Source organism: Pipistrellus hanaki (genome assembly GCF_964339955.1).
Source record: "Pipistrellus hanaki genome assembly, chromosome: 16".
In the NCBI taxonomy this organism is placed as follows: domain Eukaryota; kingdom Metazoa; phylum Chordata; class Mammalia; order Chiroptera; family Vespertilionidae; genus Pipistrellus; species Pipistrellus hanaki.
In genome coordinates this window covers 45826446-45931171 of record NC_140518.1, presented here as the reverse complement: position 1 = coordinate 45931171, position 104726 = coordinate 45826446, and the positions used below count along the sequence as shown (strand labels likewise).

Sequence of the window (104726 nt, the reverse complement as noted above, 5' to 3'; positions counted from 1 at the left end):
TGTCATTTTTATGAGATTTTAAAAATATATATGTTTTTATTGATTTCAGAGAGGAAGGGAGAGAGAGAGAAACATCAGTGATGACAGAGAATTATCAATTGGTGAACTCTTGCAAACCCCTACTAGGGATCTAGCCCACAACCCATGTGCCCTTGATTGGAATCGAACCTGGGACCCTTTAGTCCAGGGGTCCTCAAACTTTTTAAAGTGGGGGCCAGATCACGGTCCCTCAGAGAGCTGGAGGGCCGGACTATATGAACTACTAATTCCTACTGTAACACCTCGGCTGCGCTCACTGCCCAAAAAACCTGGCGGGCCGGATCAGACTCCTCTGCGGGCCGCATGTGGCCCGCGGGCCGTAGTTTGAAGACCCCTGCTTTCGTCCATAGGCCAATGTTCTATCCACTGAGCCAAACCAGCTAGGACTTTTTTGGAAATTTTGTCCTATTTTATCTAAAGTCACTACTAATAAGGACAGACTTTCTTTGCCCTTTTGCTACTTGCTTTCTTTATGTCTCACACTTGTTTTGTCTCTCATTTTCTCCATTACTGCACAAATCCGTGCACCAGGCCTCTAGTATGCATATAAAATCTTCAATTAATCTCTTCCCACCCTCTCCCCCTTTCCCTCTGAGATTCATCAGTCTGTTCCATGTTTCCATGCCTCCTGCATGCCCCCTACTGGGGATGTGCCTGCAACCAATGTACATGCCCTTGACTGGAATCAAACCTGGAACCTTTCAGTCTGCAGACCGATACTCTGTCCACTGAGCCAAACCGGTTTCAGCTATTTTACTCTTTAAAAAAATTTATTTAAAAAAAGAGAAAACAAAACACACACGCACATGCACACACACACAAATAAAATAAAAAGTTCTAGTGTCCTCTGGGCAGGGAGAGGTACACTTGTTTGACTGGCATTTCCCCAGGGCTCATGCTGTTGAGCATCTTTTCTTGTACTTCTGGACTTGGTGGCTTTGAATTTCCTTCTCTCTCCGTACATTGGTTTAGCTCCCTGTCTGGTTTTAAGGACATTGCTGCCATGCCATGCCTCCACTGCTTTCCTGCTTTGTGTCATTCTTTGAGCTTGTTCTGTGCCTTTGTCACTGACTGGATTCTGTCCTCTTCCAATGCCCTCCGGTCCAGCCGGGGCAGAAATGTAAGTTACATCTGATTGCGTTTTGTGGGTTTGGCCCTGTGGGCACAGCATTAAGGCCACAAATCACCGAACATTTAAATGTCACAGAAAGGCATAAAGAATATAGAGTACTTGTAAGTTACAATACTAGATGTAATCGATGTTAACATTTTATTTTCTTTCTGCTATTTTTAAAAAGAAATTAAACATTACAGTAAAATTTGTCTTTGGTTATGATTGCATTCTTCTGTACTAACGGGGAAAATAAAATAATTTGTTAGAGCCGACGGCTGCAGGAAACCGGCCGTGGCTGTGGGGGCAGTGCCGCCGCAGGGCGAGGGCCTCTGCAGGGCCGCCCCGCGGGGGGGGTCACAGGCGTAGCCGGACGGGGGGCTGGGCACCACCTGCGCCTCCCGGCCCCGCTCCACATCCGACAGGGGCTGCGGCACCTTTCCTCAGCACAGAGACGCTGTGCGGCGGGTGGGATCAACATAGAAGGGGCGCTACGCGGGCTAATTAAAGCCCTGGTCCCAGGCTTAGCTTATCGTGTGTCTCGACATACATGGGTCATGGACCAGGATGGCTCCACCGTTGCTACTGTATTCCATTTGAGCAGGAACAAGGAGGGAGGGCAGAACAAAACACTCACACACTCTCTTTAAAAGTATGTTCTGAGTGTAGCCCTGCTGTGTGGCTCAGTTAGTGTGGAGTGTCGTCCCTGTGCACCAAAAGGTCACCAGTTTGATTCTTAGAGCACGTCTGGGTTGCAGGCTCAGTCGCCGGTCATAGTGCATGCCAGAGGCAGCTGATTGATGTTTCTCTCTCACATTGATGTTTCACACTGTCTCTCTCTCGCCTCCTTCCTCTCTCTCTCTAAAAAAAAAAATCAACTAAAACTTATTTATTTATTTTAAAAAACTTATTTATTTCTTTAAAAGTATTTCCTGAAAGTTGCCCATACCAATTTTGATTTTATCCTGTTGGCCAATATTTAGTCACATGGTTATACCAAGTTGCAAGAAATGTACAAGTAACCTCTAACTCTGATGAGCTTATTTCTGTGAAAGATAAAAAAATGAATTTTGGTAGATAAATTGTGGTCTCTGCCAGGAAATGTTAACAGTTGTGGCTCTTGACGTTCTCATATATTCATCTTGCCAAATCTCAAGCATGCTCCTGCTTGAAAAACAAGTTCCTTGAAAAAGTATAATTTTATTAATGGAAATGTTAATGTAAGAAATGTCCAAACCTGCAGAGAATGTTTATAGGAGTTTATTTGAGCCAAACTGCTAACTCAGGATAGGGAGAAAGATCTCAAATTCTGCAGAGAATTACAGTTTGCAGCTTCCTTTATGCATTTGAAGTTAAGGATGATTACGTGGAGATGGGAGAAAGCAAGGTGGGAGTGGGATTTCAGGATAGTTAACACATTTATGTGCTTTCTTGAGGGTGTTATTTCAAAGGTGTATTAACCCAAATGCACACAAACAGGGACAAGTTATATATTTTTTTTCTTTCTTTTTTTTACTAAAGGTTATGTGCCTGGGGAGTGACTTACCCACCATAACATGCCCAGTTAGGAATTTATTATCAGACTAGAGACCCAGTATATGGGTGGGGTCTGGCCTGCCCAGCCCCAATTGGGGTGGATCAGGGCCGAGCCTGTTGGGAGGAGGAGATGGTGGGAAGTTGGCTGGCCAGCCCACCCCAATCAGGGCCCAATCAGGGCTGGACCGGCTAGGGGGAGGGGCCATGGATGATTGGCAGGCAGGCCCATCAGGATGCGGAGGCCAATTGAGGTCAGCAGCCAAAGGGAGGGGCCATGGGAGGTTTGATGGCCAGTCCCACCCCCAATGGTATGTGTGGGGTGGTAATCAGGGGCAGAGCCAGCTGGGGTAGGGGCTGTGGGCCGATTAGGGTGGTGGGGCTTATTGGGGTTGGGGCTAGCCATGGGGAGAGACTGTGTCGGCTGGCTGGCCACACCCCTGAATGGAGTGTAGGGGGCCGATGGGGGCCAGCAACCTGGGGGAGGGGCCATCGGTGGTTGGCTGGCAGGCACTGCCCCTGATCAGAGTGGGGGGGCTGATGGCGGGTAAGCTGGCTGGGGGGAGGGGCCAGGGGCTGATCAGGGTGGTGGGGGCTCATTGGGGGTGGGGCCAGCTGGGGGAAGGGTTTGCAGGAGGTAGGCCAACTGGCCCCATCCCCTATTGGGGTTGGGGGGGGCGGTGATCAGGAGTGGGGCTGGCCAGGGGCAGTGGGTACGGGTTGATTAGAGTAGGGCTGATTGGAGGGAGGGGCTATGGGCAGTTGGCCAGCCAGCCCCACCCCATGATCGGGCCAGTTTGCTGGCCGCAGTGGGTGTCATAGCCACCGGTTGTTCCAGTTCTCATAGTTTTCCAGTCGCTGGCTTTATATATATATATGTATAGACTAGAGGCCCAGTGCTCGAAATTCATGCACATCTTGTGTCTCTAGACCTGGCTGGAGACCATGGCCAGGCCAATCAGGGCCAGGCCAGAGCGGAGGCGATGGTCGCCAGGCCTGGCGCAGAAGGAATGGATTCTGGATGCCGCCGTGGCCATTGCTGGCACCCTGTCACCATGTGGTTCCTCACCACTGCACAGTCCCTGCCTCCCCCCTTCTCCTTCCTCACCCCAGCGGGTGGGCAGTGGGCCGATCGGGGCCTGCCAGCCAGGGGGAGGAACAGGGTAATGGAGGTTGGCCACCAGCCCTGAGGAGGGAGCCAGCCCTCAGACTCCCTAGGAAAGGGGCCATGTTTGCTGCCACCCACCCCTGGTTCCCAATCCCAACCCGGGGCCCAGACTCAATCAGGCAATCAGGGCCTGCCAGGCAATCAGGGGGAGGGACAACAGGAGGTTGGCTAGCCTGGGGAGGTTAGCTGTGAGAGTGCACTGACCACCAGGGGGCAGCTCCTGCACTGAGCATCGTCACCCTGGTTGTCAGTGCGCATCATAGTGACTGGTCATTCTGGTCATTCTGGTCGCTTAGTCTTTTATATATATAAGATTACCTTGTGAATTACTTTTTATAAAACCCCTTTTCATCCCTTTTGGTCATAAATCAATCCAAAGGATGCAATGATAGCAAATATTTTGGTTGGATACTATCTGTAGTCTCACAGCACTATGAAAGCTTGTTCCTAGGAAGTTTGAGTATTTTTTAAAATTTAAAAAATATATATATTTTATTGATTTTTTTTATAGAAAGGAAGGGAGAGGGATAGAGAGTTAGAAACATTGATGAGAGAGAAACATCGATCAGCTGCCTACTACATACCCACCACTGGGGATGTGCCCACAACCAAGGTACATGCCCTTGACCGGAATCAAACTTGGGACCCTTAAGTTCGTAGGCTGATGCTCTATCCACTGAGCCAACCAGTTAGGGCGGAATGTCATCTTGTTGATGATTGGAGATGGGGCAATACTGTAACCACGGGTTCTGAGTTGAGGCTGAATTTTTTTTTCAAAAAGGGAATGCAGGGAAATGAAGGGCCGAAAGGGGGATTCCAGTCAAGATGGCAGAGCAGGTAAATGCAACTCACTCCTCCACAACCACATGAAAAATACAACTAAACAACGGAACAGCCATCATTGAGAACTGCCTGAAGTCCAGCTGAACAGAAGAAGCCCTGTAACTAAGGACGTACAGAAGAAGCCACATCGAGACTGGTAGGAGGGGCAGAGACATGAAGCAGATCAGTCCTGCATCCCTGTGTGGCTGTTAAAAGCGGGGGGATATCTTGGCTGTGGAGGTTCCTCCTGAGGAGCAAGAAACCCCAGCCCCACAGCAGGTTCCCCAGCCCACGGTCCCAGGGCCAGGAACAGAAGCCCCATCACTGTTGGCTGTGAAAACCAGCAGATTGTGCTGAGTGAGACTGAGGGCTCCTGGACTCCCACACATCTCTCTTTAGGGGCCTGTGCACAGACTTACAGACAGAACTCACTGGCTTTGAGCTCCAGCCCTGAGGCAGCAGCTCACAAGGCACCAGAGACTAGAGGAGGGACCGAATTGTTTGGCGTCAGCGTGAGGGCTGCGGGGGCAGCTTTCTCTGGGACAGAAGTGCTGGCTGAGACCAGTGTTCCTTTACTGAGCTCTCCCACTGCAGGCAGGTGCCATATCAGAGTCTCCACCAACCTGCCTAACCGGGGTTGCCCCTCCCCGGTGATTCCCTGAGAGCCTGTCCCAACCAACTTGCAGGCCTACTCAAGTTGCTTCCAGTATCTGTTCATGCAAACCTTGTCTTGGCTATTGCGTGGACGTTCCTAAAATCTCTCCAAGGTTCACAGGCCTAAACAAGCACCATCTGGCTTTGGCATGCCCTGTATCTCTTGCTAAGAGACTCAAGCCCGGCACTAGTGGCATCCAGTCCCCAGCCCCCTCCAAGCCCAGCACAGTGGCAACAATCTGCAGATGACTTTGTAGCTCATACTGCGTGGTCCTGCAGGGCAAAGGCAGTAGCTGATCTTTGCCTGCACCTTCCCAGAGGCCCAAGAACCAACACACCTGGTAGACAGCTTCACACACCAGAATGCCACCCAACCACCTCCATGAGTGACATGCACAAGGGGCAGACTCAGCAGGCACCAGAGCCCACTGAAGTGAACCCTGCTTTTTAGGGTCAGCCCTCATACAACAGCTGTACTCACAGCCAATCCTTCCAACCAATCAACGTGAGGGTCAGTCCCCCCCACTGACATTCCAACAGCAATCAAGGCTCACCTGCAATAGGAGGGCACACACAATCCACACAAAACACATACCTGGATAATGTGGCTCAGGTGACCAAGGAGACTGCATCCCTAGGCCCCATAGGACACATACTACATGAGGCCACTCTGCCAAAACTGGGGATATAGTAGCTCTACATAATACATAGAAACAAACACAAGGAGGCAGCCAAAATAAGGAGACAAAGAAACATCCCAAATGGAAGAATAGTGCAACATTCCATAAAAAACTTAACCAAAATGGAGATAAGCAATCTACCAGATACACAGTTCAAACCTTGCTTATAAAGATGCTCAATGAACTTTGGCAAATAGTAGATGTGAGACATTTAACAATGAGATAGGAAACATAAAAGAGAATCAGTAAAAAATTGAAGAAGACAATAACTAAAATGAATAATACACTAGCTCCAAGCAGGTTGCCCAGGGCCAGTAACAGGCAGTGTCTGATGTTGACCTGAATCAGAGTCCCTCCAAGAGCTCCCAGAAACAATATACCCAGTGGCCAGCTTTACAGGACAATAGAGCATGATCCAGTTAGCTCCATGAGCAGCACAGGCAAAAGAAGGTCTTGGCAGACACCGAGCCTGCTGAGGCGAATTCCACTTTGTGTGGTCAGCACGCACACAGCAGCTCATACACTGTGGTCAGGGCTGATCCTCACATTCAGCCAGCCTGAGGGTCAACCCCATGAGTAGATGGGCCAACAACAATCAAGACTCAGTTACAGCAGGGGCCTCACATAATGCACACAAGGACATTTCTGGTGCACCCAGCTAAGGAATCGAGGAGACTGCACCACTTGGTCCCACAGGACAGCTACTGCATACTGGTAAGGCCACACTACCAAGATAGAGACATAATAATAAAAATATATTTAAAAAGATACTTTAAGGGACATTTGGGACCATATTTAGTGTAACAGCATCTGAATCACAGAGATTCCAGAAGGAGAACAGTAAGAGATTGAGAATCTATTTGAAGAAATAATGAATGAAAACTCCCATAACTTGGTGAAGAAAAAGATACACAAGCCCAGAAGCACAGAGAGTATCCAACAAGATGAAGCCAAAGAGGCTCACACCAAGACACATAAAAATTAAATGGCAAAGGGTAAAGACAACAAGAGAATTTCATAAGACTGTCAGTTGATTTCTCAACAGATATTTCAGGTAAAAAGAAATTGGCATAAAATATTTAAAGTGATTAAAAACACACATACACACACACACACACACACACAAAACACACACACACACAAAAAAAACAAAAAAACAAAAACAAACAAACAAACAAAAAAAAACAAGGGCCTACAACCAAGACTACTTTACTCAAACTATCACTTAAAATTAAAAGATAAATTAAGAGCTTCCCAGACAAGAACAAGCTAAAGGAGTTTATTACCACCAAATCAATATTTTAAGAAAATTTAGAGGAGAAACCAAGATTGTGGAATAGGTAAACACTTAGACTGCTGCCTCACACAACCGCTTAAAGACTACAACTAAAAGACAAAACAGACATCATCCAGAACCACAGGAAGGCTGGATGAGTGGGAATTCTACAACTAGAAGGGAAGAGAAAACACACTGAGACTCAGAGGAGCTGAAGAGGCAGAGGTACTGAGACATACTTGCATGGATAGAACTGGCAACTGAGTGTGCGGCTGGCTTTCACAAGTGGGAGGGAGACAAAAGCTCCCAACTGCTCTGAACTCAAGTTCTGGGCCATACTCTGGGAACCCAGAATCATTTGGGGAGAAATCCATCTAGCAGCAGGTGGAACTTGAGGGTAGCTTCTCTCAGAGGTGCTTACAGAGATTACCATGGAACACTGTGACACAGGAGCCTATTAGGGCAGGGATGATGGGAAATCAATGCTGTCTGCTCCTCCCTGAGACTCTACCTCATTCAAGCTGAGCACAGAGGCTTTTGCAAGTCTTGCCTCATAGGGTGTCTCCAGCACAGAAGTTCTCCCATCATAGACACAGCTAATCCTCACAGCCAATTGGCCTGGAGGTCAATTCCTCCCAGTGATAACAACAACAATCAAGGCTTAACCTCAGTAAGACTGTGCACACAGCTCACAAAGGGGTGCACCAAGAGTGCCCATCTCAGGTAACTGGGGAGGCTGAGCCACTGGGCCCTATAGAACACCTAGCACACAAAGCCACTCTATTAACTCAGGGAAGCAGCCAAAATGCAGAGACATAGAAACAGATCACAAATGAAAGAAATGGAGGAAAGCAAACTACTGGATATAGAGTTCAAAACCATGGTTATAAAGTTTTTCAAGAATTTTCTAGAAAAGGCCGATAAGTTTAGAGAGACCCTCTAGGATATGAAAAAGGAGCAACTAGAAATTAAGTATACATTGACTAAAATAAAAAATGTTATACAGAGATCTAACAGCAGACTAGAGGATCGCAAGAATCAAGTCAAAGATTTGAAATCAAAGAAGCAAAAAACACTCAACCAGAAAAGAAAAAAAGAATCCAAAAATATGAAGATAGTCTAAGGAGCCTCTGGGACAACTTCAATATACCAACATCCAAATTATGAGAGTGCCAGAAGAAGAGAGAGAGCAAGATACTGAAAACCTATATGAAGAAATAATGACAGAAAACTTCCCCCACCTGGTGAAAGAAATAGACTTACAAGTCCAGGAAGCCCACAGAACCCCAAACAAAAAGAACCCAAAGAGGACCACACAGAGACACATCATAATTCAAATGCCAAAAGCAAAAGACAAAGAGAGAATATTAAAAGCAGCAAGAGAAAAGCAGTTAGTTACCTACAAGGGAGCAGCCATATGACTGTCAGCTGATTTTTTAACAGAAACTATGCAGGCCAGATGGGAGTGGCAAGAAATATTCAAGGTGATGAATAGCAAGAAACTACAGCCAAAAATAATCTACCCAGCAAAGCTATCACTCAGAATTGAAGGTCAGATAATGAGCTTCACGCATAAGAAAAAGCTAAAGGAGTTCATCACCACCAAACCGGTATTATATGAAATGCTGAAAGGTACTCTTTAAAAAGAGGAAGAAGAGAGGGAGAATCCAAGATGGCGGCATAGGTAACACCTAACTGCAGCCTCACACAACAATTTCAATAAAATACAACTAAAATACAAAATGGACATTACCCAGAACTACAGGAAAGTCGATTGACTGGAAAGTCTACAATTAGAAAGAAAGAGAAAACCAGAAGGAAAATCAGAGAAGCTGTAAAAGCTTAAGGTACAGAGACACATTGCATGCATGGAGAGGACAGAGCTGGAGAGAAGGGGCAGCTGGGTGCCCGGCTGGCATTCCCTAGTGGGAAGGAGATAAAAGCTCCAGACTGTGCTGAACCCCAGATCCGACAGCACTGAACCCTAGTTCTAGGCCAGACCCTAGGGACCCAGGCTCATACAGAGGGAGTCTGGGCTGTAAGGCGGAAACCCAGGGGAGCGGCGAAAGGAAGTCCTGGAGGCGCGCACATTGCACCAGAGAACTGGCGGTTGACTGTGCCGCTGGGTTGCCCTAGCAGGAAGGAGACAAAAGCTCCAGACTGCACTGAACCCCCTTCCAACTGCACTGAACCCCACTTCCAACCCCACTTCAAATTGAACTGAACCCCAGTTCTGAGCTCATTGGGGGAGAGCCTAGACTGTTTGGTAGCGCATGAAACTCGAGGGTACCTTACTCTCAGAGGTGCTTGCAGTGAGTACTGAAGGACCCTGAGGAATACTGAGACTCAGGAGCCTCAGAGGGTGTGGCTGACAGAAGCCAAGGCTGGAGGCTCCACCCTGAAACTCCGCCCCATCCAAGCTGAACACAGAGACTTTTAAGGCTACCAACTCAGGGAAGCTGAGAAAATGCCGAGACAAGGAAACAGATCACAAACGAAAAAAATGGAGGACAAAAAGCGACTGGATATAGAGTTCAAAAACCACGCTTATAAGATTTTTCAAGAATTTCCTAGATAAAATAAATGAGACTTATGAGGATATGAAAAGGGATCAACTAGAAATAATAAAGGATCAACAAGAAATAAAGAATACATTGTCTGAAATAAAAAATATTATACAGAGTCCTAAAAACAGAATGGAAGATTGCAGGAATCAAGTCAAAGATTTGGAACATAAAGAGCCAGAAGATACTCCTCCGCAGAAGCAAGAAGACAAGAGAATCCAGAAAGTTGAAGATAATGTAAGAAACCTCTGGGACAACTTCAAGCGAACCAACATCAGAATTACAGGGGTCCCAGAAGAAGAGAGAGTGCAAGATACTGAAAATATACTGAAAGAAATAGTGACAGAAAACTTCCCCCACCTGGTGAAAGAATTAGACTTACAAGTCCAGGAAGCGCACAGAACTCCAAACAAAAGGAATCCAAAGAGGACCACACCAAGACACATCATAATTAAAATTCCAAGAGCAAAAGACAAAGAGAGAATATTAAAAGCAGCAAGAGAGAAGCAGGTAGTTACTTATAAAGGAGCACCCATATGATTGTCAGCTGATTTCTCAACAGAAGCTATGCAGGTCAGATGGGAATGGCAAGAAATATTCAAGGTGATGAATAGCAAAAAACTACAGCCAAAAATAATCTACCCAGCAAAGCTATCACTCAGAATTGAAGGCCAGATAAAGAGCTTCACTAATAATAATAATAAAAAAAAGCTAAAGGAGTTCATCACCGCCAAACCAGAATTATATGAATTGCTGAAGGTGGTTCTTTCAGAAGAGAAAGAAAATAAAGATAAAAAGTATGAACAACAAATACATAACTACCTACAAGTGAATCTAAAAATGAAGGGAATTAAAAAAACCCAATTAACATTATTAACTGGTGAATATAATAGAATCAGAGGTATGGCAGGGGAGTGGACTGATGATTCTCAGGGAAAAGAGGAGTGGGGGGTGCGGGAAGAGACTGGACATAAACTGTGCACCTATGGATCAGGACAATGGCGGGTGGGGAAAGGGCACAGGGTGGGGTAGGATCCTGGTGGAGGGGGGAAAAAAATGAGGAACTTTTGTAATAATATGAACAATAAAGTTTTATTTAAAAAAATAAAGAAGAGGAAGAAGAAAAAGGTAAAGATAAAAATTATAAACAACAAATACATATCTATCAACAAGTGAATCTAAAATTCAAGTGAATTAAAAATCTGATTAACAGAATAAACTGGTAAATATAATAGAATCAAAGGCAAAGAAAGGGAGTGGACTGAAAATCCTTGAGGGAAAAGGATGTGGGGGGTGCAGGAAGAGATTGGACTAAAATCGTACACCTATGGATGAGGACAGTGGTGGGGAGGGGGCGGGGGTAAAGGCAGAGGATGTGGTGGGAACAGGGTGGAGGGGAGCTATGGGGGGAAAAAGAGGAACAATTGCAATAATCTGAACAATAAAGATTTATTAAATTTTTAAAAAGAATCAAGTAAATTAAAAACACTTAAAGCACATGGCAAAGCCCCTAGCACATAGCAATGCTCAGCACACATTAGCTAGTGTCACTGCTTTTATTAATGTGCCTTCTCTTGGCAGCATTTCCACTGTATTAAAGGCCTTTCTCACCCTAGCTGATTTGGCTCAGTGAATAGAGCATTGGCCTGTGAACTGGAGGGTCCCAGGTTTGACTCCAGTTGGGAGTACATACCTGGGTTGCAGGCTTGATCCCCAATGGGGGGTGTGCAGGAGGCAGCTTATCAGTGATTCTCTCTCATCATTGACGTTTCTATCTTTCCCTCTCCCTTTCTCTCTGATATCAATAAAAATATTTTTAAAAAATAAATTTTAAAGAATCGTTTTTAAGAAGAAGAAAGAAAAAAAAAAAAACCACCAGAGGAACATAGTTTTAATCACTTTAAATAAAAATGACATAAGTGTTCTAATAAAAAGACATAGGTTAGCTGAATGGATAAGAAAGCATGATCCATCTATATGCTGTCCACCAGAAACCCCCCTCAAAACAAAAGACACATACAGACTAAAAGTAAGGGATAGGACAAGGTATTTTATGCAAATGGAAATTTTTAAAAAGGCTGGGGTGACAATACTTATGTCAGACAAAATAGACTTTAAAACAAAAACTATATTAAGAAACAAAAAGAAAAAGGATATATTGATGGACATAAAGGGAGAGACCAACAGCAATACAATCACAGTAGAAAAATTTAACACTCCATTGATATCAATGGATAGATCTTTCAGAAAAAAAAATCGACCACAACACAGCAGCTTTAAATTACACACTAGATCATATGGATTTAATTGATATCTTCAGTTGATACCCTTAAGCAGCAGAAAATACATTTTTTTCAAGTGCACATGAAATATTTTCTAGGCTAGACCATGTTAGGACACAAAACATGTATCAATAATTTTAAGAAGATTGAAATCATACCAAACATCTTTTCTGACCACATGGAATGAAACCAGAAATCAATCACAAGAAGAAAACTGAAAAACACAAAAACACATGGAGGCTAAATAACATGTTACTAAATAATGAATGGGTTAATGATGAGATCAAAGAAGAAATCAAAAGATACCTTGAAACAAATGAAAATGAAAACAACACAACCTAAAATCTATGGGACACAGCAAAAGCAGTCCTAAGAGGAAAATTTATAGCATTACAGGCCTACCACAAGAAATAAGGAAAATCTCAAATAAACAATCTACACTTAAAGGAACTAGAAAAAGAACAATTTACAAAGCCCAAGCAAATGGAAGGAAGGAAATAATAAAGATCAAAGTGGAAATGAATGACACAGAGAATTTTAAAAAGTACAAAAGATCAATGAAACCAAGAACTGGTTCTTTGGAAAGATAGACAAGATTAGCAAACCTTTAAGCAGACTCCTGAAGAAAAGAAGAGAAGGTTCCAGTGTTTAGTAGTCTCGGTTGGCGGCCAATAACTGAGCCAACATGCTGTGGAATCTGCTGGCTCTTCCTCAGATTTCGCAGAGGACCAAAGGTACTGCTTCACACAGGCAGTTTGAGATAAACAAAAGCTATTTCTGGAGCACAGTGGAATTTCAGTGCAACTAAAGGGTGGGGTAGCTGATGCCCTCCTGTATAGAGCTACCATGATTCTCACAGTTGGTGGAACAATTTATGCCATATATCAGCTGGCTATGGCTTCATTTCCCAAGAAGCTGGGTTGACTTCAGTTATCCTCCCAGCAATCAGCTGGTTCAATTTCATTCATCAGCTCGATGGGCCAGAAAGCAGACAATAACTGAGTTCTTCTTTGGGATCAATATTTATTGACTTGTATCAATTGCCACCAATAAAGCAGTCTTTACCATGAAAAAAAGAGAGAAGACCCATATAAATAAAATCATCAGTGAAAGAGGAGAAGTGACAATCCAACCAAAGAAATACAAAGGATTATAACAAAATCACTATTTGCCAACAAGTTGGACAATACAGAAGAAATGGCTAAGTTTGTAGAAACATACAATCTCCAAAAACAAATCAAGAAGAAACAGAAAATCTGAAGAGTTGATTACAACTAATGAAATTGAAGTAGTAATGAAAAAAAATAAAAAACCTTTCAACAAACGAATGTCCTGGATCTGATGGCTTCACGGGTGAATTTTATCAAACATGCAAAGAACTAACACCTTGTTCTCAAACTATTTTTTTTTTCAAGCAAGGAACGGGAAGACTCCCAAGCTCACTTGATGAGGTCAGCATTATCCTAATTTCAAAATCAGATAAAGACACTACAAAAAAAGAAAGCAAATTATAGGCCAATATTTCTGATGCACATAAACACAAAAACACTCAACAAAATATTAGCAAACTGAATCCAGCAATACATTAAAAAGGCATACTCATAGTCAAGTGGGATTCAAGGTTGGTACAATATCCAAAAATCAATTAATGTGATGCACCACATAAATAAGCAAGGATAAAAATCATATGATCGTATATATAAATGCAGGGAAAGCATTTGACAAAAACCAACACCCATTTATGCTGAAAACTCTAAGCAAAGTGGTAATAGAGAGAAATATTTCAACATAATTAAGGCCATCTGTAAGAAATCCATGGCTAAAATCATACTTAATAGGGAAAAAAATAAATCATTTCCCATAAGATCAGGAATAATAAAGGGATGTTTATTTTCACCACTCTTATTCAACATAATACTGGAAATCCTAGCCACAGCAGTAAGCCAAGAAGAAGAAACAAAAGGCATCCAATTGAAAAGGAAGAAGTAAAACTCATTGTGTGCTGATGACATGATACTGTATAGAGAGACCCCTAAAGATCTCACCCAAAACTGATAAATTAATCCAATAAAGTAGCAGGATACAAAGTAAGTATTCAGAAATTAGTTGAATTTTTATACATCAAATATGGGACCCTAAGAAAACAATCCCATTTACAATCGCATCAAAAAAATAAAATCAGCTCTAGCCCATGTTGCTAACTGGTTAGAGGGTCTGCCTGCAGACTGAAGGATCATGGGTTTGATTCCTGATCAAGGGCATGTACCTAGGTTGCAGGTTTGATCCCCTGCCCTGTTTGGGGGGTGTGCAGAAGGCAACCAATTGATGTGTCTCTCTCACATCAATGTCTCTCTCCTTCTTCCTCTCTCTCCCTCTCCCCCTCCTATCCTCCATCCCACTCTGTCTAAAAATCAATGGGGAAAATATCCTTAGGTGATATATATATCTGAAGAAATAAATTGAAGAAAATACAAATAAATGGCAGTATATGCCATGCTCATAAATAGGAAAAATTAACATTGTTAAAAATGCTATGCTCTCCAAAGCAGTCTACACATTCAACTCAATTCCTATCAAAATATCAATGACATATTTCACAAAACTAGAAAAAATAATCCAAACATTTATATGGAACCATAAAAACTCCAAATAACCCCAGCAATCTTGAGAAAAAAATAAAGTTGGAGGAATCACACTATCTGATATCAAATATATTCTGGCATAGAAACACACCTATAGATCATAACAAAGAGCCCAGAAATAAACCCATGGTCAATTAATATTTAACAATGGGGGAAAACAGTCTATTCAATAAAAGGTACTGGGAAAACTGGACAGATACATGCAAACCAATGAAACCAGATCTTTTTGTTACACCATATGCATGCCATGGTCCTGCCCAGAGCTCGCACCTGCTGCGGACTCTGCTTCCACCTGCTGCTGGTGCTGGAGCCACCACTTGCACCCACTGACAGTGCTGGCCCCACTGCTCGCACCCACAGCTGGTGCTGGAGCCACCATTTGCAACCATTGCCAGTGCCTGGCGCTGGTCCCGATCACTGGGCACCATCATTGGGTGCAAGCTACTGCTGAGGGATTCTCCACCTCCCCCTGCTCCTAAGGGGCAATCAGGGCAGCAGCCACCACTTGTACCCACTGACAGTGCCAGCCCTGTTTGCACCCGCTGCTGGCACTGGCCCCAATCGCTCCACACTGTTAGCAGGTGAGAGTGGGGTGGTGCAGTCAGCATGTGGGAGCAGTGGTGGGGGTGGGGTTGCTAGCAGACTGGAGACCAGGGCTGCTGCGGGAGGGGCAGGCAGGGTCTCAGAGGATGGGCTGAGACCCACCCCTGTGCCTACAGCAGTCTCGCTGCCCACAACTCCTTTCAAGGTGCATGAATTCATGCGCTGGGCCCCTAGTATTGTAATAATTATGTATGGTGCCAGTTGGGTACTAGAAATATCATGGGAAATGCTTTGTAAATTATACTGTTGTCCAACCACTATGCTACACACCTGAAACTAGTACAACATAATATTTAATGTAAACTATAATTAGAAAATTTTTTTAAAAATAATAATAATAAAATGCCAAAAGTTGAAGACAGTGAGAATTGTAAAAGCACTAAGAAAAAAAAAAGTTAGGCCCTGACAGGTTTGGCTGAATGGATAGAGCATTGGCCTTCAACTGAAGGGTCCCAGGTTCAGTTCCAGTCAAGGGCATGTACCTTGGTTGTGGGCACATCCCCAGTAGGGGGTATGCAGCAGGCAGCTGATAGATGTTTCTTTCTTATTGATGTTTCTAATTATCACTCTTCCTTTCTGTAAAAAAAAAAAAAAAAAAAAAAAAAAAAAAAGAAGAAAAAGAAAGAAAGAAAGAAAGAAAAAAGAAAAGAAAAAAGAAAAGAAAAAGAAGTTAGTTGCCTACAAGGAAGCTCTGTCACCTGATTTCTCACCAGAAACTTTGCAAGACAAAAGGGATTGGCATGGAGTGTTTATAGTGATAAAAAGGCAAGGTCTTACTACCAAGATTATTCTACCCAGCAAGGCTATCATTTAGAATTGAAGGACAGATAAAAAGCTTCCCAAACCAAAAAAAGATCTAAAGGAGTTAATCACCACCAAACCATTATTATGTGAAATGTTAAAGGGTCTTTTTGATGATTAAGCAGAAGGAGAAGAAGAAAGAGAAGAAGAAGGAGGAGAAAAGGAGGAGGAGAAGGAGGGGAAAAGATAAAAATAAATAAATAAATAAGTAAGTAAGTAAGTAAGTAAATAAATAAATAAATAAATAACCAGCCTTATCTGGTTTGGCTTAGTGGATAGAGCATCAGTCTGTGGAATTCTGAGTTTGATTCTGGTCAAGGGCTCATACCTCAGTTGCAGGCTCCTGGTCCTGCCTTGCAAGAGGCAACCAGTGGATGTTTCTCTCTAACATCAATGTTTCTCTCTCCCTCCCTTCCACTATCTCTAAAAATCAATACGAAAATATCCTCAAGTGAGGATTTAAAAAAAATATATGAATAACCAAAAGATATGGCTGAATGGATAAAAAACAACAACAAGATGTCGAGAACCAATCCCAGCATGTAATAATTACAAGAGTTTTACCAAAGGTTGATGAAGCTTGGGGAGCTCAACAGGGTTGAGTAACATGTAGTTTACCTGTTGGAAATGGCTAAAAGGTACTCCCCAAACCTGAATGGTATTGTTAGCTGCCAGACAGCTCAGGGCATTTTATTGCATCCTGTTGGCCAAACACCTGAAAAGCTGTAGGCTATTCCCCAAACTGATATTTCTGTAAACCCTTTGATACCTTACCCTTTGATGTGTATATTTCTACCTTGCCTTGGGACAAATTGTGTTTAATAAAAGCAAGGGGTCCTGAGACTAGGACCCCTTGCTTTTATTAAACACAATTTTAACTCCTTCAGCTGGAAGCTCCTCTGACCCTCAATGCCTTTCAAAAATACTTTTTGTCCACGGACTCCTTCTTAATCATCTATGCGCAGCCCTTTCTCCAGAATGCTGAACCCTTTGTAAGGCTGGGGAAAAGAACCCGGGCAAGTTATGCCCCAACAAGGGGCTCCAAAAACAAGACACACACATAGGCCACCCAAAAGAGACTTACTCCTGTTAGACACACAGAGAGACTTAAAGCAAAGGGATGGAAAGATATATTTCATGAAGTTGGAAACAAAACAAAAAAAAAGCTGGGGAAGAAATACTTACACCAGACAAAATAGACTTTAAAACAAAGACTATAACAAGAGACAAAGAAGGATCCAGCAGTTCCACTAATGAATCTGTATCGAAAAAAATCCAAAACATATATGCATTCCATGTTCATTGCAGCAGCATTTAAAGTAGCCAAATTATGGAAGCCCATCAATAGATGAATGAATAAAGAAGATGTAATTTATGTAAATGGAATATTACTGCATAAGAAAAAGGAATGAAATCCTGCCTCTACAACAACATAGATGAGCCTAAGGGGCATAATTCAGTCAGAGAAAGACAAATGGCATATGATTTCATTTATATGTGGAATCTAAAAAGCAAAATAAATGAACAAAGAAAACAAAAACAAACTCATAGATATGGAAAACATTTTGATGGTGCCAGATGGGAGTGAGTGTTGGAAGTCATTCATTGCCTTCACTAGCAGAGAGGTGTGAACAAGGAAGCTGGAAGGCTGATCAACCTTGAAACCCACTGTTTAGTTGAGACAATGGTAGCTAAAGCAACTTTCACCTTTTAGTTCTATGTAAATCCTTGCTGATTGGCTATTATTAGAATTGCCTGCCTAAGGGCTGTGGGTGTATCCCACAATCTGAATAAAAGGGGTAGCAAGTCCATGAAGTCTTTCCCCTTGAGTTGGGCTCCTGTCTGGCCCCCAATATTTCCAAATTAATATTTTCTACTCTCTTTTATTTGTGTGTGACCTCCTCCAGAGCCCAAACCCTGAACCTGACCCTGAACCATGCGGGATGTGGGAGGGACACTTGCAACTAGCAGCCCAACGTGGGGCACTCATAAGTGGGGTTGAGGGAATGGGTGAAAAAGGGAAGGGATTAAGAAGTAAAAATTGGTAGTTACAAAATAGTGATGGGGATATAAAATGTAGCATACAAAATAGCCTATGTAATAAAGAGGGAATATGCTAATTGACCCTCACACCATCACAAAGATGGTGGCACCCACAGCCAATAAGGAGGGAATATACTAATTGACTGCCATGCCCTCAAATATGGTGGTGCCCACAGCCACAAGGGCGGCAGGTGCATGGCAAGGCCAGGCCCACCCCCAAGTGTGCCTGCCTCCAGAGTCCCCCAGTCCCCTCAACCCACCAGGTGCCCAGGCCAGCCTGAGGAGCAGGCAAGCCTCAGATATTGGCTGCCCAGCCACTGCACTGCCAGCAGTGGCAGCAGCAGAGGTGTGATGGGGTGCTGCCTTCCCCTGATTGCCAGGTCTCCTTTCACCCCTAAGGGCTCCCAGACTGTGAGAGGGGGCAAGCGGGACTTAGGGATTCCCCTCCAGTGCATGAATTTCCATGCACTGGGCCTCCAATAGTTAATAATATTGTAATACCTATGTATGGTATTAGATGTGTTCTAGATTTATTGGGATGATCACTTCATAAGTTCTATAAATGTCTAATTATTATGTTGTATACATAATATTATATAAGCTGTAATTGAAAAATATATACATTTTTAATAATTAAACTCAGTTTCTCTGACCTTTATTGTAAAAAAAATAACAGGCTCATTTTTATCTTGTGAGCTATCATGATTTATGTTCTGCCTTCTGTCTCATTTTTCTATATTTGGCATCTAGTATAATATTTACATAAGTTATGAAAAGATTATTTACAGTTAACTTATACATGTTTGGTGATTATAAATGTTGAACTATATACAGAAAACTAAAGAGCAAGTATAACTGTATGACTAATGTCATTAACAGACAGATAAAGACAATCGAACGGGATGGACTTTGAGTTCACTGTCAATCTGTAGGCATAAAGACCTCATAAATTTTTTTTTTTAAATGAAAATAAAGGAAATTTATTACCTGTATACAGTACGGTAGTACGGTAGTTGTCAACACAAACCAGACAAACTGTGAATCCTACAGTATCAAGAATTTACTCATTTATTCAATGACAATCATGTCCTCATCTTCTGGAACATCATCATAACAATCCAATTCCTGAATTTCCTGGTGAATTTCTTGTGACTCCATTTCTTTCAGAATCAGTGGACCGAATCTCTCATGTTTAGCCTAAGGGGGGGGAGGGCTTATTTTCGAGGGGATGCCTTATATTTCACTCAGAAGGAAACCTGTAAGTAGGTCTTATTTTCGGAGGATGTCTTATTTTCGGGGAAACACGGTAGTATGTAGGTGGCTTAAAGAAACGATGTGGCTTTTGCCCACAAAGGTCTGTGTCTGTTTGCTGCGGGTTGTTTTGTTTTTGCCAGTTTTCCTTTGGGGGAAGGCCCTGCCCTTGCCGATCCCTGTCAGGTAGGAAGGCGCTCTCCCGCTCTCCCTGGTGACAGCGGTGGCCACGTGTGACTGTGAGGCTGGAAAGAAGGCAGGGCTGCTGTGCGAGGGGGGCTCTGGTGCTCGGCTGTCCTGAGGGTCTCTGCCGGAGGAAGTTTGTTCTATGAGCTGTACCCAGAGGGAGATTATTCCTGCCATTGGGTGGAGAGGATTGGGAGGTAGGTCATGTAGGGAAAGGGGAATACTTGTTAAAAAGGCAAACCTAGCATCTGTATCAGCAAGTCAACTTAAAATTCATTCCCAGAGAGGTAGTTCTGTGCAGTTTCAAAGGTAACATTACAGTGAATCTTGATCTTTTGAGGTGAGGGCTAAAAACTCTCTTACTATTGAAACCAAGAAAGGGAACTGGGTTTTGTAATAGGCTAAAAGGTGTGTGTATTCTTCATTAATTGACGATTGTATGAAGACAGCTTGAGCTACATCTGTGCTGTGTTATCTTGGGCAAGTCATGGCACCTCCTTAAGCCTCGGTCTCCTCATCTGTAAAGTTGCAGCCTGCCTGTCAGTAATAAACAGTATAAGTATTAGTATTTGTTATTTAAGAAGTTCTATTCTATATGATCATGTATTTTTTTAAAAAATCAATCTTTATTGTTCATATTATTACAAAGGTTCCTCATTTCTTCCCCCCTCCACCAGGTTCCCACCCCACCCTCTGCCCCCTCCCCACCCCCCATTGTCCTCATCCATAGGTGCATAGTCCATGTTCAGTCTCTTCCTCCCTCCCTTTCCCCGATAGTAAATCCCTTTTCAGATAGTAAATCAGTTACTTAGCATTTTCTCATATCAATAATACCTCCACATGCCCAATGATACACTTCACACAAAAGACATTTCCAAATAGGTCAACCAGCCTCATCCAGGCCCCACCCAAGGCACTCACAGATCATCACCCCAGCGCTATACTAACTCAAAACATCCAGATCTAAGCCTTCATTACTTGATTCAGCAGACCCTCAAGTTCCCCTAAAAGTTTCCAGCCATGTCTGAGAGGCAGCCGTGGGGCAGGGGCAGGCGAGGAGCGAGCTGTTCCGGGCCTGGCTGCTCAGGGCCTGGCCTCTGTTGCTCTGGTTCATTCCACAACCAGCTGCTCCGGGTCTGGTCACTGCAGCTCCCGACCTAGTTGCTCTGGACTTGGCTGCTGCTGCTTCGGGCCTGGCCGCACCTGACCTGGCTGCTCCGGGCCTGGCCGCACCCAACCTGGCTGCTCCGGGCCTGGCCGCTCCCACCCTGGCAGCCGCTGCTCCGGGCCTGGCCGTTCCCAGCCTGGCAGCCGCTGCTCCGGGCCTGGCCGCACCCGACCTGGCTGCTCCGGGCCTGGCCGCTCCCACCCTGGCAGCCGCTGCTCCGGGCCTGGCCGCACCAGACCTGGCTGCTCCGGGCCTGGCCGCTCCCAGCCTGGCAGCCGCTGCTCTGGGCCTGGCTGCACCCAACCCGGCTGCTCTGGGCCAGGCTGCTCCAGGCCCGGCCGCTCCGAGCCTAGCCGCTCCCGGCCTGGAAGCTTCGGGCTTGGCTACTGCTGTTCTGGGCCTGGCTGCTCCCAACTCGGCTGCTCTGGGCCCGGCTTCTCCGGGCCCGGCCACTCCGGGTCTGGGTGTTCCTGGACTGGCTACCCTGGGCTTGGCCGCCTCCGCCTCAGGCCTGGCTGCCACTGCCCCAGGTCTGGCTGCTCCAGTGCTGGCTGATGATGCTCTGGTTCTGGCTGCTGCTGCTCTGGGGCCCGGCCATTGCTGCTCCGGGCTCGGCTGCCACTGCCTTGTGCCTGGCCACTCTAGGCCTGGCCACCGCTGTTCCATCATTCTGTCCTATTTTTTTTTTTTAGTAACCACTGTGGTTTACTTATATTTAAACTATGTTACTAGTCTGGTTTCACAATGCAAACATCTAGATATTAAAACACACACACAAAAAAAAACAGGTTAATAACTTTGAGGTTACACTGGAATGACTTAAAATAAAAATGAGAAGCCAATACATATTGCTTTTAAAATAGACAATAGGAAGTACTCTTATCAGATAGAGTTACCACAATTTCCAGTTATGTATCAATGTTCATTTTAATTTTGCTTCCCTTTTAACCTACAAGGTCTGAGGACAAGAATCAACTTATGTTAGTTTACTTGTGCTAGGTCTTTTCTGTTTGCTCCCTTTGAATATCCTCTTCACCTTACTGCATCATTGGGTTTCCTTGCTGTCTGCTTAGGTTCAAATAATTGGAATGCCAACAGATCAGTGGATAGACAAGATTGAGACACACATATACAAATACTCTTGCTATCTCTCGGCTTACAAAACCTTTTTAGTCTGCAGACAATTTCCTCATTAAAAAAACAACACTCCACAAGCTTAAATGAAAATACAGACTTAATCCCCTCATCTTCAAAATTAATTTTCTTCCCTTAGCATATAAACAAATGGTAGTAAGCTTTACAAGAAACTGTATATACTGAGAAGTATTTTTTTTCTAAGCTTAGCCAATTAAAACAATTTTTAAAAATCCTTAACTACTGGAAAGAATCCAGTGTTGTCATAAAATAAGTAGTTTTCCTTTTGTTCTTAAAGGACACCTTAAGTTCTTGATAAAGGGGCTACTGTCAGGTATATTCCACAATAACACGTTTCAACACTGCTTATAACCTAGTTAACTGAAGTTTCAAGTCAGGAGAATGTAAAATTATATTCTATCGAGAGACTATTGAAAAAATAAAAAAAACAAAAAGCATTATCACAACAAAACCAATGACTCCTAAATTAGAAGATGACTATCACCTTTTACCAAGTACCTAAGTTTCCATGGAGTAAAACTCAGGAAAGGAAAATCAATTTTATAGACCATTCCACAGAACTTCAGCTTCTGAAATAAACAAAATCCATTTCACCTATAGGTAGGTTTCATAGAACTGAGTTGAAGTAAAACAAAATGCATATTCAGCGCATGTGAAGTAAAAAGATGTATTATATTCTATATGTATTTATAAAAGAAATATTTTAGTTAAAAAAAATTAAAATCCTGACCTATGAATGGAATTCTGGAACTGCCATGTAATAATACTCGGCTCTCATTGTATTATGTCATGAATATATATGAACCATTAAAACTAAATGTGATAGTCAATCGACAGCTGGCCTACATTTATGTTTATTAAAAACTGACATAAACAAACAAAACCTGTACAAAAAATATCCCAAATCGCATATCACTTTGAAACAGTAATCTTGGGAGACATTATCGCCTAGGACCCCCTCTTCCTCTGCCCCGACCACGTCCTCTTCCTCTTCCTCGGCCTCGGCCTCTTCCTGCAACAGCTTCTCTTTTCTTAGATTTGACCTTTGGTTCAACATCCACAAGTAGTGTATCCAAAGGTAAGCTGTCTGGCAGAATAAAATATCGAATGTTATTTCCGCGAATACTCAGAGTTTCCAGCTGTACAGGTTCTCGGTTCGTCAGGGTCATTTTCACAGCTTTGAGATGAGTATTCATGCTGACATCTACACCTGTGATTGTTCCATGGACCTGTGTTCCATTCTTTAATTCGATGGTTACAGTTTCGTGACTCAATTTCATCAAAAATCTCATGAGCTTCATACTCACGAAAATTTCTGTCCGAGAGTGCACAACACCCGACAACCATGGGCCACTGGACCGGAGTATGAATGCTTTTTTTTTTTTTTTTTTTAAACACATGTATGTTGCAATGTTGGCTGGTGAGTTGAGTTCTGACTTAGTCTTTGATTTTTCAAGATCTTCTTTGTATTCTTTCTTAAGTAATTTTACTATCTTTTGCTCTCATTTGATTTCTTCACATTGAGAACTTCTTTGGTTTCTTCCTCCTTGTCCTGGGAACTCAGCAGGTTGGGCTGTGGCACCCCTTTGTTCTCCGTGGTCTCCTGCGCTGCTTCAGCCTGTTGCCGGGGTTGGCGCTGCCCAGGAAGCAGCCCCCGGCCTTGGCTCCGTGGCCCGCGCTCAGCGGTCGAAGGCTCAGGGGCACCCACCCCCTGGGAGCCCCGTCACCCGGCTCCTTGCTGGCGCCCGGCTGGCCGGTGTCTGGCAGGGGCTCCTGCTCCTCGTCGAGTTCCTCCAGTCTGGAGCTTTTTTTCTCCTTCCCGCTAGGGGAGTCTAGGATCAGAGTCAACAGACTGTCCTCTGCGCACAGTGTGCGCGACTCCGGGGGCTCCGCTTTTTGCAGCTCCCCCAGGACTCCACCTCACAGCCCCGTTTCCCTCTGCTTGAGCCTGGATCCCCAGGGATTTGCCTAGAACTAGAGTTCAGGGCAGTCGGGAGTGGGGCTCAGCACCGCCAGAGATTTTGTTTCTTCCCACCAGGGCAATACAGCATCAGAGTCAACATTCTGTCCTCTGCGCGCAATGTGTGTGACTCCGGGGGCTCCGTTTTTCGCCGCTCCCCTGGGATTCCGCCTCACGGCCCCATGGTCTGGCCTAGGACTGGGGTTCAGAGCAGTCGAAACTGGGGCCCAACACGGCCGGGGCTCCTGTTTCCTTCCCTCCAGGGCAATCCCACATCAGAGTCAACGTTCCTTCCCTTGCAAGCAATGTGTGCGACTCCGGGGGCTCGGCCTTTCACAGCTCTCCCAGGACTCCACTTCACAGCCCCGTCTCCCTCTGCTTGAGCTTGGGTCCCCAGGGATTGGCCTAGAACTGGGGTTCAGAGCAGTTCGGATTGAGGCTCAGCGCCGCCGGAGGCTTTGTTTCTTCCGGCTAGGGTAATCCAGCATCAGAGTCAACATTCAGTCCTCTGCGCACAATGTGCTCACGACTCCGGGGGCCCTGCTTTTCGCCGCTCCCCTGGGATTCCTCCTCACAGCCCCGTCTCCCCCTGCCGGAGTGGGGCTCTGCGCTGCCGGTTCGGGGGTTCAGCCCAGGCTGGGGGTTTTATTTCCTTCCTGCTAGGGAACGCCAGGCAGCACCCAGCCCTCTCCTCCTCTCCGGCTGCGACCTCTCCGCGCGCGTGCGTGCAGACGCGCAGCATGTCTCCGTACCTTAGGCTCTTTTTCAGCTCCTCTGATTTTCCTTCTGGTTTTCTCTTTCCTTCTTGTTGTAGAATTTTCAGTCAGTCGACTACCTGTAGCTCTGGGCAATGTCCACTCTACATTTTAGTTGTATTCCATTGAAATTGTTGTGTGCTGCTGCGGTTAGGTGTCTACCTGAGCAGACATCTTCTCCTTTTTTTAAAAAATTAATAAACTTTTACACTTCTAAGAATAAATTTTAAAATCTAATAATTTTAAACCTTGTTTTTTTTCTGCCCTGGGAATTGAGAAGCAAACTTGTTTACATGTAAATTTGCCCTTAGGCTATCAAAAGGTGTAGCCATTCAAATGTAAATGGACACATTGGTTAAAGGTAGTGCTGGTTGGAATTGGATTACCTGTTCTGGCTGGGAAGGGCTTGTCTTCCCCTTTCTCCATTAAAATTAAGGTGTTAGCTTTAAAACCTCTTTTTGGCAAGAGACCTTAAACTTTCAGAACTTTAAATTTTTCAGATAGTAAGTCAGTTACTTAGCATTTTCTCAAATCAATAATACCTCCACATGCCCAAAGATACAATTCACACAAAAGACATTTCCAAATAGATCAACCAACCTCATCCAGACCCCACACAAGGCACTCACAGATCATCACCCCAGCGCTATACTAACTCAACACATCCAGATCTAAGCCTTCATCACTTGATTCAGCAGACCCTCAAGTTCCCCTAAAAGTTTCCAGCCATGTCTGAGAGGCAGCCTTGGGGCGGGGGCAGGCGAGGAGCGAGCTGTTCCGGGCCTGGCTGCTCCGGGCCTGGCCTCTGTTGCTATGGTCCGCTCCACAACCAGCTGTTCCGGGTCTGGCCACTGCCGCTCCCGGCCTCGCTGCTGCTGCTCCGGGCCTGGCTGCTCTGGGCCCAGCTACTCCGGGCCCAGCCACTCCAGGCCTGGCCGCTCCCGACCTGGCTGCTCCGGGCTTGGTTGCTGCTGCTCTGGGCCCAGCTGTTTCGGGCCCGGCTGCTCCGAGGCCTCATAGATTTTTAAAAATATATATTTTATTGATTTTTTTATAGAGAGGAAGGGAGAGGGATAGAGAGTTAGAAACATCAATGAGAGAGAAAAACATCAATCAACTGCCTCCTGCACACCCGCTACTGGGGATGTGCCCACAACCAAGATACATGCCCTTGACCGGGATCGAACCTGGGACCCTTGAGTCCACAGGCCGTCACTCTATCCACTGAGCCAAACTGGCTAGGGCAAGGCCTCACAGATTTATTGGGAAAGCTGATATGTCTTCTGTCAGCAGCTTCTCACCCTGAGGGCTTAGATGACCGCTGTAGGTAAAGGCAGGAGTCAGAAACAGGGTACATGTTCATTCATAGTTGGGCATCCCGTAAGGTAAATTCTCTTCCAAGGAAATTGGAATATCTTTTATTTCTGTCCTTCCCAGTGCGCCCCCTACCCCCCGCAAAAAAAATCTCCAGTAGAAGTTAGTGATCTTTAAAGTTGTTGTCTCCTGGGACTTGCTATGAAAGGAAGCAGTTACCAGCTTGGCATTTTCTTGAAATGACTCTGTCATCCTAGGAAATACTGTAAGCTGCCCCCTTTCGATGACATCAGTCTGGGCAGGCTCCAGGCTTCCTGAGGTAAATCCCACTCTGTAAGCTCAGTCCCACCCCACACAGCAGATCATATACTGTGGTTGTTGTGGCTAACCCTCAAAACCAGTAAGCCTGAGGGTCACCCCCACCCACCGACATGCCAACAGCAATCAAGGGGCCACTGCGACAGGAGGCACACACACCTGCGGAAGGTGTTCTCCTGGAGCACCTGGCTCAGGTGGTAATGGGGACAATGCCAATGGGCCCCTCAGGTCACCTACTACATGAGGCCACCCTGCCAGGCAGGAGATTCAGGTCTACCTAAAGCATACATGCAAACAAAGGGAGGCAGACAAAAATGAGGAGACAAAGAAACTTGTCACAAATGAAAGAACAGGAAAAAACTCCAAAAAAGAAGTAAATGAAATAAAGATAAGCAACCTATCAGATACAGAGTCCAAAACATTGGGATAAAGATGCTCAAGGAACTTAGAAGAATAGATGAAAAGCAAGGACCTAGAACCAAATTGCACTACCCAGCCACGCTATCATTTACCACTGAGCAAGAGATAACAGCTCCCCTGACCAGGATAAGCTTAATGGACTTTAAGACACAGGCTGCTAAAAAGGACATTTCATGCTGAAACCAGTTTGGCTCAGTGGATAGAGCATCAGCCTGCAGACTGGAAGGTCCCAGGTTCGATTCCGGTCAAGGGCATGTACCTTGGTTGCGGGCACATCCCCAGTGAGAGGAGTGCAGGAGGCAGCTGATTTATGTTTCTTTCTCATTGATATTTCTTACCCTCTATCCCTCTCTCTTCCTCTCTGTAAAAAAATATTTTTTTGAATCACTTTTACATCTTCTTCTCTCCAGTTTCATTTTTTAAATTGATGTAACATGTACCTAGCATAAATTTGCCTTTTTAAAGTGTACAATTCAGTGGCATTACGTACATCCACCCTAGCTGAGCCCTGTGTGATTTTAATGCTCCTAGTATTTTGGCAGCTAGCATTAAATAATTCAATTATTAATTAGGCCTTGGTTCACATGTTAACCCCTCTTCCTGCTCAGCTCCTCTTGTCCTCACAGATGCAGTCAGAAGTGGTGTCCTGGTCAAGCAGAAGGAGGTACCTTCAGGGTCGCGAGGAGAGTTTATGGGTTTGTTTTGCAGAAGGAAAGAGACCTTCAAGGTAGCTGCAACCAGCTGCCAACACCAGGAGTCTGTGAGTAAAGAAACGAACTTCTCTCTCTGTTCCTGGAACTCCCTCCCTGCCTGCTCCCTCGCTGGATAAAAACTCCCTCCTTCTGCTTTTTGAGAGACTAATTTGAGAGACCTTGCTCCCCAGTCCTCTCACCTCAGCCAAATCAAATAAACCTCTCACTGTCTTCAATTCCACACCTCAATGTTTTGGCCTACCAGTGCATTGGGCACACGAACCTGAATTTTGAGGGGTAATTTGGTCCCATCAGCAGCATCCATCCATCTCTCGAACTTCCTCCACGCTCCACATTAAACAGAACTCCCATCACTCCACTTCCCTCCAGTCCCCGTGACCACCATGCTGTTTCTGTCTCTATGAATTTGACTGCCCTAGATACCTCAGAGAGGTGGGATCAGCACACTTGTCTCCATTTCATTTTATGTAATTTGTCAAATTTTTCTTATTCTATTTCATTTACCTTTTGTTGTTTCTGATGTGCTTTCATCTCTGTTGAATGTTTTATTTTCCATTTCTTTTCTGAGTTTCAATTACTTGTCATCTCCTATAGTTTTATCTCTGCTAGAGGCCTGGTGCATGAAATTCATGCACAGGTGTTGGGGGGGTCCCTCAGTCCAACCTGCACCCTCTCCAATCTGGGAGCCCTCAGGGGATGTCCTACTGACAGCTTAGGCCCAAGTGGGCCTTAGCCGAAATCTGGCCTCCATCTGCAGGAGATAACGGGATTGATTAGGGGAAGGTGCCACTCCTAATCACCCTGCTGCTGCTGCCACTGCCGGCTGCTGCAGCCACCAAGGCATTTTCATCAACATGGATTCCAGTCCCTTCAACACAAAAAAAATGATAACTTTCTTTAGGCATTTTCAAGATGTGTCTTTCATAGGATATGATCTTTCTTTCTTTTTTTCTTTTTCACCTGAGGATATTTTTAAAGAGCATGGAAAAGAGAGGGAAAGACAGACAGAAACATAAATGTGAGAGGGACACTTTGATTGGTTGCCTCTTGCATGAACCCTGACCTGGGCCTGGCCAGGGAGGAGCCTGCAACCTAGGTACATGCCCTTGACCAGAATTAAACCCGGACCCTGAGGTTAGAAGGCTGAGGCTCTATCCACTGAGCCAAACTGGCTAGGGCAGGATATGACATTTCTTAGCCCTCCAGCAGCAGATCTGCATTTTTTCCTCCAGGAGTGAGGTTGAAAAACCCTAGATCACCTTATTGGATTCTTATTTCCCAAGTTACCAAGAACACTGCGAGTGGCATACCGGGAGCTTAGCCAATGAACAGTCAGAAAGGTGTTTCCTCTGCAGCTCACGCACAGAGAGGCAGGATGGCCAGCAGGCACGCTGCAGCTGGCAGACCCTGCTGTCTGTCTGTGCGCCATGGCACCTGGTAGTCAGGCCCTGCTGTCTGGCTGTGGGCCTCAGCGCCTGACAGCCAGCCCTGCTCTCAGCACCTGCCTCACCCCGCCCGCCGGGCCGCCAGCCTTGCTGTGACAGGAGCCTGTGGGCTGCGGGGGCAGGACCCAGAGGTGCTCCGTGCACTTCCTAGCGACCAGTTGTCCATCTGATCATCCATTTGGTCGTGACGGCCCTAGGCTATTATTAGTAGAGATTCTTTCATCTCTTACATCATCTGGGGGGCTTTCTCCCTGGTCCTCAAAAGTTATGTTTCAGTCTCTCAAGAGATTGTGAGAATCACACATCTGGATTGTTCTTCTTTTGTGTAAGATTTTTACCTCCTCTTCCTGTGTGCATGTGTGAGTGATCTATGCAGGGGCCCTATGTTTGTTCCTTCTGGTGCTGAACTGTGGACACAACATCTGCGTCAGGCAGGCATCTGCTGGCGAAGGGTGTGGGAAGGGTTAGGACAGGTGGCCAAGGCCGTCTGAGGCTGCGATGCAGGTTTGCTGTCCTAACTCTGTTATTCCCTGCCATGGACATACATGTAAACAGCCATAAACATGTGAAAATGTGACCTTCTCATTAGCCACCAGGGAAATGCAAGTTAAAATCACAACGAGACAGCATTAGACACTTACACACCCACCAGAATGGTTAGGTTTTAAAGTGACATTATCAAGCCTTAGAGAAGCGGTGAAGCTACTAGACTGCCATATTACTGGTGAGGAACATGAATTGTTGGGGAATTATCTGATGACCGGTGAAGTTTTGCTCTCACCACAGATCCTGTGGCAGCGCGTGGGCGGAGCTGGAGGACGCCGGCGACGTTCGGGCAGCAGGTGCACCAGTGGCTGACGGGGGTCACCCACGCACACAGCTACAGCTGGGACTGCTTCGCATGTGTCTCACGTCCAGTAAAAATGCAACATTCAAAAGGTGTTCGTGAGGTTTAGACTTTGGATTTCCTCAGTTGTGATCAGGGAGAGCTTTCTTAAAAGCAAGGGTGAAGCAAACACTTATTCTCTCAGCCACAAGGGCTCTGGCTAGGACATAAGCCAGGATGTCTATCTCCTTCTGGCCCCAAGGTGCTCTCCTCGGAAGGGGAATGGTTTGCCATTACGTCTGTTCCTCTGCCAGGAACACACCCACTGCCTCAGACCTTCACCCCACAGGGGGCTACCTGAGGGCCTGGCCACAGAACCGCTCTGGTAAAAGTCTCTTTCGGTAACATGTGGCAAACATTCAAGTTTTGGTCCCTAACGCCTGGGAAAGCATTGGCTCGTGGGACTGTGGAGGTGCGCCTCACAGGCGTGCTCTTAGCGTCAAGCCTTACGGGCCACCTGGGCTTGTCAGGACTGCCTCTGGGCTGCTCCTTCCTCTGAATTAGCTTTATCAGCTCTTGCCTTCCGCAGCTCCATAATTATGTCACCCACCGAGGGAGAGAGCCCCGGGGAAAGCCAAGTCCCAGGAGGCTGAACGCAGGCTCCAGCTGCCTGCACATTCCTGAGCCGATTGCTGTGCTGGGAAGGCTTGATTCTCCGACTACACGTGGGTCATATGATAACCCTACGGTTGTGAAGGGGAGGGGTGATGGAGTGGATCACCCACCATACAGAAGCTCCTTAAGAACATAAAAAAAGGGGGGAGTAGGAAAAGGCCTGGGGCACACTAATATGACCACAGTCCGCATTTCCTGAAAGAAGCTGCTTGTGAGCATTTAGCCCCTCGTCCTGCACCCCGCCGAGGTGCTGTCCTTGGCCCACAGCTACTTAGATCAGTGAGTCCTTCAGATTCAAAAAGTCAGGAGAATGTGTCACCTTGGAAATTTGGTAAATAAAAATTCCAGGCCTCTCTTTGGTCACATAAATATATCACATTGTTCGATTAAAGCATTTGGATGTGTTTTTAAAATATGCCCAACAAAATGCCATCAATTGATTTCTACTGTAAAGAAAATGTTCAAGAGTTGGTGAGGAGTCAAACTCTTGGTGATTGTGTCATCAGAATAAAAATAGATCCTTTTAAAGAAATGCCCACATCTTTTCCTTAGCAGAGAAGTAGCTCTTTGCTACTCAGAGATTAACTTGCCTTAGATGATACTGAATTCTGTTCTATTTTCACATTGAAATTCTGTTCATTATTTGAATTTTTTTTTTTAATTGTGGCATGCGATGGCTCAGCAGTTGAGTGTCACCTATAAACCAGCAGGTCACAGTTGGATTCCCGGTCAGGGCACATGCCCGGGTTACAGGCTCGATCCCCGATCGTGCAGGAGGCAGCCGTCAATGATTCCCTCTCATCGTTGATGTTTCTGTCTCTCTCCCTCTCCCTTCCTCTCTGAAATCAATAAAGATTTTTTTTTAATTGTGGCATGATTCATATCTCAAGTTACCTAATCCCTTGCATAATGTTTATTAGCTGGGGTTAAGGTCCTGGGATCAGATTAGAGATAATTCGGACAACTCTGCGGTGAACTTTGAGCTGATTTGACGTGGTCTCTGCAGGTCCAGATGGCCAGCTGTGCCCAGGCCGCCCTGCAGTCCGAGTGGAGCTGGTTACGGCCTCAGTGTGTGCTGGAGGCCACAGCTCTTCCCGGCGATGTGAGAAGATTGCTCACCACAGTCTCCCATGTAACCATGGCATCCCCATCTGACTGTCCTTTTTTTTTTTTTTTTTTTTTTCCTTTTTCTTTTCCAAAAGAACAGAGTAAAAGTAGAGGTAAAGAGTTTGATGTCCATGCCACCTTCCTTCCTTCATCAAGAATCCCTTTAAGCCTCTAACTTCACAGGCTGCTGAGAAAACCACAACAGTGGAGAGTGCCAACACGCCGAGGCCAGAGTATTTGATCGTTTACTGTCCATTCTTTCAATAATTTATTGAGTACCTACTGCTGGCCAGGCTCTGTGATAAACACTGATATTACAGCGAACACGAAAAAGGCCCTGACTTGTAAGAATTTCAATGGGGATGACAGACAGAAACAAACAAACTAATACATGGAAAGGGACCGAGTAGCAGGTACAGGTGGAGTTTAAAGCCACCGCTTTAGCCATGGTGATCGTGAAGGCTTCTTTAAGCAGAGATTGAACTGAGAAAGGTAGCGGGCCCTCAGGCAAAAAAAAAAAAAAGCAGCCGAGTGCAAAAGCCCTGAGCTCAGGGGATGCAGCAAGGAGCCACTCCAGCCGAGAGAATAACACAAAACGCGCTGGAGGGGAGCTGGGCCATGACATCCAGGCTCACAGCATGCGGTGTGCTTTGGGGTTTCCTTCTCTCTAAGTGAGACAGGAAGCCATTGGAAAGCTGTGAGCAGGGAACATGGATAAGGTACCTTCCGGAGGATTACTGAGAGCAAGCTGGTCCAGCTAGGGCCCCGCCATGAAGATAATCACTTTGGTTCTCTGGGGCAGAGGGGGGTTAAGAGCAATGCATGGCCCCGGAAGACAGGGGTATGGGCCAGCAGCTGCCCGCTGCCCGCCCCGTGCCATTGGGAGATGCAGTCACCGCCACCTCCACTGCTTGGATGTGCCGGCACTGCCAGTCCTGAGCCACCCCGCCTCCCTCTCTAAGGAGGGCCACACTGACTCCAGGAGCACCAGGAGCTCCCCACTTCCCGCCCATTTCCCGCTCGTGCCCCCTTCGCTGGCAGCCGTGGGGCGCGAGAGCCCGGGCAGCGATTAACCCGCTCGGCTGGGCCCTGCGGGCGCACAGGAGGGCGGATGCGGAGCTGAGAGGCAGCAGGGCCCGGAGTGCAGAGTGGAAAGGGAAACGGGGTGCCAGTGCGGGTGCAGGGGCGGCCCGGCGCGGTGGATGCTGCGGACGTGGGCCCGGGCGGGGGCGGCTGGTTCCCTCCATGTGTTCGCGGACAGGCCCGGAGCGGAGGGCCACGGCTGGCTCGGGAGCCGGTGCCGGGGTAAAGGGGAAGGCGGGCCGGGGGGGGCTGGCCAGTGAGTTGAGGTGCCTGTTGTAGGTTTAGACAGACGGTGCGGGGCAGGTGGTGCCCCGGGTTCGGAGGAGGGTGCGGCTCCAGGGCCCGCAGCCTTCTCTACCGCATCGCAGTGGCGGCGGCGGCGGCGGCACGAGGCCGTGTCTCCCGAGGCCGCGGCCTGGGCCCGGGGCCGGCGAGGGCCGAGGCTGCCCCGGGGATTAGGGCGACCTCTCCCTCCGCCCGCCGCGGCCGTCCGCACGCAGCCCGGCACCGGCTGGGAGGGCGGGATCGGCCCGCGGGCGGTGCACCCACTCTCCGCGGACGGCAGCGCCAGCGCCCCCGCCCCGTTTACCCTCGGCCCTCCCCTCCCCCAGCACCGGGGCGGCTTGGGGATGCCCCGCCCCCGTGGGGCCGGGAGGCCGCACCCCGGCCCGCACCGCCCGCGGTCAGCTCCCGGCGTGGGCGGTGGGCGGTGGGCGGGGCCTCCGGCGGGGTCACGGGCCCCGCCCGACCAATAGGCGCGCGGCTCGGTGGGCCCGCCCCCGCGGCCGGCAGTGGGGCGGGGCGGGCGCGGAGGCCGGTCGGGCGGTGAGTGAGGTGCGGCCCGGGGTCCGCGGCGGAGGCAGCGAGCGGGGCGGCCCCTGGTCCGCGCAGCGCCCGACCTCCCTCTCCTCAGAGCAGGCGGCCATGGAGCGCCTGGTGCAGCGGGTGCGGGACGCTTTCCGCAGCGGCCGCTCGCGCCCCCTGAGCTTCCGGCGGCAGCAGCTCGAGGCGCTGCGCAGGCTGGTGCAGGAGCGCGAGCGCGACATCCTGGCGGCCATCGCCGCCGACCTGAGCAAGGTGCGCCGCCGGGAGGCTGCGGGGACGGGGAGGCTGCGGGGACGGGGACGGGGAGGCTGCGGGGACGGGGACGGGGATGGGGACGGAGCAGAGGTGCCCCCACCGGCCGCCCCGCGCCCGGAGCCAGCCCCGCGGAGTTGCTTGCAGACCAAAGTGCGTGGTTTTCTGGCTTCTGTCAGGGAACTAACTGCCTTTTATAGTTCCGCCTGTTTTTCTGTTGCATTTATGGTCCTTCTCCCGTAGGATTTTTTATTTTTTATCTTGGGTTTCGGTAATTTGTCGGCGTCATTTAGTGCAGATGTTTTCTCAGAGCCTGCTTCTTGTCTGTTAACTTTGTTTCCTGGTTCTTGTGAAGAAGGGTCTATGGGTCGCCCTGACTTCCTTTGGTCAGTGCTCCCTAAAGGGCGCCGGGACCCCTGGGACCCGTTAGGACGCGGCCTGAGGCCCAGAGGTCTGAGGGGTGAGAGGCTGAGTTTCTGATCAGTCCCCAGGTGATGCCATGGGCCTGTTTTGGAACCAAGCTTTGAGTAGCTAGTGGCCAGGGCATAAATACATTCCCCTGTGTTTTCTAATAATATTGTCATTTTGGTTTACTTTTTAAAAAAACATATTTTATTGATTTTTTACAGAGAGGAAGAGAGAGAAGAATAGAGAGTTAGGAACATCGATGAGAGAGAATCATTGATCAGCTGCCTCTTGCACACCCTCCACTGGGGATGTGCCCGAAACCAAGGTACATGCCCTTGACCGGAATCCAACCTGGGACTTTTCAGTCCACAGGCCGATGCTCTATCCACTGAGCCAAACCGGTTTTGCCTACTTTTTTTTTTTTTTTTTTTAAATCGTGGATACTATTACATATATCTCCACCCCCTCATCCCCTTTATGTTTTTACTTTTTATGTTTATGCCACAGGGAACAAGATTTTGCTCTGGCTTTGGGAATCTCCCTCTCCCTCGCTTCTCCCAAAAGACTATCTTGAAGGGTAGTACCCTGTTTCCCCGAAAATAAGACAGTGTCTTATATTAATTTTTTCTCCCAAAGTTGTGCTAGGTCTTATTTTCAGGGGATGTCTTATCTTTCCACGCTCTAGGTCTTATTTCGGAGGATGTCTTATTTTCGGGGAAACACGGTAGTATCTTAGTATTAGTAACAACAGGAACTATAGAATTCCCTTTAGTGTGCTTTAGGTGGAGAGGGGCTGTGGTTTCAAATAAACAAGATAGAATAATTAAGATTTTTAAAAGTCTGAATCATTTATCCTACAAGCATGAAATGTTTGTGTGAATCTATCTATTCTCCTATACAATAAAACCCTAATATGCAAATCGACTGAAGGGCAGAAAGACTGGCCTCTATGACATGCACTGACCACCAGGGGGCAGACGCTCAATGCAGGAGCTGCCCCTTGGTGGTCAGTGGCCTGGCTCACAGCGGGAGTAACAAGCTGAGCAGTAAGGAGCATTGAGCAGGCGGTGGTTAGGAGCGAGGGGTCCCAGGCCACGCTGAGGGACCCTCCCCACCATGGGCATCTAGTATGTATTTGTGTGTGTGTGTGTATGAAAGCCAAGCAACTGGAATGATAGAACAACCAATAGCTAATACACGCACCACACAGCCAACCGGCCTGATCAGGGCCCTGATTGCTCCTTCCCCTCCCCCAAACCTCCCGCAGTCCCTCTCCTGGCCCACCCAGCATCTGACTGACCCCCCTACCCCAATCGGGGGCAGGGCTGTATGGCTAACATCTTGCATCCCCTCTCCCTGGCCAGCCTGGCCCAGCCCTGATAGGGACAGGCTGGCTGGATCTCACCTGAGCATGAATTCGGGCATTGGGCCTCGTGTGTGTGTGTGTGTGTGTGTGTGTGTGTGTATGATTACTAAAGAAATACAGTAACTTCCTTGTCCTTGAGTGTTTTAAATTTGGTTGGGAGACAAAACATATACAGATAAAATGAGAATAGTTATAAAGGGCTGTATTGGGGTGAAACATTAAGATGCAGGTCAAAAGCATAGTTGCTATGGTTTATAAAGTGTGATCGAGGCGAGCCATTACTAATCAGAGAGGTGATGCTGACGGGAGTGTTTAAGCCTGGCTTTAAACGCCTTGAATGAGCCGAGGTTTTAGAGGGATTGAGTTTAATAGAGAGGGAGTTAGCAAGTCTGACAGCTCAGAGGAACAAAAGGAAGCTGAATGGCAAGCCTGCTGGTCTGATAAGGCGTTTTCACTGCGGTACCTGGCCTGGAGCTTTAGACACTCGGGTGGATGTGTGGTACTTATGCAAGGTTTCCTGTGACTCTCCTCCCAGAGTGAGCTGAATGCCTACAGCCATGAAGTCATTACCATTCTTGGGGAAGTTGACCTCGTGCTGGAGCAGCTTTCTGAGTGGGTTACTGCTAAGCCAGCCAAGAAGAACCTGCTCACCATGATGGACGAGGTCTACGTCCAGCCAGAGCCCCTGGGGGTCGTCCTGATTATAGGGGCGTGGAACTACCCCTTCGTTCTCATCATGCAGCCGCTGATCGGAGCCATTGCTGCAGGTCTGGTGTCCGCGTATGTCTCTGTACCTTCTCAGAGGGCCCTGTTCGCATTGGGGATAAGTTAAGGATGGTGGCTGAGTGCATTTGCTTTGATGGCGTGCCTGGTTTACACAGCAGTGCGTGGAGAGCGTAAGGATATGAAGGCGTGAGCAGACAGGCTCGGGAATTGGAGTCAGGCATCCATATTCTCAAGTGGCTTCAGGTGCCAGCTGTGGCCGTGGGTGAACCGACTGATTCTGTCCAACCATTTCTCCACCCAGATAAGGGCTGTGGGAGCAAGGCTGGCCTGGGTTTATGCCAAGAGATTAAGGTCTCATTTCTGCAGGGCCCAGAATGGCAGCTTTATGTTGACAAGGCCTGTTTGCCCAATGATTCCAGAGCAGAGAGGAAAGTCCAGGCGTGGGAGTGGGAGAAAGGTGATGGAAATAGAGAGGAGTGGGGGTGGTTAGTTATCTGACGGTGATGAGAACTAAGAAGTTAGCATCTGGAAAAGAGAAACTGAGGTAAGCTCTTAGAACAGAACTAAGAGCAACAGAAATAACTGGCATACTTAGCCTGTACTCCCTGCATGCACACCATTTTGGTAGCTATTAAACATCCAATCAGGTATTAGATGATACTGTTCTGCTTTTTGCTTTGTTTAGGAAATGCTGTGATTATCAAGCCTTCTGAACTAAGTGAAAATACAGCCAAGATCTTGGCTAAGCTGCTCCCCCAGTATTTGGACCAGGTAAGAATGCCTTCACCATCTGCAGAACACCTGTTGGTTGTGGGAAGCGCCCATTTGACCTCTCTTCCAGCGCCTGTCATTGGTGGCGGGGGTCAGTTTGCAGTGTCCTAAGCCTCCAGCAGCTGGCTGGACAGAAGAGGTTAGCTCCGAAAGAGCTTGTACGGCTCAACTGCTGTGCTCGCCATACATGGAGCCAGTGGCTGCATGGCCCCTGCTATCACAGCCCTCTTCTGCCCTTCGGCATTGGGTTAACTTTGTTTTTAGGTTAATCCTAACATGATTTTGGTGCATTCTTTTGGTGAATTACTTAATGAGAGACTAGCTCGGTGCTGGGTTCTGGTCATCTCTTGTCTTCATGGAATATGACTGTATAAGGACACTTCGCTTTAAATGGGCCTGTTTGTGGCATGAAGCTGCAGGGAGAAAATGGCCGCCCAAACCAGTTGTCCCTCAGGTTAAAGTGCTGGCCTGTAGGGGTGTCGGCGTTGAGTAAAGAAGACGCGCTCCAACCACAGGGCTCCGTCTCTTCCTCCTGCCGCCACCACGGAGCTGGGACGTTTTAGTCCAGCCTGGAATTGCTGCAGGAAGGAGTCCTCACTTCACTGTCATTGGAAGGCAGCTTTAAAATATCGCACTTGTAGTTGTACGCGTTAACTTACAGTAATCTAACCCCGGCCCCTGGAATAATACTGTCCTTTGTTGTCTAAACCACAGAACAGGTTGTTCTGATGGCTGTGGCTGTCTGGCTCAGAAGGATGATGAAAACAGAGAGGTGTCGTGGTTTGAGTAGGATTAGAAACCAGGCGTAAATTCTTCACTATCTGAGCGTCCCGATGGGCCTAGTGATGCACATCCTGCCTCCCCGAGCTGTGGGGGCATCAGTCACACACGCTCTGCAGATTGAGCTATACAAAGGTTAAAACTTGAAACAGTGGGGCTGTTAAACTCAGAAGTGAATGAGGACTAATTAGCCCTAATTAGTGGAAACAGAAGGCCCACAAACCAACTTTTACTTCATGCCAGCACCTCAGAATGTTCTAGCACGTCTCCCTGTTTTCCTCGTTGTCTGTCCTCTGTTGCTGCTCTTTGTGTTGTTTTTCAAAAGGTTCCTTCCGGTAATGCTCAGCCCAAAGCCGTAGGAGCTCCCAGTAACAGACCAGGTACCTGCCCAAGTCACTAGCTAGTAAGTCACAGAGCGAAGAGCTAGTCAGGTCTGACTTCAAATCCATGTTCCTGCCAGCAGGCAGGTACTCGGCTCCTGCCGTGGGCTAAGCCCTGCGCTGTGTTGAGAGAGAGAATGTCCAGGTTCAGACGTGAGGTGGGGGCCTGTCTGCGGTTACTCATAGCAGCCATTTCTTTCTCCCCTAAATTCTCAGCTTGCACAGTCCCCTGGTCCAGTGCACCCATGTGCTCTCTTCTCTTTTGTGTTTCATTGCTGAGCTCATGTAGAAAACCCTGCACTCTCTACTCTCCAGTCGTCCCTGTGGGATGATGGCTCTCAGATGCCACTGGCCTCTGTCCACCCTTGTCCTCCATTTGCTCCCTCTTCTATCCTCACAGGGCTGGTCTCCATCTTTTCTCGGTTTTACTCAATATTACATGTCCATGTTGAAGAAACTGCTCTTTAGACAATTGATTAATTTGGCAGTGCAAATGTTTATCTTTTTTTTTTTTTTTTTTTTTTTAAGATTTTAAAAAACTTGAATTTGGAGAGAGAGAGAAACGTCGATCGGCTGCTGCCTTCATGCCCCCCAGCCCTGTGGGGCGGGGGGAGGGGGGGTGGTTCGAGGCCTGACTGGGAATTGAACTGGCAACTTTGAGGTGGGTAGGACAATGCACAACCGGCTGAGCCACACCGGCCATGGCTGTCTTTCCTTCTTTGAGGACCTGTACACTGTGGTTAATGGCGGCGTTGAGGAAACCACCGAGCTCCTGAAGCAGCGGTTTGACCACATCCTCTACACCGGGAGCACTGCGGTGGGGAAGATTGTCATGGCGGCTGCGGCCAAGTATCTGACCCCGGTGACCCTGGAGCTGGGCGGGAAGAGTCCGTGCTACATCGACAGAGACTGTGACCTGGACGTCGCCTGCAGGTGAGGCGGGCCCTGGCCCTGGGGCTTTCCCAGCACAGTGGGGACTTCAGGTTGATGTATCCTTTTTGCACTGGAGCCCTACGCCTCTGGCCCCCGAGAGACAGGAAGCTTTGGCGGCTGAAGTCCTCACGGGGAACTGAATTCCTGCACAGACTGTCTCCTCTGCTCTGCCAGCAGCCATGAGCAGGAGGCCCTCACTCCCGGGTCATGGGAGAGGGTCTTCTGTGCTTGAGATTACAGATCGACAAGAAATTTTACTTTTCTGCTGGTAGGTGATCCAAAGTATTGTGTATGCCTAATAAGATCTTTACATTCCCAACAGAAAGGGTATTCCGTCCATTTCTTAACTGAGCGCCTTTGTTGATAAAACCAGTATTACTTATCTTTTAACTAAGATTAGCATCTTGCTCTGGGAACCAGAAGACGAAAGGTGTCAGGTTCTCTCTGCTAAATCAGGTTTCGCTAGCAGGAAGGACCCAAACCAGAGGGCTGTGTGCTGGGGGGGGGTTGGGGGGGGGTGGCTTCTCTCTACTTCAGAGACACGGAGCACGGAGGCGGTATAGAGCGGGAGCTGGGGTCCAGGTTGTCTTCGTAAGTAGAAGTCTGCCTGCCAGAATATGGGACTCTCAGCTGGTGAGAGTCCCAGACTTTGACCCATCCATGGGCACAGCTCTCCAGGGGGAGCGGCTGCTGTTCTGCTTGCCCGAGCATCCTGCCAGCAGGACTAAAGCTGCAGCCAGGAGGCGGAGCCTGTGTGGAACTCCTGCCATCCCTCATGTCCCTTTGGGGGAAGAGGAGGAGGCAGAGGGTGTTCCTGTAGCGGGCAGAGCTCTCTGCGGGCAAAGGGCTGTTTCCCGTGAGTTGGCATGAGAATTTGCCCGCTCCTTAGAGTCCTTCACATCAGCTGGAAAATGCACTCCAAGTTCCAGCCAGCTGATTTAGAGACGAGTTCTTAAAATATTTTTATAAAGATTGCTAAGTGCCATGGCTGATGGGCTCAGTGGCTAGAGCATCAGCCTACACATGGAAGGGTCACAGGTTTGATTCCCAGTCAAGGGCAGGTACTGGGTTGCAGGTTCGATCCCTGGCTCTGGTTGGGGTGCATGCATGGAGACAACCAATCGATGTGTCCCTCACATCGATGTTTCTCTTTCTTTTTCTCTCCCTCTCCTCTTCTCTCCTCTCTTCTCCTCTCTTCTCCCACTCTCCTTCTTTTCCTTATTCTCTAAAAATTAATGGGAAAATATCCTCTGGTGAGGATTAACAACAACAAAAGATTACCAAGTAAGTGTTTGAACACGTTAGCTGAAAACATTCAAACAACACAAAAGTGTGTGACAGAAGAAGAGTAGATTAATCCTGTGGCTCTCTGGTTCTTCCCCTGCAGACGCATAGCCTGGGGCAAGTACATGAACTGCGGCCAAACCTGCATTGCTCCCGACTACATTCTCTGCGAACCATCTCTCCAGAGTCAAATCGTGCAGAAGATTAAGGAAACTGTGAAGGTTAGTGGTGAACATGTCTGATGCCATTGGTTTCATGAAGATGAGTCAGATCAGCTGTTTGCAGGCAGCATCCTTACACCCTTGCTTCCCCTGGAAATCCCCATAGTCTGTGTGACTGCATTAACCCCCTGGCTAATTAATTATAAATGCTTCGCACCCTTTCCGTGGAGTTCTGCTGGGACTAAGGTCAGGCTGGTGGGAAGTACACTTGTCTAGTTGACTTGCTGATGGATAAACGGGTTAGTTGTGGTACATGCTTTAGAACAGCAATTTCAGCCTTTTTCATCTCATGGCGCACAAACTACTGAAATTCTGCAGCACACCAAAAAATTGTTTCCTAATTTGACCAAAAAAAAAAAAAAAAATAGGTACAGTTTTGATCCCTTCATACTGGACTGGACGGCTGTTGTGTTCTATGTTGTCATTTTTAATCGGAAAAGCTAAAGGGAAAGAGGCCAGTGCTCCTGACTAAATAGTCAGTATTGCACGTTTTAAAGAGGCTTGCTGCACACCGGGTAATGTCTGTGTGTGGTTTGAGAGAATGTTGCCCGTCCTTTGAGTGTAATCAGGTGGCATAGTGGTCCTGCCAATTAAGGTTGTCGGTGCTTGTGTGTAGAGTGTTTGGAGGAGTGAGTTAATCAACCACTCATTCTTGACGTGGGTATTGGTCTTCCCGGTGTGCAAAGTAAAGGTCTCTAGGGAGGAAATCAGGAAGGCTGTAAGGGAGTGTCCGCGTGCCCTGAAGAAACACGCGGTTTGGATTGAAGAAAGGAAGGGATGAACCGGTGTGACGAGTTCCCCGGTGGGAGGAATTGCTGGAACGATCATTGTTCACTTGACAGGCACTAACTGAGCACTGAACAGAAGGATCCAGAACACCGGAGAGCAAGCGCCATTTGTGACCAGAGCACAGAAACCACACCAGGAATTTAGGGAGGGGCACAGCTCCAGGTCTGACCAAGGGTCTTAGACAGAGTGATGGGAGGGAAGATGGAGCCAGACCAGGAGAAAATGAAAGGAGAATTGGCCAGACTAGGGGGGTGTGAGGTGGCAGAGAGGGGATTAAAAACCCCTGTGTGGCGAGGACTGAGAATCGGAGGAGTCGAGCTTTGTGGAGAACGGTGACGGACCTGGCTCCAAAGGAGTACGGCCCTGTGGCCTTTGAGGCATTTATTCTCTGAGCACAGAGGTTCTCAACCGAGGTCACCAGAGAGCCATGTAAGAACAGTTCCCGGGCCTCACCCTCCACTGTGGTTCCGCTGGCCCGGGGTCTCCAGGTGCCACCAGCATGGCAAATCGTAGTTGGTGGCACAGGGTGGGAGGGTGGGGGGGGCGCCAGGAACATGCATGTCCACAAGCTGCTGGGATGATGCTTGTTTGCTTGGGGGTGGGGCGGGGGGTTTGTCTGGTTTGAGAGGATGTTTCTTAAACCCGAGGCAGGGAAACAGGGCGTAGGAGAGACGACGTGGCAGGAGCACCCGGGCCGGGCTGCTCTGACTCTCTGGGGAGTCAGGGAAAAGGGGCCTTGGAGGTTCAGGGGTCAGCCCGGGACAGGCTGCCGCTGCCCTGGTTGCAAGTCTCCTGGGTCCCTTAGAGTTTAGGCGGGGCCCCCCTGAGAGGGAAGGCAGGCGTGGCTGCTCCTGCTTGGCGGTTCTTACCCAGACCTGAGCTGTGCGGAGGCGGCGGGCAGTGTGCATTTTGATTGGAGAGGAAGGTGAGAGCTTTCATAAGGCTTTGAAGTGATGCAACAACTCAGTAATTTCCTGTCTGTTTTACATAATAATATTGACTTTCGGCCTTTGAGGGTTTAATTGCCCAGGCTGTATTTGGATCTTCTGAGTGGCTGCCCTGTTGTCTGTGACGGGTGGAAATGCCCGTCTAGAGAAGATGGAAAAGCATGGAAAAGCGCAGAGCTCAGCGACCTGCGTGAAAAGGGCGAGGTGGCAAACACTCCAGGCTTTGCAGTCCCGGGGTCTCTGCTGCAGCCACCCAGCTCCGTGCAGGGAGCAGCCACAGCCACAGGGAAGCAGGGTCCTCAGATGGAACCAGGCCTTTTACCTGCTCTCGCTGCCCCTGCTTAAACTGCTGTCCTTGACAAGCCAAGCAGCCTGGCTGTACCACCATTGCAGGTCTCCGTGACCTCCAGGGGGTGACCTGCAAGCCGTTGTAAGTTGGAAATATAAGTGGAAATGGATCTGGCACCTAACCTGCTGGACATTCTCGCTCAGGGCCGCGGAGCTCACAGTGCTCGGCCACTCACATTGGCTGCCCACACCTCACCGGCCCGGAGAAGAGCAGAGTCCGAAATACACTTTCCACTCAAGTTGTACCACTTTGTACCGTCACAAAGTCAAAAAAACCTGAAGCTGACCCCTCAAAGTTGGGAACAGTCAGTGCTATGAAAGCACTTGGCGGGGTGGAATGTGATGCTTTTTGAGCATGAGTAGATTTTGTACTTGTGAAGAAATTGAAATATGGGTCTTTTGTGACAGTGAAACACTATTGTTTTAAATAGGAATTTTATGGAGAAAATATAAAGGAATCTCCTGATTACGAAAGGATCATCAATCTTCGTCACTTTAAGAGGCTCCTGAGTTTGCTTGAAGGACAGAAGATCGCCTTTGGTGGGGAGTCTGACGAGGCCACCCGCTACATCGGTAAGGGGAGCCCTTCCTTGTGGGAGAGGCACTGGCAGTGTTTACTGACACCAAACAAACAGCTCTTTAGTGCAAAATAAACCTAAATGCGCTTCGGGTAAACTGTAAAGATGATCGCGCGCGCACACACATGCGTTGAATTAAACCACTTGTGTGGCACTAGCTTTTCTGTGTTTACAAATAGTTTTCTTCCTACCCACCCTGAGACACACAACTCTGGAATTACTTCCAGGTTACGCCTAGGCTCAAAGAAATAGACCAGCCACTGTTCCACAACTCGCCACTGGCAACGATTTCGCAGAAATTATTGTTTGATCTGTCATGCTTGACATTATTTGTTTACTTTCGGTGGCTTTTAAAATTCTTAAAATGAGTTTTGAATTTTAAGCACTTTTCCCAAAGTAACATATAACAGGAGAATGACACATTTAGTTGGCAAAAGGCTGCCCCAACCAGCTTTACTTGCTTTATCAGATAGGATGATGAACATTACAAAACCCACTTAAAACTTACGGGGCTCAAACCATAGGAACACTGTGTTCTCAGGTGAGTGGCAGCCTGTGAGCCCAGGGGCCGGCCGTACCTCAGGAAGCCCAGCTGTTGGTCTTTCTGCCCCATCCTCAGCGGCCGGGAAGGGCATTCATGATGAGCTCATACTGTCAGGAGCTTTCCTCTGACCTGGAGTCAGGGTCACCTTATCTGAGCTCATGGCTGTGCCAGGAGGGTGGACACCAAAACCGAGTCCGTTCTCCCCCCCGGGGAGGCGTGGAAGGGGGTGTATGAGTGCCGGCAGGACTGTCCACGTGCTGCCAGGGCCGGTCGGAGGCAGGGAGTGAAGGAGGAACAGTCGCTGCTACCGGGCGCTTCCTTCAGTTGACCGCCCAGCGTGTGACAGGTCCTGGGGCGTGCTGCCCGGGATGGCAGGCGCGGGGTGAGGCTGGTTCCTTCCGCGTCCACAGTGCCTCCCTGCGCCCCTGCCCGCAGTGGACGGAGCCCTGACTGAGGGGGAGGGAGTCTTGGCCACTTAAGTATGTTTTCTTAGTGTGTGACGGAGTGGAATGCCGCTCAGAACTCTGGAATTACTTCCCGGTTACGCCTGGCAAAATGGCTCAAAGAAATAGCCTAGTCCTGCGGACTCTGCAGGCAAGCACTGGTTAAAGATGCTGATGTGACCCAGAGTGCTGTCTGTGCTCCCAGAGAGGTGCACACCTCCGGTCAGGCGTGTGCTGTGCCGGGTGACACATGTGTAAGCTGCATCCAGGCACAGCTCCTCCTCTTGGTTTGCATGATGACCCCGAGCCCCGTGCTCGCAGACACTCAGTTAGCACTGGCTTCTCCATACTCGGGCTTTTCCACGCGGTCCCTGGAGGAGGGAAGGGGGGATGGAGAGGTGGCCCAGTGAAAGGTCAGTGGGATTTGCATCTGTCTCCTGTAGCTTTTTCATCCGCTTGCTTTGTTTTCAGCCCCAACAGTACTTACTGACGTTGACCCTGAAACCAAGGTGATGCAAGAGGAAATTTTTGGACCAATTCTCCCAATAGTGCCTGTGAAGAATGCAGAGGAAGCCATAGAATTCATAAACGACCGCGAGAAGCCGTTGGCTCTCTACGTGTTCTCTCGAAACAACAAGGTAAACGTCACAGAGCAGCACACCCTCTCGGCCACCACTGGCAGCGTGTCCCTCTGGCAGCAGAGCCGGTGGCTTACTGTGTGACACCGGGACCCCCCGCCTCTTCTCGGGAGGCTGGGCTGTGAGCGGGCGTACCCCTGGGGGATAGGTCTCCAGGGGTGATGTCCGGCACCTCCCTGTAATTGGGAGCCTTGTGGACCAGCATTAGAAGCTTTTCTTTTCTGACATTAGTCCACTGGCATTTCGGTGAGAGCCCCCTCCCCTTACCACGCAGCGTGCCGCCCCCGGGCTGTGGGGCAAGGGGCGCTGCGGGGAGGGGGTGCGGTGCCTGCAGTTCTCTGTGCTGAGCTGGAGAGATCTTAGGACAGCCATTTCTTCAGAAACTGGATACTAAGTCTTACATATTTGTTGCATTCCATAAAAGCTAAATGGCACCTAGAAGTCATATTCTGTACCTGAAAGCAGAGGTAGAGTATTGACAGTTTTATACTGAGCTCTCCCTCCCTCCATGTGGGGAGTCCAGCTCTAAGAGGGTGATCGGGACTGCCTCCTGGGAGGGGCCTGGGAGTTCAGTAGGGATGGCGTTGGCTGTCTGCCCTGTGCGGGCACCTCTCCTCGGTCAGGCTCCTGGTTAGAAGAGCAGGGGCTCCCCACGTTCTGCTGGAGTGAAGCATGGCGCCCCCACGCCCGCGGGCTGCCTGAAGCGCTGACCAGCCTCGCTCTGTCCCTCAGCTCGTCCGGCGGATGATTGACAGCACGTCCAGCGGGGGCGTCACGGCCAACGATGTGATCATGCACTTCACGCTCAGCTCGCTGCCCTTCGGGGGCGTGGGTGAGTGTCCCCACCGCCACTCCCCGCTCCCCCTCTCCGCAGGGGGTCCTCTCGGTGCCTCCCGCTGCCCTGCACGCCCTGTGCTGGGGTTCATCTCTGTCCTGCCACCCCCACCTTTCACCCTGAGCAGCACCTGCCACAGGCTCTGATCACTTCGTTCCCTGCGATGATTGTTCTCCTCCCAGATTTAGGGGGTTTTGGGCGCCAGCACTCAGGTCCCCCATCGTGGTTGGGGGGTAGTGAGTGGCAGGGGAGACTGCCAGGAGTGCAGGATTCCTCCCTTCCCACTAGGTCTCCCCCACCGTCTAGGCTGCTCGCCCTGAGCTGTCCATCCCTTCGGGCTGGGACCCACATGCCTCTCTCACACCTGGGAGGACTGACTCAACTCTTTATTTTTCTTTTGGGATCCGGGTGGTGGCTTCCCTGTTACCTCTCAGAGATATACGAACTGACACGTGTGCAAACACTCTCCCAGCAAAAAGCACACAACAAAGCCCCACAGCGCCTGCTTCTCTGCCTCTGCCGTGGCAGCACCGGGCCCTCGTTGCCCGGTCACACCCCCCTGGTTAAGGTGAGCCTGTCCCAAGAAGCCTGCTGCCTCCCATGATGCCAGGCCCGCAGGACCTGACACACTGCCGTGAGGGGCGGGCAGGGCTGCAGGATCCAGGCTGGCTGGTGGTGGTTTGGGCGAGGACGGTGGGGGAGACCTAGTGGGAAGGGAGGAACCTGATTTGCTGATGGGCTGGATGTGATTGGGTGTGGAGAGAGTGATGAAGGAGGGAAGGATGGTTAGTCATGTGGTCTCGCTGCCCACATCCTTCAAGGATTCGAGTAGACTCCGCTGTGTCTGGTTGCTCAGTGCCCACGGGATCCCGGCTCCCACTGGCAGGGGCAGCCCAAGACGAGGCTCAGGGCCGTTGAATGCTGATCCAGGGATGGGCTCAGGCCTGTCTGAGTGGGTACACTTGGCACCACGACCCTCTTCTTTACAGAAAACAAACTTTCCCCCAAATTCGAGAGGCATTCAGACTTAGCAAGAAAACCTGGGGAGATGGAAGAGCCCCAAGAACACTCTGATTACCCATAGCCCACTGTTTAAAGACGACCTCTTCCAAGTTCTTTTCAAAATGCCGGTCTTTGGACCCATATTGCAGATTTCCCTGCAGCTCAGCTGCCATCCACGTGCCTGGCCATGAACTGCCTCCCGCCCCAGGTGCCGGACGTGTGTCTTCCCAGCACACACAGTAGATCCAGAAGTGAACGCTGGCCAGAGCGTGGCTTTTGAGAGGCAGGCTTCCCTTGCCTGTCCCCGACAGCGGTGTCGCCGGTCATCCTGCTCTCGGGTGCTTTCTGGGAGCTGGAGGAGCCAGTGGGTGCGGGGGCTGTGGCATGGAGCCGCCTGGCGGTCTGGGCTCCAGACCTTGTGTTTCCCCGTGGGCAGTCCTGCCCCTGCCGGCTCCCTTCCCCTGGGACGTGGGGGTGGTGAGGGAGTGAGGGGCGCAGTCCCTGGCCTCGGAGAGCCTGCGGGGAACATCCTGTTACAGGGAGACGCCAGGGGCGGCACCGGGAAGAGTGAGAAGAGCCGGGCCGGCCGAGGTGGAGCGGGTTCAAGGCAGCAGCCTGCAGCGCTGCCCTGGTGTCTGTTCCTGTGTTTCAGGTTCCAGTGGGATGGGAGCTTACCACGGAAAATACTCTTTCGACACTTTTTCTCATCAACGTCCCTGCTTATTGAAAAGTTTAAAGGGAGAAAGTGCTAACAAGCTCAGATATCCCCCCAACAGCCAGTCCAAGGTGGATTGGGCAAAATTCTTCCTTCTGAAAAAGTTCAGCAAAGGCAAACTCGGTCTCCTGCTCCTCGCCATCCTGGGCGTGGTGGCCGCCGTGCTGTTCAAGGTAAGTCCTCCGCTCGTGTGGCGTCGGGTCCTGCCTGGGGGCCGCGGTCGGGGCTCGGTCCTGCATTAACTCTGGCTCCGATGCAGGCGGTGGGCAGGCACGGCCGCTGGCCGGCCTCCTGTTTCGCAGAAAGGTGGGGGCACAGGCACGCCCTCGCGGCGTGGCCTCTCGCTGCCGTGGCCTCTCGCTGCCGCTGTGCTGAGATCCGTGGCCACAGAACCCGTGTCCGAGGCACAGTCGCTGACCTCTGGTCTCGGACTTCAGCCACGAGAACCGCCGGCCGGCTCTGAGCTTCCTAACCCTCTGCCTTCGCTCCTGGTGCCTCCGTTTTGGTTTCTTTCTTGAAGTGCCCTAGAGGGAGGAGGAGGCCTGGTGGCCATGGTGTGGTGAGCGGCGTGGGTGAGGGAGGGCTGAGTGCCTGCCCTCCGGGGCTGCCTCCATAGAACGGCTCTGGTGACGGGCGGCAGAGTGACGGGCTGACTAAGGCAGCGTGTCCTTGAGGTGCGGGCGGTGGAAGGGGAGGCAGTGGTTCCGGGGGTGTCCCTCGCCCCCCGAGGCTGCACTGAAGGGGCACCACCTGTGCAGAGCAGGCTGGGGAGAGGCGGGAGCATGCAGTGGGACAGCACGTGTGCCTCTGTGTCCTGCCCCACCTGACCTCGCTGGCTCCTCTCGCAGCTGCATGGCTTTGGTGGGGTCGCAGACCGGCTGCATTGAGTCCTTTGGGTTTTCTCAGAAACACCGGGCTGTGCTGAGGAGGGAGGCCCTGCTGGGCTTCCTGGCCGCCCCGGGAGCCGTGTGAGCGACGTGTCAGAACCAGCTGTCTGTGCAGTGAGGTAGGGACTCCTCCTTCTCTACGCAGCGGGCTGGGGCTGTGGAAGAGACAGTGGGCATTTGCCGTCGATTCTGACGTGGGCAAGGCCCTTCCTTAGGCCTCAGCACCTCCTCCTGCAGCCCGAGGGGAGCTCCAGGCTCCTGGTCCCTCCCAGCTCCACCCTCCGGTCTCAACACCGTGGTGGTGTGAGGGCGCTGGTCAGGCTGGTTGAATCAGGGTGAGACTCTAAAGATTTGGTTTTCTTTTCCTTTTAGCTGCTTCTCTGCTATTCTCTCTGAGCTTTTATCCATTTTTTTAAAAAATCACCTTTTATTGTAAATAAATGACGGAGCCCATATTGGTCGTTTACTTGAGGAATCTTTATTATAATTATGTGTGGATGTAATTGTATTCATTTTGCTAGAATTAGGATGGACTTAAAAGACTTTTAAAGAATCCTCTCCCAAGGATATGTTTTTACATGATTTTAAAGGGAGAGAGAGAGAGAGAAACATCAATGTGAGAGAGAAACATCATTTGGTTGCCTCACACTTGCACCAACGGCCATCGAACCCACAACATTTGGAGTCAGCATGATGCACCAGCCACCTGCGCCATGCGGCCGGGTGGTCAGAAACACTGGTCAGTGCGTGTGTGTGCTGCCTCCACACAGCCTTTCAGCCTCGGGGCGGCACACGCACACGGGACACAGCCCCGGGGAGGCGCGGTGCCGGCTGCAGGGAGCGTGCGAGGGCATGGAGAGGCCGGGGCTGCAGAAGGCTGACGTGATACGTGTCACCGGCCTTTGGAAATCCAACGTGACAGTGAACTCTAAGGTGTGGGCAGTGCTTCAGCCGCAGCAGTATGGGTTGGAGTTAGTAGGACTTGGAATTTCGTAGTGTTTTTAATTAAATTTTAAAGGGCAAGAGAAGCATCGACTTGTTTTTCCACCTCCTGTGTGTTCATTGGTTGCTTGCTTGTATGTGCCCTGGCCGGGGAGCACGCCCTCGGCCTCATCAGGCTGGCGCCCTGATGGCCAAGCTCCCGCCCCGGTGAAGTCAGCGGCGTTGTAGCTGCTGAGCGGTTTTCATATTTCACGCTCTCCGTGTGAGGACAGTGAACAAGCACTTCCACGCCCGTCTCTGCCAGTGGGGTCCCACCAGCGCAGGACAGGATGCCGCCACACTGCCGTGGTTACAGGTGTGGGGAGAGCAGGATCTCACCCCAGCTCACCCCGCACTGAGGCCCCTGAGGGGCACGCGTTCGGAGTTCGCATACGCAGCGCACGCTCCAGGCTGGTTGGTGACGGGTCTCTCTCCTCTCTCCAGGTGCTAGACTACTGAACAGTGGTCCCGCTCCACCTCCTCGCCGCCCAGGAACTACTCCTCTGTGCAGTAGTTAATGAAGCCATAGCTTTAGCATCCTGCCAAAAACGGAAGAGAACATGCACACTAATCAACCCTGATGTCATTGCCAAGCGCCATGAATGCAGCTTGCATTTCAGCCAAATCCCAGCATTCCCCACTGAGGACCCTCAGAGCCTCCCCGGACTGTGCCGCCCGGACTGGGGCCAGGGAAGGAGTGCCTGAGCTGCCCCTGCTCCCTGGGAGCCCAAAGGCGTCTCGGAACCACTCAGGGACTGCCTCCCCCGGGTCATGGGACACGGGACACCCCGCCCCGTCCCTGCTGTCGCCTCCACCAGGGAGATGAGGATAGATTTTCCCAGGCTTTAGAGAAAATCTGGGGAGAAGAGTCCCTGTCCCTCATTCGCCCTTGGGGCTTGCGGACCTGACCTCCACCAGGTGGCCCACTGGCAGACGTGCCGCCTGCCCAGGTGCTCCTCCGTTCTCGTCCACCGCCGTCCCGCTGTGTTTGCTTTGTGGCACCTCCGGTCCCTGCCCAAGGGGCTCATTGGGGCGGCAGCCCTGGGGCACCTTGTCAGTCCTGGAAGACTCCGGTGTCACCGTCACTCGCACAGTGTAGGCGTTGTGCCAGGATCTACATCTTACAAAACCTAACTGGCATTTTGAATGGAGTAGAAATGCTGTACTTAAAACAATTCTTATCCTCTGTCAGGGCCCTCAAATTGCGAGTTAGTGGTCTTCCAAAGACAGATCTTTAAGTTTTTTTTATTTCTGTAGCACAAATGCAAGTAAATTTCACTTTTTTACACTTCAGAGAGGCCCCATTTCCGTCCGTCTTGGGCAGGAGGCCGTGGCTGCTCAGGACCTCGGGGTGGGAAGGTCATTTGGGAAAATCTGCAGGAAGACTCCACGCCAGGCCGAGGGGATGGAGGACCGAGCAGCTCTCCTGAGGGGCAGGGCCTGCGGGGCTCAGCCGGGGACCCGCCAAACTGGAGCCCAGAGGAGGGCGGCTCCCCACAGGGCCTGCTGGGCACCAGCTGCCAGAGCCGCACCTTCCCCCTTGGAGACAGACTCCGCCCACTGGGTGAGAGAAGTGGTTTACTGGTGGAATGTGTAATCAGCTTTGCTGAATGAGTTTGCTCCTGAGGACCGTCTGAAGTATGTCTTTATCACAGAATGAGGCGTCAAGAATTGATCACTACCCTAGTTTAGGAAAAGGTTGCTTAACTGTAACAATAGAATAATCAATCATAACTTCAGTATGGCATTTTCATTTAGTAAATTGTAATTATAATTTCTAGTTAAACTAAATTATTGGCTTGTCTGCTTCAAAATAAACCATTATATTTGATGAAAGTGGTGATTTCCATAACATTCTTGGCGTGGGACCTCAGACACGATCTTTGGGAGAGAATTCTTTGATCCAACTATAAATACACTTTTTGTCTTTACCAAAGGTGTGTCTCAACTTCTTTAAGACATGCGTCCTCGTTTTAAATTCTAGCTAAGGAGATTTTCCCAGGCTCTGCTGTCTGCCCTTTGTGAGTTTGGTTTTTGTTCTTTAAAATACCTATGTAGTAAATAGTTTTTTCCACCTACATCCTCTGGGCTGTTGTAATTTGTAATAAGAAATAGTTATGGTCTTTGTCCCTGTTCCTGCCACAGAATTCCTAAGTGGTGAATGTGACTAAGGTGTCTTGTTAATGTTAATGATGAGGATTTTAGGACAGGACCTGAGGAGGAGGTCTGGGAGACGGTTGCCAAGGAAACCAGCTGTGTGATTAGAGGGTGGAACTTCCCCCCTAAACCTCAGAGGGGGAGGGTGCTGGAGGGAGCATTGAGTCGCGGTGCCAATGGTTCGATCAGAGCCTCTGATGAAGCCTTCATAAAGCCCCAAGGCAGGAGTGGGGAGCAGGCAGGGAGCACAGGGAGACAGTGCAGGGGAGCCCTTGGGCCTGAGGAGGGGCCACTAGAATCTCCCATCCGTGTGGTTGGTCAGCAGCTTAGGCGACACCTGGATTGTGTGCAGAGCCTGAAGTTGCCAGTGAGGGGGGGAGACGGGGACAGCATATATGGGACCCAGGCCCTAACCTGTGGGAGCTATTGCTGTGTCTGGTGGGTATGCAGAACTAAGTTGTGGGACATCAGCTGGTGCCAGAAATGCCCAGTGGCCTGGGCAAGGAAACAGAACTGGTGGCACTCTTACCCTCCCATCCCCATTTGCTGATCTAAAGAATGTTTTGTGAGCACATTCGTAGGACACTAATCCCAAGCTCTCACACATAAAAGGGGCACCACCGGCCTGCCCCAGGGGCTGCTGGGAGACCCCAGTGCATTCAGGTGCCCACGGCGGAAGGGCCTTCAGGTGCCCGGGTGTTCCCAGCGCTCGTTCGACCACGGACCCTTCCCTCCTCGCTGGGAGTCACGGACACGGTGGAGAACCAGTGGCACTGCCTCGCCACGCTGTCCCTGTGCGTGCCGTGGTGCTTGAGGCTCGGCACAAGAGGCACCTGTGGCAGACGAGGGTGTGGCCTGCCTGCCGGCTGGAGGCTGCTGTCCACTCGCTTCGAACAGGAGCTGAGTTCATAGCACGCTGGCCTTCAAGTCAGGGAGCTGGACTCCATCCTGTCTCTGTCGCCCTTGCCCGCTGCGTCCGGTTGGTTGTGGGCGGTGAGAGCCGCTGGTGCTGAGGCTGCCCTCTGCGACGGCGGTGGGTGCGGCTAAGAAGCCGGGCCCACAGGTGTCCGCCCGGCTCCGCACCGGCCACACTGCGCCTCCTGTCACCTGCGGCGGGGAGGCTGCTGCAGGCCTCTGACGGGAATGCCGGTGGAGGCGGGGTGCGGGCGGGCGATGGGCAGCCGCGCTGGCCGCCCGGGGGGTGGGGGGACCGCGGGCCGGCAGCGGGGGGTCAGGCCCACGGCCCCTTGTCCAGCGCTGGGCGGAGGCCGCGGACAGAGGGGCAGAAGCCGCTGGGAAAGGCTTCCTTTTAATGTGGTGGTTGTTCTGACTGGAACGTCCCGTTGGAAGCGTCTGCAGTCCCGGAGCCTCGCCTCCAGTCGGGCGAGGAGGGAGCCGTTGGCCACAGCGGAATCGCATTCGGACCCTGGGCCATGGCGCGCCTCTGGGGAGGGCCGTGTGGCCCCGCAGCTCCGGAGTGCCATGGGTCGGGCTGTGCGGGGCGGCTCCGGCTCCCCCTCAGCGGCGCCCCCTAGCGCCGGGAGACCAGGACGCTCACCGCCAGCCCCGCGGCCAGCGCGGCGGACGCGGCCCCCAGCGCGGCCCCGCGGCGCACGGCCAGCTGCCGCGCCGACAGCCCGCGGGCGGGAGCGGGGCGGGCCGGGGCCGCCGGCTGGAGGTCCGCCCGGAGGTCCGCCCGGAGGTCCGCTCCGAGGTCCGCCCCGAGCTCCGCCCGGAGGTCCGCGGGGCGCCCGGGGCCCGAGAACTTCGTCAGGGAGACGCCGGGGCAGGCGCCCGTGGCCACTGCGGAGGAAGGGGGCGCTCAGCCGTCCAGGCCGGGAAGGGGTATAGGGTCCCCGCTGCTGCGGCCCCCCCCGGCGCTGGCCGGCCGCCCCCGGAGCCGCCGCCCCCCCCCCCCCCCCCCCCCCCCCGCGCTGGCTGCGCTGCCCCCGGCGGCAGCGGGCGGGATGAGCGGGAAGCGCTGGGTGTGCGCACAGTCGGGGTCACGCGCTTCCCTGGGGTTTCAGTGCGGTGGCCCGGTGCCCGCGGGGCCTCGCTCACCGCACACCGGGTGACGGTGCCGCCCGGGGGGTGCGGTGCGGGAGGAGCAGGCAGACCCCCCTCAGGACAGGACAGCCCGGCCGGGAGCCTCCGGCCCGGGCGGCGGGGCACTATGGCCGCCCGGCCTCAGCTCCTGCCTTTGCGGAGGGGGACGGGAGAGGCTGAGCTCCGGGAGCTCCCAGCTGAGAGCCCGCTGCGGGCCTGCCTCCCTGGTGAGGGTGAGGGTGTGTGTGTGTGTGTGTATGTGTGAGGGTGTATGTGTGTGAGGGTGTGTGTGTATGTGTGAGCATGTGTGTATGTGTGTGTGTGTATGTGTGTATGAGTGTGTGTGAGTGTGTGTGTGTGTGTGAGGGTGTGTGTGTGTGTGTGTGTGAGGGGGTGTGTGTGTGTGTGTGTGTGTGTGTGAGGGTGTGTGTGTGTGTGTGTGTGTGTGAGAGAGGGTGTGTGTGAGAGGGTGTGAGGGTGTGTGTGTGTGTGTGAGGTTGTGTGTGTGTGTGTGTGTGTGAGGGTGTGTGTGTGTGAGGGTGTGTGTGTGTGAGGGTGTGTGTGTGTGTGTGTGTGAGGGTGTGTGTGTGAGGGTGTGTGTGTGTGAGAGGGTGTGAGGGTGTGTGTGTGTGTGCGTGCGTGTGTAAGGAGGTGTGTGTGAGAGAGGGTGTCTCGGGGCTCAGGCCTCAGGCCGCTGAGAGCACGGGCCGCGGGCCGCTCTGAGCAGACGCCCTCGGTGTTACCTGCAGACACGGCAGACACGGCCCCTTCCTCGGGCCCGGCTCCCGGGGGCCGGCTCTCGGGGTGCTGGGTGCCCTGCCGCCGCTGCAGCCCCGCGTACTTCTCAGCCTGAGGAGAGAGCCTGTCGTCAGCCCGCCAGCCGCCCCTCCCGCGGCTGGACCCCAAATCCGGAGCTCCCACACCCCCGCCTCCCCCAGCCCTCATCCTGGGACTGCGCTCCGCTTCCCCCTGCTCCCGCTGCCCCAGAGCGCAGCCCTCAGAGCAGCGGAGGGGGAGGCTGTGGGGGAGGGAGCGTGGGAGAGAGGAGGCCGTGGGGGGCGGGGGCCGTGGGGGGGAGACTGGGGGGGGGAGGCTGTGGGGGAGGAAGCGTGGGAGAGAGGAGGCCGTGGGGGGCGGGGGCCGTGGGGGGGAGACTGGGGGGGGGAGGCTGTGGGGGAGGGAGCGTGGGAGAGAGGAGGCCGTGGGGGGCGGGGGCCGTGGGGGGGAGACTGGGGGGGGAGGCTGTGGGGGGGTCTGTGCCCGGGCCTCCCCGGTGGGCAGTCGCTGGCCTGGCTGGGCAGGCGGGTGTCCCCGGCCGGGGCTGAGACTCACCTCGGCCGCCGCCCGTGCCCAGTCCAGCCGCGCAGTGTAGGCGGCCAGGGCCGCCGCCGCCAGCACGCCGCAGGTCAGCATGCCCAGCCAGAGGCCTGGGGGACAGTGGCCGTGGGCGCGTGTCCGGGCCCACCCAGCCCTCCCCCCTTCCCCGCCGCGTACCCATGGTTCGCAGTCTGACCACGAAGGCCAGGACGATGCCCAGCGGGAGGCCAACCACGTAGTAGGCGATGGCGTTCACCACGGCCCCGAAGGCCTGCCGGCCGGTGCCTCTCAGGACTCCGCCGTAGACACACTGGGGCGAGCAGAGGGCAGTTAGGGGGGCGGGCAGGCGCTCCCACCCCTTTGCTCTGTGTGGCGCTGGAGCCCAGGCGGTGCCCGGTGTGGCTACGTTTGGAGCACAGCTCAGGCCCCGTCGCCTCTGCATCCTCGCCACACAGAAAGGCGGTAAAGTCGGAGACACCGCCGCTGGCCTGGGAGACGCCGAACCTCACTCAGAGAGGGGAGGTGTTTTCTGAGCTGCTGTAGCCCACACAGACTTAGCTTTAAAACCACGCACTGTCATTCTATAGTCCTGGAGCCTGGGAGTCCCATGGTCTCACCACACGGACGCCAAGGCTGGTGCCTTCTGGGCCTTCCCCGGCTCCCGGAGCCGCCTGCGCCCTGGGCCCCGCAGCCCGCACAGCAGCGCGCCCCCCTAGCTCCTTCACACACCTCCTCCGGCTCGCCGCCTCCCGCCCCTGAGGCCCTGGGATCTGATAATCCGGGACTGTCCCCCATCCCAAGGCCCTTATGGCACTGGCACCATCCCCAGGTCCCGGGATTGGCAGGTGGTGCTCCTGCGGCCGCTGCTCTGCCCACCGCCTGCCGTCGGAGACGGGCAGCCTCTGCCCGGCCGGAAGCTCGCCTCCTGCTTTACTTCCCAGCCTCGTCCCCCGGGACCGGAGCGGACGAGCTGAAGAAGCGCAGGCACAGCTCCAGCCTCAGCACCCCGGCTGCTGGTGTTTGGTTGTTTGTATTTTGTTAGGATGAGGGCTACGTGTACTTTATGGCTCTGCACATGTGAGCAGAGAGGTCACTCCCTGGGGACAGGTGTTGCCTCTTGAACTTTGAAATCTGCACAAGAAACCAAGATGGCGGCTAGGTAAGCACCTAAACTGCCCCCTCGCACAACAATCTCAAAACAACAACTTGAAGACAGAACGGACATCATCCAAAACCACAGGAAAGCTGGCGGAGTGGGAAATCTACAACCAGAAAGGAGGAGAGGCTCACCGATCAGGGGAGCCGCAAAGCGCTGAGGGAGGGAGCCGCTCGCGCAGAGAGGAAGGATGGCCGAGTGCCTGGCTGGCGGGAGGGGAAAGGAAGCCCCCCACTGCACTGAACCCCAGTTCCAACTGTCCTGAACTCCAGCTCCAGCAGAAACCCCGCAGACCCAGGCTCCTATGGGTGGAGTCTGGACTGTAGAGAAAGGCACCAGGAGACTCAGAGACTGGGAACCAGGACGGCCAAAGGTCAGTGAGCTTCCGCGGGTGCAATTTTTCAGTTTGGCTTGCTGGAATCGCAGGAGGCAGGGAGCCGTTGTTTGGGGTAAAAATAGACCTCCTGCTAGTAAACACCTGGGGCGCTCACCGCCCAGGCAGCCTCTCCACACGCCGATGCTAGTCCTCAGCTACTCACACAGAGGGCCTCAAACAGCTGGAAGATGATGTAGACGGGCAGGACCTTGTCCACCAGGGCGATGACCTCCCTGCGGGGAAGCAGGAACGAGCCTGAGCCCTCGCTGGGAGCTGAAGCAGGACTGCCGCTAGAGACCTGGCCACTTTCCCTCCATTGTACCTCCTCCCACCTTGTCTCGCATGCAAACCCAGGTCCCTGGCCCTGCGTTGCCTGTCCATGGGACAGGCAGGTGGTGGGCCAGGCCTGGGGAACGAGCCCAGGTGCTGGCGTCTCTGTGGGGGCCCAGCCAGGGCGAGCCCGGCTCCCTGTGGACCAGGGCCAAGCCAGGCAGGTGCCCATCTCCGAGGACAGCGGCAGCCACTGGGCATTCCCCAGAAGCCGGTGAGGAAACCGATGGCCTACTCGTCACTGGTGAAGACGGAGCCCAGGTGGTTCTTCAGGAGGCTCAGCAGGGCGCCGATAACCAGCGAGGTGCCAACTGAGAGAGACAGGGGAGAGTAGTTGGCTAATCAGCCACGGAGTCCAGTGCGGCCGGCGCAGGCCAGCCCGCCCGCCACACCGGGGCCTGGCGTCCTGCATTGGAGCCAGCCGCGTGGACGGGAACAGGTTTGCCGCCCTGTGGGAAGGACAGCATAGAAACGCCTGTCCCGTGGCTCTCCAAGTGGGTCCGGGGCAGCAGCATCAGGATCACCCGGTCACGTGCTAGAAATTAGCCAGAAACTGAGAAACTGTGTGTGTGTGTGTGTGGGGGGGGGGGGGACGGACACACGCAGGGGCTGTGCCGTGGCTGCCTCTGTAGGGGTGTCGAACTCAATCAGAGAAGGGGCCAAAACCTAAAATCCAGCCTAAATCGCGGGCCGAATGGTTTACTGAACAGTCATAAACTGACAATGTCATAAACTGACAGCGGAGTGCAGTGATGACAGCGCGGTGCGGGCCACATTGCAAGGCCTGGCGGGCTGGATTTGGCCCGCGGGCCTTGTGTTTGACACATGTGCTAGGGGACCCAGTGCCGCCTGAAGCCTGAGCACCGCGCTCTCAGAGGAGCTGATCTGCACCTGTTGCCAGAATGCAGAGCCAGGCGAGGACACCAGCTGGTTCCTTCTGAGGGGGCCCTGAGGGCAAGCTCAGAGCTCCCCTGGCGGCCGGAGGGATGCGCCTGGGGAGCCACACTAAGGTGCGTGGTGGCAGGCTGCCCCCAGAGGCCCAAGAGCCCAGCAGAGGGCGGGAAGGAGCACAGCAGGCTGGAATGGGGGGTGGGGTACCATCCACGGATCAGCCAGGGCCGCTCTGGGCCCGACGCAGGTGTAGCCAGTGGAATAAGCCTGGCTGCTCCACGCCTAGCCCTGCCGCAGGCACCCAGGACCCCCCGGGCCCAGGCCCTTGATCCCCAGCGTGCCGAGTCCCCTCCCCGGGAGAGGGTGCCCACCTGTGCAGAGCACGCCTGAGGCGGCGGAGCGCTGGGCTTGCACGGTGTCGGCGGCTCCCAGGGACGTCCCCACTCGGACGCAGACAGAGATGCTGAGCCCCATGGGGATCTGGGATCAAGGAAAGAGGGTGCAGTCAGCGGAGCCAGTCTGGGCCCCTGGGATGGATGGCTGCTGAGCCAGAAAGAGGCCGGACTGGCTGTGAAGCAGCCCCCAGCCCCCTGCCCCCAGCTCCCCGGCCCCCAGCCAAGGCCAAAGAGGAGCAGAAAGGAAGGTGGATCCCAGGCAGGCGGTGTAGGAAGAGCCTGCTGCACCCTCTGCTTTGTGGTGAGGGGGTGGGGACACCCCGAGTGAGCCAGCAGTCGCCACCCCATCCCCCCATCAGACGTCAGAGGCAGACGGGCCTGCAGCCAGACTCACATGCTCCCCAGGCTCATGAGAAAGTGAATGTTTAAAAGGCCCTGAGTTGCCAGGAAAGCTCCCTGGAGGGAAATGTTTCAGTAAAAGCGTCTGTGAAGATAAGGGTCACCTCACAATGAGTTTGTAAGTTGGGTTCATGACCCTCTGCTGAGCCTGGGGCCGAGCCTGCATCCCGGAGGCTGGGGTTCGCACGTGAGGACACGGACCCCGTGTCTCCAGAGAAAGGTGGGAGAAGAGGAACCCCGGGGATCCTGTCCCCCAGTTCTCTCTGAGGGGTGCAGGAATACGGGCCCAAGGCCAATAGAAGGTCCCATTTTTTTCAAGAAAATGCAGAGATCCAGGTTCTGTGGTAAAACCTCCTGATTTTAAAATGGTGTTCATTAGAAAAGGATTCTTCTAACACCACTGAGTTCAGTACTGGCCCCGGGGTGACTGCGGTTGTCTGAGTGAGTCTGGCAGGGCCTGGACCTGAGGGGCATGGGGAGCCCTGAGGTGGGGGGCAGCTGGGGACAGAGTGACAGTGCACTCCCTCCTGTGACGCCAGGGGCAACAGGGGTGCTGGTCGGCGGGGGCACTCACCATGTAGGTGACTGTGGCCACCTCGTAGATGACGGCCTGGGCAGAGAGGTCCACCATGCTCAGCAGGCCTGCGGGGAAGGGAGGGGGTGAGCAGGCCTGCGGGGTGATGAGGGGTGAGCAGGCCTGTGGGGGGTGGGGAGGGGTGAGCAGGCCTGTGCGGGGTGGGGAGGGGTGAGCAGGCCTGTGGGGGGAAGAGGGGTGAGCAGGCCTGTGGGGGGTGGGGAGGGGTGAGCAGGCCTGTGGGGGGTGGGGAGGGGTGAGCAGGCCTGTGGGGGGTGGGGAGGGGTGAGCAGGCCTGTGGGGGGAAGAGGGGTGAGCAGGCCTGGGCCAGCCCCGAGGCCCTCAGCGGACGGGCACCTCTGCTCTGGGGTAAAGGGTTTTGAAGGGCAAATTCACAACCAAACTCGTCCTGCTGGGCCTCCAGCCTCCCGGGAGCCTGCCCAGCCTCGGCGTCTTCTGCAGGCCGTTCCCGGGAGGCTTGGCTGTCCAGCTGGACCGAAGCACGTGGCTGGTGTGGAAAGAGCACTGGGCCAGGCCGGGAAACCGGGGGCCGCGGTGCGGGATCAGCTCTGGACAGCCGTCTGTCCTGGGCCTGGCCTTCCCGTCTGTCCGGGGGGCAGGGCGGACTGGCAGTCTCCGGGGCCAGGGCAGCAGTCTGGTTCTCAGGCAGCGTGGACTCCGTGCTGGAGCCCACACCGGCCAGGCCCATGCACACTCGGCACCGTCCGCTCCACCTCCCACCGCTCGGGGACTTCCCCTGCTCTGGGTACCCACTTGGTGCCAGGGCAGTGCTGGCATTCACCACAGAAGGCCCAGGCCTGCCCCCAGGAGCTCAGACTGAGGGGAGACAGTGCCCCCGGCCTGGCCTGGCGACTGGCCAACTACAGGAAGGGGCTCCTGAGCTGGGTGAGCTGCCCACGGGGCCCCCCGCCCCCACCCCCACCCCCACCCCGCCCTTCCACATACCCATGAGGAAGCTGCCGATCTCGTAGGCCCACCACTCGATGCAGATCATGAGCATGCTGGGCAGGGCCAGGGAGAAAAAGGGGCCCCAGTCTTGCAGGCACTGCACGGACCAGCCTAGGAGCAGAGGCCTGAGCTGAGCAGCAGCCGCTGTGCCCCCTGCCAGGCCCAAGAGGCATTGTACCCAGGGCATGCCGCTGGCCCAGTGCTGGGGGGGCTTGGAAAAGGGCATGGGGACAGGGCATCCTCTGCCTGGCCGGGGCCACGGAGCAGCTGGGGGTCGGGCAGCGGGGAGCCCCGGATGCTGATGGGGGCCGCTCCATCCGGGACACCACAGGATCTAGGGCAAGCGCCTGCCCTTTTGGGCTCTGTCTGCTCATTGGAGAGCCGCGTCCTGTCTTTGCTCTGCTTCCCGGGAGGGTCACGGAGGCGGCACACTGAGGCCGGAGGACGAGCCCATGGCAGGCAGACATGGGGGCAGGGGCGCCTGGCCTGGAGGAGGCCGGCCTGCGTGGTGCCTGAAATGCCTGGAGGCAGAGCCACAGGCCGTCAGCCCTCAGGAGGCAGAAAGGCTCGAGTCTGAGCCTGGGAGTGGACAGGCCTGGGTTCGAGTCCAGCCCCCACATGGACCATCTTTGGCATTTGGGGAGTCGCTTAGCCGCTCAGTTTCCCCGAGGGAAGGGAGTGGGGATAGTGGGTGTGCGTTAGCTGGGCCAGGAGAGCCGGCCGCTGGTGACACCAGGGTTTGCCTGTTGTTACTGTCACTCCTGAGGTCCAGGGGCCAGCGGAGGGCTCCCGAGCCTGACTCCTGCGGGCTCCGCCCCGGGGCGCATGGGGTGAGGGGACCCCAGGACTTCGAGGGGGGAGTCCTGAGGGGGAGAGCAAGGCCCCGAGGGAACCAGAAGCAGGTCGGGGTGGGGGACCTCCTCACTGGGGCTCCCGCCGGCCTCTGCCTGCCCAGCGGGCGCCGGGCCGCGGGGCCGCCCACCTGCCCACGTGTCCCGGTGCAGCCTCCTCAGCGCGATGTGGAGCAGCAGGAAGACGGTCTGCGCGAACTGGGAGAGGGTGTTGGCGAAGGCAGAGCCCCTGCAGGGAGGCGGGGGCTGGGCTGAGGCCGCAGGCCGCGGCAGGCAGGGCTCCCTCAGGCCCCGGGACCCTCTCGCCCTGTCTCTTTGGAGGGGCGTCCCCACCAAATTCCACATGACCTCCCCCTTCTGGGCAGTGGGAGTGGCCTCCACAGCCTTTGTTGTGGGGGAAGCAAGGATGACACTGGCCTGCCCCAGGGGAGGGTGGGCACTGGGTGCGCATGTCCCCGACAGGCCCCCGAAGCCCCTCGGCCTCACCTGACCCCCAGGCTCAGCACCGACACCAGCACGTAGTTGGCCAGGGCGTTGATGCCGTTGCCCACGAGGCCGCTGAGGACTTGGGGCCAGACGATCCCCTGCAATAAGCGAAAACTGGCCTGGCCTTGCCATGGGCTGGGCAGGACCAGGGTGTGGGCACATTCGGGGGGTGCAGAGAGGCTGGAGGCACGGGCTCCCCTCGGGCCCTGTGCCCGAGGTCAGGGAGCCCAGGCTCAGACTCGGACACGGAGAGGGGGAAAGCCCTGCCCTGGGCCCGGGCAGTGCGCTAGCCACCCTCCAGGGACTGGTACCTGATTTTGCAAGTATTTTGCCAGCAGGTTGTAAAGAAAAATCACCTGCACAAAATAAAACACACCACAGGTAAACAACTACCAAAGCATGACCAGACGGACATGAACAGGGACTTCTCAGGGATCTGAGTTTGCGGCAATTACTCCACCGAAGTTCCGAGGGACCACAGGCAGGCTTCACCTGGCACGCGCTGCGGCCCGCCCGGGGAGAGGCGGGGGATGTGGTTCTGAGAGCGCAGGCGGCAGGCTGCTGCCAAGGCCGAGGGCTGCGGGTGCTGGCAGCCACCCCAGGCCTCCCAGCCGCTCAGGAAGGCTGCCCGCGCCTGGTTCGGACACACCAGATCCTGATCCACAGGTGTGAGCGCCTGGCGCAGGCTCTGGGCGCTGGAGACAGCCATGGGAGGGGGCGGGGGCAGCTGAGCAAGGCGGCCGCACAGCAGCCTCTCTGAGCCCGTTCAAGGCCCCCTGAGGAGGGTCTGGGGGTGTAGGTGTACGCAGATCCCCTGGAGGGAGCTTTCTTTCCCTGTGGAGCACACGGGTCTGTGGGGTGCTTGTGTGCGCGTGTGCGCTCGCGCGTATGTATGTGTGTGCCTGTGCATGTGCATGTGTGCGTGTGTGTGTGTGTGTGTGTGTGCTTGTGTGTGTGTGTTAGGGCACTCTGTGCTCTCTCTGTCCTCTGTCCCCTGGCCCCGGCCTGTGCCATGTGCCCATCCCTCCCTTAGCCTCTCCTGTTGAAGGCGGCGCAGTGTCAGGAGCACGGAGCCGGAGCGCACTGTCTGCAGTCAAAGACTGGCTCTGCCGCACACCTAGAGCCGTGTGGTTCTAGGCCTCACCCATCTCCGCCTGCCTCCCCATCTGCCCGGAATGTTATGTGCACCTATTACACACACACGTAAGCAAAGTGATTACACAACCGCACTGGCATCTGTAAGCATTCCAATGCCAGGTGAGCATTATGTAAGTCTTATTGTTGCTCATTAAAGTTTGCAGCTGCAGCTCGTGGGAGGGACTTGTTTGCTTTACACAGGAGTTCCCCCGGGGAGCTTTGTAGGGTGCTTCCCCCTGCGCGGGCACATGGCCCTGCTGGACAAATACCCACCCTCCCGGACTGAAGAGCAAAGCCTGGTTCTGGGGAAGACGTGGAGGAGAAACAGCCCTTCCACGTGTTCCCACGACACAAAGCCATCCGGAGCTGGCGGGCCGGCCAGGTCGTGCCCTGGCCTTTCAGCGTGGGTGGCCGGTCTGCCCTGCCAGGCCTCGGCGGCCCTTCCTTCCCAGCTTTCTCCTCAAGAACATCGCCCCCTGGTGCCAACCACGCATGTGTGAGTAGAAATAACCCTGGAAAGAGAACCTAGTTCTCTCTGGATGGTAGGGTTACAGGTGATTTGAAATTTTCCTTCCCCCCAGGCTTCTACAATAAATGTTTTTTGATCAGAAAAGGCACGTTCTGTTATTTTTACAAGTTCAATCTGCACGGACCAGAAAGGGAACTTCTCTGTGACGCAGGGGGAGTCGCTGCCGGGGGGGGGGGGGGGGGGGGGGGCTTCCAGCAGGTGGGGAGGAGAGGGGGAAAGCCCGCATTAGGGAGGGGAAGCCATGGGCCCGGCCTTACCGGGAGCGCGGGCATGAAGATCAGCACGTACTCGTGGGTCAGCCTGCAAGAGAACCAAGCGCCAGCCTGGCAGCGGGCCTCCCAGCGGGGCACCCTGGGGACCCCGGTTTCCAGAGCGGCTCTCCTGGGCCCTGCAGGAGCCGCCAAGACCAGTGCGGGTGCCGCCACATGCCCCAGGAGGCCCGAGGACCGGCCACAGGGCCTCCGGACAGGCATGGCCTTCAGAGTGCTCGGCTTTAGGGGGTAAAACACCCTCCTGCCAAGAGCTAGCCAATGAGCGCACATCATGTACAGTGAACAAGGCGGCCCTATGGGGGCGTTTCCAAAATTAATAATAACCGTGCAATCTATCAGAAATCAGTTCAGTCCTGTTTCTCCTTTTTGGGACAGTGGGTAGTGCACACTGCATTTCTTTCTTTCCATCTTTCTTTCTTTCTTTCTTTCTTTCTTTCTTTCTTTTTTTAATCCTCACCGAGGACATTTCTCCACTGATTTTTAGAGAGGGGAAAATCTGTGAGAGAGGAGCACATTGATTGGCTGCCTCCACACGGGCCCTGAGCAGAATAGAACCCAGGTCCACAGGCCAGCGCTCTATCCACTGAGCCAAACCGGCTAGGGCCACACCTGTTTCCTCAAAAAGCATCTGTCATGTTCCAACTGGTGCTGGGACACAAATGCAAATAACACGCAGATCCCTCATTGGCCTCTTTCCTCCTGAATTAAAACTGGCCGCTTGTCTGTCCCCTGCTGGCCGCAGGCAGAGCAGCATACTGTGCGGAAGAATCCCCAAACCTAGCCTGGACCCTCCCCCAAGGCGCCCTGTGGCTGTTTCTGATCCCCAAAGCCCGGCACCTGGGAGGAGGGGGGCGGGGGCTCCTTTGGGGTCCCCTGCCCGGGGGCCTCACTGGACACGGGGCCCTTCCCGGGGCGGGGGGGGGGGCCCTCACCTGGACACGGCGGGGTCCTGCCGGAGCAGCAGCAGGATGTGCTGGGTGTTGAGGAAGAGCGCCCAGCAGGGGAAGCAGCAGAGCAGCAGGATGAGCGCGCCCCGCTGCAGGATGACCCCCACGTGCTTCTTGTTGGGGCTGCCGAAGCTCTGAAACACAGCCGCCCTCAGCGCGCGGCCCGGACCCCCGGGAACCCCGCAGCCCTCCTGCTCGGCCAGCACAGGCAGCAGCGCCGTCCAGGGGCTCCCAGCGTCTTCAGAGCTGATCGCCCAGCACCGCCCGGTCCCCCGCTCCCCGTCCCGGCGCCCCAGTCCTTCCCCAGCCCGGAGAAAGGCCGAGGCTGGAGGCTGGACAGCATTCACCAAGTCACCTCCAATGGCAGCCAGGGCCCAACCCAGGTCCCCAGGCCCACCGGAAGCCCAGAACTCGGGCCCCCCCGTAAAGGGGTCATATCTGTGCGCCCTCAAAATGTGACACGCCGGCAGGGAACCTCTCCACCCCTTCCTCCTTTGGGGGCCCCACCCGCTTTGGGCAGATGGAGGGACCGCGCTGCCCGCCGGGCTGCAGGAGGCCTGCCTACCTGGGACATCAAGGTGTCACACGCAGAGGACACGCCGAGGCCCACGGACACGCCGCACACATTGACGAACTGATGCCGAGAGGAGGAAGCAGGGTCAGGCGCTGCCCACGGAGGGGCTGCATCCGGGGCAAGGCCACCAGCAGCAGCTGAGACCCCCTCTGGGCGGCCGCCCGCAGACTGTGTGCCATCTGTGAGGGGCCGGTCCCAGCCCTGTGCTGGGTCTTCTCCGGGAAGCCCTGGGGGTGGGGGGCGCCCCTCCAGCCCTGCTGCACTTACGGCCACAGAGAGGGTCACGGACGCCAGCTCCACTTTGCCCAGGTGCCCGCAGAACACCGAGCTCACCACATAGATCATGAAGGACAGCATCTGGAACAGGAGCTGGACAGGCGGCCTGGGTCAGGGCGCCGGCACAGCCCGCACTCACCGGGGACCAGGGGAGCTGTGCCTGAGCTGGCCCAGCGGCCAGGCCGGGAGAGGAGACAGCGTGCTCCCATGGCTGTGTGGACCCGGCTGCGGTCTTATTGCCTAAACGGGCAGGAATGAGACCCCGGGCAGGAGCCCGGGACTAACACAAGCCTTCACCGCTGCTACCCATGTCATGGAACCACTGGCCAGGCCACATATAAACAAAAGGAGGAGGAATGAAGCCCAGCAAAATCTTAGCAATGGCCCTGGCCAGTGTGCTCAGTGGTGAGAGAGTCTGCTTGCTCACCAAAGGGTTGGGGGTCCGATTCCAGTCAAGGGCATGTACCTGGTTTGTAAGTTCGAACCCCAGCCTAGTCATGGTGTGTGTGGGAGGTAAGCAATTAATGTGTCTCTGTCACATCCATCTTTCTCTCCCCTTACCCCCTCCTTCCCACTCTCTCTGAAAATCCATGGAAAAAATACCCTTGGGTGAGGATTAAAAAAAAAAAAAAAAAAATGTCCAGGTGGTGGGACTGGAGATGAATTTCTTTCTTCTTTATAACTTTTTGTTTTGTCTGAAACTTTTACAAGGAACACATACCAATTAGCTTTTGTAATCAGAAAAAAAAAAAATGTATCTGAAGGCATTTTCCCTTGTCAGTAAAAAGGGCAGTGCCTGGCTGGTGTGGCTCTGTGGCTGAGTGTTGAACCAAGAGGTCCCAGTTCAATTCCTGGTCAGGGCACAGCCTGGGCGGTGGGCTCCATCCCTGGTAGCGGGCGTGCAGGAGGCAGCCAATCAGTGATTCTCCTATTTCTCTCTCTCTCTCTCTCTCTCTCTCTCTCTACCTCTCCCTTTCTCTCTGAAATCAATAAAGTACACAAACACATACATGCATGCACACATACATGCACACATACATACATAAAAAGGGCAGCGGGCTCCCTCTTCCCCCCGCACACGAGGGGAGGCCTGTGGCTCCTGCCTCAGAGGCTCTCACTGTCCCTAGGAGACCGCCCCGCCCCACCAGCCTGTGGTTTCTGAAGGACAGGCCCCTCCTCTACCCCCGGCACCATCGGGGACAGCCGTCTGCTGTCCGCCACTCTGGGCCGCAGCCCGGGCACAGTCTGAGCGTGGCCAGCCTGGGGGGCTTCTGGGGAAGGGCTGCAGCTGCCCCTGGCACCCCCAGATCATGCCGGAGCAGCCGGCCCAGCCCCCCGGCCCGCACTGCCACCTCCTTACCAGGGGTCCGGACAGGACCAAGAGCCGCCACGCCTCCGCCCTGAAGCCGACAGGGAGCAGCTGGCAGGGGGCAGGGCAGCAGCCCCCGCGCTGCCGGGAACCTGCGTCCCGGAGGCTGTCCATCCCGGCCCTGGCTGCCGGCCGGGCTCCTCGCACGCCTGAGCACGCGCCTGAGCACCTCCGTCCGGCCTGGACCCGCGGCCAGGTCACCTGGCAGCTGGCTAATGAGTAAGGAGAGGGAGGAGGGCTGCCTTGAAGACCAGCTGGGGACAAGCCTCGCCTCCTCAGCTGCCCTCGGGCCCTGGCCCTGGCCCCACAAGGGACAGCCCAGCGCCCTGGCCACCTGGAGTCACCAGGGCTGGCGCTGTGGGTGCCTGTGTCTGCTCTCCCCCAGGTCAGCGGCGAGACCTCGGAGGGGGAGCTGGGGCAGGGCAGGGCGTGCTGGGCCTGGGGAGGGGGACTTGGGGGCCTTACAGGCTGGGGTGACTGTGCCCAGACGGCTCCCCTTTCATAGAAGAAGAAATGGAGACAGAGAGCCGGCTGCAGAGCCCAGGCCCCATCCAGGGGGGCTGCTCAAGAACCCTGCCCTGAGGAGGGGGGTCAGGCGGGAGCCTGGAGTGGGGGCTGGGGCTGGGACCCTGGGCAGAGACCCCTCGCCCTCCCTCTGCCCCCTCCCCTTGGGGCAGCAGCACTGGGAGCCCGGTGCCCAGCCTGGGCAGCCAGCCCCCTGCTCTCGCATCTGTTCTGCTCAGTGAAGCTGTCCCTGGGCCGCCTGCAAGGTTCCTTCCGCCCCTGGTCTCCATCTCTTCCCGTCCACCAGGGTGGGTGCACCCCCAGGACAAGCAGCAGCCCAAACCGGGGAGCGCCTAACCCCCCTCCCTGGGCTCAGGCCTGGATGGCTCTGCAGTGTGGGCTGCCCCAGGAGAGGAGGAGTGAGTGAGTGAGGGGCCCGGGACGTGCAGGCAGGACAGCTGACCTGGGGCGGAGGGGCGGGGGGCGAGGCTCCCGTCCCAGAGCGCCCAGCCGGGAGCTGCATGGAGGAGGAACCGGACAGGAGATGCTCGCCACGCCCTCCTGTGGCTCTGCGGGCGTGCCGCCCACACCACCGGGCCTCCTCCGCAAAACGTTCCCAGTTTGGGCACCGGGCACCTGGCGATGTGTTCTTCCTCCTCTGCCGAGCTCCTAGTGGAATATTACAGCCTGGGCACTAAGCGGTGCCCTTACCACCAACCGAGGGGGACGAGAGGACGGCACTGCCCCTGGCATGGCTGGCACACGGCACAGAAGGCGGGCAGAGAACAGTGAGGCACTGGGCCCCGCGCCCCTCCAGGGCCGGGCAGGCGCGCAGCTGTTTGGCTTCCTCTGCTGAAGGTGACTGAGCCTCGGGGTCCCTGTCAGCGGGAGGGCGGAGGCCGGCAGTGGTGCCTCCTGTCGCCGGCGCTCCAGGGACTGCGGCGTGGGGACGTGCGTCTCCCCAGGCCCCGCTGTGCAGCCCGGCCTCCGAGGCCTGGCGGGGGAGCAGCCACTGCAGGGCCTGTGGAAGCCGCAGCCTAAAAGCAGCCTCTCTGCCCGGACTGCGGGGCAGCCTCCACAGCTCCCTCCGGGGCCATCACAGGCGCTCTCCATCCTCCGTCTCCGCGCCGAGGCCCTGAGCTAGAACAGAGGGTCTCCCGCCGCCTGGCAGGGGCCGGGACTCACCATGAGGAGGGCCCCAAAGCTACCAAGTCCTGTTGAGGGACCGGGAGGACAAGGGGAGCAGGGTCATTGCGAGCCCCTGCACCCCTTCCAACCCCAAAGAGGAGCCTGCTGGGCAGCGGGTGCCCTTGCCTGCACCCCACATGCCACGGCCAGCCGCAGCCTGGGACGGCCGGCCGGGCAGCTGACGCCGGTGCTGCCTGGCACGGGGAGCCAGGCCTGTTTACTCGGTTACTTGTTAACTGTCAGCTCCTGTACTTGGTTACACTTCACCATCCGGAGCAGTGAGGTGTCCCTCGGCCTCCCCGAGGGGGCTCGCCCTCCCGCCTTCCGGAGCCTGCTGATTTCTGAGTTTTAACGCCAGAAAACGCCGTGAGGTTAGAAAACAGTGACTCGAGCCTTCGAACCCAAAGGGCACCCCCTGGTGCAGCCCGTCCTCCGGGGCGGCCTGTGCCCGGAGGCACCTCATTAACCCGCCGGTTACCACGCGCCACGGCCAGGGCCGGACGTGGCAGCGCCCAGCGGTCCTCCTGGTGACCCTGCGGCTCCACGCGGAGGCCTCGTCACCTTCTCTGTGCCGTTCCCAGAGCCGTCTCCCCAGCTGCCGTCCTCTGGCTGGAATTCTTATTGGCTGGCCACTGCCACCACCTTGCTACAAATACTCTCTGCTCTGTAGAAGACAATCCTTACTCCTTTTTTTAAAAAAACAAACAAACATTTCTTTATTGATTAGAGAGAAGCATCATGTGGTTCCACTTATTTGCGCACTCACTGCTGCTTCTTGTCTGTGACTTCCCGGGGCCAAACCCACAACCTTGGTGCATCCGACCCGCTCTCACCAACGAAGCTCCCGGCCAGGCTCTGCCCCAGGGAAAGCCAGGCCAGCTCTGCTCCCGCCCTCAGGCTGCCCCCATGCCCGGCTCTGCGCAGCCTCCTCCCCGCCCTCCTTCATCGGGCCTCCTCCCGGCCTCCGGCTCTGGCCTCCCTGCTCCCAGCCGGGCGCTGCATCGTGTCCGCGGGAAGAAGGCCGCCAGCACTGTGGGCAGCTGCCCCGGTAGCCGAGCAGCCCTGCAGGCTGCAGGTCACACTCAGCTCACACTCGCTTTATACACAGAGGTCGCCTGGGTTCACCTGGCCTTTCTGTTCTGTGTCCTTGACACTGCATCTTGGGGGCCTTGCTGGCACTGAAGGGACTGCCTGCCGGGAGCTGGCCACTCCTGGGGATACAATCAGCTCTGCACCTGTCACGCCAAACCAACCCCGCATGCGCAGCCCGGCACCCTATGCGTTCCCACCTTCTGCCCTAACCACCCGAGCCCGCTGCTGGACACCCGGGCCGGCGGGAGTCATTCCAATGTGACCATCGTAAACCCTTCCTTCCCAGGAAGGGACACTGAACGCTCTTGCCTACGCTCCCCTCCCGACTGACCCTGGGGCTCCCCACTGTGGTCCCAGTGACATGGAGTGCCCTCCCCTTGGGAACTTAGTGTAAGAAATGATCTTTTCAATGGCAGTTGTGTCCTGATCTCTTGCCCTGGTCATACCTGAATAATAACAAATCCTATCTAATAAGAGTAATATGCAAATTGACCATCACTCCAACACACAAGATGGCTGCCCCCATGTGGACACAAGATGACCACCACAAGATGGTCAGCAAGGGAGGGCAGTTGGGAGAGACTAGGCCTGCAAGGGAGAGCAGTTGTGGGTGATCAACTCTGTAGGGGAGGGCAGTTAGGGGTGACTAGGCTTGCAGAGGAGGGCATTTAGGGGCAATCAGGCTGGCAGGGGAGTGGTTGGTGGGTGATCAGGCTGGCAGGCAGAAGCAGTTAGGGGCAATCAGGAAGGCAGGCAGGTAGGCAAGCAGTTGGGAGCCAGCAGTCCTGGATTGTGAGAGGGATGTCCAACTGCCGATTTAGGCCCGATCCCACCATGATCTGGTCTAAACGGACAGTTGGACATCCCTCAAGGGGTCCCAGATTGGAGAGGGTGCAGGCTGAGCTGAGGGACAACCCACCAGCCCCCGTGCACAAATTTTGTGCACCGGGCCTCTAGTCTATCAACAAGTGAATCTAAAAATCAAGTGAATAAAAAATCTGATGGACAGAATAAACTGGCAAATATAATAGAATCGGGCATAGAAAGGGAGTGGAGTGGTCATCCTTGGGGGAAAGGGGTGGGGGTAGGGGTTGGGAAGAGACTGGACCAAAATCGTACATCTATGGATAAGGACAGTGCGGGGGGAGAGAGAGGTTAAAGGCAGAGGGCGGGGTGGGAACCTGGTGGAGGGGAGCTATAGGGGGGGAAAGAGGAACAACTGTAATAATCTGAACAATAAAGATTTATTTAAAAGTAAATCACGCAGCACCTGACCATTCAGTCAGGGCACTGACCACTCTTCCCTTAGATTATCAAATAAAAACATGACAGCGGCCAGCACAGCATAGCCGTCTGGTGTGATGAATCTAAATTGTACCTATTTTTATTTTATTTTACTTTTTGTCCAGGTTGGCAAAAAATATAATCTATTTTTTGTGTGCCACGGAATCTTAGTAATTAGCTTATGTGTGCCATGAAATGGAAAAGGTTGAAAATCGCTGACAGAGACTAGAGGAGCCCGATTGATGAATAGGCCAGATTTTCCCTTTACGTCAATGAACACTGAAAAAGTCCTTGGGTTCTTAAGTCAATCAGCTACATAGTGAATCTTGTTGCATAACAAATCTTATTGAAGAAGGAGAAAGAGAAGGAGGGATAGGAAAAGACTAAAACAAACAGCTTGGGCTTGGCTTGTGGCGTGTTGATTCCTGCAGATTTCCCAGAGAGTGTGTTTTGTTGAGTGTGGAAGTGTATGTGTTAATGTAATAGCATATGCAGGTAGAGATGTCTCTACATTATGTGCTAATTAGACCAACAGCATTAGCATTTTTTTAATTGGTCTTATACCAACCTTTTCAGGTAGATAGATATGCTAACCTTCATTTTTTAAAATTTTATCTTTATTGTTGAACATATAAATAAAGATAAATTTTTATACCTGCCTGCCTTCCTGATTACCACCTCCATCCCACACCCACCCCACGTCTTCCCTGCACTATTGTCTACCAATGGACTATGCATATATGCAGGTAAGTTTTTGGGTAATCTCTTCCCTCCCTCCTTCCCTCTGAAATTCATCAGTCTGTTCCATGCTTCCATGTCTCTGGATCTTTTTTGTTCCTAGTTTATTATTATTTATTTGAGTGAGATCATGTGATACTTGTCTTTCTCCATGCTGCCTCAAAGGGTAAGAGATCCTTCTTTTTTACTACTGCATGGTATTCCATGGTGTAAATGTCCCACAGCTTTTTATCCACTCATCTGCTGATGGGCATGTGGGCTGTTTACAGACCTTAGCTATTGTAAATTGTGCTGCTATGAACCTAGGGGTATACACATTCTTTCTGATGGATGTTTTGGGTTTATTAGGATATATTCCTAGAAGTGGTGTCACTGGATCGAATGGCAGTACCATATTTAATTGTTTGAGGAAACTCCATACTGTTTTCCACAGTGGCTGCACCAGTCTGCATTCCCACCAGCAGTGCACTAGGATTCTCTTTTCTCCACATCCTTGCCAGCACTTGTCATTTGTTGATTTGTTGATGGTGGCCATTCTGACAGGTGTGAGGTGGTACCTCATTGTCGTTTTAATTTGCATTTCTCTGATAATTAGTGACATTGAGCATTTTTTCATATGTCTCTCAGCAATCTGTATATCCTCTTTGGAGAAGTGTCTGTTCAGGTCTTCTACCCATTTTTTAATTGGATTGTTTGTCTTCGTTTTGTTGAGTTGTATGAGTACTTTATATATTTTGGAAATTAACTCTTTATCAGATGTATCATTGGCAAATGCGTTCTCCCATACAGGGGGCTCCCTTTTCACTTTGCTGATAGTTTCTTTTGCTGTGCAGAAGCTTTTATTTTGATGTAGTCCCATGTGTTTGTTTTCTCCTTAGTTTCCTTTGTCCTAGGAATTATATCCATAAACATCTTGCTATGAGAGGTGTCTGAGATTTTGCTGCCATTGGTTTCTCCTAGGATTTTTATGACTTCCCTACTTACATTAGGTCTTTTACCCATTTTGAGTTTATTCTTGTGTATGGTATAACTTGATGGTCTAGTTTCATTTTCTTGCATATACCTGTCCAATTTTCCCAACACCATTTATTGAAGAGACTGTCTTTAATCTATCATATGCTCTTGCCTCCTTTGTCAAATATTAATTGAGCATAATGGTTTGGGTTGATTTCTGGGTTCTCTGTTCTGTTCCATTGATCTATATTCTGTTCTTATGCCAATACCAGGCTGTTTTGAGTACAGTGACTTTGTAATATAGCTTAATATCTGGTATTGAGATCCCTCCAACTTTATTCTTCTTTCAAAAGCTTGCTGTGGCTATTGTGTCTTTTTTGATTCCATAAAATTCTTAGAGTATTTGTTCTAGAGCTGTGAAATATGGCATTGATATTTTAATGGGGATTGCATTGAATCTACTGATTGCTTTGGGTAGTATGGACATTTTAATGATGTTAATTCTACCCATCCATGAACATGGTTTATTCTTCCACTTGTTTATATCTTCTTCAATCTCTTTTTTAAAGGTGTTCCACGATCCCCAGCCCACAAACACCTCCCAGGCAGACAGGCTGTGGGGAGCAGAGAGCTGTTGTCTTTCTCAAGCACAACAGTTACTAACAAACTTCTCTTTCCCCAGAGGTCACATGAGGACATGTGAGCTCATGTCTGGCCCTGGCTCAAAGGCAAGAGGATCTGTGCAGGCAGTGCCGGGCCAGGCGAGGGCAGTGTTCCCCGGGCGGCCACGGAGTTACCTGGGCACCTTGTCACAGGAGGAACAGGATTTAAAGCACACAGGTGCAGACCCCTCCCCAGCCCAGCCTCCCTCCCCGCAGCCTCTGCCTCCCTCGCCTCCTGCTCTGCTCAGAGGCTAAGGCCCATCCGCAGTGTTGGCAGAGACCAGAGCGCCAGCAGCTCACTCAGGACCCCGCAGGGAAGGGCTGCCATGGCGCCGATGACCTTCCGGGCAGGAGCCCAGAGGCGGAGGCCAGCCCTGGAGCCTGGGGTGTGAGTGGGGCTGCAACCCCAGGAGCACATGCTCCCCAGGCGCTGGCTCTGGGTCCGAGGCCTGCCTGAGGCTGTCAGCGCCGCGGCCTGTGACCAGCATGGGCTGCCTTGCCCGCCCGGACAGCCTCTGTTGCCCTTAGAGAAGTTAAGCAGCACAGGCCACACCAGTTGGCATTTTCAAAACTTTGCATAAACGGAGAAAAGGATGCTGTTTCTATCACTAACCCCCTGGCGGGAGAGTCCACAGGCCCTCGCAGCCAGAGCTGTAGGTAGGAAGGAAGTTCTGTCTGTGAGACGTGCTTGATGACTGCGTGGCCAGTAAGCAAGCAGGGCCCGGGGCCCGCACCAGCCAGCAGTGGCCAGGCCGCTTCGTTGGGTCAGGAGGCGGTGGAGGGGCAGTGCCCCTGCCCGGCACAGAGTGAGCCTGGAGGAGGCAGAGGTAGAGGGAGCTTTCCTGGGGGCAGCTCCCAGAGGCCAGGCCCTCCCCTGACCAGGTAGAGCCTCGTTCTCTGTGTTAACTACTTCCTGTTGAAAATGCCTCCAGTGATTTCCATTTCCTGTTCTGGTCCGATAGACTCAGGCCCGGTGATGGGGGCCACAGCCGGGTGCACCCCCAAAGTCCCCTGCAGCCGCCGGGTGGGGAGCGCTCAGGGCAAGCAGGGCGTTGGGTGGGGAGCATCATCCTGACCCTGCGGCAGGGACCTGACAGTGGCTCAGGAAGAGCGAGAGTAAATGGAAAAGGAGGACAAGGATGGAGAGGAGGGAGGAGAGAGGTGAGCCTGCGGGGAGTCACTGCAGGGGAAGGGGGGCAGGCGAGAGGGAGAGATGGACCGCTGAGGGGGGCAGGCCAGGCCTGTCCTGAAAACAATGGGGGATCCCCATCCACTATTCGAATGTAAATAGCTGAGAACTCCCTTCACAGTGGTTACCGAAAAGTAGGGGAGGGACAGTTTAGTGTCACAAAGAGGGGACCAGAGTCCTGGAGTCCTGGAGAGGGTGGCTCCCCGCTCAGCACCTCCTCCGAGGGCGGCTGTCTCCAGCTTCTGCCGCCCTGGGGGCCTCTGGGCACAGGGGCCACCACCCCAACGGTCACACCCAGACGCCCCACAGGCTGAGCGAGGGGACAGCCCTCTGCTGCTGTTTCACTGAGAGAGCCTCCCCGAGGCCGGTGACCGCCCCAGACCCACAGCCACAGCGGGCACCCGTCCTCAGCGCAGCTCCAGCCAGACAAGCAGCTTCTGCGTCTCACTGCCCCTGCTGGCTCTCGGCCTCACGCTAACTCCACCTGCGGGCCTCCTTACAGATTAACCCGCCTCCTCTGAAGCCAGCGTCAGATGCTCGGAAGATGAGGATGATCTACCTATAAAGGCCCATCGTCGTAACAACAGCGCCGCTCGGCACGCTGCCCATGGGAGGCTGTGCGCGGGGGGCAGGCGGTGGACGGCAAATCTCTGTCCTTTCGACTCGGCTGTGCCATGTGCCTAAAACTGCCATCAGAAATAAAGTCTAGCCTGGTGGTGTGGCTCCGTGGTTGAGCATCGCCCTATGAACCAGGAGGTCACAGTTCAATTCCCGGTCCGAGCACAGGCCTGGGTTGCGGGCTCCATCCCCAGTGTGGGGCGTGCAGGAGGCAGCCGGTCATTGATTATCTCTCATCACTGATGTTTCTCTCTCTCCCTCTCCCTTCCTCTCTGAAGTCAATGAAAATTTTTTTTAAAAGAAATAAAGTCTGTTAAAAATGTTTAAGCTTAGGATCCTAGGCATTAGTATTGTTTTTAAGTTCCTAAAGTTGTTACAATATTCCTGATTTAGACTACTTGGGGGGATTTATCTCTGACCTGGGGACAAAGTGGCCTTTCCTTGAGGTGAATGTCTGAACAAAGTGGGGGTTCTGGTGCCTCTGCTGCTCACCAGGGCCCCTCGGCCCGCCAGCCGGGAAGCTGCTGCAGAGGCGGGAAAGCCGGAGAGGGCTGACTGTGGCCGGAGGAGGGCCCGAGAGCCTCAGACACAGGGGGGCCAGGCGTCACTCCGTGTCCTAGAGTGCGAGATGGTGGACTTCGCCGTTACCTTTAGAGAGACCGGCACCAGGGAGGTCTGGGGGGGCAGCGCCCCGGAGGAGGTGGGGGCGGAGAGACAGTCGCTGCAGGCCAGGGGTGGTCTCCGACCTGTGACAGGGATGTGTGATGAGCCTTTCTCGCGGTCAACTCCTCAACTGGTGTCTCTAAACACAGCAGATTCTCCCTCCTCAGCACAGCCTGCCCTCCTCCCAGGTGGTCTTTGTCCGTTTGTTCTTGTCTACGTGACACAGACATTTGCTGCTCAACGAATAACAGTATTCCTCCAGAATAAACTAGTGACTATAATATAATAGAATCAGGGGCAAAGAAAGGGAGTGGACTGATAATTATCAGGGGGAAGGGGGGTGGGGGTGCAGGAAGAGACTGGAATAAAATCATACACCTATGGATGAGGGCAATGGGGGTGAGGAAAGGGCAGAGGGTGGGGCGGGAACAGGGTGAAAGGGAGCTATGGGGGGGAGGGGAAGGAGAAACAATTGTAATCATCTGAGCAATAAAGATTTATTTAAAAAAAAATGTTCCTCCACGTGGCCTTGCACCTTTTCCACTGCGCGTGGGGCGTGAGGGGGTGCCCTGGCGTGGGGATGCTCAGAGCAGCTGACTCTGTGGGGCACAACCTTCTGTTGTGTTAACCACAGACTTTGGGGGTTCACTCGTTACTGCAGCATAGCCTCACCATCCTGACTAAGCCACCCAATCACATGTCAGTGTGTCAAACATACCAACCTGGTCTGTTTTTCCACCACCAGTGAGTGAAGAAAATCTTCCCTCCTGTTGAATAACAACAGCCAAAATGCAGCATTTAAAAGAGACTCTGACTACAACCGGTTGTGTTTGTTTGTCTTTATTATCTTTTCTCTTGTTTAGTTTTAGTGGAGGGGGGAGGGGGGGTTTGAACTGAAGAATGGCCCCTGAGGCGTGCTGCCAGGCTGCCTCCGTGCCCTTGACCTGGTAAGGGACCGAGAAATGCCGCTGCTCTCGCTGGTAACGCGAGAGCCGAGACGAATCTGGACACTGATGTTTGGGCCATGGCAATTGTTTAGAAAAGTTGACTCATAATTGCACACAGATTTCTTTCAGCCCATTCCTTTATTTAAAAACAACCACAGTAGAAAGGGGAAACAGGAAATGAATCACAGTTTTGTTGGGGCAGGATCGGGTTTATTCCAACTGTTTTCTTTTGAGTTCAGATCCAGGGTGAAAACGGAGGTCTCCAGAGTGGGCCAGGTGAGGACACTGCGGATAAACGGTTGCCTTGTAAACTGGAGGTTATACTGATGACAGTAAACAGAAACAGGAGGGCGGAGAGGGGTGTGTGTGTGTGTGTGTGTGCTTTCATCCCCCCGCGGTGAACAGCCAGGGGGAGCCTTTCAGAACCTGAGCCACTCCTCCCCACGCCCCGTTCTCCCCCACCACCACCCCACCCCCCACCCTCCTCTGAGCCACTCAGCGTGGGTGTCAGGAAGGGGCAGGCCTCCAGAGACGGGTGCGGTCACTGCGCGGTGAGCCAATGACATGCCTCCCGAACCCCAGCTCCCTGGCCCGTGAACAGGCCACAGCCTCTGCAGGGCTGGCGGAGTGGGCGATGGGAGAAGGAGCAGCCGCTGCTCTCCCCTTCCTCCTGCCTTCGTGGCTCCGCTCTGGCTTATCAGAGCCGTGGCTGGGGGCCCAGTGCTGGGAGGACGGGCACTGGTTGTCTCTAATCAGGACCCTGTCTTTGTCATTCACATGGCTTCCCTCACAACTGGCTCGTGTGAGCTTGTAGTCGTCTAAAACAGGGAAATTTCAGATGAGAAGATGCAGGAAAAAGGACTCAGAGCAACCAAACACCAAGGATGCCCTTAAATTCCTTTACTGAAATATGTATTGAGCACCCTTCCCTGCAGACTTGGTCCCCCCAACTGCCCTCCCCTGCAGACCTGGTCCCCCCCAACTGCCCTCCCCTGCAGGCCTGGTCCCTCCCAACTGCCCTCCCCTGAAGGCCTGGTCCCTCCCAACTGCCCTCCCCTGAAGGCCTGGTCCCCCACAACTGTTCTTCCCTGCAGGCCTGGTCCCCCTCCATCTGCCTCCCCTGCAGGCCTGGGTCCCTCCCAACTGCCCTCCCTGCTGGCCATCTTGTGGTGGCCATCTTGTGTCCACATGGGGGCAGCCATCTTTGACCATATAAGGGAGGCCATCTTGTGTGTTGGCATCATGGTCAATTTGCATATTACATCTTTATTATATGGGATTATTGACTAGGCATGCGGCCAGAACAGGATGCAGCCACAGGCAGCGCTGAGGCTGAGAGTGGAGACAGAAAGAAGCTGCCACCCGCAGCTAGAGGCTGCAGGCTGACTAGCCGCCAGCCCCATCGCCACGCAGCTCCCCGGGCCTGCCGTGGGGAGACCCCTGAGTCCGCTGGCCTTATCCGGGGAGAAGCAGACTCTCCTGCTGTGACAGCGGCTCTGCAGCTCAGAGCACGGCCCAGGGGCGCTGTCTCCCTGGACGGCCTTTCAGAGAGAGGGCTCCCAGGTGCTTGAGAGAAACAGCCGTGGCTTGTAAAGCTGGTCACAGGCCTGTTTGCCTTCTAACGTGAGCGCCTAAGTGAAGGGAGGGAGGCGGGAGGGGAGGAGGACCTTTCATTTTTGACGGGAGGTGGGGGGTGAGCCTCTGGCTTCTCATCGTTTGTCCTCAGGGTGGCAGTGGCAGGATCGGCTCTTCTGCTAGGAGAGCCCGGGTCTCAGGCAGACGGAGCTGTGAGGGAGGAGGAGGAGGAAGAGCACCGGGAAGCTGTGGGCGTGGGGAGCGGGAGCGGGAGGGGAGGCGCCCCGGTTTGCGGAGGCCCTGGCCCCGAAGGAAGGCAGGAGTGGTCAGTCCTAGGTTTGGGCGTGAGCAGTCCTCTGAGGATGAGGCACGTTGGCTTAGCGGGGAAATCAAGAGTTCTATTAAGAATCCAAGTTCAGCCAAACCGGTTTGGCTCATCGGTAGAGTGTCGGTCTATGGACTGAAAGGTCCCAGGTTCGATTCCGGCCAAGGGCATGTACATTGGTTGCGGGCACATCCCCGGTAGGGGGTGTGCAAGAGGCAGCTAGTCGATGTTTCTCTGTCATTGATGTTTCTAGCTCTCTATCTCTCTCCTTTCCTCTCTGTAAGAAAATCAATAAAATATATTTAAAAAAAAAAAAAAAAGAATCCAAGTTCATGCCAAGAGGGCAGTTAAACACAGGAGTCAAGGCTCAGGGGCCAGAGCTGGAGACTTCATTTTGGGGAGAAACTGGTGAAGTGTGGGGTCCCAGAGACCAGAGATGGAGCAGTGCCGGGAGGAGGGTGGCCAGGCGGGGGAGGGGGCAGCAGGGAATGACTGGGGCCTGTCCACAGGGGCTGGTGGCTCAGGGACTGGGGGTGATGGAGGCTCCCTGAGGGCGGGGTGAGATGGCAGGAAGGGAGGAGGAATGAGGCAGGAGCTAGAGGGCGGTGGGTTTTTAGAAAATTGTGGTTTTGTTAGACTCAGGCATTTGAATATTTGCACAAGGTGAATATTTAGTGATCCCCACCTGTTCCGTCTGCCCGCGCCCTCCCGGCCCCTCACTAGAGGGGTGACGCCTGGGCAGCTGCCTGAGGGCTTCTTGGCTTGTGTTGGGGTTTGGGAATGTGAGCTGAGCTACTGGCCTGGAAATACCCAGTGCAGACACCGGACAGGGGACAGGGGGACAGGGGGACAGGGGGCAGGCAATGGCGGAGAGAGGAGGGTGTGCAGAGAGGGATCAGCAGTCAAGGCTGGAGAGGCAGGACCTGGCCACGGGGAGGGTTGGCCTTTGCTGGGCAGAGACCCCCCCCCCCCCCATGCCATTGGGGAGAGACGAGCATGGGGTGAGGACCGAGGCGGGGCTGCACACCATCTGTCCCGCCCATGGGAGGGGGTAGTGTGGCCGGCTGTGCTGTGGTGAAGTTTGTGAGCACCAGCCGCTCCTCCCCAACCGGACTCTGCACAGCGCCCCGCTGCCCAGAGGGCACCGCTGAAGGACCAGCAGGCGGGCACCCCGCAGCCTGCCCCACCCGCCCCCACCCGCCCCCACCTGATTTTTGCTCCTTCCCTGCCCGAAGCCCCGCTCCAGACTGTGTCACTGGATCCCATCTGGGCCCTCAGACCCTGAGGCCAGCCCCCCATCCCGCCCCCGCACGGTGGATCCTGAGGCCCGCTGCCTTCTGCCCTGAAGTCTCCCAGGGGTCCGGCTGGCAGCTGGGGCCTGGCTGGGTCGGGGAGGAGTGTGGGGAGTGCTTTGGGTCTTGGTTCTGGAGGCACAGCCTCCTGGGCAGCCTCCGCAGACACCCCGGAGGTGAAGCCGGCACCCCGAGTTTGGATGAAAGGCGAACATCTCCGCACGCAGGGCCTCTTGCTGTGAGCCGAGTGGGTGCTCATGTGAGGCTCTGGGGAGCCCTCCCCTCTCCGCGGTCAGGGTGCCGTGGGTGGGGATGGGACCAGACTGTGGGTGGCTGGGTGCGGGGCTGCAGAGAAGCACGCACACGCAGGCGTCCGTTTGGAAAACTTTATTGGTCCTGCGTGTCCAGCAAGGGGGCAGGGGCTTGGGGGGGGGGCGAGGGGCAGGAGGGGCGGGAGGGGCTGCAGGAGCAGTGAGGCACCGTGGCGGCAGGAGCGGCAGGCTCAGTTGCGGGCCATCTGTGAGGAGCACAGGGCGGGGAGAGGAGTGAGGCCTGGTCCCGCGCAGGCCCAGGCCCGGAGGCTCCCGGCTCCCCGCAGCCCGGGCTCCCCGCAGCCTGGTCCCCCGCTCACCTTGGGCATGCTCGGCGGGAATCTGGCTTTGAAGGGGTCTTCCTTGTGCAGGGACCTCACCAGGCAGGAGCGGCGGTGGGAGAAGGTGATGAAGCTGAACTTGCCGTGGTAGCAGCCCATGCCGCTGTTCCCTGGGGACGGACAGACCGGCGGCTCAGCCCGCGCCAGGCCAGACCCTCCGGGAGCCAGCTCTTGGCGCCCCCTAGCGGCCACCCCGGAACCACACAGAGCCCGGGATGAGGGGACCTGCTGGGCAGAGGGCGGAGCTCCTGGGCGGGCGGCCCCAGGGCCCCCAGGGGCTGAGGGCGGCCGCGGGCACGCAGGCCGGCGGAGGGCACAGGGAAAGGGTGGAGCGGGGCCAGGACGGCTCCGGCCCTGAGTTCCCATCCGGGGCGGGAAGGGACCCGCGGAGGGCAGGCGGGCAGACTCACCCACACCCCCGAAGGGCAGGGTGTGCACGGACAGGTGGATGATGACGTCGTTGGCCGTCACGCCGCCGCTCGACGTCTCGGCAATCATCTTCTTAATCACCTGCCGGGGACCCAGCGCACCCCTCAGGCTCCTGGTGGGCACCCCTGAGCCCGGGAGCCAGCTGGGGCGCGGCCGGGCGGTCTCCCTCCCGCTGCCCAGGCCCAGGGGGGCGGGGGCGCGGCGGCGCCCGGGCTGCGGGCACGGGTCCCAGGCCGCGGGGCGCGGGGCGCGGGCTGTCCGGGCCTGGCGGGAGGTGGGGGGCGGGGTGGGGAGCGGGGGGCCGGCCCACCTTGTCGTTGTTGGAGAACACGTAGAGCGCCAGCGGCTTCTCGCGCTGGTTGATGAAGCGGATGGCCTCCTCCAGGCTGCGCACGGTCACGATGGGCATGATGGGCCCGAAGATCTCTTCCTGCATCACCGGGGACTCGGGGTCCACGTCCGTGAGGATGGTGGGGGCTGGCGGGAAGCCGCAGTCAGCCCCCCAGACCGCAGTGGGGGCCCGGCTTCCCCCCTGACGGCCTCCCAGGCCACCGGAGCCCCTGTGAAGCCTCCAGCCTCCTGGCGCCTGGAGGCTCGGCCGATCGTCCTCACCCAGCCCTGCCCGGCCCCTGTGGTGCTGCCACCCCCTGCTGCATTGGTGGGGGGGGGGAGCTGCCCTCTAGGCCTTGGGGGCGGGGCTTCTGGGCTGGGCCAGGCTGTCACTCTCCGCCCCAGGCCTGCACCACTCCCCTACCCGCCCCCCCCCAGGGCTTGTCTGCTCTCCAGGTATCTGTGCCCACTTGCTGCTGCCCACGTGCAGGGCCCTGGCCGCGCTGGCAGGGCACACACCTATGTAGCGGGCGGCTGCGTCCCCGGTGCCTCCGTAGGCCACCTTCTGGCCCTCCAGCAGGCCCATCACCCTCTGGAAGTGCCGGGGGCTGATGATCCTCCCGTAGTCCCGGGACTTCTTGGCGTCGTCCCCATAGAACTCCTGTGGGCGAGGGGACAGGCCTCAGAGAGGGACGGGGCCTGGCCGCCACCGAGGCCGGGGGGTGGCGGCTGGGAGGGCACAGGCACCGGCCGGGCACCACGGACACCAAGGCCGCCGGGCGCAGCGCGGGCACTGCCGCTCCCAGGCCCGGGCGGCGCTCACACGGCCCGGCGGGCGCTCGGGGGCGGCTGAGGCCACAGACAGGCCCGGGGAGGGGGCGGCAGCCGCTGTCGTGGGTGGCAGGATTCCGGGGGACGTTTCCCTTCTTTATGCTTTTTAATCTTTTTCCAAATTATCTACAGAGTGAGGGTGGCTTTTATGGTCAGAGAAGAACCCAGCTTTCGGAAGTCCGCGCCCGCCTGCACTGCAGCCGCCCTGGCCGCGCTCACCTTCACGGCCTTCTTCAGCTTCTCCACCACCTGGCCCTGGATGGAGGGGTCGCAGAGGATGTAGTCGGGGGCCACGCAGGTCTGGCCGCTGTTCATGAACTTGCCCCAGGCGATGCGCCTGTGGAAACCGGGCCAGACGTGTTCTCACCGGAGGCTGCGGGCCGGCGCCCTGTCCCGCCGCTCAGGTCAGGCCTCAGGGGGCGGCTGCAGATTCTGGCTGAGGCGCCCCCTGGCCCTGGACATGCTCCCTCCCCCCCCCCCCCATCTTTCCCTCACCAGCGAGAGCAGGGTTCGGGGGATGTCTGGGCGGACAGCCTTTGTGCTCTTGAGCCCAGCCCTGGGTCCCTGCCCCCGTGGGAGGGGAAGCTGAGCTCCCCTCTCCTCTCCCCTCCTGCCTTCCCGGGCTTGCGGGTCCCCCTCGCGGCCCCCGGGACGGCCCAGGCCCAGGCCCGCAGGGCAGGGACGGCCTGTGTGTGTGTCTCCCCCCCACAGCCGCGGTGCCGGGAGCCGGCAGTCAGCATGGCCCCAGCTCCCACGGGCGCTGAGCCTCACCGGCAGGCGACCTCCAGGTCGCAGTCCTTGTCCACGTAGCACGGGCTCTTCCCGCCCAGCTCCAGGGTCACTGGGGTCAGGTGCTTGGCCGCGGCCGCCATGACGATCTTGCCGACGCCGGTGCTCCCGGTGTACAGGATGTAGTCAAACCTCTCCTTGAGCACCTCCGTGGTCTCCGGGACACCCCCATTGATCACCGGGTACAGATCCTTCCCAAGGGGAGAGCGAGGCTCAGAGAGGACCCCCCTCCCCGCCGGCAGCCACAGCCACGCAGCCCCCCCCCGTACACACACCCCCCCCCCGCTCAGGGCCCGCCCCAGAGGCAGAGGCCAGCGGTCCCCACCCGGGCGGCTCTCGGGGCGCACCTTGTCCAGGTACTGCGGGATGAGGGTGGCCAGCAGGCTCGCCATGTGCTCGCTCAGCTCCGAGGGCTTGATGACCACCGCGTTCCCTGCAAAGCACAGAGTCAGCGCCCTGTGCCCCCTTCCCCGCCCCCCAGGGACCCAGCCTGCCGCCTCCCTCCTCCTGTGCCCTGGCAGGAGAGGCCACAGGCCTGTGTCCCCATGGATGAGACCGGGGAGGAGGGAGAGAGGGGAGGCGCCTGGAGGAAACCCTGGCACATCGCAGGGAGGCGGCCCGCGGCAGGGAGGGCGCCGCGGGGTGTGGGAGGCTGGCGGGGCCTGGAGGCCGGGAGGCCTGCTCCCGCGGCCCCAGTGGACACAGGCCCTCACACCCCCGGCCCAGCGCCTCTGCTCCAGCCCGGCCCGGCCTCCCGCAGAGAGGGACAGTGGCCTCCCTCCCTCCCTCCCCGTCCCCCGGCCCGCACCGGCAGCGATGGCGCCCACCATGGGCTGCACCGTGAGGTCGAAGGGGTAGTTCCAGGTGCCGATGATGAGCGCCACGCCCAGCGGCTCCGAGTGGATGTAGCACTGGTCCTGCTGTGTCTGGGCGGTCTTCTCCACGTGCTCGTCCTGCACCCACTCCGGGAGGTGTTTGATGGTGTAGTCGATCTCCTCCAGGCAGTACACCAGCTCATCGTGGTACGAGTTCCACTCGTTCTGCAGGGAGAGGCCCGTGAGCCCCCAGCCCACAGCGCTGAGTGGGCGACCGTGGGCGACCCTGACCGACCTGCTACCTTTCCTGGCCTCAGTCTCCCAATCTGCCAAATGGGACATGATCTGTGCCTCCTAGCCAGGCCTGTCCCGCTTGCGGGGGTGATGGGGGCCGCAGTCTCCCCGGGCGGCGGGGGAGGGCGCAGGGGAACCGGGCTGAGGGGAGCCATGGGGCGGTGGGTGGGTCTGCAGGTCTGGGCACAGGTGTCAGGTGCCTGAAGGGATGGGGGGCCTGAAGGGGAGTGGGGATAGGGAGGGCGCCCCTTGGGGAGGCTTGAGGGGTGGGGCGCCCTTTGGGGAGAAGTGGGGGGGGACGCCCCTTGGGGAGAAGAGGGGGCGCACCCTGTGCAGGTCGGCGGCCAGCGCGCCCGCCAGGTCCTTCTCGCGCTCCTTGATCATGCGCCGCAGCGCCTCCAGCTGCTGGATGCGGAACTGCAGGGGCCGCGTGCGGCCGGACTCGAAGGCGGCCCGGGCGCGCTGCACCACCGCGCTGATCTTGCTCATAGTGCCTGCGGGGACCGACACGGCGCTTGGAGCGGCGGGCTGCGCCCTCCTCCCCGCGCCCTCCACCCTGCGCCCTCCTCCCTGCGCCCTGCGCCCTCCTCCCTGCGCCCTGCGCCCTCCTCCGGCTCCTCGGTGTCGTAGGGGAAGGGGCCTCTCCCGGGAGCGCCCGGAAAGGATATTCTTTGCCTCCGCAGCCTCCTGACAGACGCCTGGCCTCTCTGGCCCTCCGATCGCCAGGAGAACACGCCCCCCTCGCTGCAGGGAGGCGGGAAGGGGTGACGGGACCGAGCCCAGTTCTGAAGGCCGGTCAGGCCCTCCCCGCCCCGGACCCTCCCTCCGGCCTCCGCTCCGGCCCCAGGCGGGCGCCCGGAGCTCCCGGCGCCCAGGTCCCGGCGGCGGGGACCGCGGGGCCCTGACTGCACACCCAGGCCGGTTAACGGACCCAGAGCCGCCCGGCCCGCCGCTCCGGGGTTAGAGCGCGGACTGAAGGGCCTCGGGTTCGATTCCCAGCCCAGGGCAACCCCGGCGAGGCTGCAGGTGGCCTCCAGCCCCATGGGGGGCAGCCATCTGTGCGCCTCCCACATGGATGTCTCCCACATGTATGCCTCTCACATGGATGTCTCTGTGCGTCCCCCTCTCCGCTCTCTAAAGGCCCATGGAGCGCATGTCCCGGGTGAGGACCAGCCAAAACAAAACGCAGAGCCGGGAGTCAACAGCCGGGTCCTTCGCAGAAGCCCTGCTTGCTTGGGAGGCAGACCCCGTGCGCGCCCGGACTCGGGACCGAGGTGGACAGGGCGCCCGCGCAGAGCCAGGCCCCACCGATTCTACCGTGGGAAGGCGGCCCTGGGGCGCTTACAGAAACCACAGCAATGTTCCCAGACGTTCACGGACAAGAAAGTTCATCTTTGTTTATAACAGAAGCGGGACACACCCTCAGTGTGCGTGTCGGGGCCTGTTTACCGGAAGGGGCGGGTGATTCCCGGCAGGGGCAGGCGGGCAGCAAGGATCCACGACCCCCCCCCCCTCCTCTCTCTGAAAATCAATTTTTAAAATAGTTTAAATAAAACTAAAAGGGCTCGTTGCCCCTGTGTGATGGCTGAGGCAGAGGAGGGGAGGCAGGGCGAGGTGTCAGCACCTGTGGCGGCGCCTGTGCCCCAGGAGGGAGGAGAGAGAAGCGGGCTCCCGCGGGTGTGCCCTGGAGAGGGGCCCAGGGCAGCCCAGGGTGAGCCCCGAGGGGAGGAATCAGTGGCGCTAAACTTACTGCCATGAATGTCATCTAGTTAAATGGTGGTTAGCACACTGAGACATGTCACTTCACACCGGCCAGAATGGCCACCATCAACAAATCAACACACAAGTGCTGGCGAGGATGAGAAGACAGGGAGCCCTGTGCACTGCTGGTGGGAATGCAGGCTGGCGCAGCCGCTGTGGAGGACAGCATGGAGTTTCCTCGAACAATTAAATATGCAGCTGCCATTCGACCCAATGACCCCACTTCTAGAAATATATCCCAAGAAACCAGAAACACCAATCAGAAAGGATGTATGCACCCCTGTGTTAATAGAAGCACAATTCACAGTAGCTACGATCTGAAAACAGCCCACGTGCCCATCAGCAGAGGAGTGGATAAAAAGCTGTGGTACATCTACACCGTGAGATACTATGCAGCGGTAAAAAGAAGGACCTCTTCGAGACAGCATGGAGGGCCTGGAGAGCATTGTGCTAAGTGAAATAACTCAAAGACAAATACCATGTGATCTCACTCATACGGGGAGCCTAATGAACAAAATAAACTGGTGAACTAAATAGAAACAGAGGCATGGATGCATGGAACAGCCTGACAGCTGCCGGAGGGGAGGGGAGGAGAGGACTGGATGAAAGAGGTGAGGGATTAGCGAAGAACATGCGTGCGTACCCACAGACACAGACCACAGTGGCCAGAGGGAGGGGGCACAGGTGGGCAAAGGGGTGGGGGACATCTGTTATAGTGTCAACAATAAAAATAAAGCATTTGTTAACTCTCTGAATACAGGTGGTCGGCAGTGCTCATGATAGAACATGCAAAAGAGACAAAAGGGGTCACAGCGACGTGAGCCCCCCCTCAGCAGCTCCTGCTGTCCCCCAGAGGCCCCCACTTCAGACGTCGCTTCACTCCTAACATCAGAAGAAAAGTAAAAGAAAGAAACGCTACAATACGGCTATTTCCATTCTGCAAAAAAAATTACACGGACCATGTATAGTATATGTATGTATACCACATATACAATTTATGTATGTAATACATGCATATATGATATATACAACGTGTCATACATATGATATCTATTATTATATATGGTATAGATAACTTTTGAAAAAATGGAAGTGTGTGTGTGTGTGTGTGTGTGTGTGTTCCTGCAAGTGGTTTCTGATCCCCCGCCCCCCCGGCGCTGCCCCCTCCAGGCTGCAGCACAGACAGGGCCCGGCTGGCATGCAGGATGCCCCAGCCTGGAGGTACCATGGGCCTCTCTCTAGGCCTTTTGGGGGGCCAGAGGGAGCCCTCTCCCTGGTGCCCCTGCTGGCCATGAGCCCAGCCACACAGCCCAGCAGGAAGGCCCTCCTGCCCTGCCAGCCTCGCATCACTCAGAGCAGCCCTCGACCTGGGAGCCATGGCTGGGCGGCCAGCATGAGACCCCGTGGGCAGGGCAGCGGGCACTCGGTCCCAGTCCTGCGCCTCCCTCTGCACCGCTGACCTCAGGGCCTGCCCACCTCACCGGGCCCACTGTGCCCAGGCACCGTGGATGCTCCTTCATCATCTCCTCTGGTCCCCAAAGAGCTCGAGCTGTTAGGGCCCCTTCACAGAGGACAGCGGGGCCCGAGGCGTCAGGTGTTCTCAGTCAGCAAGTGGCAAAGCAGGACTGCACCCGCTCCCCTCCAGCCTCCGTTCCCTTTACTGCTGAGCCTGCCACCCCTCAGGGAGGGAGGGGGCTTTTCACCCACCATCCCGGGGCGCCCTGCTTCTCCAGTCCTGGGTGCCCCTCCCAGCGCTGGGGCGGCAGAGCTGCCCGGGGTGGGCTCTGGGGCCTCAGGGGCAGCGCAGCGCTGTTCCCACCAGGCCCCCGCCGGGGAAAGGAAAGGGTTACCTCTGACTGACGGTCCGGTTCCTGACTGGGCGGCTGGGCGGCTGGCGCTCTGGGGTGCCCAGCGGCCTGCAGGGGATGCTTTTAAGGGCCTTCTCCCCACCCGCTCAGCCCTCCTCCCGCCCACTCCGCCTGACACCCTCTCCCCTCCCTGGTGTTGTGTAAGGAGACCAAAACAGTATTCAAATGCGGGTGCTCCCGCTCGGGATTAGCCCTTTGTTGGCCTCTAAATGCCAGAATGTGTCTTTGAGGCTTGGGTGGGGCCCCAGCCAATCTTCCCTGGAGCCCGCGCTGTGTTTGCCCTGGGTGGGGGCTCTGCTGATTGATTCAGCCTGACTGGACTGCCTCCAGGTTTCCAAAGTGCAGCTGCGCCTGTGCTCCCTGCCTCCCGGTTACGTAAGCTCGGCAGGGGTGCGGTGGGAGACGGGAGAGTCACGCAGCTCCCTGAGATGCCCCCTGTGTGGCACAGCGAGGCAGAGGCCCCAGCCCAGCCCTGCCAGCCTGGGCCTCCCCCTGAGCATCAGGGAAGAGGCAGGAGCCGGTGGGAACAGCCAGGGGGCGCCCTGTGGGGTCAGCGGGGAAAGGAAGGATCTGCCAGCCGTCCGCCGGCGTTTGCCAGCATCTGCTCTGTGCCACGCAGGGGATGGCGGCAGATCTGCACAATCAGCCACTCACTCCTCGCACATCCCTGCCCCTGCCGCATGGACTCTCGGCCTCCTCCCCCAAACCATAGCCATTGGGATGCACGTAGGTGTTCCAGGGACTCCGATAAGGATCATGGCCGGGAAACCGTGTCTGAACCAGAAGAGAGGTGTTTCGGCAAGGAGCAGAAGCAAAGGCAGAGGCACAGAGGCAGGGGCCAAGCCGCAGTCATGAGCTGTCAGATGTCCACCGCAGTCATTAGCGTGTGGTGTGTGCACGTTATCGGCAGGCGCGGGGCAGGAGGCTCTGGGGCCGCGGGCCCAGGGGTCTGTGAGCGTGCAGAGGCCTATGCCTGAGGTCTCTGCTGTTAGGGAATCCCTCCTAATGAGGTCCGGACAGATAGCGGCAGCCTCCAGGAGTGGGGACAGGAAAGGACAGGACCCCAGGGTGGATGGGCAGATGGGAACATTCCGGAACAGCAGAAGGCCACACTGGCAGGCTCGGGCGCCCGGGCGCCTGGGCTGGGCGGTGGGCAGAGACGGGGCACCCTCTGAGGCGGAGCGGAGCAGGTGTGTGGACCAGGCCTGTGTCAGCCTGGAACCCTCCCACCAACGGCTCCCACTCTCTGGGGTGGCACCCGGTTATCAGGAGGCGACCCTTGCCCTCCCTGTAGGCTCGGTGAGGTGGCCGGCCGGGTGCTCCCGCGAGGCGCCGGGCTCTGCGGGCACTTGCTGGGTGGAAGGCAGGACACGAGGCCGGAGCCAGAGGGGCTGAGTCACGGTGACTGCGCTCGGCCCGGCTTCAGCTCCCGCAGCTCAGGGGCCTGGTCCTTCCACCTCTGGCTCCCGGGGAGCGTGGTCCCGTGGAAGGGGGCTGAGATGAGCCCCTGAGCCCCTCCTCTCGCCCCTGCCCTCCCCCATGGACCCCCCACTGCCGTGCTCCCTGCTCCTAGCACTGTGTCCACCTCAGTTCCTCCCTCATCCTCATCCTCAGCCGGAGGCGACCCCGGCGAACGTGGGGCAGATGGAGAACACAGCGGCTGTGGGCAGAGGCGTGCGGCTCGCGGGCGCTCGTGTGAACATGGGTGGAGCCGCAGCTTCTCGCCCTGGTCACGCGGAGCCAGCATCTCACAGCACGCTTGTCTCGTGGAGAACAGAGTCTTTAAAATCAGCACTCTCATTGTTTTGGTTACGTTTCAGCGTGGCCGATACAAGTGCTAATATTCCGCCCCAGAGCCTCATCCTCCTGGCCCAGGCCTGGGCCTTTCCCCGGGGCCACCGCCAGCGCTGCCCGCTGCCCTCCCTGAGCACCCGCCTCCCCCTGGGCCACCCGCCTCCCCCTGGGCCACCCACCTCCCCCTGAGCCACCCGCCTCCCCCTGAGCACCCGCCTCCCCCTGAGCACCCGCCTCCCCCTGGGCCACCCGCCTCCCCCTGAGCACCCGCCTCCCCCTGAGCACCCGCCTCCCCCTGGGCCACCCGCCTCCCCCTGAGCCACCCGCCTCTCCCTGGGCCACCCGCCTCCCCCTGAGCCACCCGCCTCCCCCTGGGCCACCCGCCTCCCCCTGGGCCACCCGCCTCCCCCTGGGCCACCCGCCTCCCCCTGGGCCACCCGCCTCCCCCTGGGCCACCCGCCTCCCCCTGGGCCACCCGCCTCCCCCTGAGCCACCCGCCTCCCCCTGAGCCACCCGCCTCCCCCTGGGCCACCCGCCTCCCAGGGCAGCCTCTCCACAAGGCAGCCAGCGGGGCTCTGAGCGAGGAGGACCCCTCAGCGGCTCCCTCCCCCACGAACACCCCCAGCCGCTCCCCGTGCTCTGAGGGGGACCCCCCTGTCTTGGAGGTGGCGAAGGGTCTGACTTCCGGTGCATCTTCGGCCTCATTCTGCGCCACTTCCCAGCATTCTCACTCCCTCCGGCCACTGGCGCTCCTGCACGGCCCAGGCACGTTCCCACCAGGGCCTCTGCACCTGCGGTTCTCGCCCTGAAACACCTCCCATCCCATCTGCCTCAGCCACGCTTCCCCCTGCTCACCGCCCGCCCGCCCCCAAATAATTCCCTCCTCTCTCCCAGGAACCTGTCATATATTTGTTTGTGTGACTATCTGTTGATTATTTTTCTTTGCTCCACGTCCCCCCACAGACTGGGATTTCCGTGAAGGCAGGGTCTCAGCTTTAGTTCAACCCACATGTGCTCAGCGCTCAGCACAGCGCCCGCATGACCAGGGACACAGGCCAGGGCCCAGTCACCCGCGGACGGGCTGGGCGAGGCGGAGCCAAGGCTAAGAGTGATCAGGCGTTGAGCGAGGTGGTTCTCAGCCCAGCCCAGCCCGTGTGGCTCAGCGGTTGAGCATTGACCTATGAACTAGGAGGTCACAGTTCAATTCCCGGTCAGGGCACATGCCTGGGTTGCAAGTTTGATCCCTAGTTTCTGATCAATGATTCTCTCTCATAATTGATGTGTCTATCTCTCTTCTTCTCTGAAATCATTAAGATTTTTTTTTAAAAAAAGACAATTTTCAACAAATTCACCTAAAGCTAGAAATGTGTGTGTATGTGTCTGTGTATATGTGTGTGTGTGTGAGTGTGTGTGCGCGAGTGTGTGTGTGTGAGTGTGTGTGTGCGAGTGTGTGTGTGTGTGTGTGAGTGTGTGTGTGAGTGAGTGTGTGTGTGTGTGTGAGTGTGTGTATATGTGTGTGAGTGTGTGTGAGTGTGTGTGTTTGTGTGTGAGTGTGTGTGTGCGAGTGTGAGTGTGTGTGTGTGAGTGCGTGTGTGTGTGTGTGCGAGTGTGTGTGAGTGTGTGTGTATGTGTGTGAGTGTGTGTGTGTGTGTGTGAGTGTGTGAGTGTGTGTATGTGAGTGTGTGTGAGAGTGTGTGTGTGTGTGTGTGTGAGTGTGTGTGTGAGTGTGTGTGTATGTGTGTGAGTGTGTGTGAGAGTGTGTGTGTGTGTGTGTGTGTGTGTGAGTGTGTGAGTGTGTGAGTGTGTGTGTGTGTGTGTGTGTGTGAGTGTGTGTGTGTGGTATTGTGCGGGTTTATCGCGTGCACTGGGTGACAGGGAAACAGCGGCACAGGTTTCGGGCGCACAGTCCATGGCACATCCCTGTGCAGCTGCAGTGTGTCCACCGGCCCAGGTCAGTCCTCACTGTCCCCAGACCCTCCCCGCCCCAGGCCCGCCCTGCCTCCCGGCCAGCGATGAATGAATGAAAACTTAGTCTGAAAGTCATTTCGCTTCAATTCCAGGGAACACTTAGGTCCGAACTGGAGGTTTGGAGGGAAACCCACTTCCTCTTTAGGAGCAGAAAGGAGGACAGCCGCGCAGTGAGCGGGCTTCTCCCTCTTTCCCGAGGGGGTGGGGGAGGCTTGGGCGCCGGTCCCCTGCCGGGGAGCGAAGTCTCCGGAGGGGCGGGCGCTCCGGGCGCCCGAGGTGCGGGGTCCACATGGCTGGGGCTCCAGGGTCCTGGGAGGTGAGGGCGGAGCGCCGCCCCCCACAAGGTCCCGAGGGGCCTGCAGAAACCGGACCCGCACCTTGAACCCGGGAACTCATGCGCAGCACCCGTGTGACGGGCCAGGGGCTGGGTTGTGGGAACGTGATGGGACACGGAGCGCCCCAAACTCCAGCCTCAGGAGGTCTCCTGGAGTGCAGGAGCACCTGGAGGAGGAGGCTGTGCAGAGCGGCGCTGCCGGCCTGCCCCTCCCCCCGCCCCCCCCACACACACACACCCACAGCTCAGCACCCTGCCCCCAGCCCGCGCTCGAACGGGGAGCGGCCTGGGCGGCTGACCGCAGCTTCCTGCGCGGGAACGGCAGCCGGTCGGCTGCGCTGCGGGCTGACCGGGGCTCACAGGCAGACAGCGTCCTGTGGATGCGGCCCGGCCCCTGGCTGCACCCCATGAGCTCGGGCAGTGACTCCGCGGCCCCAGACGGGTCCAGCTCGCAGCCCACTGACGCAGGCACATTCCTGGGCAAGGCCGTGAGGACCGGACCCCAAACACAGCGGCGTGGTCAAGGCCGGGGCGGCGCTGCCGCGGAAGGAAGCACCGAGCGGCCGTCCTCGCACGGGGCCAGCTCGCAGCGGGTCCGAGCCCCTGTGCCCGCATCGGGGATGGGGTGGCCCCGGGATCGGTGCCGCAGCCAGGCCTCCAGCGACGACGGGGAGCCACTGAGTTACGCAGCTGCTGCCAGCAGTCACAGGGAGGAGTTCCATTGATCGGTGTGTTTGTTCCTTTAAGAAGCTGCTGACATAAATCACGTTCCTTACTCCCCAGAGACAGTGCAGGTTGTGCCAGGGAGGTGGGAGAGGCGCCCTGGGGGGCACGGAAACCCCTCGGCCCTCCAGCACCCGCCCAGCACCTCCTCCATGGGCTGCGCCTGAGTTGTTCCTTTTACAATAAACAGTGATCAGAGAGGAACACGCTCCCTGAGGTCTGTGAGCCATCCCAGCAATCAGTGGAACCGAGGAGAGGCTGGGGCCTTGGGTTTATAGCCAGTCAGTCAGGAGTGCAGGCAGCAGCCTGGACTGGCATTGGGCACTCTCAGTTTGGGGCGTCAGTGGACCCTCACTCTGCAGCCGGCGGGTCAGAAGCACAGGCCAGAGCATCCGAGGTGCGGGGACCCTTAGCCTGTGCGGTTTGAGGCCACCTCCGGGAAGTTCCTGGACACCCTGCTGGGGTCCGAGAATTGTTTGCTGATGTAGGGGTGCGCCCCACACACATTGAAGTGGGCCCAGAAACTTAATTCAATATATATTTACAAAGTTATATGTTATAATTAAAATCACACGGGATAGACTCATGGCCGTGATGTGAATGTGCGGTTTTATATTGGCCTGGGGGGCAGAATTCAGTTTACAGTCAGTGGCCAAGGAGCAAGGGGACAGCATAAACCTCATAATAAACTGTCCTGAGGCTCAAACAACGTGTTCTTAGTGGCAAACATGAAGGTACCAGAGAAGGACGAGCCTGCAGGGGGCGCTGCTGGTGACGGCCGCTTCGGTGAAGGATGGGCCTGCTGATGCTGATTCCACAGGGAAGGTGTTGTCACGCCCACTTTCCTGGAGGAAGTGGGCGCAGAAGGCTCAGAGCGCCTTCCGTCCAGGCCTCCCGGTAACGGGCGGCAGGACCGGCACTCACTCCGCGCTTGACGGGCACCAAAGTGCAGGGCGGTCACTCAGTCCCACCGGCTCCTAAGAGGTGGTGCCGCCCAGAGCAGCCCAGTCTGTTCCTCAGACGGAGCCCCTCCAGCCGCCCTCGAATGTCCTGAGCCTCGTTGCACAGACGGTGCTAACTACCTGGATCTGACTCCTCGGGTCCAGGCAGACTAAACACTGCAGACAGAGATAAAGTCACTTCAAAACCAAACAAAACAGCAATAAAGGCCAGAGCACAGGCTTCTCTGCAGTCACTCACCCGAGGCTTCCGTGGGGGGAGCGTGCGGACGGCAGTCTCCAGGGAGAGACCCGGGTGGGAGGCATCGGGGGGAGATGGGAGGACTGGGCGGGAGGCCTGTCACACACACACACACACACACACACACACACACACACACCCAGCAGCAGCAGCTGCTCAGCCCACCCGCACTGCACCCTCGCTGAGGGGGCTGCACCAAGCCTACGGGGCATCAGGGACAGGCTTTGGGGTGACCGTTCCCCACACTGTCCTGGGAACCTGGCTGGTGCTTCCCCTCCCAGGAGAGCTGAGGGACGCTCCTGGCTCCCAGCAGACCCCAGGGAAAGCCAGAGGGGCTCCGCGGCCCAGGCCGGGGAGATATCCCGGGACACGCGGCTCCGACAGCATCTTCCAGGAAATCTGAGTGCACCACCCAGAGGTCGCACCCTCCCGATTCCACCACAGCCCCCTCAGAAACAGCCTTTCCAGCGGCTGCGTGTGGCAGCTGGCCGCAGGCAGAGGGAGTGGAGGGAGACAGGTGCCCTGGTGGATGGCTGACCCGCCTCCGGGCCCCTCCTGCGCTCAGCCACCCTGGGAGGCAGCCAGACTGGGTCGCTTGACGTTGCTGTGGACCGGTTCTGACGGTAGCTAGCACCACGGTACCTCCCGGGAGGCCCAGACGGACCTGGAAAATAGTCATCCTCAGTCAACATAGGACAGGGTCCAAGGGCGCTCCCAGGAGCCACTAACTCTGCCATCACAAACTCCACTTTGCTTTTTGCATCGTACTTATTTATCCTTTCTTTCTATTGCACTATTATTTTGTTTCTCCTTTTTTCTTTCATATTTCTTTCTTTTCTTTCCTTTTCTTACTCTATTTTTTTCCTGTCTCCTTACTCTTTTTTCCTTTTCTTATTATATATATAATAAATGGGCCCCAGCCAAGTTAGCTCAGTGGTTAGAGGGTTGGCCCATGGACTGAAAGGGTCTGGGGTTTGCTTCCTGTCTGAGTCCATGCCTCAGTTTTAGACTCAATTCCTGAGGAGCATGAGGGAGACAACCAATTGATGTGCCTCTTTCACATCGATGTTTCTCTGTGCGTGTCTCTCCACTCCCTTCCGCTCTCTCTAAAAATACCAATGGAAAAAATATGCTCCTTTGAGTGAGTAAATAAAAAATGGAACTGCCATTTGACCCATTGATCCCACTTTTGGGAATCCAGTCTCCAAAACACCAATCAGAGTATTGAACCCCTCAGCAGCCGTATTTACAAGTAGAGGACTGGTGCATGAATTCGTGCATGGATGGGGTCCCTTGTCCTGGCCAGTGGTTGGGGCCGATGGGGGCTGGCCAGCAGGGAGGAACCATGGGAGGGCTCCAGGGTATGTCCAGCCCTCTCGCTCAGCCCAGATCAGCTGGACTCCAGCAGCAAGCTAACCTACCGGTCTGAGCATCTGCCCCCTGGTGGTCAGTGTGTGTCATAGCTACTGGTCAAGTGGTTAATGGAACAGTTGACTGATAGGTCAGACACTTAGCGTATTACACTTTTATTTTATAGGATAGGTAAAATTTGGAAACAGCCCATGTGCCCATCAGTAGAGCGTGGGTAAAGAGCTGTGGTACATTTACACCATGGAGTACTGTGTGGCTGTAAAAAAGAAGGGGCACCTATCCTTTGCCACAGCATGGAGGGACCTGGCGAGTATCATGCTAAGCGTAAATAAGCCAGTCGGAGAAAGGCAAGTAGCACAGAATATCACTTACATGTGGAATGTAATGAACAAAATTATATAACAAACTAAAAGGATGCATGCAACAGACTGACAGATCTCAGAGGAGGGAAGAGATTAACCAAAGAACTTAAATGTGTATGTGCATAATCCTGTGGTGAAGGGTTATGCATACACATATAATAGTATGGTGAAGGCCTGGGCGGGGTACAAGGAGAGCAGGAGGGTAAATGAGAGCTGTCAACTCCCATTCTCATAATGCATCACTATCAGCATGAAATGTTTTTAAAAAGGAATGAAGTTCCAGTACACACCACAACATGGATATGTCTTATAAACACCATGCAGAATGAAACAGATCCAGTCACACAGGACTTCACACGGTGCGATTCCACTCACAGGAAACACCAGGAGGGTCAGATTTGTAGACAGGAGCTGAAGAAGGGCCTTGGGGGAGTTGGGAGTGACTGCTGATGGGGAGGAGGTTTCTCTTAGGGAGGCCCAAAACGTCACAGCTTCACACAAAACGGAAAAGCTTTAAGCTCTACACGTACTAGTAAATGGGTGAATAATATGGTGTTGAGTTACATATCAATAAAGCTAGTAAATGCAGGGTGTCCCAAAAATATGTACATACTCCAATAGCTGACAGCTCAATTGGTGTTTCTTTCTTTTCAGATGTAACCCACTGGAATGAGTAATGAGTTTAAAGTGTGTTTACATTTGGGGGGACACCCTGCATTTATATTATACGAGAGGCCCGACGCACGAAGATCCGTGCCAGAATGGGCCTTCCTTCTCCGGCGGCCGGCACTGCCTCTCTCAGGCCAGAGCCACATTTCTGCCTTCCCATGCTGCCCAGAGGCCGGAGCGGCTGGGGCGGGGCGGAACAGCTGCATTGTCCCACCACCGGCCACTCGGAGCCTGTGTAGGCAAATTAACCTGCCATCTTTGTTGGGTTAATTTGTATACTCACTCCTCATTGGCTGGTGGGCTGTCATGAAGGTATGGTCAATTTGCATCTCTTCTTTTATTAGTGTAGATTCCATATCTTCACTCTAAGAAAACAGAAACATGAATTGAAAATCCTTTTGGAATCTCTCTTGCAGAGGAATTATCTGTAGATAACGCTCCCTGAGGCAGGCGGAGCACGACCCTCACCTGCTATGCGGGGTGAGCGGGTGGCCCTTCCCGAGGGCCAGGGCCAGGCTGGTGTAACCGATGGAGAAAGCTGGGGAGCAGCAGCTCACCGGGAGGTCAAGATCTCCACCCTCAGGGACACTCCCTGGATCTGACAGGATGGAAACGGAGCTTCACCTCTGTGGTCTTACTCCTCCAAACCCACACCCCAACTAACCACGAGGAAAACATCAGAGAAACCCAAACCAAGGGGTCTTCTCCAAGGTACCTGACAGGCACTCCTCACGGCCAAGGCCCTCAGAGGGGGAAGCCGGCCGGGCGGTCATGGAGACGTGGAGGGGGTGGGGTGTCTGCGGAGGGATCCGGGCAGAGGAGGGACGCTGGGTGGACCGTGAAGAAATACAAACGCAGCGTGTGCCTTCGTGACTGAGCACACGCCAACATTGGTTGGTTGGTTGGGCATTAAATGTGATTCACTTGTCCAGCTACCTTCGCAACTTCTCTGCAAATCTCACGCAGTTCTAACGCTACGGGTTTATTTTAAAAACTCACTGGGAGCCGAAACCGGTTTGGCTCAGTGGTAGAGCGTCGGTCTGCGGACTAAAAGGTCCCAGGTTCGATTCCGGTCAAGGGCATGTATCTTGGTTGGGGGCACATCCCCAGTAGGGGGTGTGCAAGAGGCGGCTGGTCGATGTTTCTCTCTCATCGACGTTTCTAGCTCTCTATCTCTCTCCCTTCCTCTCTGTAAAATTTCAATAAAATATATTAAAAAAAAAAAAAACTCACAGGGAGGCAGCACATAGGGAAGAGGAGTGACAGCGCCCAGCTGTGTGACCTGGGAGGACCCCATCAGCGGGTGTTGGACCCCGTCTCCACGGCCAGTTGTGGGATCTGATTTGGAAAGTGAAGTTCCCCCCAGACAACCCGGGAAGAGCTAAGCCAGCTTCCTGAATGGACCGTGTGCACGCCTCCTCTGTACACGCGTGTTCCCCTCCTTTAACGTGTGGGTGTGGGTCACTGTGTCCGCCACCTTGGGCGGGTGGGTGGCACCTCCTTCCTCGCCCTCCACACGGCGCCTGCGGGGCTCCCTCCCTGCCTCCCTGCCTGTGAGAACCCCCTCCCGGCACCCATACTGAGGCCGGCTGGCGGGTCTGTGCCTGTGAACGTCACGGTGGTGGCCAGGGCCGAGGATGGAGCGATGAGGAGGGCCAGGCAGGACTCGGTCCACACAGCTGAACAGCATGTCCGACCCGGGTTCCCCCTCCAGCTCCCCTTCCATCCTTGCAGCTGGCAGGACGGGTCCTGGCCAACAACTCTTTAAAAATGTATTTTTTAATTAATTGAGAGAGGGGGGTGTGGAAGAGGGGCTTTGCGGTCATCTATGCATTCATTGACTGGCACACGCAACCTCTGTGTGTTGTGACTCTGCTCTAACCCACGGAGCTACCCTGCCAGGGCCTGCCAACAACTCCTCAGTGCCCGCTGTGAGCCGCAGGAAGACGCTGGTGGTTTTGGGGTGGCCTGTCTGTTTTTTATCAGTCAGTCAACTACCGTCAGAGCCTGTCTTCGGAGGGGATGCGGGGCAGGAGGCCACCTGTGCCCCCCGCTAGGAGTGGAGGAAGGCCGGGTGTGCCTCCGCTGGGCACCCTGGGCCAAGCTGCAGAGCTCCCCGCTCTCACCCTGACCCCCACCCTGCTCCCAGGAGGCGCCCAGGAAGCCAGGCCTGAGTCAGGACAAAGGGCAGTGGGTGGCACGGAAGGCGAGGGCAGGGCAGGGTGGCAGCAAAATGCAAGTCACGGTGAGCTAGGCACAGCCCTGGCGGAGGCCCAGGCCTCCAGCCGCTCAGAGCAGCCGCCCGCCTCCGCGGGAGCCACACCCGGCGGGCAGAGCCGGCAGGGAGCGCCCCCATCGCACTGTCCCCCATCACCCTGTTCACACCAGAACGCCAGAGCCGCTAGGTTTCTGCAGAACCCCAGGCAGGTGTGGGGTGTCTCAGCCCAGCCTCTGCACGCGGCTCGCCCCCTCCCGCTTCCCCTGCTGCTGAAACACTATAGTTAAAAGGTGCAGGATCGGGGGTGTCGTGGTTTACAGAACTGGGGCAGGAGCTCAGGTGGTTCCAGCATCTCCGCCTTTGCCAAGGCTGTGCCTCCGCCCCTGCAGGCACACACAGGAATCAGCCAGTGAGGGCACCGTGCGCGGAGCACAAACCAATCTCCTCCCTCTCTCTCTCTCTCTCTCTCTCTCTCTTTCTCTCTCTCTCTCTCTCTCTCTCTCTCTCTCTCTCTCCAATAAGATGAAATAAAAATAGGAAACAGGGCGTTATCAAACACCTCTCTGCACCTTCTGTCCTCCCCAGTGGGGTGTGCACATTCCAAGGCAGAGTGCCACCCGCCCTCCTGGCTCTTTAACATGAACATGGATGATGCCTATGTGCACGCGGCCAAATTTCCCCATGTACGGCGGCCGTCTCCCCTCTCCCGCTTTAGACCGCTCCGAAGCTTCCTGGAACTTCCAGGTGACTTTATTTCTGTGGAGTAGAGTCCTGGGAGACTGGCAGTTTCTGGTTCATAGGTGTTGCCACATGGCTTTCCATAGACTCTGGGGGTCCCAGGTCTGCACCCCAGGCTCTGGGGGTCCCGGGTCTGCCCCCAGGCTCTGGGGGTCCCGGGTCTGCACCCCAGGCTCTGGGGGTCCCGGGTCTGCCCCCAGGCTCTGGGGGTCCCGGGTCTGCACCCCAGGCTCTGGGGGTCCCGGGTCTGCACCCCAGGCTCTGGGGGTCCCGGGTCTGCACCCCAGGCTCTGGGGGTCCCGGGTCTGCATCCAGGCTCTGGGGGTCCCGGGTCTGCATCCAGGCTCTGGGGGTCCCCGGGTCTGCATCCAGGCTCTGGGGGTCCTGGGTCTGCACCCAGGCCCTCGAGGCTGGAGAGCTTTTCTCAATGTGAGTGCATTTTGCATTCCTATCTGGGAAGGCGCAGCGCCTGGTCCTGCCTCCGTCCTGTTGGTGTGTCCATGTGGGAGTTTATGGGAGAGCTCTAGCTACAGCAAGTAGTCATTGGGGTTTTCCTCCCTCTTCCGCGTGTGCGTGGACTTCATCCGTGGCGTCTCTGGCCATACAGAGGGTTTATGAGGCTGAATAAAACTCCCCTATTCTAGTTTGATGAGGAGTCCTCTCTGATCCTGGGTTGTTCACTTAATTCCCTGGATGTTCTTGTAAGATTTTTATTGTCACTCTGAGTGCGTAAAGGAATTATTTTACATCACTTCATTTTGGATGGACAGCCTGTTGTGCCAACGCCATTTAATGAAAATACCAACAACAGCAAGGACAGCCCTTACCGAGTCTCTGCCGTGTGCACGCTGCGCGTGTTGACTCGAGAACCCTCACAGCCGCCGGAGGCAGGAGGCACAGAGAGGCTGGGCAAGTGGCCTAAAGTCAACCAGCTGCGGAGGGCCGCCAGGTTTCGCCCAGGCTTCAGCATTCCGCTTGTGGAATTAGCCTCCTGCCCCACCCGTTTATTTCCGGCTTCAAGCTTATTGTCCCAGCGCTGAATACAATTTCCGCAAGATGCTCTTAATCTCCTCTCTCATTCCTAGTCTTGTCTGTTCTGCTCGCTCATTTTCCTGCCCCAAGGAAAGTGCAAGTCACGCTGAGTCGTGCTTCCCTGTCACTGGTGTTGGCAGACACGCCCAGTGCTTGTTAGCAGAGTGCGGGCGACGCAGGTTTGTTCCCATCGTTCACTTCTGCTATCGATTCCTTCTCCCTGCTCCCTTCCGGTGCGTACGCCCAGTGTGGAGGCCTCTTTATTGTTGTCTCTCTATGTTAATGATGGGGGCATTTAATTCCCCACCAAATCCAGTTTTGCTGTATCCTGGAGGTCTGGGGATGAAGCACTCTTCACTGCTCTCCCCAAAGAATCTCATTTCCTCTCAATGTCCTCCTCAACGTGAGTGTGTTTCCTAATGTCTAAGCAGTTAATGTCATGTTGGTCACACCTTTATTATTTACTACCTATTTTATCAGATTATGATACAAATACGAACTTTTCTGTATTGGTTCAGGTTTTCCGTGGTCAGATATGTCATTAATTTTTGTAGCATTTATAACGAGGGGTGTATGTTTCATTGTCACCCCCAATAAAGTCAATAAAAACTTAAAAAAAAAAACAATTGAGGAAAAAAGATATGTTCACAGGTTTAAGAATCTCCACCTATCAAATCAAATTTATTGATGATTCCTCCATATCATTCCTTTTTATTTGCTCTAATTCTGAGAGTTGTGTCTTGAAATCTCTCCTTACAATCCTAGTACTTTTGCCTTGTGAATTTGACCATCATTTTGCTTTGTTCACACGTACAGGTTTATGACTGATCTTCTTTATAATTTTTGCTTTTCTTCTTCACATCACTCTTGAGAGAGAGAAACATTGATCCGCTGCCTCCCATATGCGCCCTGACAGGGGATCAAACCCGCAGCCCAGCCAAGTGGCTGGCAACCTTCTGTGGACAGAACCACCTCCCGTCCACTGAGCCGCCCGGTCAGGGCGCGGATCACATGTCTTAACGTGAAAGTCCGCCTCACCCGGTGTTAGCTCTGCATCCTGCCTGTTTTGTTCACATCTGTCGGTACCTACTGGTCTCTGGCCTCTCGGTACCTGGGGTGTTGAACTCATCACCTGAGAGTCTCTGTGAGGGATAATGGCCGAAACACTGGATCGCATCTGTTCCATCTTTTATGGCTGCCTGCCTCCTCTTCCTCTCCGGTGGGTCTGATTCTGCCCCTCTCCCCTGGGCGGTCTGGCCTTCACCCCGCACACACCGCCCCGGGCCGCTAGGTCTCCGCAGAGAGCTGTGGGTGCCTCCCCCGCTCAGGCCGTGGTGGTGACATCAGGCTGGTCTCCCTTTCGCCCTCCCAGCATCGTACCCAGTGGTTTCCTCTCCTGGAGAGGTCTGCACTCTAATTGCAGACCCGCACGAGGACGAGTCAGCATGAACACACACTGGCTTTGCATTTGTTGTCAGTCACTGCTCCCGCTGCGCCTCCTCTCTCTCCACGCCTCCCTCTGGGGCCCCAGCAGCGCCCCCGCTTCCGGTCCAGTTCCCGGACCAGCCACTCAGTCCGGCGAGTTTAACACTTTGAGTCCAGTGCGGGGTACAACCCGAGGGAGGAGACAGGGTCTCACTCCCCCTCCCCTGGCCGGACCCTCCCCTGGCCGGGCCCTCCCCTGGCCGGACCCTCCCCTGGCCGGGCCCTCCCCTGGCGAGACCCTCCCCTGGCCGGACCCTCCCCTGGCCGGGACCCTCCCCTGGCCGGACCCTCCCCTGGCCGGACCCTCCCCTGGCCGGGCCCTCCCCTGGCGAGACCCTCCCCTGGCCGGACCCTCCCCTGGCCGGGCCCTCCCCTGGCCGGACCCTCCCCTGGCCGGGCCCTCCCCTGGCCGGACCCTCCCCTGGCCGGACCCTCCCCTGGCCGGACCCTCCCCTGGCCGGGGCTGGCAGGAGAAAGCAGAGGAGGGCAGTCCTCTTCCCCGGCTGGTGCCTCCCCTGGGGCAGATGCCCGTTGCGCCCAGGCGGGGGCGGCTTGTCTGCTCCCTTCAGCCTGGGCCGCTCCCGCACCCCCCAGAGATGCCACCCCAATGGCCTCTGCAGGCAGTGGCTCCAGGGCCTCCCCGGTGCCCAGGGGCGGTGCGGGCCCAGCTGTGGGGCGGCCTCCTCTGCGGGGGGAGGGGCGGGAGGAAGGGACAGGCCCCAGGCTGACAGTCCCCCCCAGCCCCCGGCGCTGGTTTCTGTTCGCGGGCAGATGGGGGTCTCCTCCCTCACCCTCCGGGGGGCTCTCCACGGAGCAGGCCCAGAGCCGGGCAGCCAGGCGGCCGAGGTGAGGGCTCAGGGTGTCAGGGCCGGACTGAGGCCAGGCCACCTCCCGGGGACACAGGGAGCCCGGCGTTTCGGGCCTGACTAAGGAACTTTTATTTAAGCGACAAACGTCAGTCCGTGTGTCATATGTGAGCATTACACTCTGTCAATTAAAAAGTCCTTTTAACCAGTAGCTGCTTATAATTAATTCAACAGGTTATTTTTATTAACTCACTGTTACTATTATTTTATTTAATCCTCACCCGAGGATATTTTTCCCATTGATTTTTAGAAAGAGTGGAAGGGAGAGAGACCTAGGGGGGGTGGAGAGAGAGAGAGAGAGAGAGAGAGAGAGAGAGAGAGAGAGAGATCAATTGGTTGCCGCGCCCCCACCCCAATGGGGGAGTCAAGCCTGCAGCCCCTGGCGGACCAGGAATGAGACCTCTGCCCTGAGCCACCGGCGGCTCCCTGTGACCTTGGCCCGGTCCCCGCGGAGCCGGCGTGGCGGGGAGGGGGGGGGGGGGCGGGGGGGGCGGGAAAGGGGGGGCAGCAGCAGCGGGGCGCGGGGGGGGGGTGTGCGGTGAGCTCTCGGGGCGCATTTATAATAAAACAGTGACACCCGCACTCACTTCTGTGACGTCAGACTTTTCACACCTCCTTACACAGACAGTCCACACACGGAGCAGGAACCCATTCCCCTGTCTGACAGTCTGACATGCGCAGAGAGAAAGCCGCTTCATCAGATAACGGATCAGTTTATCAGCCGCCCCCCCCCCCACCGCGGTCTCCCCGCCCCCGGGGGGGTCTCCCAGGCCAGGGGGCACCTCCCTCTGGCCCTCTCACCCCGCCTGCCCCTGGGGATGGGTCCCCCGAGGGAGGGAGGGAGCCCTCAGGTGAGGCTGCAGGGCCTTGGGGGGCGGGGGGGGGGGGGAGAAGAGGGGGTCTCAGTTCGGAGGAGCCGGCTCTGTGGGTGGTGGGTGAGGGGAGGAGCCGGCTCTGTGGGTGGTGGGTGAGGGGAGCACAGCAGTCGTCCATCGGGCTCACACGTTCAGTGGTTGGTTGAAGACGGTGAGTTGTATGCTGTGTGTTTTACACAGATTTTCCTAACCACCCCCCTCCCAATGGAGCAGGAATGCAGCAAGTCCATCCTCGCCATTTACTAACAAGCTCCCTGAGGCCGTGCCGGAGCTTTCCTGGGTTGGGGGGGGGGGGGGGGGGCGGGGAGTCCCCACAGCAGGAGGCAGGCGGAGCCCGGACTGGGGAGCAGCAGCCGAGCAGGCAGCTTCCCTGGGTCTGTGGAACCCGGGGCTGGAGAGGCCGCAGGGTCAGAGGAGGCAGCCCTCAGAGCCCCCGCCCCCAGCCCCTAGGGCCCCCAGCGCCCCCTCAAGAGCCCCCAGCGCCCCCGCCCCCAGCCCCCAGCGCCCCCCAGAGCCCCCAGCGCCCCCCCAGAGCCCCCCCCAGAGCCCCCGCTCCCAGCCCCCAGCGCCCCCCAGCGCCCCCCCAGAGCCCCCAGCGCCCCCGCCCCCAGCCCCTAGCACCCACCAGAGCCCCCAGCGCCACCCAGAGCCCCTCAGAGCCCCCAGCGCCCCCCCGAGCCCCCAGCGGCCCCCCAGCCTCCCCCCCCAGCAGGCCCGGCCGTGCCGGGGAGGAAGGGGAGCACCGTGGCGGGTGCACAGGCCCCAGGGGTGCACTTGGGGGGAAGGAACTCGGGGTTCGTTAAACATTGTGCACATTTCTAGACCCCCGAAATGTTAGATTTTTAAATTATGGTGATTTAGGGCAGTTCCGGCCCATACAATGGAGGGGAGGCCTGGCCCCACGTGTGCACAGCCCCCCCCCCCCCCCAGTACCCCGCACGGAGCACTGATGTCATCACCTAACCCCGCCCACACTGCCCCCCCCCCCATGTGCGCTGTGTAGGGGGGGCAGACTGTGACCCCATGGCTATCCGCGGCCCGGCTCCCCCCGCGGCCCGAGCTCCCCCTGCGGCCCGGGCCTGGGGCTGGGGCCGGAGCTGGGGCCTGGGAGGCGGAGGGGACCGGGAAGACTATGAAAGCCACCGAGAAAGTCATCTGAGCGGAGGGACCGGATGGCCGGGAAGCGGCATTCTGGTCGCTCACCCCCGCCGCCAGCCCGGGGCCACGTCCACATCCGGGGCCCCCGCAGCCTCAGCAGGGCTCCGGGGAGGGTCCTCCTGGGAACCGGCGTGGATGGGGAGCCCTCAGGGGGCTCAGCACGTGGAGGTGCAGCCATTCGGAGCAGCCGCGGGTCCTCAGACAGGGCCGGTGTCCGTCAAACACGGGTGCATTAGGAAAGCAGCCTGTATGTAAAGGGTCTGTGCTCTATGATCCCATTTTGTAAAAGGCTTTGTATGCACAGGAAGAATAATCTGGGCAAGATGAACTCAAATGTTAATATGAGCTCTGGCTGGCTTGCTTAATAGTTAGAGCGTCAGCCCTCCGTCTGTCTGGTAGGGGCACATGCAGGAGGCAACCAATCAATGTGCCTCTCACACATCAATGTTTCTCTCTCTCCCCTGCATCCCTCCCTTCCATCTCTCTCCCCGCCTCCCCCCTCCCTTTCACTCTCTCTGGAAACCAGTGGAAAAGGTAGCCCGGGGATGTGGCTCAGCGTTTGAGTGTTGGTCCATGAACCAGGAGGTCACAGTTTGATACCCAGTCAGGACATAAGCCTGGGTTTGGGGTTCAATTCCCCGGTGGGGCGTGCAGGAAGCAGCCTATCCATGTTTCTCACTGATGTTTCCATCTCTCTATCCCCCTCCCTTTCTCTCTAAAATCAATAAAAATATTTTTTGAAAAGAAAAAGTATTCTTGGGTGAGGATTGAAAAGAGGTTAATATGATCACTGGGATTATGGGAGGCTTGCTCTCTTTTTGCTTATTTGTACCTT

At 55.2% G+C, this 104726-nt stretch overlaps 4 protein-coding genes, 1 long non-coding RNA gene and 1 pseudogene across 8 annotated transcripts; 2 read left to right on the top strand and 4 right to left on the bottom strand.

Moving 5' to 3' along the window:
* Nucleotides 1-11268: 11268 nt before the first annotated feature.
* LOC311610899 (putative cytochrome c oxidase subunit 7A3, mitochondrial) lies at nucleotides 11269-14543 on the top strand (annotated as a pseudogene). Its single transcript has one exon. The product of its transcript is annotated as a putative cytochrome c oxidase subunit 7A3, mitochondrial (transcript).
* A 7181-nt stretch (nucleotides 14544-21724) lies between these two features.
* LOC311611024 (small nuclear ribonucleoprotein Sm D1-like) lies at nucleotides 21725-23344 on the bottom strand. Its single transcript, XM_084862709.1, has one exon. The coding sequence runs from the start codon at nucleotides 23277-23279 to the stop codon at nucleotides 22920-22922; it is 360 nt and encodes a 119-aa protein (XP_084718835.1). The 5' UTR covers nucleotides 23280-23344; the 3' UTR covers nucleotides 21725-22919.
* A 10048-nt stretch (nucleotides 23345-33392) lies between these two features.
* On the top strand, nucleotides 33393-51083 carry ALDH3A2 (aldehyde dehydrogenase 3 family member A2). Of its 2 annotated transcripts, XM_084861438.1 has the most exons (11): nucleotides 33393-33671; nucleotides 35981-36212; nucleotides 36857-36942; nucleotides 38827-39035; nucleotides 40423-40540; nucleotides 43056-43197; nucleotides 44661-44827; nucleotides 45560-45659; nucleotides 47317-47552; nucleotides 48286-48385; nucleotides 49692-51083. In XM_084861438.1, exons 1-10 carry the CDS (start codon nucleotides 33519-33521, stop codon nucleotides 48349-48351), a joined length of 1509 nt encoding a protein of 502 aa, XP_084717564.1. In that variant the 5' UTR covers nucleotides 33393-33518; the 3' UTR covers nucleotides 48352-48385; nucleotides 49692-51083. The 2 variants fall into 2 exon arrangements, with proteins under 2 accessions (XP_084717564.1, XP_084717565.1); XM_084861439.1 differs by lacking the exon at nucleotides 48286-48385.
* A 1816-nt stretch (nucleotides 51084-52899) lies between these two features.
* On the bottom strand, nucleotides 52900-68641 carry SLC47A2 (solute carrier family 47 member 2). Of its 2 annotated transcripts, none has more exons than XM_084861433.1 (17): nucleotides 68469-68641; nucleotides 64921-65022; nucleotides 64645-64713; nucleotides 64065-64213; nucleotides 63118-63160; nucleotides 61506-61550; nucleotides 61195-61292; nucleotides 60840-60937; nucleotides 59855-59968; nucleotides 58889-58956; nucleotides 57892-58000; nucleotides 56865-56940; nucleotides 56463-56532; nucleotides 54945-55077; nucleotides 54783-54877; nucleotides 54207-54299; nucleotides 52900-53211 (listed from the first exon to the last, which is right to left on the bottom strand). In XM_084861433.1, exons 2-17 carry the CDS (start codon nucleotides 65008-65010, stop codon nucleotides 52936-52938), a joined length of 1626 nt encoding a protein of 541 aa, XP_084717559.1. In that variant the 5' UTR covers nucleotides 65011-65022; nucleotides 68469-68641; the 3' UTR covers nucleotides 52900-52935. The 2 variants fall into 2 exon arrangements, with proteins under 2 accessions (XP_084717559.1, XP_084717558.1); XM_084861432.1 differs by lacking the exon at nucleotides 68469-68641 and adding an exon at nucleotides 66290-66595.
* An 11060-nt stretch (nucleotides 68642-79701) lies between these two features.
* Nucleotides 79702-87218, bottom strand: ALDH3A1 (aldehyde dehydrogenase 3 family member A1). Its single transcript, XM_084861441.1, has 11 exons — nucleotides 87081-87218; nucleotides 83797-83963; nucleotides 83169-83400; nucleotides 82708-82793; nucleotides 82343-82551; nucleotides 81791-81908; nucleotides 81260-81401; nucleotides 80721-80887; nucleotides 80392-80491; nucleotides 79961-80091; nucleotides 79702-79846 (listed from the first exon to the last, which is right to left on the bottom strand). The coding sequence occupies exons 2-11, from the start codon at nucleotides 83956-83958 to the stop codon at nucleotides 79832-79834; spliced, it is 1362 nt and encodes a 453-aa protein (XP_084717567.1). The 5' UTR covers nucleotides 83959-83963; nucleotides 87081-87218; the 3' UTR covers nucleotides 79702-79831.
* A 5794-nt stretch (nucleotides 87219-93012) lies between these two features.
* On the bottom strand, nucleotides 93013-99442 carry LOC311610348. The gene is made up of 3 exons (XR_014792948.1): nucleotides 99303-99442; nucleotides 95803-95884; nucleotides 93013-93035 (listed from the first exon to the last, which is right to left on the bottom strand). It is a non-coding gene; the product is annotated as an uncharacterized lncRNA (long non-coding RNA).
* Nucleotides 99443-104726: the final 5284 nt, after the last annotated feature.

Excerpts from the sequence above, each read along its gene's own strand:
- LOC311611024 (XM_084862709.1), bottom strand. The coding sequence starts at position 23,279 with ATGAAGCTCATGAGATTTTTGATGAAATTGAGTCACGAAACTGTAACC.
- ALDH3A2 (XM_084861438.1), top strand. The coding sequence starts at position 33,519 with ATGGAGCGCCTGGTGCAGCGGGTGCGGGACGCTTTCCGCAGCGGCCGC. Across the intron at positions 43,198-44,660 it reads CGAGGCCACCCGCTACATCG|CCCCAACAGTACTTACTGAC; the intron begins GTAAGGGGAGCC and ends CTTTGTTTTCAG. Across the intron at positions 47,553-48,285 it reads TGGCCGCCGTGCTGTTCAAG|AAACACCGGGCTGTGCTGAG; the intron begins GTAAGTCCTCCG and ends GGGTTTTCTCAG.
- SLC47A2 (XM_084861432.1), bottom strand. The coding sequence starts at position 66,412 with ATGGACAGCCTCCGGGACGCAGGTTCCCGGCAGCGCGGGGGCTGCTGC. Across the intron at positions 64,714-64,920 it reads CCGTGACCCTCTCTGTGGCC|TTCGTCAATGTGTGCGGCGT; the intron begins GTAAGTGCAGCA and ends TCTCGGCATCAG. Across the intron at positions 58,957-59,854 it reads GATCGGCAGCTTCCTCATGG|GCCTGCTGAGCATGGTGGAC; the intron begins GTATGTGGAAGG and ends CCTTCCCCGCAG.
- ALDH3A1 (XM_084861441.1), bottom strand. The coding sequence starts at position 83,958 with ATGAGCAAGATCAGCGCGGTGGTGCAGCGCGCCCGGGCCGCCTTCGAG. Across the intron at positions 80,492-80,720 it reads TGTTCTCCAACAACGACAAG|GTGATTAAGAAGATGATTGC; the intron begins GTGGGCCGGCCC and ends GGTCCCCGGCAG. Across the intron at positions 80,092-80,391 it reads CCTGCCCTTCGGGGGTGTGG|GGAACAGCGGCATGGGCTGC; the intron begins GTGAGTCTGCCC and ends GTCCGTCCCCAG.